Below are 105,282 nucleotides of genomic sequence, written 5' to 3' on the forward strand. Positions count from 1 at the left end.
CATGTTTCAGTATGCTTTCTGGCCATTTGGGTATCATTTTCTGGGGATTTCTTGTTCCAGTCATTTGTTGATAGAAACATCCCAAACATTAAATGTCCTATTTTCTGTCTAGCTAGCTTCTCCTACAGAAGACGACTCCCAGTTCCTGATGGCTTCAGTCCTCTCTTATCCGTCCCCTTTCCACAGTCTCAAATGTCCAGATCTACTGCTGAATCAAAGCGGCTGTGGATTTCCAAGTTGGGAACTGGGGCCAAACTGTTTTCCAGAATGGTCAGACACTGGATTTCTCACCCTCCTCGCACTGGCTGTGACGCTTCAGGTTTGGTTTTGGTTTCGGTTTCTTATCAAGGTTTAAAATGCTCTCATTCTGCATTTCCACATCACTGAAGTTGAATATTCCTCTTCTGTGACAAGCTTGCTCCTAATTTTCTCCATTTCTTTACAGTGTTTCAGAGCTTTCAAGAACTGGAAGACCCTGTTGTTTGTTTGACACGGTGTTGTTACTGGCTAGCCAAGAGCTCACTAAAGTAGCCCAGGCTGGCCTTAACTCCTTGTAGTCCTCTTACCTCATCTCCCAGAGTAGTAGGGTTACAGGTGTGCACTTGCATGTGCCAGCGCATGTTTTCACATGTGTGTGCGGGCCCACGTGTGTGCTTGTACATACGGAAGTCAACTCTGCCCATCTTAGTTTCTGAGAGAAGCGTAGAGTTCACTGATCCAGCTAGCCCAGACGAGTACATGACCAACTGAGCTGTCCTCCTAAATCCCTATAGACTTTTTCGAGATAGGGTTTCTCTGTAGCTTTGGGGCCTGTGATACAGACTGGAAATCTCTCCATTTTTGACTTGTCTTTTTAAATATTATTTGACAAACATATAAAGTTTCAATGTATTCACATAGATCATCTTTCATCAGACAGATACTGTTTGGTCAGATGTGAGAAATCTTCTCCTACTTCTGTTTTCCAATAAAAATTAAGTTTTGCAGGGCATGGTAGTGCGGGGCTCTTAGTCCAGCACTTGGAAGACAGAGTTTTAATCATGACTAGGGAACAGGTGTTGCTAAAAGCGTTTTAATCATGTCATCCCCCCCTTTACTCTCTCTCTCTCTCTCTCTCTCTCTCTCTCTCTCTCTCTCTCTCTCTCTCTCTCTCTGACAGGGAACTTGGTATATAGCACAGGCTGGGCCTGAACTCAAGATCAACCTGCAGTGCTGGGATTAAAGGTGTGTGCCACCACCGCCTGGCTTCCAGACTGACTTTAAAGCAGAATGAAGGTTCCATTTGAGTCATTATTACTCATTAAAATCCAGCATTTCCTTCGTCCTTTATCACACTTTCCATTGCTTGACTAGAGCAGCACCGCTCCCCTGCTCCCCGCCCAGAAAATACCATAAAATCTCCGAGCTCAGAAGGAGAGGGCCGGGTAGAGGAGAAATTGGAAAAGGGGAGTCAGCCTTTGACAGTGAGAGCTACTCCCTCTGGTGGTCATTATGAGAATCTGCAGGAGCCAGGGCTAGGGTTGGGGTTGGATGCCGGTTGAATGGTGCCTAGTGCTGTCTTTGGAGAAGAGCTGTCTGCTTTTCTGACAGGATGGAGGGTTTCGAGCTTCTGCCAGCTGAGGGTCAGGTACTATGAGGATGAGTTGTTGCCTAATCTTCAGGGAGAGAAGCAAACTCAAAGGTGTAAATCACTTTGGCTTAGCCCAGTAGTGACTCCTTTCTTTGCCTTTTGTTTGTTCTAACGAGACCATCTTGAACCCACTAGGCCCTGGCATTTTCTCTTTTCTTCACAGAGGTGCCTTTGTTCTGATATTTCTCTATAGCTTTAGATCCTGACCTGGAACTTGTAGACCAGGCTGGCCTCGAACTCACATATCCACCTGCCTCTGCCTGCCAAAGTGTTAGGATTAAAGGTGTGCATCACCACCACCCGGCAAGACCATGTTCTTTACTTGAACATTATAAGGAATTTCAAACCAGCATGGTCAATGTGAACTCTGCTCTCTTTCCCCTTGATGCCAGGACTGTGGTACTTCTCACTTTTACACAGTAAGGTTGTAGGGTAAAAGGGTCAGCTGGAGCAGGAAACCAACCAATCACTGAGCACCCTGACTCTGAACCCAGAACCAGTGAAAGAAACACACCCTGGATCTGAGAGCTGAGTCAGGGAAAGAAACATTTTTTATCTTTGAACCCAAGACCAAAGAAGCATGCCCTGACTCTGTCTGATACCAGTGTCAAAGAAACACACTTTGTCCCTAGAATCAGAGCCAATGAAAGAAATACGCCCTAAGATTAGAGTCAAACGCTAAAAAGGCCAGTGAAAGAAACACAGTTTGGCCCTGAAATCAGAGCCATCTCTGCCCCTGACCAACAAAACTAACCAATCCCTCTTCTCCCTTGGGAAAACTCTGCCCCTAAGAAGCTCTATATAAGCCTCTCTGACAGAGGCAGCCACTCTCCTGGCCTCCTCCTTCCCAAATAAATCTCTCAGAAGAGTCTTGGGTGACTCATTCACCAGCATAGAATAGAAGAACCTGGCTGGGGCGTCCCTTGTGGTGGGGGAAGCTGAGCAAGACTGAACAGAACAGAAGAGCCTTGTTGGGACACCCCCTTAGAGGGGTTGAGCAATGCCAAGCAGAAAAAGCAGTTAAGTTTTGGCGGGAGCACAGAACAGAGCTCAGCTGTAGTGGCTCTCCAGGAGATCAGGATTGCTACATCCTGCAGGGAGACCATCCCTCACCACACCCCAACTTCAGGTAGCCTGGTTTCCTGGAAAGTCAGGACACATTCCCTCCAGGGCTGAGCTGTCCTGTTGCTGCTCTAAGGATAGCCTGGCTTCCAGATAAGTCAGGATATCTTTGCAGCTCCAGGGCTGTAACACTCATACTCCCCTACAAAGGCAGCGAGCAGGAATCTCTAACCCAGGGACCTCTGCTCACCTCCCATTGGGAGTTGTGCTCACTAAATGAGGAAATGCCATACTGAGGCTTTCTCTCCCCGACTTCAACCTTCCTGAGAGCTGAAGAAAGTACCTCCTCTTCTGAAGTTCTGTTTCCTCAGGCTGCACAATCAACACAGCCGGCCGGGCTATGCAGCAGGGTCCACACTATAGTGGACGACGCTGTTCGTAAGGCTCTAAGTTTAAAGTCGGGGAGCACGGCATGCGAGGGGCTTCGAGAAGTCTCTTCAGCACTGTTCAACCTTGCTCTTTCCAACCTCACCGGCCTAACGGTTAGAATCTAACCAGTGGGCCCGAGTGTGACAGCTACATTGTTGAGTCTCAGGACTGAATGCAGTTCTTTCTGCCCTGGTAATGGTTTATTTCTCTCTGAAGCTAGTTTTAGCGACTCAGGCCTTGCCCCTGTATAAACAGTTAATTCCTCGGGCTATGATCTTACGTTAACGGAAACCAGGGTGAAGGGAAAATACAGAATATTGGTAGACTGTTAATTCAGAACAGAAGACCAGTAGATGGCACCTTCCTGAGTCTGCTGCGTGGGGCTCCTTTCTTATCAGTGAATACTGTTTGTAAATTGTGGGGGTGTAGGTTTTGGCAGTGAAAACAAAGGTTTGACTGAGTAAGCACTTTCACACCGGGGCTTCACTGTGTGGGGAAGGTGTCCGGTTGCCCTTCCAGGAGAAGTCGGGTTGATACACTGCTCGGATACTACAGAAGGGAGAAATGCCACGATTTCACAAGATTTTCTCAGAATGGACAGTGACTTATCCAAAGGACAGGCGTTCCCGTAGCTCTTCGAGAACAGGTTGGTCCATGAGGATGTGTGTGTGCACGTCCCGTGGGTTGTATGTGTGTGTATGTGTGTGTGTATGTGTGTGTGTGTATGTGTGTGTGTGTATGTGTGTGTATGTGTGTGTATGTGTGTGTGTGTGTATGTGTGTGTGTATGTGTGTGTGTGTATGTGTGTGTGTATGTGTGGACAGGCGTTCCCGTGGCTCTTCGAGAACAGGTTGGTCCATGAGGATGTGTGTGTGTGTATGTGTGTGTGTGTATGTGTGTGTATGTGTGTGTGTATGTGTGTGTATGTGTGTGTGTATGTGTGTGTATGTGTGTGTGTATGTGTGTGTGTATGTGTGTGTGTATGTGTGTGTGTGTATGTGTGTGTATGTGTGTGTATGTGTGTGTATGTGTGTGTATGTGTGTGTGTGTGGGTTGTATGTGTGTGTATGTGTGTGTATGTGTGTGTGCACGTCCCGTGGGTTGTATGTGTGTGTATGTGTGTGTATGTGTGTGTATGTGTGTGTGTGTGTGTTGTATGTGTGTGTATGTGTGTGTATGTGTGTGTGTATGTGTGTGTATGTGTGTGTGTATGTGTGTGTATGTGTGTGTGTGTATGTGTGTGTGTATGTGTGTGTGTATGTGTGTGTATGTGTGTGTATGTGTGTGTGTGTATGTGTGTGGGTTGTATGTGTATGTGTGTGTGTGGACAGGCGTTCCCGTAGCTCTTCGAGAACAGGTTGGTCCATGAGGATGTGTGTGTGTGTATGTGTGTGTGTGCACGTCCCGTGGGTTGTATGTGTGTGTATGTGTGTGTGTATGTGTGTGTATGTGTGTGTGTGTATGTGTGTGTATGTGTGTGTATGTGTGTGTGTGCACGTCCCGTGGGTTGTATGCGTGTGTATGTGTGTGTGTGTGTGTGCACGTCCCGTGGGTTGTATGTGTGTGTATGTGTGTGTGTGTATGTGTGTGTGTATGTGTGTGTGTGCACGTCCCGTGGATTGGTCCGACAGATCTGCCAGCTGTACATTTGCTGTATAATTCTTGTGGGCTCACAACACCAACAGGCCATGAGCATCCTCAGAAGTTTCGTAGGTGGGGTAAGTGAGTTATGAATCCAATGGCATGGGGATCTGCCTTGTTGGCCTCCAGAGGAAAAAAAATCTGTTCTCAGCTGGACCTCATGGGGCCTTCCTCTGTGCCCTGAATCTTGGGTTCATCCTCTGAAATCAAAAGGTCACTGTGAGTCTTGGGCAGTTTTCTCCAGATACCCTATAACCCCTCCAGGAGTCCTTCAATGCTCCAAGTGACATTTTCTGTCTCTGTGCTCCCTGACTCTGGGTGGCCCCAACTCTTTCTCCTTTGCTCTTTTTTGGGGGGAGGTGTTCGTACACATGCATACGTGTGCACCAGCGTGGAGACCACAGGTTGTCTCTGCCCCGACAGCCCTGGAATTGCAGGAGGCTTTGTGTGGGAGGGCTCGGGATCTGATCAGGTGCTCATGCCTGCACAGTGGATGTTTTGCTCACCTAGGCATCCCCACAGCCCCCCTCAAACACACTTTTAGTCCTTTAGAAAGTCCAGTTATTTCTACCAGAGATACAGTTCTCAAATCTAACTTCCTGCTTCAGCCTCCCCAATCCATTACCTGATCACTTCTTTCCTCACCTCGTCCTTACTCCTCTGGTCTTCACTTCCCATCTGTCCCCTCCTCCACAGAGCAGGCATCACTGGCATTTCCGGGACCTGTTTCTAACTGTGTTGCTCTCTTGCTCACAGAGTTTGTTCATGTGTGCAGCCCACGGAGCCCCCTAGCTTTGAATCTCATCCTGTTTCTTACGAGGCTACAGCTACTGATGGACATTACTGCCCCAGCGTGACCTCACCTGCTCAGCTGTGACACTCAGTTCTGTTTCCCGCTATAGCCAACTGCCATGACCCTAAGGGACCTTGCTCTGCCGGGCCTTCTGGGACATGAGGTCCACTTTCATCTTAATGAGTATTATAAATGACTCCTGCATTAAATCCTATTTACCCCAGTAAATGTTTTAAAAGGATTTTTATTATATCCAGTTTGGGGAAGAATACAATACTCATTCTGGTTTTGAAACTTGAACTTGCTTGTATAGTCATTGAGTTGAAGCTGACCTGAGTTCCTCTTGATTAGTCGGCATAAAACTGCACTTGCTGAGGGTGGAGAGATGGCTTAAATATTCACAGTACTTGCTGTTCTTGCTTAGGACTTGGGTTCAGTTCCCAGCACCCACGTAGTGGCTCACAGCTCTCTGTGACTCCAATTCCATGGTCCAGTACTCCCTTCTGGCCTCTGAGGGCTCTAGACACTCACATGGTACACATACATACATACATACATACATACATGCAGGCACTCACATATACATAAAATAAAATAAAAAGAATTTATTCTTTTTAAATTATTTATTTTATTTTATGTGCATTGATGCTTTGCCTACCTGTATGCTTGTGTGAGGATGTTGGATCCTCTGGAATTGAAGTTACAGACAGGTGTGAGCTGCCATGTGGGTGCTGAGAATTGAACCCAGATCCTTTGGAAGAGCAGTTAGTGCTCTTAACTGCTAAGCCTTTTCTCCAGCCCCATAAATAAATCTTATTTTTTAAAAAAATGCTCTCTTAGACATTTATTTAAACATTTAATTTTTATTTGGGGACATGGGTGTTTATTGTATGTGTTTACATGTCTGTACATATGCATATGTGTGCACACGCATGTGGAGACCAGAGATCATTGTTGAGTAGCTTGTTTTTGTGGGTTTCGCTTAACCTGTGTCCTGCTCTCCCCATTGCTGGGATGTCTGCTGTGCCTGGCTTTTTATGCGGCTGTGGAGATCCAAACTCAGGTCCCGCTGCTCACACAGTAAGTACTTCCTGGCTGAGCCAACTCCCTACTCCAAATGTGTGTTTATTTTGGTGCTGATCACATTTTAGAACCAATACGTCTTCTGAAAGCTTAAATAATTTAAGTTGTTGTTGTTGTAAGGCGGGGTCTCTCTATGTAATAGTTCTAGCTGCCCTGGAACTCTATGTAGACCAGGCTGGCCTCAAATACACAGAGATCTATCTGCCTGCCTCTGTCTTCTGAGTGCTGGGATTAAAGGCATGAGCGGCTACTCTCTGTGTAAATCCTTGCAATGCTAAATCTGAAGCTATAAAGCAGTCGAAGTGTCTGAGTCTCTTCCAAGAGTCCTGGCCTTTGAATTTTGTTAGGCTTCTTTGTCATAACAGAGCTGGTGACGGGGGGGGGGGGAGGTGTCCTAGCACCTCATTTTCTTAGTCATCAAAGTCAGTCCTGCGGTGCCCGGTGCCCAAAGGGTCCTGGGGAGTGGTCCCTTCTCAGCTTCTCCAGCCTGCGTGCCTGTTGCCTTCTCATGCCACTCTGGCATCTCCTTTTCATGACTGGGTGATGCTGGCTCGGTTCCAGTTTTCTTCAAGTCTGGCTCCTCAGGGCCCCAAGCTACGTGGAGACAGGCCAGACACACAAGCTCTTGCACACTCTGGTCTCATTTCCAGTGTCCCAAGCTCACAGAACTGTGGGATGTGGTGAGTGGCATCGGTGGAGTCAGAAGGCGTGGGCTCGTATGACATGCGATGGCTTCCTCTCCTCCGCCTATTTTTAGTCCACAGTCTGCTCAGTCACCAAGGATTTTAGTCTGGCCAGCTTCCTTTCCCACTTGCCTGGTTCTTGGCATGAGGACCAGGTGTCTGATCCTATGTGGGAAAGACCAGAAGCCTGATTTCTTCACTGCTGATGGATGCTGGAGCCTCACTTAGCCTCCTGGCTGAGGTGTTCCTCTTTTCCCAACAGCCCCTGCTCTCCCTTCACTATCCCCAGTGTCCCCTGTCTTTCTGCAGAGGTGCAGAAGACTAAATGTATGTCCTCTGGGTTGAGTTCAAGGCCTCACTCTCTTATACTCATCAAATGCAAACTGACTAATGGAATTCTCCTTCCTTTGGCCCTTGTACTCGACCTAACTATTTAAGCCCAAAGAGAAGGCTTATGTTCTAAAATAGAAAAAAATATTTAATTTGAACACCCATCATGAAGCAGTCTGTGTCAGCAAACCAGTCCGATGAATGGGCGCTGCTGTATCTTCCTTACAGGAAGGGGGTGGCTGGTGTCCAGTTTCTGTTCAAACTGCAGTCATCCTGCAAATATGGCAGCCAAACTTGGCCTGGCCTCTGTCCACCAATTTTTATATGCTGCTTACATAACAATGGGCAATATTTTCTTGCTTGACAAGCAGGGAGCAGGATCTCCAAAGAATGGTCCAGGTACCATCCATCCTTCTTATCAGTGTCACCACCACTATCATTACCATCATCTCCATCACCACCATCTTCATCACCACCATCATCAGCATCACCATCCCCATCACCACCACCATCAACATCACTAATACCCTCATCACCACCATCACCAACACTATCACCAAAATTATGACTGTCACTAGCATCCCTACCCCTTCCATCATCATCACTACCACCAACACCAAAACCACTATTACTATCATCTTTACCAACACCAAAACCACTACTACTATCATCTTTACTACCACCCACCAGCACCACCATCATTGTGACCTGTGGTGGTTTGAGTAGGTATGGCCCCAAAGACTCATGTATTTGAATGCTTGCATAGGGAGTAGCACTGTTAGGAAGTGTGGCCTTGTTGGAGTAGCTGTGGCCTTGTTGGAGGAAGTGTGTCACTGTGGGGTGGGCTTTGAGGTCTCATATGCTCAAACTACACCCAATGTGGTGTGCTGTAGCACAAATAATAGAAACCTAGAGACAGATATTGAGGTTCAACCTGAAGATTAGAAAAGCAGAGCAGCCAATCACTAGAGAGACCTTTTACCTCTACCAAATCTTCAGACCAAAAGGGTGAGATCCTGTCTCCATGAACCCTCAGATTCCACACTCCAGTGAGTTCCTGTCTCTTCCCCTGTATATTCCCCTCTCCACCCAGCCATATCGCTCCTGTCTTCCACCTCCCTAGTGCTGGGATTAAAGGTGTGTGACTCCCAAACACTGGGATTAAAGGTGTGAACCACCACCACCTGGATCTGATTATGGATTGATTTTGTGTAGCCCAGGGTAGCCTTGAACTCACAGGGATCCCTCTCCTCTGTCTCCTGAGTCCTGAAAATAGAGGTGTGCACCACCACTGCCTGGCCTGTATAGCTGTGACTGTTTTGCCTGTGACACGCTTTATTTATTAAAACACAAATAATATACCACTATGGTATACAGTCTCCTTCTACTGTCTATGGATCAAGATGTAGAACTCTCAGCTTCTTCTCCAGCACCATGTCTGCCTGCACGCCACCATGCTTCTCGCCAGGATGATACTGGATTAAACCTCTGACTGATTTACAGCTAAGTCAATAAAATGTTTTCCTTTATAAGAGTTGCCATGGTCACTGTGTCTCTTCACAGCAATAGAATCCTAACTAAGACACCCCCATCTCCATAGCCACCACCATTACCATTACTACCATCGTTACCACCATCACCATTATCACCATCACTACCATCTCTAGCCATGCCAGCATCATCTCCACCGCTATCCCATCTCTTTAATCCCCATCCCATCCCATCTCATCACTATTACCACCACACTCACTAGAGCAGGTGGGTGAAGACTTGTGTTGATCAAAGTGTAAGTATAACTTTCCCATCTGTGTGACCAGCCGTCTTCATCCTGTCTCCAAAGTTCTACCAGGATGTCTCGCCCGGCATCTTTGCTGTCGTTACATTTGTTCAGATCTGTCCTAGCCAATGGCTTTCTATCGTTTTCTGACAGTGATACCAGTTTTCTTTCAGAGTGTCACTTTTACTAATCCTCTGATTGATTCATTTGGTGAACTTTTCTTTTTCTATCTGCCTTGTGATAAATATAATTGTAAGATGGAAACAGGATAAATAAAGCCAGCAAGATCCCAGGGAACTCAGACAGTTTAGCAGCTGTGGTAGAGGGGGCGTTATACACAAATAGGTTTTTGTTTGATTTTTTTTTGTTTGTGTTTTGTTTTGTTTTTCGAGACAGGGTTTCTCTGTGTAACAGTAAGGCTGTCCTGGAACTCACTCTGTAGATCAAGCTGGACTCAAACTCACAGAGAACCACCTGCCTCTGCTTCCTGAGTGCTGAGGTTAAAGGCATGTACCGGTACCATCTAACAACTAAGTTTTCTAAGTGAGTAGAATGATTCTACAGTAGAAGGGGCTGCATATTAAGGAAGCAGAGAGACAGAAAAGGACCAAGGATCTCACACTAGGCTCTTTCCAATATGTGTTTCAGCAACAGACAGGCAACAAGGCAGCTGGAGCACAGGCAACAACCGGGAACTAGGCAAGAACAGGATGCTCACTGACCCCAGCAAGCTCATGTACAATATTGATAGCCACAGTTGGGAATGTAGATGTTGTTCCGGGGGCTGTAGGATGCTGAGTATGGGTCCTCTAGGGAGGATGACATAATCCCTGTGACGGTACACGAGGGTCCCCAGGGTGCAGGGGAGTCACAGGTGGTTATATCCGGTCAACAGGAAAGGTGCAGCTAGAATCCCATTTGCCCTTCAAAGAGCTTGGGAGGAAGGCCTTGCCACACATGTCAGAAAGCTGCACCTGCCAGCGACCCCGCCGAAAAGTCCAGCAAAAGGAAAATGACAGGTCAAGCTCACTCATGAATATTAATATAATAATCCCTAACGATTTAGTAGGGCCATTCTGAAGCACATTTAAAAGTACATCACCACCAAACTGGTGTTCTATCAAAACAGCAAGCATAGCTGAATAGGATTGACTGTTATTATAATTAAATTTGTTGACGAATCAAAGTGGGAAAGATACAGCTGTCTATAAAGAGACTGGAAAAGCATTTTTACAACTTCATCATCTCTCTGTTAGTTTTTTACAAGGCTTTCTGAGTCAAATAGAAGTTGATGGATAGTTTCTAAATATTTTATGTCAAAATTCACCATCATGCTTAATGGGGAGTTACTGGAACATTCTTATTAAATCCAGGAAATAAGCCAGGTGGTAGTGGCTTAATCCTAGCACTTGGGAGACAGGGGCAGGTGGAACTTTGAGTCCAAGGCCAGTCTACAGAGTAAGTTCCAAGACAGAGAAACCCTATCTTGAAAAACTGGGGGAAACATTTCAGAAAAATAATTCTAGAGATACAGTAAGGGTGATTGGCTAAGAGAAAGACATGGGAGATACAAAAATGAGAAAGGGGAGCTGGGCGGTGGTGGTTCACGCCTTTAATCCCAGCACTCAGGAGGCAGAGGCAGGCAGATCTCTGAGTTTGAGGCCAGCCTGAATTACAAGAGCTAGTTACAGGACAGACTTCAAAGCCACAGAAAAACCCTGTGTTGAAAAAAGAAAAAAAAAAAAGAAGGGGGCTGGAGAGATGGCTCATGTAATGAGGTCTGGTGCCCTCTTCTAGCCTGCAGGCATATATGCAAACAGAGTATTGTATCCATAATAAGTAAATATTTAAAAAAAGAAAAACAAAAAAAAACAACAAGTATGTGGGGGGGGGGGCGGACCTGTCATTTATGTAAGCAATAAACTCCAGGCAATTTACAGCTGATGAATAGCAGGGAATGTTGAACTGTTCCTGAGAAGAACGTGTACGTGAATCTTTGACAACCATGCTGTTTACTGTGTCAGTCACTCGTCTCACGTCTGTGACAAAATTCCTGGTAACAAGCAGCTTAAGAAGAAAGTTTGGGCTGGAGAGACAGCTCAGTGGCTCAGAGCCCGAGCTGAGTCTGATTCCTGCAGCTCACAACTGCCCGTGACACTGGATCCAGGGTGATCTGACACCTCGAGTCACCTGCACTCGTGTGATACACTCATACATACTTACATACACTCACACACATATACATGCACGTACACACACACCACACCATATACACATGCAGTATACACATACCCATGTGCAATACACACACACACCACACCATACACACACGCAATACACACATATACACATGCAACACACACATAACACATACATGCATGTGCACACACACCACACATGCAATACACACACAACAAACACATGCATGTACACACACACCACTATACACAGGTGCAAACACACACACATATGCACAAAATTTAAAATAAAAACAAATCTGTTTCTAAAAGAGAAGAAAGGGGGTTTTTTTGGCTCACAGTTTGAGGGCACAATTCATCATGGTGGGGAAGGCATGGTGGCTGTCACATTATGCCCACAGTGAGGGTGCAGAGAGAAACAAATGCTGGTACACAATCTCTCTTTCTCTCTCTCTCTCTCTCTCTCTCTCTCTCTCTCTCTCTCTCTCTCTCTCTCTCTCCACAAGTGCCTTAAAGGCAAGTGTAGTGGTTTAAATGAGAGTGCTCCCACAGACCAAGCTTGTGGATACTTGGTCCCCTTTGGTGACTTGGAGGTGTGGCCTTGCTGGAGGAAGATGTCACTGGTGTGTGTGTTGGGGGGTGGGGGAGTTTGAGGTATCCATAGACTGCCTATTTGAGTTAGTTGTTTCCTGTCCAGCTGGAGACATGAGCTCTCAGCTGTTCCTACTGTTTCCCTGCTGTGGTGGACTCTAATGGCGCTAGAACTGTAAGCCCCAAACAAACCCTTCTGTAAGTTTCCTTAGTCAAGGTGTCTGTCACAGCAACAGAAAAAGAACTAAGATTAACAGGGGTACCAAATGGGCATATACTGAAGCCTATAACCCTGTGGACGAAAACAAATCTTGCCTCCTTAAACAGCAATTATCTCAGGTATTCTGTCTCAATGACAGAAGGTGACGAAAATAATATCATGTATCTAGTGGAGCAGCCAAAGTAAAAATCTCTGGTGCACCGGGCGTGTTGGCGCATGCCCATAATCCCAGAATTAGAGAGGCAAAAGCAGGCAGATCTCGGTGAGTTTGAGGCCAACCTGGTCTCTAAAGTGAGCTACAGCTAGGATTGTTACGCAGAGAAGCCCTGTCTTGAACCCCCCCCCCGCCACACACACACACACACACACACACACACACACACGCACACGCACGCACGCACACACGCACGCACGCGCGCACGCAGGACCTTTGGAAGAGCAGCTGATGCTCTTAACCTCTGAGCCATCTCTCCAGCCTCAGTATAATGCTTTAATATTCCCAAATAGAAACAGCTTAAATGTTTTTTTTTACAAAACAAAACGCAGCATATCAAGACGATGGAATATTACTTATTTACAAAAGGGGACATGCAACAGCTTGGATGGATTTTCACAAATTAAGTGAAGGGCAGCCTCCACGGTTATCTGTGCTGTGATTGCATCTATTTAGTACTCTCAGCTGCCAAGACTCTAGGGGTGGAGGCCAGACCTGTGGTTGCTGGAGAAACTGAGGTGATCCGGGAGGGTGTAAGGAGGAAGAGGCGGCCTGGTGACGGAACACTTCTGTGCCATCTGTGAGGAAATCATAGATGAAATCAAGTGCCATAGGACAGCCCCTAAAGCCACATGAACAAAGCGCAAGGAAGGTCCAGTGACACCCGAATCCAGTCTGTAGTCTAGTTAACTGTGAGATGCAGTGCCAACTTCCTTCTTTTGATAGTGTGGTATAATTAAGACCTCATCATCAGAATGCTGGAGTGATGGGCACCGGGGACTTTCCTGTGCTGTTTCTGCAACTGCAAGCCTGTAATTATTTAAAGACAGAAAGTTACAAAGTAATCCCATTTCCACCTAGGGTGGGGGTGGGGATCATCGCAGAAGAATCCTATGAACAGGGTACTGTTCTCAAGAGGAGAAAGCCTCAAAAATCAGAATATAGAAATTCTCAAAATATTCAATAAGTTGAACACAATTCCATGAAAAAATTTCATAAACCGTTTTTTTTGTTTTTGTTTTTGTTTTTTTTACTATTGAAGTTTCCAAGAATTGGACAGACTGACTCCAAAATTGATGAGGATGAGGAAGTGTGACTTGTTACAGGCGCACAGGGCTTTGCTTGTTTCATTCAGTGTCCTGTCCTACAGTGAGGAATGGGACCTGGTGGTCAGTAAGAACTCAGAAATATCTGTAGAAAGATAAATAACTACCCAGAAAACAAGGAGAGGGGGGACAGAAGAGGAGAGGTTCACCCTGTTAATTATTAACATCCACAGTAATTTCTATCATTTTGGCCAGGAATAAGTAAATAAACCAATAGAACCGAAGTATTATTTATATGCAGAATCTCATGAGCATAAAAAAATTGCTGCATGCTGGAGGAGACATTGTCAGCGAGGGATGGGCATACTGCTCCAAGAACGAACTCTCTCTCTGTCTCTGAGACAGGACCTCACTATGTAGCTGGCCTCGAACTCTTGCCTCTGCTGGGATTAAAGGCATGTGCCACCACCACTCAGCCTCAAAGAACATTCTTAAAGAAACGTGGAAAAATTAAAAGCATTGCTGTCTTCAGTAAGGTTTGTTCTTGGCTATAAGCCGAGGGAAGCTGACCTGTCAAAAATGTGGGGTTTTTCTTTCTCATAAAAAAAAATTCCAAAGCTGAACAAAAAAGAAAATCCTAGAGACTAAAGGCAAGCAAATTCAATGAGGCCAGTGTAGCTCCTCACAGAACCACAGGGAGACCCAGGCTCCGACTGTCTGAACCTCCACAATCTGTTCTTAAGCTTGTCTCCTCGTGCAGACGAACAGGGCTGTGACTCTGTCACAAATGGAGATGTCAGAGGAAGGAAAACAGGAGGGAAATACTTGCATCGGAAAGCCAATATTTTCTCAGAAACCCCTAAGGGTCTTTTGCTTATTCTTCATTAGGAAAACCCATGTTGCCTGACTACTTTGGCTGTAAGAAAGTCTAGAAGGGAAAGAACACGGTTTTCCTGAACTGAAATAACCCAGGGGCAAGGCCTCTAGGCAAGGAAGGAATTCTGCTATATGAATTCACAACACAGACAAAAGAGAGAGGATTCTGAAACAAGCAACTTCAAGAGATGGAAAGATGGCTCAGAGCTAAGAGCACTTAGAGTCTTTGCAGAGGACCCTAGTAGCTATCAGCACCATGTTAGGCAGCTCACAAGCCTAACTCTAGCTTCAGGAGATCTGACACCCTCTTCTGGCTTCTATGTTCTGGCACCTGCATTCATGTGCAGAGATACACACACACACACACACACACACACACATCTTTTTTTATGCCTTTAATCTCATCACTTGGGAGGCAGAGGCAGGCGGATCTCTGTCAGTGCGAGGCCAGCCTGGTCTACAAGAGCTAGTTCCAGGACAGGCTCCAAAGCTGATGGAGGAAGGTCATTGGCTAATAAAGGAACTGCCTTGGCCCATTTTATTGGTTAGGACATAGGTAGGTGGAGTAAACAGAACAGAATGCCAGGAGGAAGAGGAAGTGAGCTCAGATTCCACAGCTCTCCTCTCCGGAGCAGACGCCTCAGAGAAACGCCATGCCCCAGCTCCGACCCAGGATGGACTTAGGCTAGAATCTTTCCGGTAAGACCGGTGCTCACAGATTATTAGAGATGGGTTGATCGGGATATCAGAATTAACCAGTAAGGGCTAGAGCTAAAGGGTCAAGCAGTGATTAAATGAATACAGTTTGTGTGTTGTTATTTCGGGCATAAGCTAGTCGAGCAGGCGGCTGGGGTGTTGGTGACGCAGCCCCGCTGCCGCCCATATTACTACACAAAGCTACAGAGAAACCCTCAAAAAACTAAAACTAAAATTAAATAAAATAAACCCACAAGAAAAATATTCACGAATAGTGTTATAAGTAAATGTGGAAGTTATAACGGAGTCAGAAAAATCACCATTGGACAAACACTGTGGTAAGTGTGCTAGGGAAAACACATCATTCGTTATTAACAGATGAGAATATCATGAGTGACAGAAGAGTCACGGTCTTGCTTAGTGTAATATTTGGACATGATAAAGAACGACAGAATGCTTAGAAATCTGAGAAAATATGTCTTCAAAATGTTCTCATGTGGTCTCTCTCATTCAGTTAAAAGAGGACATGTTTACTGTGTATCTTAGCCTGTTTGGGGTTCTATCAGAACACCATAGACCCGGAGCAGAAACAACATGTGTTCCCAGCTCCAGGGCCTGGGAAACACAAGATCAAAGCGTTGATAGAAGTGGTGTCTGGTGAGGGCCCATTTCCTGCTTTACAGATGTTGCAAACATGGAACTCCAGCCTCCTCCTCTTCTTATTAGGGCATTTATCTGGGGGGGGGGTATCTGTCCTCATGACCTCATCTGTATTCCCCCAATGATAGTCCCTTGGTGTTAGGGCTTTAGCAGCATATGTGTTTGGTGGACACATACGTTCAGTCTATGAAAACCTATAGCAGCAACCAGTGAAGAAGAGTGTGTGTGTGTATGTGTGTGTGTGTTTATGTACATGTGTGTATGAGTCTGTGGTTTCTAGCTTCTAATATATAACCTAATATTCTAATATTCATTTATTCTATGATTCTGGAATGATGTCATTTTATTGCTTTGAGATTCTAGGACTCCAAATAAATGGTTTTTTATCCTAAAATGCTACCATTCTTTTATTCGGATTTCAGAATTCAAAGATGCCCTTATCCTGCTTTCTTTTATTCCTATGTCTGATCTCCCGGCAGCCTCCTCAGAAGTCCTATGAGTCCTCCAAGGCCTACATTGCTCCATCACTGAAGGCTTGTGACTGCACCCCATGGTCCCCTGGTTGGTAGTGGAAGAAGGAAAAAGCCCAGCATTTCACGATAAAGCGTGAAGCCGGGTAGGCACCTTTGATGTAGCAGGGAAGGTCTACCCTCCAGGATATTGTAAGAACTGATTATTGGGTGTCAAATATGATCATGCTCTTGAGTTGACGTATGCTCTTTCCCTTTAATCTGTTGTGGGCAGAATTATATCTACACATTTCTTCTATGAAACCAGTGCTCAGTTCTAGAATGAACACTACCAATTATTAGACTTTTACATGTATTTATTTATTTTGAGTGTGCATGTGTGTGCATGAATGTGCCATAGCATGTGTGTGGAGTTGGAGCACAACCTCTAGAACAGATCCATCACCAGATAAGCTGTACCTGGGCAAACTGGAGTAAGAGAAAAATGCTCAATATAGTATGTTGCAGAGACTTGCAAATTAAAGCAACAATGAAACCAAAATACAGACAGCTGGAATACCAGCAAGGAGTGGGGAGACAGGAGCTCTCATTTGTTAATACTGAGACCTCAACACTGATACAACCACAGTGAAAGACAGTTTTCTTTGTTACAAAACTATCCATCCTTGAACTGTGTGCTCACAATCCCACTCCTTGATAATCACCCAAAGGTGTTCAAAGCTTTTGTCAATAGAAAAACATACACTCTGTTTTAGCAGCTTTTTAAAAAAATAATTCTACAAACATTGAAGCAATCAGCATGTCATTCATTAGGTGAATGGATCAATAAACTATGATATATATGTCCATATAAAGAAATATTACTTAGTCCAGAAAAAAAATGAGATACCAAGCCATGGAAATATAGGAAGGGGTCTTAGGGCTTATTACTGGGTCTGTCTCCTTCTTAAGGGCTAATCCAGTGGGACAGGTTAGGGGCCTGACGAGGGGACCACTAGTGAGAAGGCATGTTCACCTTACCACAATGTGCTCCTTCCTCCCGGAATTCTGACCTCCTAGTGCAGTTCCCTTGCTGTGCAAGCGTGAGGACATGACTTCAAATCCTGTGCAGCGAAGTAAAATCAGGATGTGGACTGGTGAGCACCTGACCGCGCCCCCCCCCTCCCCGCGCACTGTGAGGGGCGGAGCCAGGAGAACTGCAGGGGTTTGCTGGTCGATCAGCCTAGCTCCAGTTCGGTGAGAAGCCTTGCCTCAAGAGAAAAAGGTAGAGGTTGACAGAGCAGGACAGTCAATGTCCTCTCCTGGACGTGTACGTACGTATCACATACATACACAAATTAACTTAATTAAAAGTAAAGAAACAAGCCAGGCGATGGTGGCACACGCCTTTAATCCCAGTATTCAGGAGGCAGAGGCAGGCGGATTTTTTGGTTTGAGGCCAAACCAAATAAATAAATAAAATATAAAGTAAAGAAATCGCAGGAATTTTTAGATTTTTTATTTTTGAGACAGGGTTTTTCTGTTGTTTTGGAGGTCTTGTAGACCAGGCTGGCCTCGAACTCACAGAGATCTGCTTGCCTCCGCCTCCCGAGTGATGGGATTTAAGACGTGCGCCACCACTAACCCGGCTAGAAAATGATTTTTTTTTTTAAATGAGGAAGCAAAGGCAAAGGGTCTCCTGGAGCAGGCTTCAGAGTCACTTATCTGTGAGACTCTGCCTGCGGGACTCCTGGACGGGCCTTTTGAATATTAACAGTGGCCGCTGAAAGAGCCGCTGTCATATGCCAGGGGCTGCTGCTAATTATCTCCAGTGAACGGTATCATTTTAGTTTTCACAATAACTTCGCAAGTTCAGAGTAGATACCCCCGTTCTGAGACAACATTAGGGTCAAAAGATTCCAGGATTTGTTTCTGGCCTTGCAGCCAGAAGTCCCGAAACCAGGATGCGAACCCCTGAATAGCTGATTGGACTGCTCACAGGCTTCTGCTAGGAGCACTAGCTCCTCTCATGAAACCTGAGGCACCTATTACCTCCTCCCTTCCTCTCCAGGTGGCTGCAGCCAGAGACAACCCAAGCCACAAAGAGAATATCAGAGCCAAACTAGATCCGTTAGACCCCCATGTCTGATCCACTCCAAAATACAAAGTAAGGCAGGAACACAACAGAGAATCCCTTTAGGGAAGGTCTTGCTCTTTCCTGGGGAACTCTCTGCCACCCCACCGCCCCCTTCTTAGGCCCCATTCCAGAATCTTCTTTCCTCATCCTCTGCCCCCCGTGTAGTCTCTGGGCTGAAGAAGAATGAGTCTTTCTCTGAGAGGGTAGAGAGCACAGTTTCCTGAGGATTGTGCAGCCAGGACACAACTAGGCCTGCATCTCCCAATCTCATACACCTGGGGAAGCCCTGCATATAGACGGGGGTGGTGTAGGTCAGGAGCCAGCAGCACTGAGTGTAAGTACTGCCTGCTGACTGGCCACTAACAGCAGCTTCCTTTTTAAAAAGTATCTGCTCAGGGCCTGCAGAGATAGCTGTGTGATTAAAAAACTGTAATGCTCCAGAGGACCCAAGCTGGATCCCAGCACCCATACAGGCTGGGATGGAAGTTCGTAAGAGTAACTCTAACCGGACTCCCCTGGCCCTCTGACCTCAACAGGCTCCCATACCCACAGACACAAGCACAAAATTAAAAGTAAAATAAAAAAATTTAAAACAAACAAAAGCATCTATTCTGAGACAGACATTTCATTGGGAGAGGGGTTCTTATACGTTTTAATGTAATGTTCTCACTCTTTCAGTGGTCGGGCCTATTTTTACCAAAGAGGAGACTCGGATCCAGGATGAGAAGCCAGCAACCCAAGGACAGCAAGTCCTTAGGAGCTTGGGACTTGAACCTACCAAGGACCCAGTTCTGTCGTTGCCTAGGAACAGAGGAGGGAGGAGCTGCTGGAGAGAAGGGGGGAGGGGACAGGGAGAGGGCAACCTCTCAGCAGCGCGCGCTGACGACAGCAGGTGATTTTTTTCTGCAGCGCGCATACTCTCAGCATCTTTTCTTGATCACCCTCCACCCCTTGCAGAAAAGGGTGGGGCCGCCTCTCTGCAGCAGAGACGGCGGCGGCGGCTGCGGCATCACCAGGGGTATTGAGACGGCAGAGGCAGCTGGGCTCTCGGCTCTGTCTGGGTTGGAGGTGACCGCTGCCTAGCCCTACTAGGCGGCCCACTTGAACCAGACATAAAGGAGACATGAGCCTGTTTGCGGATTCTGCCCAGTCCTCTCTCTGCGCCATGGCTTAAGCCCACAGCCTCCCTGCCAAGCATCTCCTCACTCGGCCGGGGTCTCCACGACACCGTAGCCGCAGGGAGGGCGCGCCCAGACGCTCTAGGCCTGGATTCTGGAACGCCGAGCCTCGCTCACATCTGTCGCCGGCTACAGCAGGTTCTCTGCCGAAGGCGTTTGCAGCCGGTAATCGAGGGACTTTGCGGACTTTATTTCAGCAGTGCCTCGTCCCTGGGTGCTCTTTGAGGGAGGAGGAAGAGGCAAACGGCTGCTAAGGGGAGGAAGCAGTGGGAACCACATTGGAGGGTCTGGGTTGGGGTTAAAGGGAGACTGGAGGTTTGATTTAGGACGACTAAAAGAGAGAGACGACCGGTTTTGCACCTAGCATCATCATGGCGTGGCCGTGCATCACAAGGGCCTGCTGCATTGCCCGCTTCTGGAACCAGCTGGACAAGGCGGACATTGCAGTGCCGTTGGTTTTCACCAAGTACTCGGAGGCCACCGAGCATCCAGGAGCCCCGCCGCAGCCGCTAGCGCCGCTGCAGTCAGCGATAGCGCCCCCCTCGCGCGCTGTCGCCATAGAGACGCAGCCGGCCCAGGGCGAGTCGGATGTAGTTGCCCGGGCAACAGGGCCAGCGCCCGGGCCCAGCGGTGACCGCGAGACTGCAACCGCCCACGGCCGGAGCGGGCTGGGTCTGGGCGCGGCCTCTGGCTCCACTTCCGGCTCAGGCCCCGCGGATTCGGTGATGCGACAAGACTACCGCGCTTGGAAGGTGCAGCGGCCAGAACCCAGCTGCCGGCCGCGCAGCGAGTACCAGCCCTCCGACGCGCCCTTCGAGCGCGAGACCCAGTACCAGAAGGACTTTCGCGCCTGGCCACTGCCCCGCCGCGGGGACCACCCCTGGATCCCCAAGCCGGTGCAGATCCCTTCGACAACGCAACCTTCCCAGTCTATTCTTGGGGTACCCAAGCGTCGGCCGCAGAGTCAAGAGCGCGGGGCCATGCAGACCTCTGCCGAAGCCCGGGACCCGGAAGGCGCTGGAGGAGCCGGGGTGCCGGCGGCGGGAAAAGCGTCCGGTATAGACCAGCGCGACACACGCAGAAAGGCTGGGCCCTCGTGGATGGTGACTCGCAACGAAGGGCATGAGGAGTCGCCTCTGCCCCCGGCCCAGTCCCTGACCCAGGAGGGCGGCCCTGCAGCTGGAAAGGCCTCTGGTGCAGACCCCCGCGATACACGCAGGAGGGCCGGGCCCTCGTGGATGGTGACTCGCACCGAAGGGCATGAGGAGTCACCTCTGCCCCCGGCCCAGTCCCTGACCCAGGAGGGCGGCCCTGCAGCTGGAAAGGCCTCTGGTGCAGACCCCCGCGATACACGCAGGAAGGCGGGACCGGCTTGGATGGTGACTCGCACCGAAGGGCACGATGAGTCGCCTCTGCCCCCGGCCCAGTCCCTGACCCAGGAGGGCGGCCCTGCAGCTGGAAAGGCCTCTGGTGCAGACCCCCGTGACACACGCAGGAGGGCCGGGCCCGCGTGGATGGTGACTCGCACCGAAGGGCACGATGAGTCGCCTCTGCCCCCAGCCCAGTCCCTGACCCAGGAGGGCGGCCCTGCAGCTGGAAAGGCCTCTGGTGCAGACGAGCGCGACACCAGGAGGAAGGCGGGACCGGCCTGGATGGTGCGTCGCTCTGAGGGGCACGAGCAGACACCCGCTGCCCATGCCCAAGCCTCAGGGCCCGAAGGTGGCAAAGGGCGCGCCGTGGCAGATGCCCTGAATAGGCAAATCCGGGAGGAGGTGACGAGTACAGTGAGCAGCTCCTACAGGTGAGACAGGGGCAGCAGGTGATGCTGGTCACCCTCATCCCCCTCGCTAGGACTACCCAGGGTTCACTTCCCCCACTGAAAGCCTTGCATTCAGACCACGCCCTCTCCCTAGCCACGACATTCCAGAACGCTCACTACTCAGACTTCCCTGCCCCACCCTGTAGGCTGGTCCTTAACATTTTCCACCCTGGTCTTCCCAGCTCGTTTTTTTTTTTTTTTTTTTGTGCCACCCCTAGACCACACTGCCCTCCCTGCTGCCTAGTTCAGCACCCCATCTGCCCCACAGAGACCTTGTCAGTTTCCTCCCAGCTGAAGTGCGCTTTCCTCCTGGCCCACCCAATTCACCTGCTACCTCAGCCTGGATCCTGCCCCCCCCAACCCCCCCCCCACGCGCCCCAGTTGGCTTTCCAGTTCTTCCCAAGCAATCCTTTCTCCTTCCTAGTCCATTTTTTTCTCTTGGCCTCTTATTCGCTCCCTCTCCCGGTCCCTGGCTGACACTCAAGCACCACACCCTTTTGGAGATTTCCCCACACGATCCTTACAAATGACTCTCCTCAACCACTGGTGCTTTGAAGGCATTTTTCTCTGGCGTCTTTAGTAGCTTTGACACGTGGGGGCAGCTTCTTAACCTTCCTGGACCTCAAGATCTTATCTGTAAGATGTAATCAATAATAGTTATCTCAGGACCGTCCACACTAGGACCTTTTCTGTACAGTTTTGAGTGTTGACTATATGCCAAATATTGTGCTGGCCGTTGGGAGGATGGAAAGAGGTGACTCATGAGGACCGGCCATGCCTGGGACACAGTGGTGGTTTTTTGTTTCCATTGTAATCTCATACACGATGCCTTCTTACTCTGGTTTCTGATCCCTAGAACTCCAGCCCTCTTCCCTGTAGAGGCAGCTTTTTCCCTGTGTTTAGTAGATGCGTTTCTTGTCCTCTCTGGCACATACATACACATTCCTTGTAAATGAATGAGTTCAAGAATGGAAATGTTCCCGTTTTACACACACACACACACACACACACACACACACACACACACACACATTTCTAGAATTCTGTGCTGCAGACTCAGCCTTCCAACCTACCTTCTCACCCTTTATCCATCCATTGAATGTTTAGCTTTCAATCCTTCCTTTGTGTTTCAACCAACATCACTTAGCTGGTAGATCCTGGTTGACTTGAACGTCTAACGCCAAACTTGGGGTTCTGGGGAAGCAGGTGTGCGTGGCGAGTGAATGAGTTAGTGGCGTCCAGACATAGCTCTTCATGGGGCCCTTCATCAGCCACATTCAGTTAGGTGCCTTTCCCCTGCAGGTGTGGGGGAGGGCTGTTGAGATAGTGTCTTCCACCAACACTGTATGTGGCCTCAGGTCAGAACGATAGTCTTCCTCAGCCAATGTGGCAAGCACCTCTTCACACATCAGAAGACCGGGAGGTGTAGAAACTCTCTTGTTAAGGCAAAAATCAGACCCCTGCCTCAGAATTCCATGTCTTCGTGAGTTCTGTTCCCCCGCCCCCTAGCTCTCTGGGTTAACTGGTATCACAGCCATACTGGTCTCCCAGAAGGGGTACATCACTTCCTTCTAAAGCTCTGGTTCAAGCAAGGGAGAAGCTCCTTTTTCTTGGACAGCCACAGGGAAGTGGGGTTTTCACAATAATGTTTATACTAGAAATGGATGATCAAAGGAGAGAAGGGAACAAACAAGCCGGGGCATTAAAGAAACTCACAAAGAAAGACATGCCTTTTTGGTTCTGCCATGGTTTTCTCGCTCACAAGTCCTGGTTCATTACCTGAGAAGCCTGTGGGTAGCCTGACATCGGATTCCAGCCCCTTTCATCTTCCTGTTTCCATTCTGCCCTGCCTGGCGGATGGAACCTTACCCACCACCCACGAGGATCTTCCTCCTTCTGACCTTCGTAGAGATCATGCCAACTCAAGGTTCCCACACTGCCTCGGGTGATCCCGTTCAGCTCAGGTTGAACTGGCTGGAGTTGTTCTGTTTGTGGACGCTGGGTCAGACAGTCGAAAGTGAGCTCCCGATGTTGGTGCACCTTTGTTCCGTAGAGCAGTCTTCCCCACAGCAGAACCTCACCTGTAGTAGGCATGCCCTCCTCCATGTTTCCAATTACACAAATACTGGATGGTCAGACAGAGTAGCGGACACTGTTGACGCCGGTGAGAATGACGGCTTTTACCAGCTACCGGAAGTCTAGCGGAATCACTCTTTCTGTAAAATATATACATACATATGACTCTGTAAAATACATACATCTGACTTTGTGGCCATTGATGCCCTTTTGCTGTATTTTGAAACGTGAAGAAAACGAGTCTTGCTAAAAGACATTTCTTTAATGAACAATTTGAATTTATTACAAATTAGTTGTGGAATTTACTTTGTGGCTGTTGTTGTTGTTCCAGAAGAAATATTAATCAATTCTAGAGGAATGGACTTTGGGTGAAAGTAGCTATGAAGAAGTAATACATTCTATAAATTAACACATTTATGCTGTAGAGAAAAAAATGTTTGGGATGTATGGGCCTATTTGGAACGTTGATTTTTTTTTTTTACCTTGCCTATTGTCTGACACTCTTTCTCGCTATGATTCTGGATAGTTCCTTAATTTAAGTGTGTTCCACGTCTACTGTAGAGGGGCCTAATGTCACCGTAGAAACCGAATTAAGCTCCACGTCAATGATAATTTGATTTCTAAAACCTTTTCTTCTGCCGCTCCCAATAAATCACGGTGTGTTTACGCCATGGCAGCTGGTTCCTCTCCTGGGCTTTACAAGTGACATCCATCACTTGACAGCAAAGCTAGCAGTTTGCTTAGTAAAGAGAAAAGGACGTAGGATCCATCATCTTCTCCTTTGGTCTGTAATGGACATTTGATGTGCAGAATCGTATATATGCTAAGTAACAGTCAGTGAGTAACATCTGCTACCCTGGATAGTTCTCTGGTTTTGAGATGTTGTTCTTCCTGTTTGGCAGCCCAGCCGAGTCATAACCCATCACACCAGCCCGGGATTTTCACACTCAAGTGGTGTCTGAGGTATCTTCGTCATTATTCATAATCGTGCGGTTGATAAAATTTTAACATATGCCTTTTACATAGATGAAACTTTAAAACTGAGAACCGTGTCGTAAAGGCGGATTTTTATTGGGACGCCGTTTGTGACATTCGACCCAGCATCCTCAATTAGGAAATAAGTCAGTCATAAGCAGGGGATTAAGATCCCTCTCCTAGTCAGCCCCATTGCCCTGGCTGTCAGCTAATAGGAATGGATGGGGTAGCAGGTGCTCCCTGTAGAAATGCTAATGACAAACCCTTCCTAGATGAAATCGGCGGAGACTCTGGGAGGTGGAAATAATAAAACAAAGGCAAAACACTTGAAAAATGAGCGCAATAACAGGAACTCAGAAAGAAAAAGAGCCTTCGGTGCCTGCCTTCCAGCCCCGCATGAGGGTTGGAGAAGGCCCATCTGACTTGGCTTTCTCCCTATGCACCAACTACACACGTCCCTAATTTTCTACTTCCCAAGTCATAGCAATGCCTCATGACAGCCTGAGATATTGACTCTTCAGCACCTTCCGCAGTCCTGCCTTTTAGAAGAATCCTTCCTTTTGACTCAGAATGTACTATGTAAACTCTTCTGTCTTTGCTTACTTGAATGTGCTTGCCCCCATCCCCCAGCCTGTGAGGACTCAAAGAGAAGGGCTTTGCTTTGTCGTGTTTGTGAGCATCACGGTCTAATCTGTGCCTGGATTTGCTGATCGTACGGGATTTGGGGTGCTTAGGGAAATGTTTATGCACCTACATTTTGATAAATTCTTTGCAGTTTCACATGGTTGAACTTAGAGCATGAGATGACCTCCAAGCCCTGCTATACATCAACCAGGGTGCAGGGTGCGGGGTACCAATGAGCATGCTTTAATCCTACATAAGGAAGGAGATTGTGTCTCCTTTAACTGGAATAAAGCCTGAATCATGCCAAGTTACACTAGAAGGCAATGTCACCCGGGAAAGGCCAGCGGGACACACAGGCCTCTCTGCCCAAGCCTTCGCCTGGGGCAAGCACCTCAACCTTGCTGCACAGATGCTGATGCATGGCCTGGAGAGAGGCTCAATTAGTAAAGTGATCACTGGGCAAGCAGAGAGCCTGAGTCCAGATCCTCAGAACCCACATAAAGTGTCAGATGGGGCAGCATGTCTCTGCAACCCCAGCCCTGGAGCAAACAGCTACAGATGCCCAGAGCGTAACAGCCAGCCAGCCTAGCTGGATTCATGAGTTCTAGGCTCAGGGAGGGACCTGTGTCAAAAATAAGGCTGAGCAAGACCAAGGAAAACACGTGATATCAACCCCTGGCCTCCACATGCACACACATGGGAACACATACATTTTTTTTTAATGCTGATGTATATGTGTCCCACTCAGAAACTCTGATGCAGTTCATGCAGGGTATGGCCTTGCATTTGAACATCCAGCCCATAACATAACAGCCTCTTCCTAAGTCGGGGCTCTCAGACTTCAGGCTGTGGAAGAACTGCCTAGAGAATTTCCCAAGCCCCAGATTCCTGGGCCATGTCCTCAGACATTCTACCGGGCAAGTTTAAACTGGAGCCCCCAGATCTATTCCTGTTGCTAAGTTAGACTTAAGGCTTTCTTTGGCAAAACACTACTGTTTTTAAGGGGATGGGTTGCCCTTATGCAAGCATGTTTTTTTTATTTATTTTTTTTATTTTCGAGACAGGGTTTCTCCGTAGCTTTTGGTTCCTGTCCTGGAACTAGCTCTTGTAGACCAGGCTGGCCTCAAACTCACAGAGATCCGCCTGCCTCTGCCTCCCAAGTGCTGGGATTAAAGGCGTGCGCCACCACCGCCCCACGTAAGCCACCACTGCCCGGCGTAAGCATGTTTTTTTTATTCAAGTCTGTTGCATCTTTGCCTACATAATTTTTCTCCATAAGATCTTATATAGATACGTAATCTTACATGTAGTTTTTAAAAGTTTTATATTATCCTTTTACAGTTTAGTCTGTAGTAACCTCATTGGATTTTTTTATTTTTTAAAATTGTTTTTATTAAGTTATATATTTTTCTCTGCTCCCTTCCCTTCCTTTCCCCCTCCCCTTCTACCGTCTCCCATAGTCCCCATGCTCCCAATTTACTCAGATCTTGTCTTTTTTTGCTTCCCTTGTAGATTAGATCCATGTATGTCTCTCTTAGGGTCCTCTTTGTTGTCTAGGTTCTCTGGGATTGTAAATTATAGGCTTTTTTTTCTTTATGTCTGTCTAAAAACCACTTCTGAGTGAGTACATATTATATTTGTCTTTCTGGTTCTGAGTTACCTCACTCAATATAATGTTTTCTAGATCCATCTATTGCCTGCAAATTTCAAGATGTCATTTTTTCTGCTGTGTAGTACTCCATTGTGTAAATGTACCACATTTTCCTTATCTATCCTTTAGTCAAGGGGCATTTAGGTTGTTTCCAGGTTCTGTCTATGACAACGCTGCTATGAACATAGTTGAGCATGTGTCCTTGTAGCACCTCATTGGATTTTTTTATTCATTTGTAGAACGACTTAGGAATCAAATCCCCTAGGACTGGAGATTGGTGTAGCTGGAGAGATGGTTTAGCAGAGCAATTGCTGCTCTTGCAATGGATCTGAATCCCCAGCACCCATATTTGGCAACTCCTAAGTACCTGTAATCCAGCTCCAGGTGATCTGACATGCATATGTTCGGAGACATGCACACATGTATGCATTAATAAAAATAAAACAAACCTTTAAAAAAAAGCTTTCCCCTTCCCCTCACATGTGTGTCCCATACTCTTCATAAGACTTGCCTTCCCCTTAATAGACGATGTCTCTCCTCTAGCATGGAAGCGTCCCATATACTTGGGTGTCATTTCTGGACCCCTTGTTCTGTTCCATCAGCCTGAGCTAATGCCACACTCTCATTTGCTCTTATTTTTCTCTACCCTTTATTTATTGTTCCTTTTGTGAGGAGCACAGTAGCTACATTTGCTAACGTATCATTGGTCGGACACATTTATTTCTCTAAGTTCATCTTGTGTTCCATAACCTTATCACATGGTGATTAGTTTGTCTTCTAGGGGATGATTATATATTTCTAGCAAGTGGTAATCTGTTGTCATGCTTCCAACATGTCCGTGTCTTGTTTGTGTTGTGTTTTGTATTCGTTAGAATGTCTGGTGTTGTTTTGAGTGGCCTGGGATAATAGCTGTCTGTCCGGGGACACAGGACTGCTTCTGAAATTTTATCGTAGAAGATGAAGTCTGCTCTGTTTTTCAGAGACCAGGTTAGGACACTTCTCCTTCACCTACTCAAGTGGGTGTTCGTTTGATCCTGTTGATATCAACTGACATCTGCTTTTACTTTTTAATGTTAATAGATTTCTTCCTGATACTAAGGCTTATTTATTGTCCTGGGATAAACCCTGCTTAGATAAAAGAAATGATTTTATTATGCTGAGCGTGACTTGCTGTTTTTAAATTAAAATATACTAGCATGTGTATTTGTATGTGAAATTGGTCTGACATTTTCAATTTTTTCTGTACTGGATTCATGTAGTATTGGGGTGAGGTTATAAGATTAGCTGAATAGACTCTCCTCTTTTAAGTTGTTTGGAATAAGTTGTGTAAGAGGGTGTTTCTTCAGTATTGGATCAGCTTTGGACATGCTTTTTTTGTGAATATATATTACTACAGTTTAGATATCTTCAATGCAAGCTTTTTCTTATTTCTTCTTGAGCCAGTTCCAGAAGTTCATATTGATATTTTCTGGTTTCTGATTTTGAATTTTATTGACATAAACTTGATAATCGCATTCTTTTAAATTTTTAAATATCTCTATTTACCTGTAGCTTTATCTTTTTCATACCTAATATTAATTTGTGCCTTCTCTCCTTTTTCAAAGTTAGTCTTTGTTTGTTTGGTTGGTTTTTGAGACTGGGTTTCTCTATGTAAGATTCCTGGCTGTCTTGGAACTCGCTCTTGTAGACCAGGCTGGCTTCAAACTTACAGAGATCCTCCTGCCTCTGCCTCCCAAGTGCTGGGATTAAAGGCGTGCGCCAACACCACCCAGCCAAGGCTAATCTTATTGAGATTAATTTTGCTTCTTTGTCTTCCCAAAGAATGAAATTTGGTTCTGTTGAAGAACACCCAGCAGAAATAGAACTGTCACTTCCGTGATGGGCCTTGACCTGTCAGAGGTTTTCGGACCACTGAAAGTACAGACTTTGTGTATGTTGGTTTTTCCCTCCATTTGCGTTCCTCTTCCCAGGCCTCATTAGCGAGTTTGTTTTTAAGTCACCAAATGCTTGTGTCTACCGTGTCAGGGCCTGAACTAAGTCCTGGGATGATGAAGCGGCCCTGGCTCGCAGGCACTTGTGTTTAGTAGACAGAAACGTACGTGCTGTGCAATTCCTGTGCTGGTCGGGTAGGGCAGAGTGTGAGTTGTGTGCCAAGTGGGGAATGCTCGAGGAGGGACCAAGACAGGCTCAGGCCAGCTCCTTTATCCTATAAATGAAGGGAATCTGGTGGGAATTTTAGGAAAGGTGACTTTGCCAGAGGTGGGAAGGATGAACTTGAGGTATAAGTCTGAGACCACCAGGGGCAAGGGAAAAAAAAAAGAACTGTCCAGATGAGAGATGATAAGACCTTCAGCAAGGTAGGCACACGTGTTGACGGTACAGGATAAGGTACCAATAGGCAGGCTGTGTCTAGGATGTTCCCTTGATGCCTGCTCCGTATGGCGGGGAAACACCGAGCCACTGAGTGAGCTAACAGAACAGTTTGGACAAGTTGAGTTGGCAATGTCTTCAGAAGGTTTACAAAGAGAGTCTCAGTAGAAAATGAAAACGGAAATACTGCTGGCACAATCACGTTATAGCATTTGTTCCTTTGCCCTATTACTCAACAGCTCCTTCCTTAGATCTCGCCTAACAGAAATGAGCACAGGAGGTGTGTGCAAGAATGCATGTAGCATCCTCGCTGGAGAAACGAGCACAGTGCAAGTGTGTAAGAGCCCGCAGGTGATGGAGAGCATTATAGCAGGGTCGAGTGGGGAGGACAGCACTTCCCTCAAGATGCCCCGCTCTAATAGCTGGAGCCTGTGGGTACATAGGCAAAGGCGACTATGTAGATAGATCTTGAGATGGGGAGAATAGCCTGGATAACCCCAGAGGACTGGGTCTGAGCACAGAAGAGAAACAGGAAGACAGTGTCAGAGAGATGCAGGCTCATGGTCTTGCCGCCTGTTTTTAGGTTTAAAGACTGGAAAGAGTGTGGCAGAAACAGGAAGCATGCCTTGAAGCTGGGGAAAGGGGGAAATGTGGGCTGCCCCGCACAGACCCCAGCAAGACCTGTTAATCGATGACTGAACAGCAGAGCTTCCTCCATAAGTTTGTGTGGGTTCTCTTCCCTCCTCCTTTTCCTCTCTCTCTCCCCGTGTGCACATTAGGCAAGCACTCTACCATTGAGCTACATCATCAGCTCTATTTTTTTCAGACCAGGTCTCAGTAAGTCACCCCAGTTGGCTTTGAACTCACTGAAGAAGGCCTTTGCTTGTGATCTTCCATCCTGCCTCAGCTTCCTAAGGAGCTGGGATTACAGGTCCCTTCCTCCAGGCCCGGCCTTGTGTTCCGACCATTCCATTCTGGCAGTTTGTTGTGGCTGCTATAGGAGACTGATACACAGAGATTTTTCGTCTCAGCGTTGAGACATTTTCAGTGTCCTTTTCATGAAGGGCTGCCTTTTGCTTTTGCAGTGCAGGGTATTTGGCAACACCCCGGCCCTATTCATGGCCTCTACCCACGTCATGCCAGAGGTATTTCCTATCCTTCCCTGCCCTGGTTGTAGCAATAAAAGTATCTCCATAAAACACCCCCGTGGCAGCAAGGATTTATTCCTAACTGAGAGCCGTTGCTGTGTAGCAGTGAAAAAGCCCATGACACCCTGATTTAGGTAGATCACAGGCATAATGGCGAGTGGGAGGAAATAAATACACCTGCATTTACTGCATGCACCTGCATTTACTGCATGCCCCCTTTCATATGACATTCCCACACAAGCAGGAATCTCCGATGGTGGTTGGAGTAGCGATGCTTTCAGCGAGGCTGAGGAACCTCCCGGGGTGTTGGAAAAGTCATGTCTTCTGTATGCGTGAGAATGGCATTGGCCTACATGAGTCAGAGGTTAGGACATGTAGACTTCTAGGGTGTGTGTGTGTGTGTGTGTGTGTGTCTATTAACCAAAAAAAGTATCCAGATGAAGATAAAGTTTGATGCTCAGGAGAAAGAGAAAGAACAGAAAAAGAAAAATTTGGACAACATCAACCTGTTGGTGAGAACCAAGCCCAGAGATGTTAGTCTGGGTGGGGGAGAGGAAGAGAAGAGAAGAGTTGGGGAGGAAGAGCAGTGGAGGAGAGAGAGAGAGAGAAGGGATGAGAGGAGAAGAGAAGAGAAGAGAAGAGAGAAGGACGCTGAGACCAGAGTTCCGCGTGCACCCATCTGCAGGGGTGGGGTGGGGTGGGTCAGTGAGTGACAGGCTGCTGGTTTCCATGCTTGCCTTCCCAACTCAGGAGAGCCAGGCCAGTCGCTGACTGTCCCTGCCTCCTAGCTTCCCCCACACTGGAAGACACATTGAGTAGCTGTAGTAAATAACGGCTCTCATGTCTTCCATACCAACGTGTAATTATTCGCACATGAATGGAAGGCATTCTGCAGGATCAAGCCCAATGTGGGGTGGAAACTGTGCCCAGACCTCAGGCCACAAAACCCTCAAGAGCCAGGGAAAACACTACCTCATTCACTCTGCTGTGCTCTGTGGTCACCGTCCATTTCCTAGCGGTGACTTCACAGCATCGGCCCGCTTGGTGGCATTGCCTACAGTGTATTTTCTCAAGCCTTCTACCAAGGCTTTCTTGCAATTAAATCACAGCAATTAAAAGACAGAGAGAAAACAGTGAGAGGGCAGAGGCAGCACGGTGCTTCCGTCGCATTGCTGAGTGCTTGCTCACTCGGACACTTGCTCTTGTGTCTTTAATTAGGGGCGTGTGCACGTGCATGTGTGCATGTGTGCACGTGTGCTGTGCTGTGCTTGTGCCAAAGGACAACCTTGGATATCACAGGTGAGGCCCAGCTTTGAGACAGGGTCTCTTACTGGCACCTGGAGACTGCTAATCAGGTTGGCATAGCTCGCCAGAAAACTTTTTTTAAAGATTTTATTTATTTATTATATATACAGTGTTCCGCCAGCACGTATCCCTGCAGGCCAGAAGAGGGCACCAGATCTCATCACAGATGGTTGTGAGTCACCATATGGGTGCTGGGAACTGAACTCAGGTCCTCTGAAAGAACAATCAGTGCTCTTAACCTCTGAGCCATCTCTCCAGCCCTCGCCAGAAAACTTTTAAGAATCCTCCTGCCTCAGCCTCTCCGGCACATGTTGTGTACCCGACACGCTATGGGCTTGCTGCTCACTGAACTCAAGCCCTCACACTAGTGCGTCTCTGACTGAGTTATAGTTGTCTTCCCAGCTTCTATTTAGGATTCTCTAGGATATAGCCTGGCTGGCCCCTAGCTCACAGAGACTCACTTGCCTTTGTGTCCTGAGTTAGCCAGACTAACATCGCCATATAAGGATGTAGAGTCAGGGAAGGATGGAAACTGAGTTCTCATACCCGTCAGTGGTCAGACAGGCCCAGGAGTTCACTTCTCATTCAGAACATTCCCGACAGGAGCCCTGTCTGAATCGTGTAGCTCCTCCATCAGGTCACTTCTGTCACCCAGCCCTCCAGTTCCACACACTGTTCTAGAAAGGGCTGATCTCCCTCCCCTAAATCCATACAGTCACCCTCCATCAACACTATCTGTGTGTTTGGGTAGAGGGGTCTCCCCACTTCTTGTCCTAACCTCTCTGTGGACCCTTCACTTTGGCTTGAGGTCACTGCTTTCCAGGATCCGGCTTAGCTTGTGTTTCCAGCCTCTCTGCTTCCTGCTCCCACGCCTGATGCTTCCCCCTCCCAGGTGGGGGGTCTCAGCTCTGGTTGAACATTGAAATCACAGGGACACAGCAGGTGCTCTGACCAAATCCCATCCTGAGCTGAGTCAGGAGCCCCACACTTAGGTAGTGTGCAGTTTCACTCAGTTTTTCCTCTTTCTAAATCCCTGGCCTGTGGGGCTTTTAGTTATGAAAGAGGCTTATGCTGTAAAAAGCAGGGAATTAGGTTGGATTTATGTCTTAATTCCGTAATAGTAACGCAGGGAGATTAATGGTTTTATTCCAAATTCAATGAGGCCATCTTAAAAGCTTGAAAGGCTGGGACACTGGGTCTCTCTGTTCGTGGCAACAAGCGCATGACCCTGTTAGAGGGGACCGCTGTCACGAGAGAGTGACGTGAATTCATTATCTGAGTTGCCGGCAGGCCACCATGAAGGTGACCATCATCAGGGAGGAGAGCTGTACAGGAGCCCTGCAGGGCTGGGTGATTCCGTTGGAAGGCTGGAGGCAGAAGAGTGGCTTGCACCCAGGGCATGTCCTGGCGTTTAGAGCAGGGGTTGGCGACCACCACAACCTGAGGGGTGTCCTGGTGTTTAGAGCAGGGGTTGGTGACCATCACAACCTGAGTTTGAACCCTGAACTTTAGCTTAAAGTCTATGTGGCCTTGGGAAGGTCACAGTAACACAGTAGAGACCACAGAGTCATGGTGACTCTGGCAAAGTTAACGTTTGTATAACAACCACAGCCAGTGCTGGCTGCTTTCCTTGTTATTGTTTTGACAGAGTGGAACAGAGTAGGTGAGGAGGAAGTGGTCGTTTATCCTTGGCGGTGTGGAGAAGTTACACAGAGACCTGTCTGTGGGAGTGCTTGGTCTAGTGAGGGGCACGCGTGGCAGGAAAATTACAGGAGTGTTTGGTACGCGTTGAGGAATGCCAGGAAGTGAGATAAGCCTGGTCATGACCACTTCCGGGAGAAGTTTGCCTATGTGAAGTTAGGATGCAGAAGCTAACTTCCCGTGGAAGGAAGGGACCAGGAGGAAGCCGTCTGGCAGGGAGCTGTGGGGGCAGGCGGCCATTTAAGGGCACACACATCCTTACCCCCACATCCAGTTCCTCTCTATAGCTTTGGGGCCTTGGGTTCCGTTGCTGTCTGACTTGTTAACTGTAAGACGTTGGAGATGTTACGTAACCTCTTTCCTTATTGGTAACACAGAACCAGGGACACCAGTGACACCCGCTTGTCAGTTGTTGACAGACCTGACATTCCCTCAGGTCCGCATCTCTCTTTCCTGCCTTCCTCATCACTGCTCTCCCAGCACCTAGCCTGGTGCTTAGTAGTTTTTTGTTTTGTTTTGTTTTGCTTTTTCAAGATAGGGTTTCTCTGTGTAGCCTTGGATGTTCTAGAACTCACTCTGTAGACCAGGTTGGCCTCAAACTCACAGAGATCTGCCTGCCTCTGCCTTCCAGTGCTGGGATTAAAGGCGTGTGCCACCACCACCCAGCCCTTAGGTAAATTCTTAATAGACTATTTTTGAGACAGAGACTTGCAATGCAGTCAAGGTTGGCCCCAAATTCTCAGTCCTTCCAAGCTGGAAATACAGGCATGTGTCACCATGTGCTTGCTGCTAGATTTTTAAAAAATTTTTATTGTTTAATTATGTGAACAAATGTGTGTGTAGAGGAAGGAGGAATCTGTGTGTGTGTGAGTTCAGAAGCCTGTGGAGGCCACAAAAGGGCATCGGATCCCCTGGCACTGGAGTTGCAGGTGGGTGCTGGGAACTGAACTCAGGAGCTCTGCAGGAATGCTGAGGCACCTCGCAGCCCTCGGCTGGACCACTAGTTAACACGTGAATGGGTGATGTGCGCAGCACTTAGCGTGGAGTGCAGCCTACAGTAAGCAGTAAATGCGCCCCATCTTCATCGCTTGCTGTTACCCGGGCTTGAGTGCCACTTGGCTTTTCTGTCTGAGCAAGTTCTGGGTTTCTGGGAAAGATCATAGGATGCTCGGGTGAGATTCTCTGTGGGCATCCACCAGTCATCTGAGTCACTGATTGATTCATGCTTTGTCTTTGCAAATATAAATTAAACGGGGAGGTGAGGCCCTTGCTATTCTGTGTTCATGAAAACATTGCAAACCTAAAATAGAAAATATAAAATCCGAGTCTTAATGACACCAATTAGAAATGAATGATTGTTAGCAAGCTTAAATTTACAGCAGTTTCTGTCGTTAGTAAAGCTTTATGTTCTAATTGATTCTTCATGTTTATCATTAGCATATAGTAATTAGGCATTAAATGGATTTCTTTATGACATTTTCCTGCATTAGCTAATGCATTTTGACCCTGTTCTCTTCCCATTACCTCTCTTGTCCTTCCCACCTGTACTGGTCCCCTTCCTCCTCCCAGCTAGTCAGGCTTTTAACTCCCTCGGGGCCACCAATCGGAGTGTGGCTAAAAATCTACTCTTTTCATTAATAGTCCTGTATTACTTAAGATTGTACTCAATCATCAACATTATTATGGGGTTTTTAATTTTGACAACAATATTTTGGGGGAATTTATTTTCTGTCTCTTTGTGGAAAGACTGATTTTATTCTTATTTATGTGCCTGTGTGGCCTGTGGAGCTGGAAGGTGTTGGAGCCCCTGTAGCTAGAGGGACAGGCAAATGGGAGCCACTAATGTGGTGCTGGGAACTGAGCGCTGGTTCTCGGGAAGGTCAGCAGGGGCTTTTACCTGCCAGGTATGGTGGTGCAGGAGGCAGAGGCAGGCAGATCTCTGTGATCCTGAGATCCACCTGACCTATAGAGCTTCTTCCAAGCCAACCAGAGTTATATGGTGAGACCCTGTCTCAAAAAGAAGGAAAAGAAGAAAGAGAGGGAGGGAATGAGAGAGGGAGGGAGGGAGGGAGGGAGGGAGGGAGGGAGGGAGGGAAAGAAAGAAAGAAAAGCTGGTCAGTGGTAGCACATGCCTTTAATCCCAGCACTCAGGAGGAAGATACAGGGGGATCTCTGTGAGTTCAAAGCCAGCCTGGTCTACAGAGCTAGTTCCAGGACAGCCAGGACTAAGTAGAGAAACCCTGTCTCAAACAAACAAACAAATAAATAGGAAGAAAGGAGGGGAGGAAGGAAGGAGGGTAGGAAAGGTCTTTAGGGAAATAACATGGACTGAGCTAGTTCCAGGACAGGCTCCAAAGCTACAGAGAAACCCTGTCTCAAAAAAAAAAAAAAAAAAGAAAGAAAGAAAGAAAGTTCTGAAGAAAAGGTGAGGATCACAAGAAAATTAGTATATAGTCTTCCTCTCTTCATGATTTCAGTCACTTGTGGTTAGTGTTGGCCCAAAAGCATTAAACAGAAAATTCTACCCTCCTATTTGTCTCTGGATGTTATCAGTCTGATCGTGCATATTTATGAAAACGTGAGGGACTCTAGGCACTAGCAGGTCATCCTTAACATGTGTCCTCCCCGCTGAGCCTGCAGGATTCCTTCTCCATGTCTTGGGCTTTCTAAGAGACTGTTGTCCACATGGGGGGACTCCCCGACTCCTCCACCCTGTTGAACTGAAGGAAACAAGACTATCTTAGTTTTGGTATCTTGATCTGACGCCCATAGAATTTCTAAACTAAAAGAGGCAAGAATACAATAAATAAGAGGAGAATCAGAAAAAAAAGTCTGAATTTGATGTTAGAGGGATTGGGGTGGGGGTGGGGGTGGGAGTTGGCGCAGATCCAGTGACCAGATGCTCTGACCAAAGGCTCTAAAATCAAACAAATTTCTAAAAACAAACAAATGTATCCATCAGCTAGCCCAGAATAAACCAGCAGCTGTGAACCAAAACAAAGGGGAGGCCCAGGCTTGGAAAATCTCCCCAGTGTCTGCCCAGCAGACCACAGGGCAGTTGGGAAAAAGGAGTCTATGCTGGTGCCTGGCTTCAATCCAGAGGATGCCTTCTGTCAAAGTGGATCGTCCCTGGGGCCCCACACTGGATGCCAAAGCTGTCAGCACACAACACAGCTGTCACCAGAAGGGAATAAAAGATGGGGTATTCCGAGACACATATTAAATGGTCATAGCCTAGGAACAAAGATACGGGTTTCCTTGGATAGGGTGTTTCACCATAAAAATGGTTATGTGAGCTTTAGTCACAAAGAAAAAGAAATTGGTTGATCAGTGTATTGACCAAACACATGGATGGGGATGGACCACAGGTGAGGGCTACCACCAAGCAGATAAAACTAAACTGTAGGTTCAGATGTTACTGACTTTAGAAGACAGTAGTCTGTCTTACCAAGCAATCCAAAGGGTCTTAGGTCACAGAAGTGAGCCATGAATATATTAAGGGGACCGAAGATAGCCCAAGACAATGGAATCTGGATTTGTAACACTCCAACTCCCTACAATTACAAAGTTCCGGTTAGCTGATCAGGTCTGGAGTGTCCTTAGTACAGGCGTGGCTTTTTCTGGAAACGTCAGTTTGTAGAAAACTGAGCTTCAAAGTGATATAGTGACCTGAAATAGGGCAATAGCCAGAGGCCCCGTGTGACCCACAAATGTGGGGACAGTGAGAATGGCCTGCAGGGAAGCCAGGACGCCTTCATCTCAACTGGAGTCCGGACCACTTGCCTTGGTCCTCCAGTTCTGCAGGGCTCAGTGGGAGCAGCCATTGTAGGACTTGGTGGGGGTGACAGCCATTTTGAGATGGGGGGGGTCTAATTTCTGGGTGGCAAAACCAGAACAAACCAGGCTCAGACAGAGCCTTCTTGGCCACCATGCATTTTCCCTAGGGTACTGAAAGTATTCATTTAGGGTTGGCTGAGTTCAATCCCTGAGACCCACAGGATACAAGAGGACTAACTCTGGCGCCCACATGCAAGCTGCTGCACACACACGCCTCTCCCCCCACCCTAAATAAATACAATGTTAAAAATTTTTAAAACTTTTTAAAATGTAAGTTAGCTTTTTAAAAATTACTGGTGTATATTCTTTGTATAAAATTGGGTTCCGCCAGGTTTTCATCCATGGTTACAACACTTACATTCTGTAGATTGTACACCATTGTATCACACGGCTCTGAAATGTATTAACCTTTCTCCTAGTGACTGGATGCTTCACTTAGATGTAGCTTTTCAATCACAGTTACTTCAAAACTAGCTTCCTTCTCCTCCATCCTCACTCCCTTTCTTTCCAGAACAGTTCCAACTTTAATGCCACTGCTCAGGTCCTCTGGCAGTCTGGTGATCAGAGGGAGTCTTATAAGGACCTCCCTGCCCTCTGTTTATAGATGTGACATCCGAGGCTGGCAAGCTGCATTTGTGACTTGACCCGGGCCACAGAGAGATAAATTCAGAGTAGGAAATGGATTTGTTGGAATTTCAACAAATCCTCTAAGCTCTTGGGCCTCTGGGCCTGAGCTCTGGTCTCTCCCTGGGCAGCCTCTATAGGGTTTTGCTTGTTGCACGAGAACGTTCCATCCCAGACGGATGAATATCTGGGATTACCTTATTGGATATTTTTCTATTATTTTAAATGTTTGTGTTTGGGGCTGGTGAGAGATGGTGCAGTAGTTAAGAGTTCAATTTCCAGCACCCGTATCCGGTCACAAACACATGTCACTCCAGCTCCAGGGGATCTGCACCTCTGGGATCCATGTATTCACCTGTACACGGACACGTAGTTAAACGTGAGATGAATCAGGAACATCATTTATGGCAAGTGAGAAGGCGGGAACTGTATCTTTTTCAGCATAGCATTAGAACTTTGCATTTACACAAAGGAGCCTGTGATAACTGTAGCTCTGCATGGCCTGTCATTCCCTCTTACTGTTCTGTCTGAGAAAAGCAACACCTTTGGGAATAGTTTGATAATTGGTCTTAAGTTCTAACCCCAAAGTGAACAATATCTAGGATAGCAGGCTTTGTTTAAGCTTGTTGACCAAGTCTTTCAACAAATTCAACAGATACTTAGAACCTCACACTGCCTGAGACACTGAATTAATCCACTATTTGCTAGAGTTTGTCCTTACGTGGCTTCTAACTCAGTCTAGGGGCCAGGTCAAGGGACTAGCAGGGAGTTACAGAAGAGAATTTCTCAAAAGAAGCCCCGGGCCACACAAGACCACATGTCATCGTCACCAGGGTTGTCGGGCAGTAGCAGGAGTGGGTCCAAGAGCCAGGCAGAGCTTCTGCTTTGGTCCCTAGTGTAGTAATATGGGGAGCGGTTCTTGCCTGGACTGTTGCATAAACTGGACAAAGAGAACCCGCAGAGAGAGGACTACTGAACTTGCCTAAGGTGAGATGATCTTTCGGGGTTCCTGATTCATGAAAGAGTCTGCGAGACATTCTGCAGGACACAACAGATAGTGACTGAACTGACTTTGAATTTTCCTGCTTTATGGAAATGTCTGCTGGATACCATGGGCCTGAAGGCTGAAGATGGATGCCCCAACGGTACAGAGGAACTTTGGGTGACTGTCCAGGCAGCGAGATGTCTCTGTCATTTCTAGAGTTTTAAAAGTTGCTTTTTTCTTGTTTGCTTAGGTCATATTGTATCTTTCTGGAGTCTTTGATGAAGTTAAGAATAGTTATAGTTTTCCTTAGTTATGATAAAGATTATTGTAACTTTTACTTGATAACTGTTTTGTTATATGTAATTTTGCTATGTTAAGGTTAAAGCCTTCCTTTTTTTTGTTTAAACAGAAAAAGGGGAAGTGATGTGGGAGTGTCATATATCAATCTGTTGATTTCATTGTAAGCAATAAAGAAACTGCTAGGCCCATTGGATAGGCCCACCCTTAGGTGGGTGGAGTAAACAGAACAGAACGCCGGGAGGAAGAGGAAGTGAGGTCAGACTCGACAGCTCTCCTCTAGGGAGCAGACGCCCCAGAGAGACGCCATGCTACCCGCAGGGAAGACGCACGCCATGCCCCAGCTCCGACCCAGGATGGACTTAGGCTAGAATCTTCCCGGTAAGACCGGTGCTCACAGATTATTAGAGATGGGTTGATTGGGATATTAGAATTAGCCAGTAAGGGCTAGAGCTAGGGGCCAAGCAGTGTTTAAAAGAATACAGTTTCCGTGTAATTATTTCGGGGCATAAGCTAGCCGGAGCAGGCGGCTGGGGTATTGGGGACGTAGCCCTGCCGCCGCTCCCCATATTACTACACCCTAGGACGGGACAGGTGAGCGGAATTAGTGGGCCAGGGAGCTATGGGACAGCTAGTGTGAGCTCCGATTAGGACTGTTCCCCAAGGAGGCAGGGCAGGAGATGGTGGCTCAGCTGTGAGACTCTAATGAAGAAGGTCCTTGGATAGGCATGGACGAGCGGGTTTGCACACAAAAGGCAAACTCACAGAAGGTAATTACTGTCTCTCTGAGTGTGGGGTGTGGCCTGTTGACCTAGGGTCAGTGTCTCAGTTAGGGTTACTATTGCTTCAATGAAACACCTTGACCAAAAGCAACTTGGGGAGGAAAGGGTTTTTTTGACTTACATATCCTGAACCACAGTCCTTTGAAGGAACCCAAGGTAAGAACTCAAACTGGCTGGGAACCTGGAGGCCACGGAGGGGTGCTCCTTGCTGGCTTGCTCCTCATGGCTTGCACAGCCTGCTTTCTTATAGAAGCCAGGACCACCTCTCCAGGGATAGAACCACCCACAATGGGCTGTGCCCATCAATCACCAATTAAGAAAATGCCTTGTAGGTTTGCCTACAGCCCCATCTTCTGGAGGCATTTTCCCTCCTCCCAGATGTCCATAGCTTGTGTCCAGCACAGCAAGGTCCCAGAAGCCAAAACATCAGATGAGACAGCCGTTTAACGCTAGTGTGTGGGGTGACAGCTATACATGACAGAAGAGACTCACGCTCCAGTGTCAGAGGAGATCCCTTACTTGTTCTGGCTCGGGCTTAATGGAGGAATAGTGGCTTCTGAGCAGGGCGGGTGAGGGGAGGAGCCCAACTGCCACCATTCACTGGCAAGCTGCCCTCCCTCCTAGGGCAAGTTAAAGAGACCCCCTGAACAGGATTCATTCCGTGTCTGGCCCAAGGCTGGGGAAGATTAGCAACAAAGTGTTTCTCTCAAGATACATCATCATTGGGCCTGTACCAGGATCACCTGGTTAAACAGCCACCACCCCCACCGCCACCAGAATCCACCTGACCCTGACAGCAGGAGCCTGCGCTTTAACAAGTCCCTCATTCCCACCCTGGGTGATTGTTAGTGTGGGAGCCTTCGACCAGTCCCGAGAGAGCAATGCTAGCAGCCTTCCAGAATGAACTTAAAGAGCGAGATTCCACACAGCCACGGAGATTTATTTTGTGTACTTAATACCCTCACCGTGCTGGTGTTTTACACACAGGAGATCCTGTGTAGGCTGCCTCCCTCTGGCAGTCTGCTGAGCTCAGCATTAGTCACACCCTTCCTAAAGCCTCCCAGGCCAGCTGTGCAGGGAGTCTAATGTTACAGATGTTCTGATACCACCCAAAGGCATGAAGCCAAGCAACCAAGCCCTCAGACTCTGAGGATGTTCCAGTCACAACTCAACTGTGGATGCAGCTGTGTGATACAAATTCCTTATTTAGCCTTAAATGTTTCTATTTTTACCTCAGAGTTTTAAAAATACGAGCTGACAGACTAAATGAAAGCGATTTGGGCTACTTAGAGGGAAAATACATGGATAAAAATAACTGAACACACGTGAAGCCCTGTGGAGTTAAGGAATGGGGTCCTCTTCTCTCTGGTGCTGTGAGTCATGGTGACTGAGGGGCTGGATTCTAACAATGACCAAGCATCCTGACGCCACTTGTGCCTTCGTGTCATGGTTATCAGCCCTCACAGTGCAGCTAGGAGCGTCTGTTTTCTATTTTACTGCAGAACAGTGAAGCTAAGTCATGGTCTGCCCCTTCCCTGAGACACCGTTTGAATACTGCCTGGAAGATAAATTTTAGCCAGTCTTGAGGCTCCTTTACATCCATCCAAGTCACCCCCAAGAGGCCACCCAGCATCAGGGAGACGTGAGAGCCTCCCCCTCCACTTACCTCCCAGTCTGGCTACCCCTACAGCACTCTGAGAAACTCCCATTTTATGAACTGAGAGCCATTCTTCCCCGGCCTTCCCTGGAAGAGCCTCAGACGTCTGACTGAACAGCCCACATCCAGCTGCCTGCTTCACTCTGCATTTTTCTTCCCGCCTGCTTAAAATTAAACGGCAATTATTATTCTGGTAATTACCTCATTAGGAATTTGGTGTGAGGAACTTCAATGAGATAATAATGCCTTTATAGTTCAAAATTATGAATGACAAATCCAATTTTAATGCCCTAAGCACTCATTAAGAGAAGGTTTCCTGTACAGTGTTTTTAAAAGTGTTGACATGTTTCTTGATCAATACACGCATCTCTGACGAGCCCACGCTATTCTTATCTGGAGACTTCCAAGGAAGTTGGAGGTTCTGGAGAGAAAGACTGGCAGCCTGAGGGGACGCAGAGCCCGTCACCTCCCAGCAGAGGAGTACAGTGCCCCGGGCAGGGCTTCCCCAACCGGAAAAGCATGCACATCCACAGACCAGCGCTCAGGAGTGTGGGGCCACCTGGGCTGAGATGCTGAGACACTGTCTCAAAAACAACACAAACAAGACACGGTAAAGATGCTAGGCCAAGATGGAACTGCGTATCCAGGCCATGGCTCCCCAGAGTCAGCACCTCTGAGTCCTTTCTCCTGAAACCAGGTTGGAAGCCCCTGGAGGCCGGCTTTGTGCTGTTCCGCCTTCCCTGGTTCCAATCACTCAGGCCCCTGACTGTAGCAGGTCCGGCTGCACACACTCAGGCTGCACGGACAGCAATGTTACCTACTTTCCTACCCTCCAGTGGCTCCGCCCACCGTCATGGCTGGCAGAACCTATTTTCACTGCCTCATGGCTGTGACAAGCCCCACAATGCCTCCGGTTTGTGGAAAAATTATGTCACCAATCACCAAGATTGAACTTGTGATTTTTTTGGCTTTTTTTTTTTGCTACTGTCCCACTTCCCTAAGTAGAATAAACCTCCCATGTGCTCTTAGTACAGTTGCACACTTCCTGTGTCCTTGGCACAGGTGCACACTTCCTGTGTCCTTGCACAGGTGCACACTTCCTGTGTCCTTGCACAGTTGCACACTTCCTGTGTCCTTGCACAGGTGCACACTTTCTGAGTCCTTGCACAGTTACACACTTCCTGAGTCCTTGCACAGTTGCACACTTCCTGAGTCCTTGCACAGGTGCACACTTCCTGAGTCCTTAGCACAGGTGCACACTTCCTGTATCCTTAGCACAGGTGCACACTTCCTGTGTCCATCAGATTATTCTCCCTCTTCAGCCTCCTGCCTGGGAGTTCCCTCTGTCAAGTTGGGGTAGGTGAAGCGAGGAGCACGTCAGAGGCTCGTGGAAGAGAATCAGCTCCCCAGGACCTCAGAGCTGACACTGGTTCCCAAGGCCATGGTAGAAGAAATCAAAGAAGCTCTTATAGTTTTGAAGTTTGTTGATTAAGTTAGTGGATTTAAAGTAAGAACTGACTGTCATGCTCAAGGGAAATTTCACCATTGGTAAAAATTCACTCATTTGGGACTTGAGAGCTGGCACAGTGGTTAAGAGCGTGCACCACTCCTTCCTGCAGAGGACCTGGGTTGGATCCCCAGCTCATAATGCCCTGAAGCCCCAGCACCTGGGATCAAATACCCTTTTCTGGCCTCCTCGGGTACCTGAATTCCTGTGCACAAATCCCCCCACAGACAGGCAGACACACACACACACGTGCACTTAAAAATAAAAAATCTTTTAAAAAATAAAATAAATGCACTCATTCATATGCCTGGTGTCCTTAACAGCAAAGGAAAGCAGAAATGCCTTTGTTGGTGGCACCACTAGATGGAATTGGAGCATCCCAACTGAGTGACACAATTGGAACTCGGTGCTTATCCCTTGGGACACCAGAAATGATCAGTTTCTTCTGATCTTCTGTAGAACTGGCCTTCGTGCCCCTTCCTGTCTCCCTCTCCATATATCAAAGGAGATAAATGCATTTTCTCCCAGTTGAATTTCCCTGGTCTCCTGCGGAGGCCTGTGAGGAGCAAGGGCAAGACCACAGCATCGCAGGCAGCCTTTGAATCTGCCTTTCTCTTCCCTTTGTCTTGTGTGAGTTTTGTTAGCTGAGACAATTACCAGAGGGCCATCCATCAATGTGGCAGCTGCAGAATTCATACTGTCTCTTGCTGGCCTTGTGTTAAACGATCCCAGCTGGAAAGGGGGCAGGAACAGAGGCTGGGCTCTGAGAAAATACTTGTAGAGTCCGGGATGCAGTTTAATGGTACAAGTATCCTTAGGATGGGGAGTCCCTGCATTTTATTCCTAATGGCCCTGAATAAAAATAAATAAATAAATAGACTTTTATAGTACTTCAGAAAACAGTAAATGACACCTCCATTTTACAGATGAGGGATATGAGGCTCAGGGAAAACAGGGGGGTTTTTTCTTCAGATTTTTTTTTTGGGGGGGGTGGGTTTTTGAGACAGGGTCTCTCCGTAGCTTTGGAGCCTTTTCTGGAACTAGCTTTGTAGACCAGGTTAGCCTCAAACTCACAGAGATCTGCCTGCCTCTGCCTCCCAAGTGCTGGGATTAAAGGCGTGTGCCACCACCGTCTGGCCAGATTTTATTTTTAATAAAGTGTGTGTGTGTGTGTGTGTGCGCGCACGCGCACACACACACATATGTACCTGAGACCAGAGCTATCAGATTCCCTCTGGAGCTGGAGTTACAGGCAGTTGTGTGAACTGTGTGTGCAAAGAGCTAGAACTCAGATACTCCGTAAGAGCAGTGTGTTCTTAACTGCCAAGCCGTGTCGCTGGCACCCAGAAGGGCAGTTCTTGAAGTCATACAGCTGTAAACAGCAAACTGGGTTTACAAACTCAACCCCCTCTATTCCGATGGCCACACTTGGAACTGCCCAGAGTGAAGGAGACTGGTGAGTGCCCACACGCATAGGTCTGACTACAGCCCCAGCTGTGATGTAAGTCTGACTCACCGAGCCTCTGAACTCCAGTTCTGCTCCTGAGGCATGAGCTGCCCTGAGCAGGGTCCTGTCCCAGCCACGTTTCCCTGGTTCATCACAGGGCTTTGGTTTTTTTTTTAATATTTATTTATTTATTATGTATTACAGTATTCTGTTTGCGTGTATGCCTGCAAGCCAGAAGAAGGCACCAGACCTCATTACAGATGGTTGTGAGCCCCCATGTGGTTGCTGGGAATTGAACTCAGGACCTTTGGGAAAGCAGGCAATGCTCTTAACCGCTGAGCCATCTCTCCAGCCCCCATCACAGGGCTTTGACAGCTTCAAAGTGGGCTTTCTCAGACTGTGTCCCTCTGACTGGCAACATTAAAATCTCCAAGGACCCTGTTAAAGTATAGATTCTGGAGTTTCCTCTGCAAGCTGGAGACAGTGGAATTCATTGTTAAATTTTCCGTCGTGCTGAATGCACAATTTGATAGCAATTGTTCTTGAGATAACAAATAACTCCTTGTTACTAATGAAATGCTGGCGATCACTAACTTTTCAAAGCCTTTGTAAGTTAACCACTTTGGTCTCTCAACACAGTCATTGATTCCTTGCAATGAATCATAGGATTGGGAAGGATGCAGATAGGAAACTGGAATCCAGTGCAGGGTTCAGGTGAAGGGATTTTCTCTGATACCCAGAGGAATCTGAGGTGTTTTATCTTGAGAATTGAGGTCCAGGTCACGACTATAAAAACTCAGGTCCTGATACAAACATCCTTACATCTGGCCTGCGGTCTTGGCTTCTGTAAAATTATATGACATCATGTATAAATCTCTTTTGGATATTTAAGTGAGGAGACTGGAGAGATGGCAAGGTTATAAAGAGCACTGGCTGCTCTTCCAGGAGACCCAGGTTCAATTCCCAGCACCCACATAGCAGTTCAGAAACTGCCTGTAACTCCAGCTCCAGGAGATCCAGCGCCCTCTTCTGGCTTCTGAATGTACTGGTCATTCATGTGGTGCACAGACATACAAGTTGGCAAAACACCCATATGCATAAAATAAAATGTAAAAAACATAGCTCTTGGCCGGGCGATGGTGGCGCACGCCTTTAATCCCAGCACTCGGGAGGCAGAGGCAGGCGGATCTCTGTGAGTTCGAGACCAGCCTGGTCTACAGAGCTAGTTCCAGGACAGGCTCCAAAACCACAGAGAAACCCTGTCTCGAAAAACCAAAAAAAAAAAAAAAAACACATAGCTCTTTAAATATTTAAGTAAAATATTAGTTGTAAAGTATATTCAGTAAGGTACAAAACTACAAAAACAAGTTTATTTCTATTTGAACTCCTTCCCAGGACATCAAGTGTTCCGAAGGCACGATGGGTTCCAGAGACAAATTAGCAGGCGATTCTAACCACACTCAGGGAACCACTGCTGACTCCTCAGAAACACTTGCAAGAAGTGGAAGAGGGGAGATGCGCATCCCACAAGGGCAGCATTGCCCCAACACCCAAATGAGGCAGAGACAGAAGTTCCAGGGCAGGTGGGAATTCAGGCTGGGGGTAGCCTGCCAGCTCTCTGCCTCTGCGGGGAGCTATCAAGGGAGGTGCAGATAGGGAGGCAGTTAGACCCTGACCAGGACAGTGGAGGTATGTGGTGGTCGTAACAACAGCATACAGCCTCTCTGATCTACACAAATATGTCACTTATGGACAGGTGAGACCTTGCTCCTGTGTCAGTAAGACTGCCTTCACGCTGTCTCCACCCGTGACCCCAGTCCCTCTTCTCCTCTGGTTTCCCTGACTAGTTCCTTCCACATAACTCCCATGCCAACATACAGCTCTGTTTACAAGCTTGGACTCAGACCTTCAACGAGCTATTTGGCTGTGACTATTGCAGTTTAAATTAATGTTTTGACAATAACTCAAGCGGCAGCTGCCATAGAATGAGATTTTTCTTCCCAGTCCTTTTTAATCTCCAAACAGAGGACTTCATTCTGTATTGGTACTGAGAGAAAAGCCTTTTCCTTTCTGTGGTGAAATCTTTATTGAATGAATGTGAGAAGAATGAATCAGAATGATTTCCTTGTAAATGTGTGGTACAGCTCATAGCAGGGACTTCTCCGTTGGTTAAGTTGACACGATAGGAAGACCCAGGCTGGAGCTGGATGGCTCACTGGTTAAGAGCATGTTTTGCTCTTTCAAGGCACTTGGGCTTGGTTCTCAGCATCCACATGGTGGCTCACAACCATCTGTTACTCCAGATTCAATGGCCTCTGCAGTGAGTCTTTCTCTGTCCCACCAGCCAGCTCCCAAATAATGACATGGAGACTTATTATTTTTTTATGAAAGTTTGGCCAATAGCTTAGGTTTGTTCCTAACTGGCTCTTATAACTTAAATTAACCCATTTATTTTAATCTACATTCTGTCACGTGGCATTACCTCATCTCTCCACACTGCCATGCTGCTTGCTTCACAGCTGGCTGGGACTGCATCTTTATGGGACCCTGGGAAAACTGGGATAATGGACAAGTCTTGGGGGAGCTAGCGGTATTTGTTGTTTAGTCTCTGCGTGATGGGAAAGTTTAGAGCTTACCTGCAGTCTTAGCTGGACAGTCTGTGAGGCTGGAGCATCTCAGCTAGCAGCTTTGAAATTGTTTTGGATGCAGAATTTTGAGGCAACAGAAGCATTTGGGGAGTATGCCGAGCCTCCCTGAGAGACTGCTTTCTCCAGCGCTATTTGGATATTAAAGCCTCCATGTTGGATACCAGTCCTCTTCTCTCATCCGCGGGCAGTACATGGATGTGGTGCATATACATACACAAAATAAAAATAAATAATTTTTTCTTAATGAAAGGCTCAGTTTTAGAGTTCTTGGGGTTTTGAAAGATAGTGCCCGTGCCAGGGTTTTGCTTGCTCTGTCACTTGACCCCAAGCCTCCATTTTCTAATCTATTAAACAGAAATAAGAGCTTTGTCCTTGGAGATTAGTCTAAGATTAAATTACAAAAAGTGTGCAAGTCCGTATCTAAAGCTTCTAGCACGCAGCCTACACTGGCTATAAATGCATCCAGCAAACGCAGCATTACGAGGTGGCTGTTTTTAATCCTTTTACGTTTTTGTAGGGGGTTGGGGGTGTCTCACACTGCTCTTGCAGAAGACCCGAGTTCAGGTCACAGTGTCCAGGTTAGGCACCTTGCAAGGGCCTGTAACTCCAGCTCCAGGGAATTCAGTGCCCTCTTTTGGCCTCTGTGGGTACTGTGCTCATATACTCACCCCCCCACACACACACAATTTAAAATAAAACAATAGGGACTGAAGAGATAGCCCTCTCCTGGCCTCCATTGTCATCCCCACACATGTGACACACACACATCAACATCAACAACAACAACAAATAATAATAATAGTAATAATAATGATAATTTATTCTATGGTTCAAGTTATTAGTTATTTCTCTGTTCTTGATGAAGCTTGGAGCAAGTCACATTCCCTAACTGTACATTTGGGAAAGTCTCATAACTTGGTGAATCAAACTCTACTAGTAATTAATTATTTTTTTCTTTTTCTTTTCTTTCTTTCTTTTTTTTTTTGAGACAGGGTTTCTCTGTATAGCTCTGACTGTCCTGGAACTCAAGAACCCAATCTGTAGACCAGGCTGACCTAGAACTCACGAGTGCCAGGATTAAAGGCGTGCACCAGCCACTGCCTGGCTCTATTAGTAATTAAAACATCCCATCTGACTATATATAAAAAGTCAATCTATTTAAAGTTACTGCTTTTCTCCCCAGAAGAGAAGCCTACTTTGACCTTGCCTCTCTCACCAGCTTTAGTCCTTTTCAGGGCTGGTCTGTGTGTTTGGGAGCCAAAGCAGAGGCCCCACCACAGGAGAGCCCTTGCCGAGACTGGCACTCAGATGGACCAACAGTGTTTAAGGTGCAAACCTATCAGAGCTGCTCCCCACCCCCATTGCTATAATGCTCACCCTGCTATATATCTGGTGTCAGAATGTACATGAATCTCTCTGGCTGCTCTCATTTTCCTTCCTAACCCCTGAGCATCCCACAGCTCCTCTGGCTGGCTTCCTGATGCTGAGAGCCAATTGCTCCTGAGTTGACCTCCTGGATCACCTCTAACCCAATGACACAGTGCTGTGCAGTTTGCTCCAACAGACAGAGCACAATTAATTCATTCCACGGCCATTGTCCCTCTCTCTGCTTCTGGGCCCAAGAGCCAGCTGTTTCCCTGGCCTTTGGGTTTCCCAGATGAGTCTGATCTCAGACCATCACAGCAACCCTTAAGGCCCTTGTGCCCTTGGACTCTCTACACAGCCCCCAGAGCCACAGTGCCCTCTCCACCTTTGAAAACCCTGAGTGTGGAGCACAGGCCTCATGTGGAATTAATTGTCTTGGTGCCTGGGTGAATTTCTCCTTAAAAGGCCGGGATGTGGCCATTAATTGTATTATTCTTATTAAGTCCCAGCATCTCTGATTGTCCTGGCCAAGGACAGGGCACCTAACTTCCTCAGCTCCTGTTTCCTTCACCATAACTTGACAGTAATGATAGCAGTGCCTGCCTCACAGGGCCTTTGTGGGTGAGGCACAAAGACAGTGTGCAAGGTGGTTACCCAGGCTCTGTCTCTGAGAAGATTGTGAGCTGGTGGCCCTAATTGTCATCCCTTATCCCAGTGTGGCAAAGCAAATGAGCCACCTCCTGAGAAGACCTGGCTTTCATGTTTGTTACCATCCCTTCTCCTATCATTATTCAAGAAAGTACACACACACACACACACACACACACACACACACACACCAGCAAACTGTAATCCCAGCTACTTAGGAGGCCAAGGCAGAAGGATCACAATTAAAACCAGCCTGGTCAACTTAAAAAGATTCTGACTCAAAACAAACAAACAAATGTAAATCCTGGTACAGCTCGGTGGTAGAATGCTGGCCTGGGATGTGAGGTTAACTAGGTTCAGTCCTCAGCACTGTGAAACAGCAGTCAGCATATAAACAAGAAGGCAGCTGAAGCCAGCCCCAGACACAAGGTAATGGCCATTTGAGAAAGGCCACACAAACTTCATGCAGGTCCCTCTACACCACCACTAATTGGTTTATCTCTTTCTACTGCCCTTGGCAGCAGTCTAATTAAAGGTTTCGCTTGTGAGAGCCAGCTGTGACTGGTCGGCCAGCCATCTTTCCCAGAATCCCCAGGGCTCCCCTAAATGGTGGAGTTTCCATGGGGAGGCAGAATCTGGGCTCCTCCAGGCTCCATGCTGAGCGAGGGTGAGTGATGAGCTGGAAGGTTGGTTGTGGTTTACACGTTTCCCTTCTGCTTCCTCTTTGCTTTTACTCAGTTGGACTTAGCTCTAAAAAGAGAAGAGACAAACAATAATAGACCTGGGGCTGGGTGTGGTGGAACATGCTTAATACCAGCACTCAAAAGGCAGAGGCAGTCAGATCTCTGTGAGTTCAAGGCCAGACTGGTTTATACAGAGAGAGTTCCAGGACAGCCAGGACTACATAAAGAGACCCAGCCAAAAAAAAAAAAAAAAAAAAAAAAAAGATGGTAGACTTGCTTTCAACTTATGACAGTTTTTTTCCTGTCCTCTCACATAAGAGTTTGCCCAGTGCCCCATACCTGGGCTTGTACTCTGTCCTGGGCCTTTTCAACCTCCTCTGTTTCCCTAGGTTATGGCAGAAGCCATACCACATGACTCAAATTATTTCCTTTCTGCCTTGCCCCTCACTACACTCCGAGCTCCTTGTCTCTCATGCCAGATACTGGCATAGTGCCAGGGTTTCAGAGCCCCAGGACAGTTAACTGCACCTCTGCTAGCAGCCAGGAGTCTTTTCCTTTCTAGCCTCTTATTGTGCCCAAGCTCCTGAGTCACTCAACCCAAGCACCTCTCAGACCACACCCACCACCCCTCTACCCCAAGTTCTTGAGTGAGTCCCTCCCTCCAGGCTCTTGAGTCAGGCCTCCATGCTGATGATTTCATCCCCCAACAGCCACCTCACTAGTCTCCGTTGCCCTTTGAATGAGATGAGGGTTTTTTGTTTTTGTTTTTGTTTGTTTGGGTGTTTTGAGACAGGGTTTCTCTGTGTATCTTTGGAGTCCTGGAACTAGCTCTTGTAGACTAGGCTGGCCTCAAACTCACCAGAGATCCACCTGCCTCTGCCTCCTGTGTGCTGGGATTAAAGGTGAGCACTACCACTAACTGCCTGAAATGAGGTGTTTAGTTACTTTGTTTAACTCTCTGTGAATGAGATGAGGGTCTTTAGTTACTTTGTTTAACTCTCTGTGAATGAGGGTCTTTAGTTACTTTGTTTAACTCTCTATGAAAGAGATGAGGGTATTTACTTTGTTTAACTCTCTGTGAATGAGATGAGGGTCTTTAGTTTGTTTAACTCTCTGTGAATGAGATAAGGGTCTTTAGTTACTTTGTTTAACTCCCTGTGAAGGAGATAAGAATCTTCAGGTACTGTTCAGCTTCTCACTCTGAACATCCCACACTGAGATGTTCACCCAGCAGCCCTCTCTGAGTTTTGCCCTGGCCCTGGGCAAGGTCTGGGGAATCAATGCAGCTCCTGTGCTCAAGGGCCTCCTGTCTAGAATGAGGACAGCAGCTTGTCTAAAGACAGCTAAAGCAGTTGGTGTGAGGGGTGGAGGGTGGCAACTAGAGTGAACTCATAGGAGTCACATTTGAGAGCCAGCAGGATGACTCACCCACTAAGGGAGCTTGTCCCCAAACCTGATGACCTGAGTTTGATCCTAAAAGACTCACATGGTCGAAGGAGAAAACTGACTCCTGCAAGTTTTCCTCTGACCCCCTCAGGTTCCCTGTGGTACTCATATGGATGTGCACATTAGAAAAATGTAACTTTAAGAAAAAAAGATAAATCACATTTGAGTAGGTCAAGCAAAGAGATGGGGACTGAGTAAGCAATCTAGAGGGAGGAAGTAATGTCATCAAAACCAGAGTGTGAGAGGGTATGGCTAAGCTGTTAGGATACCAGAGTGGAAGACGGTGGCCCTACCAGAGAGTTAAGCTAGACTGCCAACCATCTGGTTGGGGAACCTGGCCTTGGTCCTTCAGATCCTTACTGGGGCCGTCTACACAGGTAGAGCATCTCTAAAGTGACCCGAAGTGGGCCTCTTTTCTGTAGCATAATTTGCATATATGATTTTATTCATGCATTTATCTTATTTATTTAGCCATACTGAAAACTGAACCCAGGGCCTCACACATACACTAGGTAAACATCGTATCACTGAGCTACATCCCCCATTTCTAAATTATGTTGATTTTTTTCTTTCTCTCTCTCTCTCCCTCTCTTTTTCTCTCTCTCTCTTTCTTTCTCTTTCTTTTTTTTTCTGATAAAAGGTCTTGTTCCATAGCCCAGTTATCAATACACTTGTAATTACTCGCCTTGGCCTCCCAAGTGTTGGGATTGCAGGTGGTCCCACCATTTATTTTGTTATTAAGAGAAACAAGATGTAGCATGTTTTGCGTTGCAAGCCTAAGAGGACAACTGTCTGTTTGGTTTTTTCTCTCTATACAGAAAAATTAATGTAGAATAATAAGAAAGTACCAGGTTTGTAGTTATCCACTTCCGAATTTGATTCCTGGTCCTGCAGTTCACTAGCTGTGTGCCCTTGAACAAATCCATTGTCTATCTGCAGCGTGGTTTCTCAATTATTGATGAGGTAAAGTCTGTCTTACAGCATTGTCATGGAGGTCAAAGATAAATGCGTACTTTTGTGAGGCATCTGGCTCACTCTAGACACCAACATCCTCTTCCCTTTCCCTCTCCCATCACAGGGCACCAACCTAAGAATACAGGATACTGGAGTGAGAACGGTTTTGTCTAATGTTCATTATTCCCTGGAAGATTAGGTATTCAGAGGCTTTGCCCAGCTCATGGCTCAGGACATGATTGTCTCTGCTCTGTCAGCCTGGAAGAGCTCTGTGGGGACAGCACCCAGCAATGAGGTGGTGTTAGTAGGGCTGTGGGCATGACTTTCCCAGGGACAGCCACATAAGAGGTAAGAGGCCAGGGGCAGTGCTTCCTTACCCCTTCTGTAACCACCCTTAGGTTCCTCTGTGAGGCCCTGTGGCTCTCAGGGCCCCCATCTCAGTGCCCTGTTGGACATCTTTGTCTTTGCGTTTGGCGAGGTTCACAGCCTGCCCACTGACAAGTTGTTAAAGGCCAGTTTGTGCCTTTGTGTGATTCTGAGGCGTTTCCCTGGCGTGCACTGAAGACATCAGTCGGCAGGACTTGGAGTGTGCTTAAAATGGCAGCTGAATGCTGCATGCAAAGTGTGTGTCCAGCATGTGTGGGCTGAACCGGGAGCAGGTGCTAGATAGCGTGGCCCTTCTCCTGTGGGGCCCATCGCTCATACTGGCTTGTATCTTCAGTTTTTTTTTTTTTTACTTCTTTCTGTGATGCATATAAAATAGATCTTGAGGACACAGTTTCCCCAGAAAAGAAAAACAAATCCAAGGCAATGACAGGCTATAAAGACACAGGCTACAGAACACATTTCAGGCTTCTGCAGGGCAACTTTGGAGGTCTGTTGGGCAGACCTGAGTTTCAGTGAAGTCTTGTACTTCTGACAGAGAAGGAATCTCCAGCCTGACTGGCTGCCCTGGGAGGTGAAAGAGTGGGCCTGTGAGCTGCCCGTCCTCCTGATAGGGAGAGGGAGCAGGGTAGCCAATGGGCTGTGACCCCAGCTGGCAGTTGGCCCCTAAGGGCATCCGCCATGTGGAGTCACTGTCACTTGGGGTGTTATCTGAGGCAAGTGACTCAGCTTTCTGCTGTGGGTCTTTGCTGGGCTCTAGATCTCCTATAACTGGAGCTACAGATGGTTGTGGGTGAACGACTGAACCCAGGTCCTCTGCCAGAACAGCAAATGCTCTTAGCTATTGAACCATCTCTCTAGCCCCAAGAGGAAGCAACTTTATATATTTTTTTGGCCTGAAAAATAGTTTCGCATTTCTATTAGAGAACACAGCCCCCTCTATCCACACCATCTCCCACCCCTGCTCCCAGGTAGCCAGACCCTAAAAGAGATAGAACTGCACAAAGGTAAGGACACACCCAGGCCCCTACTACCTAAGGATCAGAGGCAGCCTGACTGTTGACTACTAAACTCCACTCTCCTGCCCACACAAAGAGTGACCCCTGTACGAAGCCTAAATCATGCATGTCCTGTTCCCTGCCTTGGTCATATAGTATAGGAAAAGTATTTACTAAGCCTGCTTCTTCATGATGTAAGACTTCTTCCCACAGAAGCCCTTAGCAGTAGGGCACCTTCTTTTGTCTGGTGGGGCTGGGTCACTTCAGGTCCTCCAACATACTGCCCCCTGTGCTCTAATAAAGGCCTCCTTCCTGTCTTCTGAGTCTCATCCGTATCAGGAATGAGACTTCCTAGCACTGGGGATGGCATTTAACCTCTGCATACACAAAATGATGCTCATCCATCAGAGTGAACAGGGAACTGGGGTCCCGGGACAAAAGCCACTCCTGTGTCAAACATCCAGAGCTGTTTAAAACGGCACTGGCTCCAGACAAACTGTTGCAGGCCCGAAGCCAAACTATTATGGGCTGTCCTAGCCCCTGACGTAGCCCTTGTAGCCCTTTGTTGACTACCTTTGTGTGTAATCTGACATCCTCGTGACAGGAACTCCAGCACCGGAGGAGCCCAGCAGCTTGCCTCAGATAGTGTGCTCCCGTGAATTCCTCCTCAGAAGACACCCCAGCCAAACAGATAAGTGATGGGGGAGCTCTGAGACACCCCCTCCTGGGTGGGGGAGCTCTGAGATACCCCCTCTTGGGTGGCAGTTTTTCTTCCGCTCCTTCTTACGCCCAGTCTCTGCATGACAGACTCCTTACTTCCTTCAGGGTGGAGTTGTTCTTCTGAATGACAGAGATCCTACGCCTTCCACTGCCATGGATTTCCTAACACTCTTCCTTTTGACTCCTCAGTTCCCTCCCACACTAAAACTGCTTAAAGAACCCATTGCGTTTAGCCTAGCCAAGTGAACTGCTTGTCCCCTGAATCCTGCCCACTCTTGCTGTTTGCTTACACTTTGATGCAGAGCTCCAGCACCTGCCCAAGATGGCTTGAGGACCGTCTTCCAAGGAATGCATGAGGCCAATCTTTCCTGTCCTTTGTTAGTTGGGAGCTACTGGCCCAGAAACAGATTTAAGAAAATACCCAAAATGAAATGGATGAATTCCTAAAGCAGCCACAAACAGTGATGTACGCTTCCCTGGTGGATGGTTGATCGCATGTTTAACCTCTCTGTATTCAGTAAGAAGGCTCTTGGCCACAAGTGGAAAACTTTATTAATCTCTACCAATCTGTCCAATCACTCAACTGGAGTAACCTTAGAAACACTCGTTACGGGGCTGGAGCACTTAAGAACACTGACTGCTCTTCCAGAAGGTCCTGAGTTCAATTCCTAGCAACCACATGGTGGCTCACAACCATCTGTAATGAAATCTGGTGCCCTCTTCTGGCCTGCAGGCATACATGCAGACAGAACACTCTATACACAATAAATAAATAAATAAAATTTAAAAAAAAAAAGAAAAAGAAACACTCATGACAGTCCAATTTCAAAAGCATCTTTCCTGCAGGTGTGGTGCATACTCCTTTATTCCCAGCACTTGGGAGGCAGAGGCAGGCAGATCTCCTCTGTGAGTTCAGAGCTGACACAGTGAGTGCCAGACAGCCATGGCTACATAGAGAGACCCTGTTTGTTTCCCCGACAACCTCCTCCATATCTTCCCTAGTTATCAAAACATCCTCCAGGGAGCTGATATGTCAAAAGCTTGGTCTCTTATGCCCTGCCTCCCTTTCCTGTCATGGCGCATGTCCTCCTCCCTGTCACTCTTCTTCCTCAGCTCCCCCTCTTCTTGATAAACTTTTACAGTTCATATCTTCCAGAAGTCAACAAATCCCAACTCCAGATGGTTTTACAAGTGGACAGTGCCCTCCTGATGCAGAAACACAGAAAACAGCTTCTGACCCAAAGGCCACTGCCTGGCTACCCACCCTGAGATGGGGGTCTCCAAACCCAACAGTGCCCCAGTTCAGCAGGAAGTAGCTGGACTGATTCCAACGCCCACCAATCCCTTAGGCACCCCATCTTCTCTTCTATAGAATCACCTTTCTGATTCTCTTAGATGTAGACAAAAAGGCTGGAAAAGTTGGAGAACCTGAGCCTTCAAGTTATACAGGCCCCAATGGATAGGACTTCAAATAAGGCAAGAGCACACTCAGCTTGCTCGCGTTCATGCACAGACATGTGCCACCCAGAAGTCTGAGACTGACTTCCGTCATGCTGAATGAATCCTGCAGTAGCCAATGAATCATGCATCCCCCACTCAGAGAAAGAGTGGCCCCTGTCATGTAACCTAAGTCTTGGATATCCCAGTCCCCACCTTGACCATATAGTGTAGTAAGTCACGTGTTTACTAAACCTGCCTCCTCATGGTATAAGGCCTCCCCTTTTCCCTAGAAACATTAAGTAGATGCTCTGTTTAAGACTCTCTGAGTACTCCCCTGTGATGTTAATAAATCTCTCACTTGGAGGATGATTCAATTCAGTGTCTCTCTCTTGAACTCCCTCGCTTCTCCTTTCTCAGACCCTCACAACGCGTCTCCTCAGCTGCTGACAGCACTGAGCATGTCCGTTACTTCTCTCAGAGTGAGCAGGAAGCCGAAAACTTAGCAGAAGTGGAATTGCTATGTAGAAAGAAAAACCGAGAAAGAGAAAGAAATTAAGCCATAAAAGCTTCCTTGTGCTTCATCATTTACTGATTTGAAGTCTTTGTTTTGTTTTACTCTTTGTTGTTTTTGAAATAGAGTCTTACTATGATGTTCCTGCTGACCTGGGACCACTCGTGCTTTTGGGTACTAGATTATGGGGCTGTGCCATTACCACAACTGCCTTTTAAAAAAAGATTTACTTTTATTTTATGTGTATCAATGTTTTGCCTACATTCATGTATGTACGCCACGTGTGTGCATGTTGGAGCCTCTGGAACCAGGATTATGGATGGTTGTGAGCCACCGTGTGGGTATTGGGAGTTTCAACAAGAAGCTCTCAACAGGGTTTCTTTGTGCAGCACTGGCTGTCCTGAAACTAGCTCTTGTAGACTAGGTTGACCTTGAACTCACATAGATCCTCCTGCCTCTGCCTCCTGAGTGCTGAGATTAAAGGTGTGTGCCACCGCCACTGGCCACCTGGCTTTTTAAAGTGTTTGTGATTAATTTGAATTTAGCTTTCTCCCCAACCTTTTTTTATTTTTGTGTCCTACCTAGGAAATATTTGCCTTCTCTGAGGTCACAAAGATTTTCTTCTATTTTGTTTGTTTGTTTAGTTGTTTGTTTGGCTGGTTTTTTTTTCTTAGAGATTTATGATTCTGAGATTTGTTTTGTTTTTTGACATATAATCCATTTCTAATTCATTGCTGTGTACAACAGGAGCGAGTGAGCAGCCGAGATTCGTTTTCCTTTCATTTGGACACCCAGCTTTCCCAACATTGTTTGCTGAGACCTTTTCTCTCTGAATTGCCTTAAGCTTCTGTCCAGAGCAAACCTGTAAGCCACATCTGTAAGCCGGAGGTTTCACAGAAATGCTTACCAAACTACTCGGAACAAAGGAAGGGCCCCAAGGGTGTTGTTGGCCGCTTTCCTGATGTGAGTGGTCTCAAGTGGCTGAGAGTTACCAATTGTTTAGCAGTCAGCCACCCAGGCCCCGAGACTCTGCCAGCTCCATAGGACAATGCAGGCCAGCTTCAGCACACTGCAGTCTGCAAAGACCCATGTCTGCGCTCTCCTTCTCCGTCCCAATTCATACGCCCATGAGGTTGCCTCATGTGGGCAACACATTTGTCTGCCATAGCAGCCTAAGGTTTGAAATCAGGTGTCATAAATCCTCAAAATTGTTTTTGTCAATTTCTTTTCATATTATATATAATACACACACACACACACATTACAATCAGCTTGCCATTTTCTACAAGGAACTCTGCTAGGATATTGATAATGGTCACTTTAATTTATAGACCAGTCTCTAGGTAATCATCATCTTACCAATATTGAATCTATTTATAACAGTTCTTTTGTTTCTCTCTGCAATTGTTACTGTTGTGTATTACGAGCGCAGCATGTGAGAATTCTGGCTGTTGCACGTCATGTGATTTCCAGGAACCTTGCTAAATTTCATTCTTCTAGAAGCTTCTCTTTAGATCCCTGAGGAATTGAACTCATTCCCAGTTTCCATTTTCAGTTACCTATCCTCACGGGCTGTGCCTGCTGCGAGCGTGGGCCTTCTTTGTTTGAGACCACTTATCAGGTGCACAGGAACCTGCAAGCTGCAAGCAGCCAACGACCAGACGTCCATGGCAGCGATTGCAGCATGCCACTTCCTTAATGAGGACTCTGGCACCTTGACACCCGCCATTCCAGCTGTTACTCATGCCAGATCCTTCCATGCATGAAATAATTTTGAGAGAGAGAGAGAGAGAGAGAGAATCCTTTCCTTGTGTAGAGTACTACTAAATCATTCTACTCAAACGGCGGCGTAATGAGTTTGTTAGATGTTAGGGGATAAGAGAAATCCTCAGTGATTGGAGCACTGGCATTCCCTGGCCACACCTCCCTTCTGCTGCCCTGAAAGATGCATGCGAGCATGCTCCCAGGCTCAGGTCCGAAAACTCCCCTCTGACCCAGCTGTTTCTGCAGGAATCAATCTTCCTTTCCCTCTAAAGAACAAAGGCTCTCCAAGCTGCTCCAACCAGGGCCCAGAGTCGCCCTCTTCCTTTTCATCTACAAATCCTGCTTCCTGAACCACCTCCTGACGATAGCTTGGCAGCTGACAGTGTCTCTTTGCTGCCTGTGCCAGGGTTCATGACCGAGCTGCTTCCTTTTGAGGACATGTTCATTTAGCAAATGCAGACAAGACTTCTGAACAGAGCCTTGCTATGTTTCCATGGCAACATAAATTACTTATGAAAATCTGTAGGAAGATTTGGGACCATTACGAGTTAAGTACGGTCTCCTTCCTGAATAAAGCAACTGGGAAATGTTGAAAATTTTATTGTGCAAAGGCTGGGGGACAAAATTTGATTTCCCGAGGATTTAGATACATAATAAATAAATCTGAGGCCTGTGGGGAGAGAAACAAAAGTTTTACATGGTGTAATTGGCAGCAATCCATTATTCCAAGTCCCCACCATCGTGAGGAACAGGTCGCTTTCCATCACAGCAGGAGAACTTGTTTCTTATACAATCCTGTTTCATTGTTACTCTAATTGTCAGTTCTGTTTAAACTGGAAACAAAACAGTGGCTTCTATCCTGTTCCGTCACAGACCACACTTTCTCCCCGTGCCCCAGCCGCTGCCCCACCCAACCCCTTTGGGGACCCCGCTCTTCAGTGGCAGGGCTCTCACAGCTGTCTTTGTCTGTCTCTGTAATTGCTCCTTCAGTCTCTGCCCTTGAGTCAGTACAGCCAATGTGCTTAGAGGGACAGAGCTTCACTGAGAGAACGCACATCTGTTTAGAGTGGGCTCAGCATCGGAGGCTCAGTTCATCAGCTGGTGGCTGAAGGCTGCTTTGTGCAGTCTGACTGGAAACTTGCTCAACAGTAAGCCTGCTCCCGAAGCAGAGGTCAGAAATGTAACAATGGCTGAATACGTATCTGATTGTGACTTTTCATTTCCCCATCTAATAAGAATGCTGGGGAGGCAGAAGCTGATCTCAAGCCTGGAACACAAAGCACCGGAAATAATTTTTCTTAAATAAACAACTTTAATGAAAACCAAATGTATTTATTATCTAATTATCCACCACAGGCTTTCTGATTCTGACAGGAACCGGCCTGCATTGAGCCAGTCTTCACAAATGGCCAGAGGACTAGAGTTGAGAGGACTATGCCTCCTCCCCTTTTCCTCCTCTTTCTTTCTTCCTGAGACAGGTTCTCACTAGTAGCCTCGGCTGTCCTTGAACTCACTATGTAGACCAGGGTGGCCCTGAACTCGCGGATCTGCCCACCTCTGCCTCCATTGTGCTGATTAAAGGCACCATTACACCGAGCCTGTGGATTTCTTTCTGGAGATCCCCTCTCTGTTCTGGCTCAGGCTCAGTAGTAGTGTCTGTGTGTTTAGCTTGGCTTGCAGGTGACAGCTTTCCCATGACAACCTGTGTGGTGTCTACAGCTGTTCAGTCCCAGACTACAGAACTGAGGAAGACTTAACCTGTGATGTGTACCAAGCCAGTCAGCAGCAGGGAGGGGCATCAGGACTCCAATGCTGTGATCCATTGGTCCAGGGAAAGGCTGTGCTGAGGGCAGGCAGGGGCATAAGTCTAGACAGGAGGTGAAGGCAAACTTTTGTATGTATCTGAAAACCAGATCAAACCCAGAAGCCACACTTTAGTGGCTTCTCTGAATGTACCTAGCAGCTGCCCAAAGCCCAGGAAACTTGCCCCCAAGTCTGCAAACTGTCTCTGTGATTAGAGTTGGGGGCCTGGCCTGACCTCTTCTCAGTAAATCTTCCCAGCACAAAGAGCCTCATTAGAAGAGAAGTTTAAAGAGAGCTCAGTAGCGGTCGCAGGAAATGGAGTTTAGGCTTAGAGCTACAGCTGGGTCTGATACGGGATGCTCTCTTAAAAGCTCATCTGATGTACCAAGGGTGTTAAAGATTGGGGGTGACCTAGCTTCTCTCAAAGGTCCACTTCCCAAGCTTGATACAAGAGACTCCCCAGCCACAGGATCTGTGAGGAAACACAGAATGCTTCCAGGACACTCTTGGAGGAACAAAGAAACAGCGCTTAGGGGCTGTGCTCGTGTCCCTGAGACCTGGTTCTGGAAGCTTCGTGGCTGAGGGGGCTGGATCTTACCACGTCGATAGCAGGAGATCCAGGCCTGTATCCTAGGTCTGTCTAGCAGGCAGGGCTCTGTCTGAGGGGGAGGAGTCTCTAGAATCTTCCACACTACCCTAGACCAACAGCACTGACCTGCATGGAGCGCCACGCTGACGTGGGAGTCAGGTCATGAGGACCCGGGTGAAACTAAGGCAGGTGGCGAAGGAGGAGACAGAAACCCCCAAAGACCCTTGACTCCCAGGGGCTGGGGTGCCACTGAAGGAACAGGAAGCTCCCAACTGTCATTCCTTATCTTCCTCTCTTCGTTTCCCCATCTACAAGAGGACACAACCACCCATACGCCAGACTCCTGGCATCTCCCGGTCTCCTACCACAACCCATGTTCATTTGTGCCCCTGACCCAGGGTCCCTTTTCTGTTCCTGTGCCCGCCTCTCTCTGGATCAGTCTCTATATTCCTTTCTGGTTTGCTGCTGTCTCCTGCTGAACCGTCAGTAGCCATTTCTCTCCACTGTCTCTCACCCACACCTCTGCCTCAGTTCTTTTCCAGAATAAATCTGGCTATATTGTTGGCTTGAAACTCTGGGCAAAGTCGTGTTACAGAGAAGAGCTTCAGCCTAGCATGGCCAGTAGACTCTCCATGATTGTTATAGTAGAAATACCTGGGTGAGCCGTGCAATCTTCCTGGAGCTGCTCCCTGCTCCCTCCTCTCCCTCCCATCCTCCTGATGGAGTTGATGGCCAGCTCCATGCGTCTCTGACTCTGGTCCAGATACCTCCCATGCTCCCAGGCTGGAGCAGGAGCTCCACCATGCTCCTACCCCCTCCTCTTTCAGGGCTCCATCTTGCCCTGTAGTAACCTCAAATTCCTCTGCCTAATGCACTTAAGTTCAGCATCTGTTTTTACTTGTCTGAATTCCGCAGTGTTCGGTATCTCCCCAGGCACTGGGCAAAAATATCTGAGTGAATGAACGATTGTGGGTGGGAGTCCAAGAGAAGGGAAATGGCGGGAAGACCACAGAACCTCGGTGCAGCAATGCTGAACTGGAGGAGCCCGCGAGATGTCCAGATGAAGTTCCAGGCTGCACCTGAACGGTGGGCCTGGAGCTCTGACAAGGTTCTCCCAGAGACAGTGGTCTCTCCACAGAGGGGCCAATTATCTAGAGAAATTCAGAGAGAAGGAAAGTGGCTCCAGTAATGAACAGGGGAGGTCGGAGCTCGTCAGGACCTAGTCTAGCCAGATACTCTCGTCTTACAAACGAGAAAACAAAGGCCCAAAGCAGGAGGGCTGATCAGCAGGTATAGGTGAAGCTAAATGGGCGCACAGAGCTTCACGTACAGCGCTGTGCTCGGTCCCCTGGCCTCCAGCGCACTGGGCTCCATCATACAGCGCTGTGCATGGTCCCCTGGCCTCCAGCGCACTGGGCTCCATCATACAGCGCTGTGCATGGTCCTCTGGCCTCCAGTGCACTGGGCTTCACTGTACAGCGCTGTGCATGGTCCCCTGGCCTCCAGCGCACTGGGCTCCATCATACAGCGCTGTGCATGGTCCTCTGGCCTCCAGTGCACTGGGCTCCATCATACAGCGCTGTGCATGGTCCTCTGCCTCCAGCACACTGGGCTTCACTGTACAGCGCTGTGCATGGTCCCCTGACCTCTAGCACACTGGGCTCCATCATACAGCGCTGTGCATGGTCCCCTGGCCTCCAGCACACTGGGCTCCATCATACAGCGCTGTGCATGGTCCCCTGGCCTCCAGCACACTGGGCTCCATCATACAGCATTGTGCATGGTCCTCTGGCCTCCAGCACACTGGGCTTCACTGTACAGCGCTGTGCATGGTCCTCTGGCCTCCAGCGCACTGGGCTCCATCATACAGCATTGTGCATGGTCCTCTGGCCTCCATGTTTGCAGTTCTCATCTCTGAGACCTAAGGAAAGGAATCACAGAGGGTGAGAGAGGCCTTGGACCAACACAGCTCCACAACCGTCCACACTAAACCCTTCTTCCAAGCACAGCTGTCTATAACACCAAGGGACAACAGATTAAGGCCTCTTGAACCCCAGAGCTGCTGCCCAGATGCTCCTGCCCTCAAAGTGGGGGATTGTTTGGGCCTTCAGCACCGACAGTTTTGAACTTCGTGGGCCACCTACTTTCCATCCTTATGGCAGATTAGAAAGAGCCAAGTAGCCAGGCTGAATGGGTGCAGGTCTGTCACCTCAGCTACTGAGGAGGCGGGGCAGGATACACGTTCACAGCCAGCTTGAGCAACAGTAAATTCAAATCTTGGGCAATATAATGAGATAAAATTAAGAAGAGGGCTGGGAATATAGTTGAGCTAGAGAGCACCTGCCTGCCTAGCACACGGGAGTCCTTAGGTTCAGTACCAGACCACAAAAACAACAAAGTCAGATGAGAGGAAACATGACTCATAGGGGGAGGTGGACGTGTCACACAAGGGACAGAATAATAGCCATTTGCACCCATACGGTGGCCATCCTAACCACACACAGCCAGCACAAGTCCTGGCTATTCTCCGAATGATGTGGGGACGTGCTCTGCACCAAAACACATCGCTAAGCACATCACTGAGATTCCCGTCCAAAGCGACCAGGTTGCTGCATCATAAGAAGCAAGCACGGGAGGGGTCACCCTGAAGAGTCTGGACAGCAAAGGTTCCTCACCGTGAGAAGCGGGGAGAGAAGGGCTGGAGGCTCCTGCCTCTCATACTCAGGCCCTGGGCTGATCTCCACCACCACACAGCAAGCAGCAAGGAGGCCTTGGTATTTGCTGCAAGGCTGCAGGGCACCAGTCTCCACCGAGAGTCCGAAGCTCTTTAGCCTTGCATATGAGGCATCCCATGCTCACTGAGCTCCCAAAGCGCGGACGGGGCAGGGTGTCTCAGCCCTCTTTAGAGACTGGGCGTATAAGACCTGAAGGTGAGAATAACTGTCCTGGGTCCCCGGAGTCTAGGCCTGGGAAGGATCCTGAGCTCTTCCTCTGAGATCCACACCTGAGACAGTCCTGAGAGAAGGAAATCTGTTGGTCTTCGTGGCGACAGTGGTGCCAACTCCCGGCCCTACTTCAGCGAGAGCTGCAAGAGTGGATCAGGAGCCAGATTCGTGTGTGGCGGGGTGGGGACATTTCTCTGCCCTGTGATGTTTCTCATCACTGTTGCTTTCTTTGACTCACAGGAACGAATTCAGAGCATGGACAGACATCAAGCCTGTGAAACCGATCAAAGCCAAGCCCCAATACAAACCCCCAGATGACAAGATGGTTCACGAGACCAGCTACAGCGCCCAGTTCAAAGGGGAGGCCAGTAAGCCCACTGCCGCTGATAACAAGGCCATGGAGCGCAGAAGAATACGAAGCCTCTACAGCGAGCCTTTCAAGGAATCCCCGAAGGTGAGACAGCTCTTACTGAACAGCTGAGAGGAAGCAGAATAGGGGGAGGGAAGCTCTAGCTAGCCCCCTCCCCCAGAGCTCCTGATGAATCATGCCTTTCTTAGTCAGCAAGTGGCCCAGGGCCATCTTCAACAGGTACCTCAGTTAAGTTCAAAGGGCACATTGGAAAGGAGCATTACATAAAAGTAGCTTAACAATTGGCTCAGCGGATTCTATATTTGAGAAATGCAGGATAAAAACAGCAGAAAAATCTCACCTGGGTGCCAAATCCCCTTGTTCTAAAGGAGCCCTTCTCTAGCCTCTGAGCAGCTGGCCCAGGGTTGTAGCTTCTTACCTGGCCTGTTTTGCAGCTGGCATTGGCCCTGCAGCTCCTTCTCCACCCTGCTCCAACCCTGGAAAGGTCCTCCCCTCCCAGTCTCTGAAACACATCCTTCCGCCATCAGCGCCGCCCGACAGAGTGCCAAGTGTGTCACAACACACTGAGTGCAAGAGATGTTCCTGGTTATTCATCACTGAAGTAGTGGTTTCTGAGTGAGGATTTGGGGTTTGTTTGTTTTTATGCACACACTGCTCTACCTAACTCCATCTCAGTATGAGTTCGATAACAGGAGACGCGTGTTTGGCAGAGCTAGCATGCTGGGCTCACAGGCCCACTCCTGTAAGTCAGGCCAGATGGGGCTGGGCACGTAAACACCTTTCCCATGTGCAATAGCAGAACATGGCTGGTGACCATAATAACTCCAGAGCCTAACTGGCCTTTCTCTGACCTTGTCTTCAAGTCTAGCACTCAGCTGGCATTTCCATTATGCCAGGACCAGCTTGTAGCCAAGGTGACAACAGACCGACCCAGTGTGTCTGGAATGCTTCTAGTTTTAGCACTGAATGTTTCGTGGTCCTGGAATACCTCCCCCCCCCCCCAATCCAAGCAAATCAGTTAGTGAATGGCCCAGCCTGGGAAACCCATCAATAACTCTGTCCATCCACAGATGAAATGAGCTCCAGGATATAGGTTAGCGTTGAAGGAGAGAAGATTCCTAGTGAGTGAGGAGAGGTTATTGGGGAAATTAGGGATGGTCAGCAAGGTTTAACATACTGATCCAGCAAGCCCAGTTACTCCAGAGTTTTCTGAGAAAGAAAAGGCAAGACTATGTCTTCAGAATGAGAGGCAAGATCCAGAAAAGGGGCCTGGAGACTGGAGTGACTGCCCTGGGGAAGCTGGCAAGATCCAACGAGAGATAAGCACATGGCTGGTCGTGCCTATTGCCTGGCTGGCACTCAGTTGTTCCGATGCACTCAGCTCCCCAGGGATCAACTATGGTTCATCTCTATGAAAGCATACCTGCCCCCTTCAGTCAGTCTAGGGCCCACATGATCGAGTATCTCTGCCTACCTGCCCCCTTCAGTCAGTCTAGGGCCCACATGATCGAGTATCTCCGCCTACCTGCCCCCTTCAGTCAGTCTAAGCCCACATGACCGTGTATCCCCTCCTTGAGATGCTCAGTGTCTTGCACACTGACTACAGCAAGCCGCATGCCCAGGCCTGAGGCGAGGGAGCGAGGCACAGCCTTCCAGTGAGGAGGGGCAATAGATTCTGTAACTGCTATCTAGCCCACCACCTGGTCTGCTCTGGGGGAGAATGACAGACTGGTGACGGCGTTGCTACGGGATGCCTCCAGATCCAGACGACAGAAACCAGGTGCCCTCACTCTGCCTGTCACTATCGTTATTCTGTTGCTAACGCTTCGATGTCTTTCTCTAAACCCCTCTCCCACTCCCCCCCTCTTTGTGTTTCTATACGTGTGTTCTGTCTGTCTGTCTCCCCATGCAGGTAGAGAAACCTAGTGTTCAGAGTTCCAAACCAAAAAAGACCTCAACGAGCCATAAGCCCCTGAGGAAGGCCAAAGACAAGCAGGCGGTATCGGGCCAAGCCGCCAAGAAAAAGACGGCAGAGGGCCCCAGTGCCACCAAGCCCGACGACAAGGAGCAGAGCAAAGAGATGAACAATAAACTGGCTGAGGCGAAAGAGTAAATGTCCCTGCACTTTCCTCCCCTCCCCAGCCCCCCTTATCTAAACCAACAAACAAAAAAAGGCCACAAAATTAATTAGAGACTTCCCATCTGCCTTGGTTCTGAGTGTCACAGGAGCCCTGCAGCTGTTTTTTGTTTTCTGGGAGGAATCATGTTTCACAGACTGAGGCCACTGCCTCTCCCTGTGGGTGGCACAGCATCCAGCCAAGGGTCCCCAGGACACCAGGAAACATTGTGCACTGGCTATGAACTCCCTGTGGGTTAGGCCAGGTCTCAACTGCTGCCAAGTGCGGCTCCTGGCGGAGCTGGAAGTACCTGTGCAAGGCATCCTCCCCCTGTGCCTCCCACGGTTCGGATTTTGGACTTTAGGCAAATGTTGCTTCTCAAGTTCATTAGATGCTTACATGTTACCCAAGTCCAGTTTGGGCTTCGACAGCTAGAATTTGTGAGCATGTTCAAGACAAAGGAACAACAAACCAACCTTGGCCTTACTGTCAATGAAATAGAATTCTGTCTGTTATCTAGAAGTAACCCTCTCCTGGAACCCTCAGTTAGGAGTGTATGCCTGTGTTTCGTGCCTATTGGTGGGCTTTGAATAGTGTATCAAGTAATAGGCCACTGGCTGGGGCGTTTGGGATGCTGTAGATGTTGTAGAGGACACTCCCAGCCGTGGGAGCCCACGTCCCCTGTTTGCCCTCAGCATGCTGCCGATGTTGCAGAGAATAGTCAGGTGTGCAGGCGGCATATAGCATACTTGTTGTGACTTTCCGTTTTTAAGGTGTGCAGGTGGGGTGTGTAGACACCGCAGCAAATACAGTGATGCCCCCTTCCGCCCCAAGCTCTTGCTCTGCTTCCCAGAGAGGCCAGCGCGCTGAGCATCCAGCCAGAGTCTGGGTGGTGAGCCCTGCTAAGGGCTTAGCAAGCAAGTATCTATGCCTTTGGAAGCTTAGAATCAGCTCTCATGTACTCCATATTGCTGTGTTGCCTGTGTGTGACTGTAGCCCCCTAGAGTTGTGTTGTAGGAATTAGGGAGTGGTTATGAAAGAAACCCACCCTCCTTACTTATGAGGGAACACCAGAACTACTCTGGTGGCCTATAGATTGCTCCTGTCCTGGAAGTCCATATTTGCTCAGCATTCTGAGTAGCTGGGATGGTGCACCCCAGCTTGCTTTCTCTTGTGGTAAAAGTGATTCAGAGGGAAGGTCTCATGGCTGTCCCCCTCAGAAGTCCCTTCAGGTCCTTATAGTTTGGGAGGGCAGAGCTCCCGAGCTCCGGCTCAGTTTTGCTCTGCTGACAGTGAAGGTTTCCTTTGCACCTTTTGGGGCTGGTTGAGACACGTTTGTAAATTAACTCACCAGTGCTGTGCAAGCCTTCGTTATTCAACAGAACAGACTAGAAAGAAGCCTATGGCATCAGCTGACACCGTCTTTTCCGTCTCAGGGCGTGGACTGTGAGGGAGGCTAGAGAAGGGAGAAGACATTGAGGAGTCTCGTTGCTACGACTCACAGGTCTTGATTCCTGTCCAGAAATATCTAAAGCTCCGTACTGTTTCTGGCTACCTCTTAGCCAACCTTACTGTTTACTGAGAACTCTATGAAGAGTTCCAACTGTAGCCACCAGCGCACGCTGCTCTCAAACCCTGGCAGCAGCCAGATCTGCTGCTAGCCACACTTTGATTTCCCTGTAGAATAGCTGTGTGTTTTGTAGATCGAGTAAGTCAAGAGTTTACAACGCACAGGGATCCTCCGTTCACCGTTCATGTTCTACCTTGTGTCGGGTGCTGTGCCAGGCTTGGTGGGCACACAGGTCTCTATAGCGACACTTCCAGGTGCATGGCTGTCTCTCATGTGCTTTGAGTTGAGTTGGTGATGCGCACACTGTAGTTTGTTGTAGCTGACCACAAGGACCCCAGAGCCTTAGGGTCTGAATTTCTTACCCTGCCCTGCCCGAGGCTTTAGATGACCTGGATAGTGTCCCCTTCTTTTTCACACACACACACCCACGAAAACTGTTTGCAGTCACTTTGACACTTGAATGTTTCACTCCACTGACAAGAGACTCCCTTCGATTTCTACTGTTTACAAATCAAACTCAGTCGGCCTTGCTCTGTCTCCCAAACGCGCCGGGCAACACTGACTTGTGGTTTCCTCGAGCAGTGTTTGGCATTGCCTCTCTGCAGGTGACCACGCCCGTCCCTCATTCTGTACACTTCCCTACTGTTCCCTGCTCATCCCGGGCAAGAGGGCTGGCACGGAGACTTTTTTTTTCGTGGCCCGCCTGCGAAACTCCCCCAAGCTGTGCCCAGGTTTCCCTTCTCCAGCCCCAGCTCCTGGACATCCAGCTGGGTCACTGAGGCAGAGAGGAAGTGTCTATGATTTTGTGGCCCGGGTTTTGTTGCATACCACAGATTGTCTATGTACCACGTAGTGCACACCTCTCTTGGTGCTATTTCATTCCTGCTGTTAGTTAAAGAATGACAAAAAAATTCATGTATAGCCAATTGATTGTGGCGTCTTGTGGTCTGTGCTTGCTCAGAAAGCAAACCAACAGGTTTTTTTCCAGTCATAAATAAATGCTAAAGACGAACACCACCTTCTCGATCGCATTTCCTTGGTGAGGCCCCTCTGAGTAGGTAAAGGAAAACACCTTTGGCGTCTGAGCCTCTTTGTGCAAGATGAGCTGTGCCCTGCAGTTTTCTCAGGGTCTCCATAATGCAGCTTGCCTCTTTTAGATTGCCTCTCAGATACTTATTGCAAGCAGTCAGAGCTAAATGTTGGGAAAGGCGAAGATGGACCCGGAGGTGCCCTGGCCAACAAGGTAGTGTAACGATTTCATGCCATGTTCCTGGAACAGTGACCACCTGTGCCACTCACTGCCTCACGGGGGTGAGAAGCTGCCGTCTAACTCTTCCCTTCCTGTGACCAGCAGCAGTGCTGCTCCAGGCCTTTTCCCCTTGCAGGGATGGCAGAGACGCCTTCGCTTGCTCGTTTAATTCACAGTCATGTCACAGGTTGCACCCAGAGCTTGGCTCACTGTGTCGTGCATGTGCCTGACATGGGGATTAAAAAAGCAGCCACGAGAGTGGCTAAGGCAAGGGCCCAGGGAGCAGGGGACTTGAATGCTTAAGTGGAGAATGGGTTTTCCTGTGGGGGTGGGAAATAGCAGGAAGTTTCCTGTCAGAGGGCTCTACGGAGGGTGCCAGGATATAGGTACTTGGGGCACCTGGGGCAGGTGTCAAGGCAAGGGCATAGATTCAGGGAGGGGAAGGGGTGAGGTCGGTGGAAAACCACATTAGCTCACTTTGTTGTCCTTCTGGTAAAGCAGGAGACAAAGGCTTTGGTCTCATGATCCCTCCAACATGTGTCAAGTGGATACTGTTGTGTGCCAGGCTCAATGCTGGGCTAGGGGAGCCAGGAGACTGAGACCAGCCCTCTGATCACAGTGAGCATGAAGGAGGAGTCTGTTCTAGCTGGTTCCATGGATGAGAAAGGACTCTGCAGATGGGTAGGTGCTGATCAGGTGAACAGAAGGGAACACACCCAAGGCATGCCAAACAGAGGGGATGTGCCCAAGCGAAGGTGTGGAGGGGCGGGGTGCAAAGGCCAGAGGGTGCAGAATTCCGTGGTAGAAAGGGTGGCTACTAACTGGGGGCTCCATTCCACGTGCCCAGGTTGCACCCATGCCCTGCATGCGTCCGCCATCATGCTTTGTGCCTCATCATGCCACAGCCACAGGTCCTTGTTCTATTTAGGAGCCCCGGGGTGGCCCTGCTTCTGAGCTTGGGAATGCAGTGTCAAAATCAATCTGTGTATTAATATTTTAAATCACTATTTATTTCTTTTCAAGATGGGTGGAAAACATTCCACCCATCGTCAATTTTATATGAGGCAGGATACACAGAAACTGCTCAGTAAATAAAGACGGAAATATGTGTCAGTTATCTCTCCCCCCAGTTAAGGGAGACTATATAGGACTGGGAGATGGAACAGGGAAGGGCAGAGGTGCAAATGGAGGCAAAGGAGAGAAAGGGAGAATTACAGACACACATCAGGACACCAAGAGGAAGCCCAGACAGAGAGAGAAGAGATGCACGCGGAACCAGACTGGGTCAGGAACTGTCCCCAGGGAGGAGGTGGCCAGGAGGATAGCCTGACAGGCTTGATCTGTGCCACCAAGTGAGCCGGTTCAGCCACACACACCTGTGGCTCCTGCTGCTGCCCAGGGCCCAGCACATGAATCTACACGTCAGTGACATATCTACACATCAGTGACGTATCTACACGTCAGTGACATATCTACACATCAGTGACGTATCCGCGTCAGTGACGTATCTACGCGTCAGTGACGTATCCGCGTCAGTGACGTATCCGCGTCAGTGACGTATCTGCGCGTCAGTGACGTATCTACGCGTCAGTGACGTGTCTACACGTCTTTCTCATATCACTCTCCAAGACAACCAACAGCTAAACCGCACATGCAGTTTTAGAACAGGCCACCATTGCCGAATTAGTTAGAAATACGTTTCAGTTCTTGCTTCAAATACATATACATTTAGTGCAGTTGCAGTCAACATCAGTCCCATCTCACAAAGGCCATGGACCCCAGCAGCACCTCATGGTGGTTTCAAGGGCACTTCGAAAACAACTGCTTTGAAAGAATTCCAGCTACTGGATTCTTTGGAGTCCGTGGGCCGAATAGCGTCCAAACGTTTTCTACTTCAGACGAAGCCTTCTTCCTATGAGTGCCACGAGGCAGGTAACAACAGAAGAGGCAGGAAGCTCCTAGGGGAAGGCCCTGGCCGGGTTGGCCCAGCCTGAAAAACAGGAAGCTTAGGGCTTGCTGGGGTGAATCAGGTTCCCAACAAGTGGGACCCTTAAGGAAAATCACACCTAAAGCACTGGAAACTGCACTGTGGCTGGGCCATCGCAAGCCCTCCAGCGAGCTTGCCCAGCACTCTCTCTAGATATTGGGATCTGATGCAAACTGGAGAAAATCAGAATTGGACCAGGTCTTCGCACTCCTGTTACCAACTGTGGGACGAATCCAGAGGATATTCCGTTCCTAAGCAACACATTTGGTATCGGAGGAGCCAAGATAAAACAGGCATCCGGCATCTGCTACTGCAGACTGGAGGCCACTCCTTGGTGTTTTTATTTCCGACCCTGGAGTCGAGCTGAAATGTCTGTCTCTGTCCTCGTGTGAGTGGTTTTGGCCACTTGCCCACTAGGCATCACACTTAGCTGTCTCCACAGACGGCCTCAGGCGTCTTCGCTGGGGCCAAGGATATTTCAAGCACGCAGAAAAGTAAATTGTTGCCACTGCTGCGGGGCTGGTGCTGCTGGAGGGTTCTTGAGGCTTGCAAGCCTGACCATGTCACCCCTGCTTGAAACCATCGGCTCCGGCTCCCACGGCCTGCGGAAGCTCCTCAATCACCACGCTGCTTCTCACCTCCATGCCTTCCCCACGCTGTCCCTCCTACCCAGAATGCCCTTCTCCTGCTTCTCACCTGGCTAACTCATCCTTCGAGACTCGGCTCAGGGGACCGCTCCAGGATGCCTTGCCTGCACCCTCCAGGCTGGGTAAGATGCCCCCTGTGTGTATCTTCATCACGGAACTCATCACATGTCCTGTGTCATGGGCTCATACATGTGTGTGTCCCGCCCCGCCCCCATTGGATTGTGCTTCTCCAGGGGAAGGGTCAGCTCCTCTGTCATCTATGTCCTTGCCCCATGTCTACCACTGAGAATGTGTAGATGTCTGAAGTGTTTTCTGAGTGAGTGGGTGGGTGAGCGACCATAATCACTGTGCGCCCCACATTCGCCATGGCGCCTCCACAAGGCTTCTTTATTCTGCCGGATAACTGCCCCTGCTCTTAAGAAAGGAATGGCTGAGACACACACTTCACAGCAACAACAAAGCTGAGAGCAGCCATTTTTATGATGGCCTCTGTTTGGGCCACCAGCCCCTGGCACTTGATGTAGCCAGCCCCCCTTTCTATGCATTTTCATGCACATTTTGTGATTTCATAAAACCAGGAGCTCTCAGACAGAGTAATCTTGAGAGATGACCTTGTCCCACTCCCTGCAGGACCCTTATCTTTGGCGTAACAGAAAGGTGTCCTCCCTCCACTCCCCAGGTGGCTCACAGTTCGAGCAAGCCGTCCTGGTCTTAAATCAAAGCTCTGCCATCTGCTAGGGGTGTGACACAACCGAGTCTCAAAATTTCATAAAACTTCAAAGGGATGGCAATACTAGTCTGCCCTGCTCATCCTCCAAATGGACCTGGGGCCCAATTCAGGAAGTGCAAGTCGGGCAGGCCAGGAGTAGTATGGTGCTGGAATCTGTTTGGTGCCAGAGCTTGGAGGTAGCAGCCAGGAAGAGTGCTGATAGCTAGGTATCTGTTCACCTCTGCCCCCTTTTATTGTGCGTGGCTGAACGGAAGGCCGCCTTTGGCAATAGATCGATTCCCGCTGCTTTGCTGCCTACAGCTTCCCTCTGCCCGCTTTGAGACACAGCTGCAGCCACTTGAGGGAAAGCCACTCTCTCCACAGCAGGACTGAGATCCGTACTATCTAGAGACGGCTCTCACAGCCCCACCCTCTCCAGCCCTTCATGGATGCCCTCCTCTCTGAGTGCCTCCATAAACCACCCGTACAGATTCCAATTTTACAATTATAAGTTATTTTATATCGATCCTCTCTAAACACCGGGAACGGACTTTGATTAATTGCTGAAGATCCTTTGCTTTACCTTGGGGCGGAGAGCACTAAAATATTGATCTGTAAGTTCCCAAGAGTGCGGAGTTAGGTAAGAGCTGAGCCACTGTGGTCTGGCCGCCTCCCTCGGTCCCATGCGTTATATATTTTTTTAAAGTGTCATTAACAGGGTTATCAGGTTCTTGGCAACCCATTCAGAGGATCAACCCTGCCCTTGGCTTTGCCTTCTTAGAGTTAACATGACCAAATATGCTTTTTATAATACTTCTTATTTATACAACCGGGAATTTATTCCATTCTTAGAAAGTCAAATCTAGAAAAGATGTTTAATGGTTTTTAAATAAATGAGTAAATACATTTATAGGGCAATTTAGCCACTTATCCTGACTTTAGAAACTCATGCCCACAAGGAAAGAAGGAGGCCCACAGTTCTAGAGGGCCCTGGGAACCAGGAATCTGCCCCGAGACTCTGGCTTTTGCAAGTTGCTGAGCTGGTCCAGCCCGCAGAAAAGGAACAGAAAAGAAAACTGATTTGGCTCTTACATCACTTGTGCCCATAATAAGGTTATTTTCAGATAAAGAGATGAAAACTCGGTTGATTAAATAATAAAAATCCCACAACTGAGTGTGAGCCTGGGTTTGAAGTCAGTGGTTGACGCTGCAGCTCATCTGGGTCCAACTTTTGGATGCAGCCTAGTTCCTGCTATGGCAGAACACCTGTATCCTCCTGTAAGCAGCCTCCCCCCTCTCGTCCCCTTCCACACGGAGGCCTCAGATTCTCAGCCAAACAGGGAGGGTGGGGGCACTCCCCTGGGGGTAAGCCTTGTGGATGCAGCATCTCCCTTCCTACCTGTGATTCCAGCTGCTCTGCCATGTGTTGAGCCACCATGGGTGAACTCTGTCCGACTGGTGTCCCCACGGCTACTGTGCTCAGGTAGGGCTTATGGTGCCAACAGGGCTGGCCCTTGGGCCAGGAAGCTGCTGCTTCCTGGAGCTGTTTTCTCTGTAAGGGTGCGTTGCCAGCTGGAGGCAAACGTGGGGATGGCATGATCTGGTGTGGTGGATTCAGGAAGGGCTGGGAAGACGGGCCACTGAGTTGGCACTTGCTAGGAACTGTTCTAGAAGATGCCTTTCTCGGGAGATGAAGCTGGGAGCTCAGAGCTGGGACCTGCAGAGGTCTTCAGCGCCAGCCAGGACGAGTCAGGGGCAGCACAAGCCAAACCTGGTTCTGAGGCTATGCATGCATTTGGGTCTCTATGTGTGAAGAGAGGAGCGAGCTCCTCCATGGAGTCTTGGCATTGCTTGTTCTGTCTGCGTAACACTAGGCAGCTTGTACTTCCCTTCCGAGCCTCCTTTCTTCTTCTGGAATCCCAAGCTGCAGTGCCTGTGCGTTGTTTGAAAACCAAAGCCTGTGTCGTATGGAAGATTCTCTAACTGAGATATCAGGGTGAAGAGAACCAGAGATCCTGAGGCGAGCATAGCTAGGAAGATGTACGTCTTATTCGTGTGGTCGTTAGGATTTGATCTCAAACAAGTTAGGTTTAGCTCCTCATTTAAGATGCCGGTTCTCTTGAGTGCCAGCCCGCGCCGCAGCTCCCTGGTTCCCAACTATATCCAGTGGCCACACACTCAGTAGGCATGTGTGGAATGTTAGAGGAAGGAAGGAGGGAGGGAAAGTGGGAAGGGGGGGGAGCAGCAAGCATCATCAGCACCCATAGAGGGCCCACTCTGGAGACAGCTACAACCTCGCTATCGCCCACTGGGAAGGGCAGCTGCGGGGGACCGAAGGCACGGAGTGGGACTCAGAGATAGTTCCACTGGGGAGGCAGCCATAGAACTGAATCTTCACCTGAGGAGGATCTCCTAGCCGGGCAGGCAAGGAGAGCAGGATGGCCATATGGCAGGGGTGTGTTCTGTCTGGAGGCCATGTCTGTAGCCTAGCTTTCCATTCTGAGCTTTGGCCCTGAGTGGCGGGAGCTCACTGAGACCCATGCAGGACAGTGGTCTGGAGGGTGAGGGCAGCTGAGTTCTTGGCTGTGGGGGGTAAGCTGGGGCAGGGACATGACTGCTGTCCCTTCTGGGGTAGGCAGTGTGGTGGTCCCAAGTGTCAAACCCAAGTGACTGTCCAGGTCTAACCACTGAGATACCAAGGCATGGATTGGGTCACCAAGGGCTATGGACCCATAACTGAGCACTAAAGGCAGTGAGGACCAGGAATATGCCAGCGGAGAGTCAGGAGGTCTGATGGCCCCGGGTATCTCTAGTCTGGCTGTGTGGGCTGTGTTTTCATGGAGCAGAGAGGGAAGGCTTCCCAGCAAAGTCATGTCTTTGATCCTAGAGAGAACGTTGAGTCTGTTTGAAAAGACGCAGGCCAATCAAGGTTAGGACCAGGCAGGGCTGGTGTGGTTCCTGTTCACTGGTAGCGATGCCGTGTTCTGAGCCTATGTCTGGGGCTGATCAGAGGACAAAGAGAAAAGGTCACCCCCCAGCTATTGTCCTACCGTGTCTGCAAGACACTCTGCTAGATACCCTGAAAGGAGGATAAAGCAGAGCCCACAGTCTAGCGGGAGAGGCAGAACAGTTGCCAAACAACACGGAGATTACCAAAGCAGAGGCTCCCACCATGTCCTGGCAGAGAGAGAGTAGGAGAGCCCTCTCCATCTCCATGGAGTCTTCCTGAGAATAAGGAGCCTTCCAAAGGTAGTCTCCCTGGAAAGGCCCCTCTGGGGCTGCATTTCCCATCTCTGAGTTTGTAACTGTTGTACCCAGGAACACGAGCGTGTCTGTGGGGACCCGCAGAGCAGGCAGTGAAAAGACAAAGCCATGGTGTCAGTCTGTCTGCCGCATGGTTGACCTGGCCCCGACCCTTCAAGTCCTTTGCTCCAACTGTGTCCAATTCTCCCCACTCACCAAGGTGCTGGAGGATAATATTTGAGCACTCAACCTGTGCTCTGGGTGTCTCTGTGAGCAGCCTACAGCCAATCCCCTTTTATAGATTAGGAGAGCAAGGCTTAGAGAATTAAGTGCCCATGACCTCCGCCCATGGCTAGGAAGGAGCTGGGTCAGCATTTGAGCCCGGCTCTTCTGGTCTTGAGCTAGCTCATACATGCTGACCTCTGGAGTTTGGTTCTTACATTACATGAAACAATGTAGGGTTGACGCAGCTGGCACACGGCTATTGCTCGGTTAGCAAAGGTCTTTTTCTTTCTCCTGTTTTTTTTCTGGACAGGACTCTATGCCATCAGGCACTTCGCCCATCACTGATACAACAGGAGGAAGTCTAGGAAGAAAAAGGATTAGACTTTTGGAGCGGCAGAGAGAGGGAAGGAGGGAGGCCAGGAACCAGTGGCAGCTAGTGCAGTGCAGGGTAAAACTCAGTAGCCTGATTTCTAGATTCTGTGTTTTTGGAGTGTATGTGTGTGTGTGTGTGTGTGTGTATGTGTGTGGAGAAAGAGAGAGAGAGAGAGAGAGAGAGAGAGAGAGAGAGAGAGAGAGAGAGAGAGAGAGAGAGAAAGGGAGAGAGAGTTTGTTACTTGTTTGGTTTGGTGAGGTTTTTAGTTTGTTTTTTGAGAAAAGATTTCACTGTGACCCAAGCTGTCCTAATACCTATCCTCGAATGGCTTTGAACTCACAGCAACCCTCCTGCCTCAGCCTCCCAATTGCTGGGACTACAGGCACACCCACGTTCATGCCCAGATTCTGGGAGAATGGATCCAGTGTCCCTGGACTCTAGAGGCACCTACTGTCTCCATGGAAACGAGAGGCAGAGAGTGCGGCGTGTCTCACACAGCCTTGAAATGTTCATTTGAAATAAGAGAGCCCAATGCAGAAAAGATTCCTGTCCATGCATTCACTGGCAAACACTCAGCCCTATAGTTTGGTCCTGTCCATGGGCGATATGGTGTGTAAAATGCAGAAGATACAATTGTGAGCAAACATTGGTCCCCGCCCTCTGGACACATCCAGATGGCATAGGAAGGGTTGGAGAGAGCTGGTGGGCTCCCTGGAGCCATGACTGGGGTCAGGGCAGGCTCTCTAGGGCAGCTGCAGTGAGCTGAGAAATGGGAGCAGGGTGAAGAGGGAAGGGACCATTGTGGAGGAGAGGAGGTCTAGCTAGTGTGAAAGCTGGAAAATGGGAAGGAGTGGGACCCATGGGTAGGAGAGGGGAGGGAGTGGCAGCCATTCAAATGTTCAAATGCATATAGCTGCTTTTATTTATTTATTTATTTATTTATTTATTTTGAGACACGGTTTCTGTGTGTGGCTTTGGAGCCTGACCTGGCACTTGCTGTGTAGACCAGGCTGGCCTTGAACTCACAGAGATCCGCCTGGCTCTGCCTCCCGAATGCTGGGATTAAAGGCGTGCCCCACCACCACACCTGGCATTGTCCGGTTCTTGTGTGGCACTCACCAGAAGTGCTGAGGGTACAGCACAGAAGTTTGTTTTTTGCCTCTTGCCAATAGGAGGAAAACAGCATCCTACTTTTGGGCTGTGTATCCGAAAGACCCAGTGTTGTTCACTGTCCCACGGGCTGATCAGATGACTCATTCCCCAGAGCCACTTTCGTTCCCAGATTTTACTTCTGATAAATTGCCAGAGACACATGCTTGGGTTTTCCTTACAAGTGTCATAAGCCAGAAGGTGGTTTTGGGTCTGTGTTTTGAGATAGGTTTCATAAAGCCCAGGTTAGCCTCCAACTTTGAATGCAGTCAGGATAACCGTGAACTCATGGACCTCCTGCCACCCCTCCTCCTCCTCCCAAGTGATGGGACTCAGGCCTGGCTTCCGTGTCTAGTTTATACGGTTCTCAGATGGAACCCACTGAGGGACAGCCCCAATTCCCCAGAATTTTTAAAATTATTTGTGTCTTGACTGAATTTGCAAAAATTACGTAAGAAAAAAATCAAATAATTTATAAGTGCAACTGAGTTATTTAATTACATGCTTTATATTGGAGTAATAAGCTAATTTTAGATGGTCTAATTCACCAAACTAACTTGAACTTCTGAACTAAATCTACACAGACTTTTCCTAAAGCTAATAACAAAAAAAAAAAAGAGAGGCATATTTTGAGTTTATTTAGCTCATTTCTCCAATGGAGTCTTTTTTGGTTTTTCGAGACAGGGTTTCTCTGTAGCTTTGGATCCTGTCCTGGAACTAGCTCTTGTAGACCAGGCTGGCCTCAAATTCACAAAGATCCGCCTGTCTCTGCCTCCCAAGTGCTGGGATTAAAGGTGTGCGCCACCACCGCCCGGCTCATTTCTAGTCTTTTAAAAACATGCAGTGTGTGTGTGTGTGTGTGTGTGTGTGTGTGTGTGTGTGACTGTGTGTGTGTCTGAGTGTGTGTGTATGTGTCTAAGTGTGTGTGTGTATGTGTGTGTCTGAGTGTGTGTGTCTGTGTGTGTGTATATGTGTGTGTGTCTGAGTGTGTGTGCGTGTGTATGTGTGTCTGTCTGAGTGTATTCTGCGCATGCATGCAGGAGTCTACTGAAATCAGAAGAGGTTTCCTATCCCCTGCAACTGGAGTTATAGTCAGTTGTGAGCCACCACGTGGGTGCTAGGAACTGAACTCAGATCCTCTGAAAGAGCGGAAAATGCTCTTAACCTCTGAGCCACCTTTCCAGCCCCCTTTTATCTTTTAAAAAAAGTTATAATTACATTTATTTATGTGGGTGTTCGCATGCATGTATATGGACAAATGCACACGTGTCAGTCAGTGAATGGACTTGTGGAAGTTGGTTCTTTCCGTTATGTGGGTTCGGGAAAATGAAGGGAGTGTCACGCTTGGAAGTAGGCTATCTTGCTGGCCACCATTTCTAATCTTAATCCTAAAACTCATGATTAAAAAGATTTAACTACTAAGGTAAGGGTTTACTGACAGATCAATATGGGGTTAGAGCCGTATTGATGAAGCATGGCAGAGAAGGTTCAGGCTTAGAGCCAAGGCTGCAAGCACCCAGGCTTGAGGGCTGCCCTTGTTTATAAACTTTGCGTCAGCAGGGGGCGCTAATGCCCCGTCGATGGGCTAGAGGCTGCAGCGGAGGTCCTGAGTTTGGCCTGGCCGCTCTTCATAAGCTTTCTTAACATGGCACCCAGGTCACCCAAGGATCTGAAGAGACAAATCTAACAGGGTTCCTGCTTGGGTCCCTTCTAAGTTCCTTGATGCTGGAGGGTCGTTAGTGCCCGTTTGGATTCTGCACCCTCTCACAGCCCTGCCTTGCTTTCTGCTTACATACTCTTAGCTTCTACGGTGATAACCTGGCCAGGGCAGCTAGGCTGCGTGTGGCGCTGAGCCAGAAGGCTGAAGTGGCCTTCTCTTGCCTCTGTATTGTTCAATGATAGCAACGGGGACAGGATAGACAGGCTGCTTACATCATAACTGTGCAATCTGCTGAGACAGCCATTCCCAGGCAACCTGGGATCCTGAACACAGCAGAGAGCTGCACTGTGGAGCAAAAATAAGCGGGATATGTGATGTTTGCTTCTAATTAAATAGAGACTCGTACAACTGCCCGATGCCAACCATGGTTCAAACACTCTGTGTCCCTACCTGCCAATCATTGCATATTCCTGCATTAATATCAGTACAAACAATGAATAGATGAGAAGCTGGAGGCCCATAGAGTTAAACTGTAATCAGCTGAGAAAATATCCTGACATAGGGAAGGGCTAGCAAAATATCAGGGGGTAGAGTACTTGCCTAGTTCAGTGCTCGAACTGTATAGAAACAAACAAACAAAACAAAATGCAGCGCCCCTGTGATCCTAACATTCTAGTGGTAGAGGCAGGAGGCAGAAGTTCAAAGTCATCCCCAGGGATGTGGCTCAGTGGTACACCCAGCACTTACTCTATAGGACCAAAAGCCCTGAGTTCCAGCCCCAGTCCTGCAGCACCAAAACAAAAAAGGAAACAAAATAAGAGAAATCTGACTAGGGGGCCTGCAGAGCTGACTCAGCGGTTAAAACATCTGTTGCTCTTCGGGCGGAGCCACGTTAGATTTCCAACACCTCCAAGGTGGCTCACACCCATCCGCAACTCCAGTTCCAGGAAATCTGACGCCCTCTTCTGGCATCCTTGGGTATGACACACGTGTGATACACAGACGTGTACACAGCAAAACACACCCCACACACATGCACACAGAGACATTATATATAACCTGTCAGGGTCTAGTAAAATGCTAACTTGGGTCTAACCTTACAGATTTTGTTGTTATGAAGTATAAATGAATAATAACCAAGAAGTGTCATATTAAAAACTGCTGTGAGCCAGGCCCTCGGAGAGAAAGCACCCAGGCCCCAAAAGCAGAAAGATCTAGGATCTAGTTCCTGCCAGTACCACACCTCCTCTTCACCTGCTGTCTCCAGACCTCAGCTTCTGAGCTGAACAAGCAGGGTGTGTCTCACACCTGTGTGTTTCAGAGGGCTTCTGTCTCGCCGGCATGAGCCATAGGAAGAAGTGATTTGGCAGGTGGAATGTGCCTGGGTGTGCAAGGGTTTGTGATACAGGCTGAGCAATGCCAGTCTTGAGCGGCGTCTTTCAGCCTGGCCTACGAAGAAGGTGTGTGCAGTGTAGATCAGAAGGCTCCAGAATGGCCAGGTCTGAGTTGGTGATGTTTGTCCTCAGATGGCGGCGTTCACGCATGCGCTCTGCAATGAGCGTGGACCAAGGGATGGGTGGGAGATAGCAGTCACATAGGGCAAGTATCTCAGGAAGGCTTTGGAGAGGGGTTTGGGCACTTGGATTTGGGGAATAATCCCAGGAGCCCTAGAACCAATGAATTCAAGAGTCTGGGGAGGGAGTGGAAGTGCCGATAGAGAAAGGGTACCAGGGACCTGGGTGGGGAGCCCCTAGTTGTCTACTGAAGGCTGGTGTGGGGAGTGGTGCAGGCAATGTGGGGTACACTGCATGCAGAGAGCTGAGCAGCTGTATTTTAAACAATTCATTTTTATTATTACCATGTGCGGACTATTCTAAACATGAATGATTAAATACTCTTTCTCTTGTGTGTGTGTGGGGGGTGGTAAGAAGGATATTCTTAACCACCCTTTCCTGATATGCCATAGACCCTTGTCCTTGCCAGTAACCACCCCTTAATAGAGTCAGGGGAGGAAAGGAACCTTGCAAAAGACTAGGAAAATGACAAAGCCGTTGGGTCTCCATAAGCATTGAGCAGATAGTTAAGACGAGGCTCCAAGGATGGACCCCAAAGTATAGGAAGAAGTAGGGCTGGATGGAGTATGGGTTAGGGGTAACTTCTGTGGGCATTACTGCTGCTGTCTCCCAGGCACCGTGCCCTCTGCCACATGCAGGTTATAATCAATTGGCAAACACACTGAACAACTGACTCCCTGGGCTGCCCTTCCTCCCACCCTGCACCCACTCTGGATGCAGAAGTCTGACTTCCTCTTGATTCTCCGCTAAGAGCTACCCTGCCGAGGCCCTATGAGGCCGAGTCTCATCAGGCAATCTGTGTTCTGCCCTCTCCCTGGCCGATGCTTGACCCTCAGTGACGTCCTCTCTCTCCTTTGCAGGAGCCGGGTCCAACCCGCCAGTGATGCACAGAATCGAGGTCCTGTAGCCAAAGAACCACACAAGGACCAAGGTCCTGTGGTCCCAGGGCTTTCGAAAGGCCAAGGTCCTGTGGTCCAAGAGCCACTGAAGGACCAAGGCCCCATGGTGCCAGAACTGTCAAAGGATCACGGTCCCGTGGCCCCCGGGTCCATAAAGGATCAAGGCCCTCCACCCCTGGGCCCTCCAAAGGATCAAGGTGCTGTACTCCCAGGGCCCATGAAGGATCTGGGTCCGGTGGCCCCAGCACCAGTCAAGGATCAAGACCAGGTGGCATCCGAGCCTTTAAAGAACAAAGATTCTGTCATCTTAGCACCAGCCGAAGCCCAAAGCCCGTTGCTGCCAGAGCCGCTGAAGAATCAGAGTCCCGTGGTTCCAGCCAGATCGAAGGATCAAAGCTCCTCAATACCAGCACTTCTCAAGGACACCGGTCCTGTGGCCCCCGAACCTGGGAAAGAGGGAACTCCCGTGGTCCCCGAGCGTAGGAAGGACCAGAATGCCACAGTCACGGCGCCTTTGAAGAATGAAGCCCCTGTGGTCTCTGAGTCCATGAAGAAGCAAGGCTTAGCTGACCCAGAGCCAGTCAAAGGTATAGGTACAGATACTGTGGTTCCCGGGCAGATGAAGGGCTATGATTCCGTGTTCATAACACCTGTGAAGAGCCAAGGTCCAGTGGCCCCTGAGCCAGTGAAGAGCCAAGACCCCATTATCCCAACACTAGCCAAGGATCAAGGTCCCATGATCCCAGAACCTCCAAAGAATCAAAGCCCTGTGGTCCTTGGTCCTGTAAAGAATCAAGACCCTCTTTTCCCAGTACCTCTGAAGGGTCAGGATCCCCTGGTGCCAGCCCCAACAAAGGACCAAGGTCCTGCAGCCCCTGACCCTCCGAAGATTCAAGGTCCCAGAGGCCCTCAGCTGTCCACGGTGTCACCTTCACCCCCAGTCATGATCCCAACCGTTCCCCATGCAGAATATTTTGAGGGATCCCCTTGATTCCCCTGAAATGCCATGAAGGAGCAGGCCATGGAAGAGCTCCCCTCCTGGGGAGGCAAAGACATATATTTATTCTGCATGAAACCGTGCTGTATAGTCTTGCTGGAATCTAATAAAACTGGTCCCTCTGGCTCAGCAGTGTCTTTCTCTGGCTCTGTGTGCTGGAGTGTGTAGCGTGTATGCTTGTGTGTGTGCGTGCCATGCACACCGGAGAGCGGGTCAGTCAGTCTGTGAAGTCAGAAACACCCATCTGTCAGCCTGACCCAGGGGTGCATGGGTGCTGGGTGGATTTCCCTGGACAGATGGACACGGGCACATATCCATTTGCCCCTAATGGGTCCCACACATCTAGTTTAGCGAGCAGTGAGTTTACTGGGCTGGAGAAGCATGCTTGGCTCAAAGGGAGCTGTGTCACTGATCAACTCAAGACTCATTAAGACCGTGTCCCTGGGGATCTTTGCATGACTTGCTGGATAATCTTCCAGCTCCTGAGACCCTTACTCATGTAGCTTTGAGATAGGGCCTTGGGAGTCTTGTGTGTTTCAGGAGTCTCCTGCCTTTTAAATTCCATTCACCTTCTGCACATTGCAGCCTCCCTCCAGGAGGAGATGTTCCGATCCCCAGGAAATAGCCGCACATGGGTAAACAATGCCGGCCGACTGAGGGCGGGGCCCATCACATAAGTGCCAAGTTACTGCAAGGACCTGAGCCTTGAAAGCTCACCAGAGGCCAATCCCAGCAGGCTGAGCTCTGGATGGGTCAGAGCTGAAGCCCACAGATGAAATAGAAGCAGGCCTTCAACTGAGCTGGGGAAGTTAGGGGTGACTTGTTGGTCACGGGGTCAGTGGTAAAGCTCACTGATCATCTCAGGACTCTCTAATGAGACTCAACACTGCTGTTGCTCACTCTGTATCCTTGGCAACTGAATACGAGTTTTATAAACATTGCATTAGCTGGGGACAGTGGTACAGGACCGTGGTCCCAACTGCTCAAGAGGTTGAAGGAGGAGGATAATTTGAACCCGGTGGGTAAAGTTCAGCCAGGTTACATAGTGGGGTCTTGTTGTGTAAACTGGGCTGGCCTTGAACTCAGGATCCTTCTGCCCCTGCCTTCCAAGTACTTGAATTACAGACATGTGTGAGCTACTGTGTCCATAAAATAGGTGTTTTGGGTTTTGTTTGTTTTGTTTTGTATTTTTTTGTTTATTGTTTCTTTTTGAAACAGGGTTTCTCTATGTAGCCCTGATTGCCCTAGAACTCACTCTGTAGCCCAGGCTGACCTCATACTTAGAGATCCACCTGGCTCTGCCTCCCAAGTGCTGAGACTAAAGGTGTGCGTCACCACCTCCCAGTTTTTACTTTTAAATAAATTTAAACAATCCAAGTTCCTCGCCCAGTTACACATGCAGCAGTCTCTCCCCAAAGCGTGTGCTCTGTGGAGAAGCAGGGTCTCTGCTGTAAGGAATCTCAATCCATTTTCATTGTCGCTGTACAGGTCTAGGGGCTTATTTTTGTTTGTTTGCCTGTTTTGAGACAGGGTCCCCATAGCTTTGGGGAATCCTTCTGCCTCAGCTTCCTAAGTGCTGGGACTCCTGTGTCTTTTGCCATGCCTAGCAAAACAATTCTGGTCTTGTAATAATAAGATGTAAGGTGGGTTGAGGCTCAAGCTAACTCCTAGCTTCAAGAGTACAATGCGGAAAGGCACAGGCTCATATCTGGTGGGGATGAACCCTCAAGAAAGAGGGAATAAGGTTCTTTCTTTCCAGGTGACTAGGTTTATATCATGGTGGCAATAAAAGCCAATCATTGTATATAGCAAGTACCATACCAACTATGGTGGCTGAGCAGTCTTCCCTGCTTTGATGCATCTGCAAGACCTGCCACTTAATAGGACCGGGGTATAACTGATGTGGTGGGCAGAATGCTGTCCTGATCCCTACCAATAAGTCATAACAGAAAGCCAGAGATTTAAGACAAGATGAGAAAGGTGCACTGTCAGCCCGGTCAAGAGGAAGAAAACTTCACCAGGAACTCCTTATAGAGAAAGAGAGGGAAACGGTCAGCTAGCTTCACACCAAGTGACAATATACGTTCTCACAAACACACCATATCTAGAACAGCCTGACTAAAGCCACCATCAGAACAGGCTCACAGCAGAACCAAGAACATGTCACCCATGTGGAAAATCACAGGAGCGAAGCCAACCACTCCAAGGGCTGGTGGGTTGGCTCTCATCAGGTTAAAGGCTTGCAAAACCCAAGGACCTGAGCTGATCTCTGGAACTTACATAAGGGGAGGGAGCCAAAAGTTGTCCTCCGACCTCTGCACCTGTGCACAAACACCCATCATACACGCACACACACACACACACAACCACACACCCATCATACATACAAACACCCATTATACATGTGCACGCGCACACACAATTATACACAAGCGTGCGCGCACACACATATCATATACACGCGCACACACACACCCATCACACACGCATGCACACACACCCATCACACACACCCACATCATACACGCACACACACACACAACCACACACCCTACATACATACACACACCCATTATACATGTGCACGCGCACACACAATTATACACAAGCGTGCGCACACACACACCCATCACACACGCATGCACACACACCCATCACACACACACACACACACACATCATACACGCACACACACACACACACATACAAAACAACCCCCTGCATCGTTCAAGTCTGTCTGTGATTTTCCCCAAATCAGTTTTCCTTCTGACTTATGCTGGGGAGAAGACTTGGGATGGGTTATTATTATTATCATCTTTCAGATAATCCTTTCCCCTCTAACACCTATTACATGGGCATGCCTGGAGGCTCCTGTGGGAATCAAACAGGAACTAGATGCAGCTGAGAACAGCTACCTACACAAGACTGGAGTGATCAGCATTTCATCATGATGGGGGGTGGGGGAGAGAAGGAGGTGTAGACAGCTCATGGTTGCTGGGGAAGAGGGAAGGAGTCCTATTCCTTGGTGGTGTTGCTAGGCAACACAGAACCACTGGACCATCTCTCTTATATCAGGCAGTGTGCTGAGCACTGTGCTAGACATACAGTACAGTGTCCCAATGCTTCAGAAATAAGAAAATGTGGCAGAGAAGCTGGCGTAGGCATGGGACTGGCTGTGTTGCATGGCCTCTCAAGAGCAGCTGACACCCACTACAAAGGCTTCGTTGGAAGGTAGTGAGCCCTGAACGCACAGGCTGGTCACTAACCCCAAGTGTCCATTTCCAGATGAAGACCCTTGAGAGTGGACATCTAACGGATTGAGTTCAAAGGACAGGTCAGGTCTGGGTTTCTAAACAGTTTTGTTTAAACTCAGTGGGGTGGTGCTGAGAAAGGGGCATCCCTCTACAGCTCCACCTCCACCTGGCTGACTTGTCTGGCCAAGGTAAGGGACCATCGGTGGCCCAAACCCCTCCAGGGGGACTTGGCAGTAGAGGGAACACAGAGAGAGGCGTGAGCTGTGCAAGGTCATAGCCAGCAGAGGTGGAGCCCAGTGCCAGTCTCCTCTGCCTCTCTGCACTCCCATCTCCATCCTGAGGCATCCTAAGGACCACAGGAGGCAGACATGAGGACGGGGGCTGTGGGTTCCTCCTTGGTCACAAACCCAGTATGTGAGGTATGTCTGGAAGGAGGATTTTCACTAGCCTCCCCTGTACAGCTTAGACCAAGCAGTAAGCCTATTAATTCCTCATGTGCCCGTTTGCCCTCTGTGGCCCCTAGGTTGAGACCAGAGGGCTGACAAGCAAGACCCCTCAACGTGCAGGACCAGGGTGCCCGGGTTCACTTCTCGTCAGCACAGTGACCATAGGCCACTGTTCAGTCATCAGCCAGCGTTCCAGAGCTAGGTATGGCCTACTTAATGCACAGACTGTCTCTTGGGGAAAAAATGATATGGGAACCTTCTTTCATCTACGTCCACGCTCCCGTAACATTTTATTGGAAAAGTTTTATTCAAAAAAAAATTGTACAAATTAGGTTTTCATTTTGAAAGCAACACAGGCTCATGTGCTCCCCTACCCTCCCCATCTTTGAAAAACTATAAAGGGAGAAAAACACAAGTTCACCCCTGCAATGCCCAGTGTAGCGGCCCTAGAGCCGGGTTTGCCAGGGGGTCCCTCCTAGGCTCTGTCTCCCAACTCCCACTGCTGGGCAAGGATCATTTTACGGGTGGCCAGTCTTGGGGCTGCAGCACCTAGTTCTGTGGTTAAAGGGAGTGGGAGATGAGCGAGAGGGGATGGTGAGAAAGAGGGCTGCCCTGCCCCCAACTCGACTGTCTCTCAGATAAGAAAGGAACTCGGCCATAAATACGAACACTGATTGACTGAGGCAGATTGGACCTAGAACTTGGAGGGCAGGGAAGGATGGCTGAGACACCCTTGAATTTGGCATCAGAGTATCTGGGCCCCATATTCTAGTGGAGTGGATTCTAGCCTGAAATGTCTATTCAGATGGATGGGAATTCTGATCTGCATTTCCAACCCCACCCCCACCCCATGGAATATTCAAGGTTGGCGCCCCCCTCCCCCCACAATAGCACCCATGTGTCTCAGGAACCGTTTACCACTTCCTGCCACGCCATGACCACTCCAGGACTCTACAACTCATCTCTCATCTTGTCTCCCTTGGGCCGGACCAGGCGCCCGATGAAGAGCAAGGAGCCGCTCTGATTATCTCGCACCAGGAAGATGAAGGGGTGATCGGCATAGAACAGCTTGGGGCTGCGCAGCTCCTCACGCCCATAGATGTCTTGGTCAAAGGGGTTGCCCTCTGTGTCCCACTCGAAGGCAGTGGCATGGAACACGCTGGCCAGGTACAGGTCCTTCTTGCCGGACATGCGAGACAAGTCTGCCTTGTTCTTGTCGATGGCCTCCGTCAGGCCCAGTCCAGCCAGATGTTTCTATGGGAGCGGTTGCTAAATGAGGTCAAGTACGCCAGGCTCTTATACCCGCATCCTCCATCCACACCACCCCGGAGGCTTCTCCAAAAGGAGACAGTCAACCCCTAGCCACCTTGCTCCAGGCATGGTGGTAGAGGCTTCGAACCACGGTTCCCTTTGCTACCCTGTATACCACCAGGATCTGTACCCTCCTTTCCCTCATTAGCTTTGTTGACTTGACACAGTCTAGAGTTATCTGCAATGAAAGCCTTCGAAGAGGAATTGTCTAAGACAGAACTGGCCTATACGCACGTCTGTGTGGAATTCTCTTAAGAGGGTTCAGCCCGTTATGGGCTGCAGCTGCCGAGGGACAATGCCCAGCAGCTGTTCAAACTGTTTTCAGTACTACCTGTCAAGGTCGGGTGCTATCCCGGACACACTCCAGTGAGGAAGAGATTGTTTATGTTGGGGTCTAATTGAGAGAAAATAATTTAGGGTCCCGGATAGCACCGGACCCTGACATAATGGTGCCCAGACGTGGGGCTCATCCGCGAACCCCGACAACTACCCACACCATCCTCCCAAAGGCAGAGCCTACTTCTCAGTATTAGCAGAGCCCAGCACTACCTGGATGCCCCGTGGATGCAGGATGGACCTGCTGAGCAACTGGGTGAAGCCTGCCCTAGCCCTCCGGCCCTCACCTGCAGGTCATGGGTCACTTCCACCACTCCCTTGGGCAGCGAGATGGCGACAGCCTTCTTCTGCATCTTCCCCATCCAGGCCTTTAGCTGCTCTTTGGTCAGCAGCTTCTCCAAGCGCTCGAGGGGCTCCACGTGGTGGGGCATGAGGATGATAAGGCTGGAGAGCTTGTGGGCCAGGGGCATCTCTAAGATCTGTAGCTTCTCCTTCTCGTCATCGTAGTAGTTGTAGAGGCCTGTGTGAAAAGCAGAGGAAGGGAGGTGAGGGGCACACCAGGCTCTGGGCACTCTGATAACCCACCCACCCCTTGACTCTCGGTCTGACTATGCCTACCTGTCCGGTGCATCATGGTAACACCCACGGTATAGGAGCGAGTCACCATGAAGCCACGGTTGTCCACCATCTTGTGATGAAATTTCTCATCCCAGTGTGCTATGGCAGAGAAACAGAAAGAGATGTCAGTGAGCTGTGTCCCCCAGACACGATCAGTTCACAGCCGTCCTGACTGGGCACCCTAGGCTCCATCCATGCCACACGCTCTTTGTTTTCTCATGTATGGCAAGTCCTCAGTCCATGGAGCACATGTTCCCTGTCTGAGCATGCAGGTCTCTCTGATCACACTGCCAAGAAGCTCGTGTCCCCACGTTTGGGTGGCATCTGTCAATGTCTGGGGAACTTGCTGAGGGAGGCTTTCCTCCCTATTGGGTAACTGAGGCTGGGTCTGTACCTTGGTCAGGAATGAGCAAAGGCCACCCTTAATTCTTCTCCACAAGTTCAAGGCTAGACACATACACATTCAAATAGTAAATTAGTTTTAAAAACTTTCTTCTCTTTAAGTTTTGCATGATCAGAAAGATGGCCAAAAGCATATGTGTGACAGCGGTCCAGTCCCAACCAGACCTACATCCCAGTCCAGACAGACTGATGACAATTAACTCCTCACCTAGTATGGCCTATTTGTAAACCAGGGGTCACCTTCACCTGCCAGCAAGCTCTTAGGTCAGTCAGTCTCCCCACATCTGGATACTTACACAAAACCACAAACCCCAGATCTAACCTTCAGTCGATTCAGATGCACTTGGTACGTGTCTTTTTCCTTAACTGTGAGATGGGGCTAACCCTGCACCCATGGGTCCTTAATTCATTTGATTGAAGCAGAACTGATTACTAACTCAAAAAGGTTCCCACTAACACAAGAACCCTAAGGTGGTGAAGTATAGTCCTATCTTAGAGACTCCTGCTGGGCTCCCACACTGGATCTAGTTCCTCGCACGTGAAAAGGGTTTAGCAATAAGCCTCGCCTCTGACAGTTGTAGTTATCACGTTCAGACGAGAAGCCATGAAGGATTTAGTATTAGGAAAAGTAAGCTCGCGAGACTGGGAAAGGGTCCCGCCTCTCCTTCACCCCCATCCCGAGACTCACGCTTAAAGAACATGGCGTTAACGAGCAGCGCCCCGTCCGTGCGCTCTACGTCCTTGGTGACCTCGGGCAGCTTGCCGTCGGTGGTCTGCGAAGCCCACTCGTTGATGGACTGCAGGGCGCTGCGCTTGTCCCGGAAGTTGATCTTGGAGTGCTCACAGTTGTAGTGCTGCTTGCTGCTGTGCACAAAGTCGTCCACGAAGTTCACGGAGCTGGGCCCGTACAGGCGGCTGCCCAGCTTCCAGGTCACGTTGCGCGCTGTGGAGTTACTGAGGGAGCGTAGCAGCTCACCCAGCCCCGAGTGCACCTCCTCATCCCGCAGCTTCTCCGCACTCAGTACCGCCTTGGCCTGTGACGCCGTGGTGGCTTTACCGCCCAGGGACACCAGACCCAAGGATGAGGCCACCACCAAGGGGGACAGGAGGATGTTCTCCACCGCCTGGTCTTTGGCCATGGCCTGATACAGGCTGAAGGCCAGACCTGTGCTGCGCTCTGCCAGGGTGGTCGCCTTGGAACTCAGCTTCTCGGCAGTACCGGGGGCTGCCGCCTCGACAGGCTTCTTCACCTCGGCTGCCAGCGCCACAGCCAAGAGGCAGAGGGTGGCCAGAAGGAGAGAGCGCATGGCTGGGAGGTGAGCCGTGTGCACCACAGAGGACCTGCGAGGGGTACATAGAGAGAACCACCCTGAACTTCACGCCTTTCTCCCTAGCCTACCCACCAAGTCACCAAGGGGACAGGGGCAAGAGGACTCAGCTCTGTAGCCCAGACGTGACTCGGGCCACACACTTTGACCTCCTTACCTAGAACAAAGTTCCTGACACATTACCAGGCCGCCCGCTGGTATCTTCCACGGGATATTCAATACTTATACTTATTTAGAAGTTAATTATGAATCTAGAGCTGCCCAGGAGTAGGCTGTAGCCACCAGAGCTGGAAACCTAGCCTACATATCTGGTTCCCTACAACATCCCAAGGCTTAGCATTTGGCATAGTTGTTTCTAAGTGGCAGGGCCTCTGTCAGTTGGGAGAAGGCAGCAGCTGGGCTGGGGGTCTGTAGGAAGCCCACATGTCTGAGCAGGGGATACCACGTGAGATGCCGCTGAGGGCCTGGCCCTCTCTGTGCCTTGCATTCTGCCCTGGGACATTAATAAGTCACTGCCTGGTTCACTCATTAAATGGGGGAACCCAGAGGCCTCACTTGCAGCCGCTAGAGTGACCTTGATTGTGTACACGCACGTGTCACCGCCCAGCCTCAGACTCTTTCCGAGTCCCGAGCAGAGTCTCCAAGTACCCAAACCTCCCTCTGAGCGGGGACGTGGCGCCCCTGAACCAGATGGGAAATCCCACGACAAATGCTCTTGGGACCAGGTCTTTAGACTCAACAGGGGTTTCCTAAGATCACAGCAAGGGCAAGATCCTGAGGAAGGGGATGAGTCACTGCTCAGCAGAGCTCCAACCGTTTCCCTCCTTCCTTCAGAAAGCCACAGCCAGACCTTCCATCCTGCCCTCCCGTGGGACAGCCATGGCCACATCACCATCTGTCCTAGAACCTCAAAGATGCCTTCTCGTCCTCTCCCCAAACTCCAGCAGTAGCAAGAGTCCCCGAGACAAGCCCCATAGATGAAGAAGGTCTCTATTCCCATGTCCCCCTCAGCCCATCACTCCCTCTCTACCTCATGCAGCAGTTCAAGCGAGTAGACCACGAGGGAAAAAAAGATCAGAAAGAACCCGGGTGGAGGATGAGGGGCCCTGCTCTGGAAGACCCTTGAGAGCCTAGCCAGACTGAAAAAGTATGGGATTTCTGAGATGACATGACTGCTGGCCAGTCCAGTACCCCACCTCCTCAGCTGCTTCCCTTCTAGGGACCTCGAAGGAACAATGCAAAGGAACAGTGGGGGAAGAGGGAATGGAGGACTGCAGCCTCATAGCTGCCTGGGGGAGGATGTGAGGCCTCACTCTTAAGAGAGGTGGGGTCCTCATGTCCAGACCATGCTCCTCCCTCATGGGACCTCGAAGACAGGGTGACTGTGTAATCCATTGTACATTCAAAGATACTTGTGAGGGTAAAATGAAGCATTATGGATTCTATCCTAGTCACAGACACGTGGCCAACCTACTGAAAGAACCACTAATCCAGCAGAGGCCACCAGCCTGCCTAAGGAATGGGAAGAGAAGCCTAGCCCTGCCACGTGGCAGCCACCATCTTGACAGCCCCCACGTCCAGCCAACCAGGACCTGGGAGGGGCTTCTCCAGAAAGCTCCAAATGACTAGTTTGGGATTCCTCAGGCAGCCGCGAGGGCTCCTGGTGTTGACGTGGCAGGCAGAAGTTGCCTTATCTCTACAGGCCAGCAGAGCAGAAGAAACCTAGAAACCTGGCTTGGGAATTAGGGGTGCTGAGGAACTGCCTGAAGAATCCAGGGGTCTCCTGGGTTTTATAGTTTCACACCTGCACTTCCAAATTCTGAGGGAAGAGGCAGGGTTGGGGAGAAGGGCCACCATGCTAAACTCAGCATTAGGAATGAAAGTGGGCAAGTCTCTGCAAGCAAGCCAGCTCCCACAGCCCAGCCCTTCTGCCACAGCTAAATGCCAGCCCTCCGGCCAAGGTTAGACAATTTATAGTCCCATAGAAAAAGCAACAAAAAGAAACAAAACAAAACCAAGATACCAGAAGGCCAAAGGCTATACCAACCACTGGCCCTGGGAGCCTGGGACGGGGGAGAAGGGGAGCAGATGCCAGGAGGCAGGACACGAACACCGGGGGGTTTCTCAGATACTTGAAGGGTCTAAAGTACCTTGAAACTGCCTCAGAGGGAGATCACTGCCTGCCTTTTTCATTCTGAAAGAAAACAGAAGAGTAAAGAGATGGGACCCCGCAGAGAACGTGAGGAGCAGAGGCCCGTCGGGCCCAGCCCCCAAAGGCTACGAGGAGTAAGGAGGAGGATACTGCTGAGGTGGATTCTGCACAGGGAGAAAGCAGGGTCCGACTGGGGCCTCCACAGCTCAAGTAGTTCAGGATTTCTAGTGAGGGGCTCTGCCCTCGGCAAAGCTTTCCCGCCAACCACTGTGGCACTGTTACTCAGCAACCCACTACCAAAAAAAAAATCTCTGCAGGGAATCCCGGGACAGAGACAAAGGACCAGACGGGAATGGGGGATGGGTACAGGAACTCTCTGAGCAGAAGGGTGTGGCCTCGGCTCGACTTCCAGGCAGTCAAAGCCCCCAGTTTTTCCACGGTCCTCCATCCGGGCCCTGGGGCCCAGAGGGCCCAGCAGGAAACTTGGAAAGTGGAGAGCTAGGCCTTTAGACCAAACCGGGAAGGCTTTCTTCCTCTCGTCTGAGGCTGGGTACCTTGGGCCTCAGAGGAAGTCCTCACCCTGCAGGAACTAGATGGCTGGACAGACGACCAGAGTGACTCAAATCACCCGGGGGCCTGGTGGACCCTGATGACTCCCCTTTCGGGTGGGGTGAAAATGGTCAAGTCCAGCCATCAGTCACCTTCTGGGATGCGACTTGAAAAGTGACGGCTCCCAAAGCATGGGGTCCCTAACAGCTAGGGACTCCCACTCACGATCAAGAGAAACCGAGGCTATGGCATCTCTCGTGCTAGGGGCAGAGACTCCCTACACAGTCTGTGTGTGTACGTGTGGCGGAGACGGAGGGGGGATGCTGGGATCGACAACTGCGGGTCCCTGGGCCTTCACCCCAGAGTAAGAAAGCTGATCCTTCCCCATGGACGACGGGAGAATCAGGTCTCCCCCACTTTCCCTGTTGTGCAGAAGGTCATCTCTGTTCAGTCCCTGCCACCACCTTTACCCTCCCCTGAGCTGCTGGGACTCCTCCACACCTCCTCCGCTCCGTCCGTGTCCCAGACTACAGCTCCCGGGACCGCGATGTTGAACCTGGCCCCAAGCAAGACTGCTCCACGTCCGATCTTACACTGCCCTCCAGTGCCAGGACCCCAGCCCCTCCGGGAGCGATCTGATCCGATCCCCCTCGGTCAAATCGCCCGGCCGCCCCCGCCCCTCACCTGGGCCGGGCTGCTCCGGGACCGACGGGACACCGGCTCTCAGACAGGCTCTACTCAACTCACTGCCCCGGGGCCGGGATCTATATATGGCTGTCCCCACCCCCTCTTGCCTGTCCTAAGAAACTTCTGGAAAGTTGGAAACGCTTCCGGAGAGCTCCGTGGCTCCCAGAAGTAGAAAAAAATGCCAAAGACCTCCCCCAAACCGCCCCGGCTCCCGCCCCTGTGCCTGCGGGCCGCTCTCCCAGCCCCTGGGTCCTACTGCCCCCTTGTCCGGCTGGGTTGGGGGCGTTGCTCCTTAGAGCCTGGACATCCCTGGACTCCAGCTCCAAAGTTCTGCTCCCAGGGACCGGAGTCCGCTTCTCAGGTTGTCCACACAAGCGTACTCTGGTCACACATTTCCCTGCTCTGCCCCAGCAGATCGATTGCTCGCTGTTACCAGGTTTTAATCAGGCACCCCTTAGTCGGGGGGGGGGGGGCTCTCCTTTGCTTTAGGAGAGAGAGTGAGAGGCAGGGGTCAGTACCCTTCTCCAATCCTGGGTTCAACCTTAAAAGCTCCCTGGGAAGGAGAAGCCATGAGAGTTGCAGCTGGGCCCACATCCTGGAAGCCACGTGTTGAAGTGATTTCAGAGACAAGCGCTAAGCGGTAACCCCTGGAAATGAAGAGGTCCCCAGAAATGAAGAGGGGTGTGTGTGTTAAGTTCAGTGTTGTATGACCTTCTTTTTTCTGGGCTAGTACCCTTGACTGAAACATGATGTTCTCATAACTACCCCTTTCTCCGTCTCGAATTGGCCATCCCTACCCACCAGTGCTTCCCTTCCCTCTTTAGGGCTCGGGGACTCACAGTTATCTCTCCCATCCTCCCCCACCCCACCCTCTGACGCTGATAGCCTTCTGAGCTCTGAGTTAACCCATAGTGTTCTTTTCTCTTTTTATTCATTTTACCTGCCAAGCACAGTTCCCCTTCCCTTTCCTCCTCCCGCTCCCCAGCCCCCACTCCCATCCCCATAGCATTCTTTACTATTCTAGGTATTGTGAACAAAACCGCACACTGGGCAAAGCCCCCCGCCCTCAGGGACATCCTTTCTGAGGGGTGTGTGCAGTTAGAGAATCCCGCAGGTGAGGCGGGATGTTTTAGGATTCCCCCAGTCTTCTGATAGTGACATAATAGACAATTGACGGTGTGCAGGGATAGAAGGGGGAGGAGATAGAGAGGCCTTTTTCTTTTTCTTTTCAATGCTTTGGGAATCAAACCCGGGGCCTCAAGAAAGGTAGGAAAGGGTTCTGCCACTGAACCACAAGAAGCCCTGAATTAACTCTCTCTCATTCATTCAAACAGCCCACTCTTTCTTCTCCCAGAGTTCTGACTAGAGCCAGCACCCCAATAGATGATTTCTCTGGAGTCTTGGCATCAAACAATTACAGGGAACAGTGGGGGAGGGTTTGGGCACCCCACCCAGCTGCCCCACAGAGGTCTGGCTATCGCTGCCCAGCCTTTTGCTCTAAGGACTGAGGCAAATATTAGATCCCAATAAGTTTAGGCCTGATTCAAAGAATCAGAGAGTAAGTGAATTCTCGAGTGACCACCACAGATGATAGATAATCTTACACCAAAGCCCCAGAAAGTCTCCAAACCTAGTGGAGGAATCAGCCTGTTAGAATCTCAGTCAAAGGATCTTAGAAGGAAAATATCAAAAAAGTCACGGTGCCAGGCCTGGTGTTATAGCCTGAAGTCCCAGGACTCTGGAGGCAGAGGGCAAGAGGGTGGTGAACTCCATTGAAAGCTTAGGACTTACTTCTGTCAACCTATAATCTCCCAAAAGTACCCCAAAGGCAACCACCTGCCTCCCTCCCTCTAAGCACAGGGTATTGTCCCAGGCAGCCCAGGATTGTTTTGTAGAACAGATCTGATCTTGAGTAAACTTTCCGGGCACAGGGTGGTGTCCCTCTCTTCAGTGGTGGCTGTCCGATTCTCCTTTGCTTCCTCTTGCATCCGTGGCATGCTGCTTATGAGGATAAATCTTTGCAATGTAAGGATGCCACCTTAGTCCTAAGCCAGACCCCTCTCTAGCATCATCCTCATATTGGCTCTTTGGGGTCTTTTGGAAGTCACTTGATAGGCTGTGAACCAAGGCAGCCATGAAAGCTCACTAAAGCTGGTGGAGTGTAGTGGAAGCTTGCTGGGTTCCCAGCAGGTCCAATGTAAAAATCCCACACAGCCCCACCCCACCCCCCTTTTCTCTGCCCTTCCATCTCTCAGCACCCAGGCCTCACTAGCACAGGAATGGAAGCTGAGAGGACCATGGCTTTCCCAATTGAGAGAGGGTAAATTGAGACTTGCCATATTAGACAAATCCAGAACCCTAGTAGGAGCAGGGGAGAAGTAGAGATGAAAGTCCCCCATTTGTATGCAGTGAAGCTGAAACCCTAGAGTAGGGTGTGGGGCTGGGACGCTCCTGCAGCTTCACAGACCCCTTGTGAAGCTCTGCTGGTCAGAAGTCTCCTCTATGCCTGTCAGCCTGCAGTGCCTGCCTTAGCATCCGTGTTATCACCCAGAGATTGTAAGTGAATGTCACTGGGGACTTTGGAAGGGTGGGAGAGGCCTCACCCTTCTCCCACATCACCCCTAGGGTCTGGCATTGAAAAAGGTACTGGGTGAAAACCGTAACCATGCCCTCAAGGGACACGTGTGAAGCGGCTAACTCAATCTCCTTAGGAAAGAAAGACCATGGCTCCTTTAAATTTCCAACATCAGCAAAAAATGTCAAGAGTCTTTGCCACATTATTCTTAGCTTTGAGCCCAGCCCAGATGCTGAAGGCCCTTCCCCCACACTCCAGGCAGCCTGCCCTGAAAAAAAAAAGCCTCTTTCTGAAGTGAGTGGGAGGAGACTCTTGCGTCTGGATTCCTCCCTGGCCTGCAGCTCTGCCCCTGCCACCCTGCCCTGACCTGCGTGTAGGGACCAAGCTTGATGTTCTCAAGATCCAGGAGCATGGCAGCTGGAAGCCAAACACCTTCCAGTCCAAATATGCCCGCACTTGTCCGAGAGGAAAACCGTCGCAGAGAGGGTCACACAGCACATCTGAACTGGAGATTGGGCCCTGAGCCCTCTTCCTCTACCACGCAACACCCTTTGTCTGACCTCCCTTAAGCTGGCCGCAGTATGGCCAGGGGTTGTAGAAAGAGCTTCCTTTGGCCCCTGTGACTAGATGCAGTCTTCACATCTATGACCCGCGGACTCCTAGGACAGAAGCTAGCCTGTCATTTGAGTGTCCACACTGCCCACCGCTTCCATCCTACCTGATCCTTCCAGAAAGTGAAAATGTTCCCATCTTAAGGCAGCCTGGGAGAAGTGGGTGGGGGAGTGGCCAGCACCGCCAAGGCTCAGGACAGGGCAGGAAGGAACAGAGCAGAAGGATTGATCAGTTGCTGTGTTTTTGTCCCAGATCCTGCGACAGTCCCCTCGGGCTATTTTAACCTAGAAGAGGAAGTGCAATTCCCTCCTTTCACCTGAAGAAAGGTTTGACAACCAGTCCTAACTGCCCTCTCCAAGGAGCTGAGGGCCCAAAGTCTGTCACTTTGTGACAGCTGTCCAGAGGCCAAGCGAGCTCTCAGCCCAGGCATGAGTCAGGAATTCTGCAATGTCTGCCTCCCACAAGAATGCCCTTTCCTCTAAGGGGGCTGTGCTGCTGGCTGCCACCAGGGAGAGAGAAGTGCAGAACCAATGAGGACCAGGAAACTCCCTGCCCCTCCTCCAAGAGGAGGCTCCATTCCCAGCCATCTACAGCTACTCTGGATCTCTAGTGTCCTCATCCACACCACTGGCCCAATACCCAGGGACCCAAGCCCACTGAGAGCCACAGAGACATGTGTTTCCACGTGGCTGTACAATGCACACAAGGCAGACCCTTCACGACATCAGTGTGCATACAGGTGTTTAACTGTCTGGAAACCAAATGTACTACGTGAGATATACATGCGTGTGCTTGATGTTGGCGGGCACACAGACAGGCTCCCTGCCGCTTTCCAGCTTTCCTCTGTCCCCTTCTGGCCTGTGGTCAGGCCTGCGGGACTCCTAAGATTGGACATAGTAATTATTCTCTTTCTTTCTCACCTTTCTCACAGGTGGCGTGATGCCTGGAATTAGAGTGAGGACTAGGTTGACCACAGAATTGTCCTCCTTATCATAGCATTGCTGAGACACAGAAATGAGCTGTGACCTGTACCCACCCCACTCTCCAGCTCTGCTGTTACCAAATGCAAGGCCCCTGGAAGCTCATCCTGGCTCTGCCACTGTTTGACAAGGTGCCCATGACCTTGTCTCCCTCACAAACCACACTGTTATCTCAAAAAGGTCCAGGTCCGGTTTCCTGGTTCACACTCTGCTCACTCCTCACAGGCTGTCACCCCGATGTCCCCATGAGGAAATGCTGCTGACCTCTCCTGCTAGCTTCTGAATGTTCCCAAAAGTTTCACATGCCTCATGAGTGCACGCACGCTCAATCACACACACACACACACACAAACTGCTTTGTGAGTGCATACTAATACATACACACGTACACATACACATGCACACACACATGCACAGCTAGTCAAGCACAAACACACCACACACACACACACACACACACACACACACACACACACACGCACACCCCTAACCAAGGTTGGAGCTAGAATGGGAACTCCCCTTGGAGGCAGAGAACCACAGCCTAGCCAAGAGGTCAGGAAGTCTGTGTCAGAATCTGCTTCTCCCACCCCCATCCCCACAGAGAGATTATCCATTGACCTTGGAGATCCTCCATCCCAGCAGTTCTCAGCTTGTGGGTCTTGACACTTTTAGGGGATTGAACCACCCTTTCACAGGGTCACAAATCAGATGTCCTGCATATCAGACATTTACACTATGATTCATAACAGTTGCAAAGTCATAAAGTAGCAACGAAAATAATTTGATGGTTGGGGTTACCATTGGTGTGGGAGAATTGTCTGTATTCTGTCAATCATGTTTTAAATAAACGCTGATTGGCCAGGCAGGAAGTATAGGTGGGTCAACCAGACAGGAAGTAGAGGTGGGGCGATGAGAACAGGAGAATTCTGGGAAGGAGGAAGCCCATTCCTCCCAGTCCTGCCCAGACCACTGAAGAAGCAGGATGTGACCTGCCTTGCTGAAAAAGGTACTGAGCCATGTGGCTAACATAGATAAGAACAATGGGTTAATATAAGCTACAAGAGCTAATAAGTAGCCTGAGCTAATGGGCCAATCAGTTTATAACTTATGGAGACTTTTCTTTGAGGTTTACCAGCTATGGGAACTGGGCAGGACAGAAACCCCAACTAGCAGGCCCTCATGTTACACACCATGACATGAGGAAGGTTGAGAGTAGCTGCTCTAACTTCTGCAGCCCAGCTCTACCTCCTCACCTGTGGTCTCCTTGAATGTGTTTTAAAAGAGAAAGAAGCTTGAACACACTCCTGGAGGAAAAACCAGAGCGAGGCATAGCTCTCACGTACCAAGGCCCTTGTTTTAATCTTCAGCGAAGAAGAAGAGACAGAAATGAAGAAAAGACCAAAGAAAAGAAGATTTTGCTGGAGAGAGAGACAGCATTTATGCCACACACAAGTGGTGCATGCCTGAGGGCCTCCCAGAACTCAGGAGGCAGAGACAGGCAGATCTCTGCAAGTTCAAGTCCAGCCTGGTCTGCAGAGCAAGTTTCAGGGCAGCTAAAGCCACACAGAGAAACCCTGTCTTGAAAAACAAAAACAAAGAAACAAAAACAGCAACTTTAGTGAATCCTTCCTTGTAATAGCACAGATGGGGTGGGAACATCCTGAAAGGGATTGAATGTAAGAGTAGACCGAGAAAATACAGTACCGGGCTCTCCCTTGGTCCTGCATGGGGGCCATCCCTGGAAGGTCACTGAAAAGACTGACCTGTCGGCTGCGACCATTGCTGCAGAGAACTGGATGGGAGGGTGGAGTGGAAAGGCTTGTCTCTCCCTGGTTGTGAATTTGGGGACTTATATGAACGCTCCGCCTATCCACACACATTGAATGTGGACAGTGACTTGTGTTCCTTGGGAAAAGGCTCCTGTTAGAGGAACCGATCTCGTGGAAGTGGTTTTTAGATATATGCAAATGTGTCTGGGACTTGTTTATTTTTAATGTCCACCTAAGGCTTTTTTGTAGTGGATAAAAATTTGAAACAGATGGGCACAGTGTGCTTATTTTGGAACCCAGAAGTCAGGAGAAAGAGGCAGGCAGATATCTGTGAGTTCAAGGTCAGACCCACCTACAGACTGTGTTTCAGGACAACTAGAGAGACCCTGTCTCAAACAAACAAACAGATGGAGACAAAGTCAATGAGGAGTAGAGCATTGGCAATGTCAGAACCAGAGAGAGCTCTTCCAACCCCAGGCTAAGAAAGACAGCTTGCTGGATTGGTTAAAAAAAAAATAATAGCCGGGCGGTGGTGACGCATGCCTTTAATCCCAGCACTCGGGAGGCAGAGGCAGGCGGATCTCTGTGAGTTCGAGACCAGCCTGGTCTACAAGAGCTAGTTCCAGGACAGGCTCCAAAACCACAGAGAAACCCTGTCTCGAAAAAACCAAAAAAATAAAAAATAAATAAAAAATAAAATAAAGCCATTTATAAAGCAGTCTGCTTGTGAGCATTCCATGTCCCGAGGTAGATATCTGGAAGATGCGTTCATGTGTCACAAAAAAACCCCAGCTTCAGCGATTGTGTGATTTCCAGTGGATTTTGAAAGCATTTCTGCTAGGTAAAGGTCTGAGTACATTTACTTTTATTTAATGTGTTTGTTTTAAGAGAGGGTCTCCCTATGTAGCCCAGGCTGGTCTGGAACTCATTACATAGACCAGGCTGGCCTAAAACTTAGATATCTGCCTGCCCCCATCTCCTAAGTGCTGGGATTAAAGCTGTGTGCCACCCCACCCAGCCTTGTGAGTTTGTTTTCCCTTTAATGAGTGCACATTGTAAGTAATTAATGAAATATACATGCATACATATGTATATGCATGGATGTATATAGTATTCACAAAGAAAGTCTCAAAAGAAATATTCTTAAGGGGGTTAGCACTGTCTCTGGAGTGCTATCTCCTTTTTCCTTTCTCTGCTCTGGATTTTTTTTTTCTCAACAGTATGTACTTTATGATCAAAACACCAATAAAGCAAATAAATTAAAAATAAAACACTAATAGGAAGCCAAGCTTTGGCTTAAAGAGGTGCGGGAGGGTGTGTGTGGCAGGGGTATTATTGGGGAAGCTTCTGGCCTTTGGAGACCCCTACAATGGAACCACTTCACTGTAGCCTGGTGGCAACTGCAGGTCCCTCCAGCCAGGGCTGATCTTCCTATTAACCCAGGCTACAGCATGGAGTGGACAGGGATGTGTGTCAGGGAGCTCTTACAAGATGTCACAGAAAAGACGCAGTGACCCAGAGCGAGAGCCTGGAGCTTTGACCCTGGCAGAGCTAGGGAATGTGTGGCGGTAGATTGGGCCTGGAGGCCACAAAGGAGGAAGGAGAAAACGTTCCTAGTACATGGCCTGGGTGAGGAGGCACGGCAAGTGGTCCTTCCCCTGAGATGGAGATTGTACAGGGAGCTCTATGGGAGGCAGGGACCTTCCATAGTCCCCAAGAGGGGGAACTATGGTGCCAGAAGGCTTCAGGTGGAGGAGGCTGAGCGAGAGGTCAGGCAGGATGCTGTGCCTCAGCTGCTTCCCCTGTTCCTCCTCCTGGACCAGGCTGCCTGAGTGTGCCTTGAATGGGTGGGGTGGGCCAGCGCTGGGGTCCGTACACTCGGCTGGGTCTCATTGGCTGTCGGTTCTGGAGCTTCACAGAGACGGGCCAAGCTGATGCAACGTGGGCCTATCATTGCAAGCCCTGTGGAGGGAGGGGGGATGCAGCTGTGCTGGCTGCAGCCCAGCGGTTCCAGCAAGGAGGTGGGGAATGGCTCTCTGGCAGTCTGGGGCCTGGGACTGCAGCCCAGCCAGGCCCAAAGGCCGTCCGTTGTCAGCCTGCTCTGACTCAGGAGGGAAACATGCCTTTCATGGAAGCGCCCAGATCCCTGGCGTGTGCGTGCGCGTGCGCGTGTGCGTTTTCCACCGGGAGGAGAGTCACAGCTGATGCTGTGCTACAGCTGTTCCTCATGGCTCAGCGCTCTCCGGGCTAGATGGAGAGGAAGGGGAAGGGAGGAGCCTAAGGAGCAGGGCCAGAGACTCTGTTCACCTCTTCTGTGCGGGACTTTGGGCAAGTCCTTGATCCCTCTGAGATGGAGGTTCCTCATCTCCTTAGCTGGAAGAGTTGTGAATGAGAACGCAGAAGGCAGGGAAGTAGGTGCCCCAGAGGGCCCAAAGGGCACAGTGGACCGGTCTGCGTCCCGACACAGTACAAGAGAAAGGAAGGGACCTCTTCATTCTCCTCCCCTTTTTGTAAATTGTTCCTCTCCTATCCGCCCCCCCCCTTTGCTTTGTTTGTTTCCTTTTAAGAAAGGGTTTCAAGTAGTCCAAGCTGGCCTCAAACTCCCTATATAGCTGAGGATGACCTTTGAACTATTAATCCCCCTTCCTCAACCTTCCATGTACTGGGATTAAAAGGTGCCACCGTGCCAGTTTTAAAAGAGTGTCATTTGATACCCATCTTCCTGTGTCCCAGACCTTGTGTCTTCCCTGCTGGTGGCCTCAAAGGAGGTGTTTTCTCTAGCAGCCTGGAAATGACATCCGCAGCTTTAAAATCAGGGCCTGGATTGGGTCCCTGGGCTACACCAGAGGGCACCAGGAGGCTCACGCTGTCATTGTGCCACCAAGGCCTCTTGGTGGCTTTGTCTATAAGCTGATTGTTTTGTTAGTTAGGAAGAAACAAAGACAAGTGGAAGATGGGGGGGGGGACCTCGAAATACTCCAGTCACTGTGACTTGAATAGCCAGATGACATCTTCCTTTCCTGTGGCTGTTTGTCACCAACTAAGCGGCTGGGAACAACACAATTTTACTCTTAGGGTTCTAGAGGTCAGACTACCAAATACAGCACTCCAGGGGTGAGTCTGTCTTCATTTGCTGTTTTTCTGAAGGTTGTGATAAAAGAACCCAGGAGAGGCAATGAAAGAAAGGAAGGGTTTCTCCTGTCTCGCGGCTGTGGTTTGAGGGGATACAGTCCGCCATGATGGGGCTGTCATTACAGCAGGTGTGTGGGGCCACTGGTTCCACTGTGTTCACAGTCGGGAAGGGGGGTGGAAGGAGGAAGGAGGTGGTTTATGCTGGTGCTCAGCTCGCTTGCTCCTTCCAGGCTCCCAGCCCATGGGATTATTCTGCCCACGGCCAGGAGAGACACTCTCACACACACAGATGTATGTCCTGGGTGATTCCAAATCCAGTCAAATGGACAAGGAAGATCAGCCATCACACCGTTCTCAGCCCCAAGATCCGTATAGTTCCCTGACTCAGTCTCTGCTTCAGCCTTCAAAACCAGCATCGCAGCAGCACAGGGTCCCTTCCCTAGGACTTCTCGGTCCATCCTCTCATCTGACTCTGATGTCCTCTCCTGATTGTGTGAGTCTCTCTGCCCCAAAATCATAGCTTAGTTACATACGTAATTCTCTTGACTACACTATGGAATATGTTTCTGGGTTCCAAGGATTAGGACACAGGCATTTTCTTCAGGAAGCCATTGTTCTCTCTTTTTTTTTAATACTTTTTTTGTTGATATTTGGGAATCTCACATCATACGCCCCAATCACACAGACCTTTCGTTTTCTGACCTCTCCCCACCAAAAGAAACATGTCCATTTTGTGTTGTCCTTATATTCACTGGAGTTTGGCCCGATTCCTGGTGGCCGCTTCCCTCATGCCACCCAAGGGAGGGTGAGTCTTTCTCCATCTTCATCTATGCCAAAAACCATCAGCTAAGGAGAGCCATGCAGTGGCTGGAGTTGGGCGGGGCCAGCTCTCCTGCCTCAGGGGCATTAACATGGCTAGACAGCAAATCCTCATAGGTGATGGTAGTAACTCTGGCTTCAGACATCAACACGGCCCTTAGCTATGTCCGGACCACTAACCCACTCACGGCCCTCAGCCGCTACAGAGACTACAAGCCTTGACACAGCCTCAGGTTCACACATGCCGCTCACATCAGCGGGGTTCCCTGCGGCAGAAAAGCCCAGGGACATCACCAAGTTTTAAGGGAGCAGCATAGACTACCTGTGTCCTCATGGACCTCAGGCTTCACTGGGTCTGAGACAGCAGCACGGGCCACCAACACTAACATGGCCTCTGGTGGTATCACAAACCATGGTGGTCCTGTAAGGAAGTCCAGTGAGACTTTCCTCAACCCAGGACTCCGTTGTTACCCAGAACCAGGGGGATTCTGCAGCCAGACAGCAGGTTGAGGGACTGAGTTCATGTCTGCTTAAGCCCCATAATCACCCCCCAACCCTGCTGGGCAAACACAATGTAAACTTCAGCTCTTCCTCAGTTATCACTGTGATCAGGTCTCCAGTTCTGCCTCTCTCCCTAGTGCACACACTGTTCTGCATTTCTGTCTTTCCCACAGCTCCGTCACATATTTCTTCTTGTAGTGGCTCCCACCCGTCTGGGCCCAGGCAACAGTTCACTACTACTACTACTACTACTACTACTTCTTCTTCTTCTTCTTCTTCTTCTTCTTCTTCTTCTTCTTCTTCTTCTTCTTCTTCTTCTTCTTCTTCCTTCTTTTTCTTCTTCTTCTTCTTCTTCTTCTTCTTCTTCTTCTTCTTCTTCTTCTTCTTCTTCTTCTCCTTCTCCTCCTCCTCCTCTTCTTCCTCCTCTTCCTCCTCCTCCTCCCTCTTCTCCTCTTCCTTCTGTTTTTTTGAGACAGGGTTTCTCTGTGCAACAAACAGTGCTGACTGTCCTGGAACTCACCTGATAGACCAGGCTGGCCTTGAAGTTACAGAGATCCTCCTGCCTCAGCCCCCCAAGTGCAGGGATTAAAGGTGTACACCACCACCATCACCACCCAGAAGCCATTATGCTTATCACCAATGAAGCCAACCCCAGGCAACTCTTGGTGGGGGAAACCATCATCCCCTGAAGAGAGGTACAAACACAGAGAAGCCAAGGCCAGAGCAATTGAGGCACAGCCTGGGACGGTAAGAAGGCTAGTTTTCTAGAAATCAAAGCTCTAGTCAGCTTTATTTTATTAGTCCATTCACGAGGCTGGCCATAGCCTGCATACCATCATGCTGTGCTCTGGGAAGCCGGAGCATCAGGCTACTGAGGAGCTTCAGAGACATCTCAAACCCCTGCTCCCGACTGTCACACTTCTGTGGAATTTACAGGAAGAGCCCTAGAAGATTGAAGGAGTCTGTGGGTGGGCACGCCTCTGCCCAGACTAACTGAAGCTTGCACAGCCCCGATACCTGGGTATAATCTTGGCATGTCTTCCTCAGTGAAGGCCAGGATTGTGTGGCTGGGGGAGGATGGGCCAAGAAATCTACTCTGGAGCAGCGGTGGGAACCTTCAATAACTGTTTTGTTGGCTCCAGGCTGTGGCGGGAGAGGCTCCTGGATCTACTGAATGAGTCGTCTGTGCTCTCTGAGTCGGAATGCCCAGGTCAGGGATTCTCTCGGGAGATGCCTTTACTTCCCAACCTACCCCGAACTCGGTGCAGATTCTGGCTTGCTCTCAGGGACCGTGGCTGTAACAAGTCAGCCCTCTGTGTTACTGGCTACTGAACTGTGGTCCTCCTTGTTGGAAGGTAAGCTCTGCCTGCATCAGGCACTAATCCAGAGCTGCGCTCAGAGGTGTTCCATGGACATCTGTGGTGGATTATGAACACATGGATACATAAACACAGGGACGGATACATGGATGCAGAGGGTGACGGCGCTGTCATCCCTGCTTTACCTGGTCACCTCATTCTTGACTTTGCCCCTAATACTTACTTACTAGCTTCCAGCCTCCTCCACACTGTTGTCAGGGGGTCGTTCCAACACACTACCTAGTGAGAAGCTTTCTGGGATTCCGGGCAACTCTCAAGAGGTCGCCA

General features: G+C 49.1%; 2 protein-coding genes across 4 annotated transcripts; one reads left to right on the forward strand and one right to left on the reverse strand.

Moving 5' to 3' along the window:
• Positions 1 to 19,470: 19,470 nt before the first annotated feature.
• Map6 (microtubule associated protein 6) lies at positions 19,471 to 82,294 on the forward strand. Of its 2 annotated transcripts, XM_075953068.1 has the most exons (4): positions 19,471 to 21,494; positions 63,637 to 63,850; positions 65,679 to 65,875; positions 81,130 to 82,294. In XM_075953068.1, exons 1-4 carry the CDS (start codon positions 20,065 to 20,067, stop codon positions 82,157 to 82,159), a joined length of 2,871 nt encoding a protein of 956 aa, XP_075809183.1. In that variant the 5' UTR covers positions 19,471 to 20,064; the 3' UTR covers positions 82,160 to 82,294. The 2 variants fall into 2 exon arrangements, with proteins under 2 accessions (XP_075809183.1, XP_075809184.1); XM_075953069.1 differs by lacking the exon at positions 65,679 to 65,875 and having other exon boundaries at positions 19,918 to 21,494.
• A 3,828-nt stretch (positions 82,295 to 86,122) lies between these two features.
• Serpinh1 (serpin family H member 1) lies at positions 86,123 to 93,411 on the reverse strand. Of its 2 annotated transcripts, XM_075952617.1 has the most exons (6): positions 93,246 to 93,296; positions 92,011 to 92,054; positions 89,221 to 89,873; positions 88,131 to 88,229; positions 87,800 to 88,032; positions 86,123 to 87,119 (listed from the first exon to the last, which is right to left on the reverse strand). In XM_075952617.1, the coding sequence occupies exons 3-6, from the start codon at positions 89,837 to 89,839 to the stop codon at positions 86,817 to 86,819; spliced, it is 1,254 nt and encodes a 417-aa protein (XP_075808732.1). In that variant the 5' UTR covers positions 89,840 to 89,873; positions 92,011 to 92,054; positions 93,246 to 93,296; the 3' UTR covers positions 86,123 to 86,816. The 2 variants fall into 2 exon arrangements, with proteins under 2 accessions (XP_075808732.1, XP_075808731.1); XM_075952616.1 differs by lacking the exon at positions 92,011 to 92,054 and having other exon boundaries at positions 93,246 to 93,411.
• Positions 93,412 to 105,282: the final 11,871 nt, after the last annotated feature.

This window comes from Microtus pennsylvanicus, chromosome 18, assembly GCF_037038515.1.
Source record: "Microtus pennsylvanicus isolate mMicPen1 chromosome 18, mMicPen1.hap1, whole genome shotgun sequence".
Classification (NCBI taxonomy): domain Eukaryota; kingdom Metazoa; phylum Chordata; class Mammalia; order Rodentia; family Cricetidae; genus Microtus; species Microtus pennsylvanicus.

Excerpts from the sequence above, each read along its gene's own strand:
- Map6 (XM_075953068.1), top strand. The coding sequence starts at position 20,065 with ATGGCGTGGCCGTGCATCACAAGGGCCTGCTGCATTGCCCGCTTCTGG. Across the intron at positions 21,495-63,636 it reads ACAGTGAGCAGCTCCTACAG|GAACGAATTCAGAGCATGGA; the intron begins GTGAGACAGGGG and ends TTTGACTCACAG. Across the intron at positions 65,876-81,129 it reads AAACTGGCTGAGGCGAAAGA|GAGCCGGGTCCAACCCGCCA; the intron begins GTAAATGTCCCT and ends TCTCCTTTGCAG.
- Serpinh1 (XM_075952616.1), bottom strand. The coding sequence starts at position 89,839 with ATGCGCTCTCTCCTTCTGGCCACCCTCTGCCTCTTGGCTGTGGCGCTG. Across the intron at positions 88,230-89,220 it reads TAACGCCATGTTCTTTAAGC|CACACTGGGATGAGAAATTT; the intron begins GTGAGTCTCGGG and ends TCTCTGCCATAG. Across the intron at positions 88,033-88,130 it reads TACCATGATGCACCGGACAG|GCCTCTACAACTACTACGAT; the intron begins GTAGGCATAGTC and ends CTTTTCACACAG.